The following is a 144179-nucleotide window of genomic DNA, read 5'->3' as shown; positions in this document are numbered from 1 at the left end:
TCCTCAGCACCCAGCAAAAATTTAATATACAGAGTGTTTGTTGAATGAATAGTGTCCAATTAAGAGATAACAATGTTCTCAGAGCATTGAAACATCCAGTTCAGTATGGATGACTTGTCATTTTCTTTTTGACTTATTTGTTTACTTACAAAAGCCCCTTACAATAGTGGCAAGTTTCCATTTAGAAACCGATAGTCTATCTAACCTTATAGGCAAAAAGATTAGGAGCAAATCCAGGGAAGGGAAACATAAACCTCTATCCAGAAATGAAAAAAGCTATGTCATGCTCATGCCTAAGCTGAGACCATGTAATATTTCCATTTATGCTCTTCTATTTCCCTGGCCTCCTGAGGTGGAATGGAAATACATCCAACAAGGACTTTCAGACTAATCCCTGGGAACAACCCGCACCATTTCTTCTATCCCTGTTGCCCTTAGGCCCCATGAGTCATGGGTTGAGATTGCCATAGATGGAGTGCAAGATTTGTCTAGTGAATTCAGAGGCTACTTCCCCACTTCCCATCCTTTTGTCTGTATTTGACTCTTCAAACTTTCTATATGGTCCCTGAAATCAGAGAGAAAAGAAGGATGTTGGAGGTGCCACTATGAATTGTACTAAGATTATTTTTTAAAGTAATAGAATGTCCTTGAAAGACCTATAACTAATAATGATTTAACAGAGAGATACATGAGGACATTCTGTCTAAGCAGCAATAGAGGAAAATGATCCTAGAGATCCTTGGGAATTTATTTATTTGATTTATTGCAGCCCTTTTTAAATGAGATTGGTGAATTTAAATTCTACCTTGGGACTCATTTTTGTGGTTTTGATATGGCTCTGTAATTTTCAAGAAGAGCAGAGTGTCTGAGCACTAATTCGTTCATTCAAAGCACATTTATTGAGGCCTTGTGCTAAGCCACGAAGATGACTAAGACCCAGCCCTGCCTTCAAAGAGCCCAGTAGGGGAAGGCAGCCATATACAGATGGTTTAAGCAGCATTATTTATGATGACAAAAAACTGGAAGCCAACCAAATGTCTCTATTAAAGAGAGAATAAAAAAACAACCATGGAGGAGGCCCATAAACCCTAACCTTTGGAAACAGAAAGCAACCTCAAAACTTACTTGGCGGTAGAACCTGACTTGAACTACCATGAAGCTATTTAGCATCTTTATTATTCCACTTAGTGTGAATATTTTCTCCATTTTAATCAGAAATATTCATGTATTTGATTACAAAATGCTTCTCAAGACCCCAGTGGGGGGCTTCAATAGAATACGCATCCTATTATCTTTATAAAGACAAGTGAAAAAGCATGTATTTGGAAACACCTCTGGCCCAGGGACTTTTCTAAAGCCTTGAGGACCTGTGTACTCATATAGCACGATTCCACCAGCAATGAAAATGAATGCGTTACAGTTACGCATATCAACATGGATGAATCCCAAAAGCCGAGGGGATGAAAGAGAGTCACAGAAGAAAACAGTCAGCATGATACACGTTACATCCTAGAGTTCATTTGCTAACAAACCCAACACTGTATCACAGAGGAATGCATGCATTTTTACCAGTGACTGAAAGAGCAACGAAAAGCAAAAGAATCATAAACAGAGCCTGAGTGGCGGCTCCTCTGTGGGGAAGGGGGGGCCACAAATTAAAACTGACAGGGTAGGTGGTGTGTTGGCAGCACTCTGGCACAAAACGCTTGCTGAAGCCTCTGCAGGCAAGGCCCCCACGCGGAGCCATAAGAAAGGGTGTGAAGGGAGCTGGTTGGGGTGTGAGTGGGGTTATGAGCGCTCATTACAACAGGGAAACTGCCATAGTCCCCCTGCAATCACCTCTCTGTAAAATCATCATACTGAACCTGGGTCTAACAGGACTGTTGATGTTGTTTTCTAGATTTTCTTCTCCCTTTGTCCTAGATTTAACCTTATATGCCCCGATTAGGAGTTGGTTCAGGTAGGAGCTGGGCTGTTGAGGATAAAAATAAAGGCTGGAGTTGTATAGGGACCTCTGATGAGAGAGGATGCAATTAAAAATCTCCAGTCAACAGGAAGTCAAGGTATGAGTGATTCATTCTCAATCTGTAACCCTGACTTTATGAGCATTTCAAACAATTAATGAGAATTGCTAATGAGAATCACACCAGCTTGATATTCAAAACAGTTATCCTCATTAAAAATGAATCACAATTTCTACGCATGGTACACCTAATCTCATCCTACTTTTGCACACAGAAACTGCCTTACTCAATCTGACTGTGGTGGGTAGAGCCTGAGAAAGGAATTGCAGAATTCTTCTGCATCATAAGTTTTACAGTCAGACGGCAGTGCCTTCAGCAGTACTTGGGGGAGATACAGACACAACTGGAAACAATTGGTGGTGGGAAATTATGTTTATCACATGGTCCTGATTGTAACTCACTGCATATCTTCATCCATCCACTCATGTTTTTCATCCGCAGTGCCTAGATGATGTTCTGGGCACTGTGCCAGACATTGGAGGTAGAAAGTTGAATATGGTCCATGCCCTTAAAAGAACTCCCTGTTAGAAAGAGATACAAATAAGAGAAGAGATCATTATAAGCAATGTAATAGCATTAATATTGTTCAGTTGCTAAGTTGCGTCCGACTCTTTGTGAGCTCATGGACAGCAGCACTCCAGGCTCCTCTGTCCTCCAATGTCTCCCAGAGTATGTTCAGATTCATTTCCACCAAGTCGGTGATGCTATCTAACTATCTCATCCTCTGCCACCCACGTCTCCTTTTGCCTTCAATTTTTCCCAACATCAGGGTCTTTTCCAAGAGTCAGTTCTTCACAACAGGTGGGCAAAGTACTGGAGCTTCAGCTTCATCATCAGTCCTTCCAATGAATATTTAGGGTTGATTTCCTTTAGGACTAACTGATTTGATCTCCTTGCAGCTCAAGGGACTCTCAAGAGTCTTCTCCAACACCACAGTTCAAAAGCATCAGTTCTTTAGTGCTCAACCTTCTTTATGGTCCAACTCTCACATCCATACATGACTACTGGAAAAACCATAGTTTTGACTATATGGACCTTTGTCAGCAAAAGGATGTCTCTGCTTTTTAATATGCTGTCTAGGTTTCTCATAGCTTTCCTTCCAAGGAGCACCATCTTTTAATTTCATGGCTGCAGTCACCATTCACAGTGCTTTTGGAGTCGAAGAAAATAAAAATCTGTCACTGCTTCTACTTTTTCCGCTTCTATTTGCCATGAAGTGATGGGACCATATGCTATGATCTTAGTTTTTTGAATGTTTTTTTCACTTTCCTCTTTCACACTCATTGAGGCTCTATAGTTCCTCTTCACTTTCTGCCATTAGAGTGAAATCATCTGCATATCTGAGTTCTTGATATTTCTCCTGGCAATCTTGATTCCAGCTTATAACTCATCCAGCCCAGCATTTTTCATGATGTACTCTGCATATATGTTAAATAAACAGAAAGACAATATACAGCCTTGTCATATTCCTTTCCCAGTTTTGAACCAGTCTGTTGTTCCATGACTGGTTCTAACTATTGCCTCTTGACCTGTATACAGGTTTCTCAGAAGCCAGGTAGGGAGGCCTGGTAGTTCCATCTTTTCAAGAATTTTTCACAGTTTGTTGTGATCCACAAAGTAGAAGGCTTTAGCATAGTCAATGAAGCAGAAGTAGATGTTTTTCTAGAATTCCCATGCTTTCTGTTATGTTCCAGCGGATGTTGGCAATTTGATCTCTGATTCCTCTGCCTTTTCTAAGTCCAGCCTATACATCTGGAAATCCTTCGTTCATGTACTGCTGAAGCCTAGCGTGAAGAATTTTTAACATAATCTTACTAGCATGTGAAATGAGCACAGTTGTATGGTAGTTTGAACATTCTTTGGCACTACCCTTCTTTGGGATTGGAATGAAAACTGACTTTTTCCAATCCCATGGACACTGCTGAGTTTTCCAAATTTGCTAACATATTGAGTGCAGCATTTTAACAGCAGCATCTTTTTTAAATAGCTCAGCTGGAATTCCATCATCTCCAATAGCTTTGTATGTAGTAATGCTTCCTAAGGCCCACTTGACTTTACACTCAAAGATGTCTGCCTCTAGGTGAGTGATCACATCATCATGGTTATCTGGGTCATTAAGACCATTTTTGTATAGTTCTTCTGTGTGTTCTTGCCACCTCTTCTTAATCTCTTCTGCCTCTATTAGGTCCTTATCATGTCTGTCCTTACATGAAATGTTCCCTGATATCTCCAATTTTCTTGAAAAGATCTTTAGTCTTTCCCATTCTATTGTTTTCCTCTACTTCTTTGCATTGTTCATTGAAGAAGCCTTCTTATCTCTCCTTGCTATTCTCTGGAATTCTGCATTCAGTTAGGTATATCTTTCCCTTTCTCCCTTGCTTTTAGCTTCTCTTCTTTCCTCAGCTATTTGTAAAGTCTCCTCAAACAGTTTGCCTTCTTGCATTCTTTTTCTTGGGGATGGTTTTGGTCATTGCCTCCTGTACAATGTTATGAACCTCTCTCCATCATTCTTCAGGCACTCTGTCTATCAGATCTAATCCCTTGAATCTACTTGTCACTTCTACCATATAATCATAAGGGATTTGATTTAGGTTGTACCTGAATGGTCTATTGGTTTTCTCTACTTTCTTCAATGTAAGTCTGAATTTTGCAATAAGGTACTAATCTGAGCCACAGTCAGCTCCCGGTCTTATTTTTGCTGACTGTATAGAGCGTCTCCATCTTCAGCTGAAAATAATATAATCAACCTGACTTCAGTATTGATCACTGGTGATATCCATGTGTAGAGTCATCTCTTGTGTTGTTGGAAAAGGTGTTTTCTATGATCAATGTGTTCTCTTGACAAAACTCTGTTAGCCCTGCTTCATTTTGTATTCCAAGGCCAAACTTGCCTATTTCCCCAGGTATCTTTTGACTTCCTACTTTTATATTCCAATCTCCTATGGTGAAAAGGATGTCTTTAGATCTAGAAAGTCTTGTAAGTCTTTGTAGAACTCCCTAGAGATGTGTGTGAAGAAGACCTAGGGCAGAAAAGAGTCCATTAAAACATGGTATACCTTGCCTATAGCAAAAAAAGATCGTATTGACCTGAGTTTCGAAGGATGAGTAGGAACTGGCCATGTGAAAGAGAAAAAAGGGGAGATATGCATGAAGATCCAGTTTTATTCCTCATGAAATAAGGTTTATTCTTCAGCTTGAATCATTTAGTCATGAAGATGTCATGTCTACTTCCTGTCAGGTCCCTTCATTCTTGAGAAATTTTAGGTACTAAGAATCTATGAATTCTACTAGTACGGGAGAAAATTCCACAAAGTCCAGGACACCAAGTACATATAACTATCCTGGGGAAGTCTGGATTTCAAAAGCCTGTTTTTGTTCAGTCACTCAATTATGCCTGACTCTTTGCAACCCCATGGACTGCAGCATGCCAGGCTTCCCTGTCCTTCACCATCCCCTGGAACTTGCTCAAACTCATGTCCATTGAATTGGTGATGCCATCCAACCATCTCGTCCTCTGTTGTCCCCTCCTTCTCCTGCTTACAGCCTGTGAGGGAACAAATATAAAGAATAATAAAAACAGTTTCTATTACTTGAGTGCAACTCTGTGCCAAGCCCTGGACAGAGCACTTAGTAAAAAAAAAAAAAAAAAAAGTCTTAGTGAATCCTTCAAAAACCATAAATGGTATGTTTTACAGATATTGCAAATGAGGCTTGAAACAATAAATTTACGTGCCCAAAGTCACCAGGATAGTAAGAGGAGGATCTAGCTCTGTTTGAACCTAAAGCTTTGCTCTTTAGGAAATAAAATTAAGAAATAGTAAAGATTTAAGAAACCATATAAAGTTCTCCCTGTTCCAGATCTTTCAATTATAGTTTTGTAGGAGAATCTAATTTGCTTTCCCACATCCTATGACCCACAGAAGGACCCGCTTGTCCCCCCAGAGAGGTAACAGGAGTAGTGATAGTCTTGAACTAGTATCCTTTTTGACACTATCTGAATGCTCCACTGAAGAGGCATTTCCAACCTTTTATTACAGATAAAATCATCTGTATAATTTCCAAAGAAACCATCAGACAACCCTGGCTTCACTAAAATAATTAGAAGTTATTGTGTATAGTGGATTTTATTACTGGTAAGAATTACACAAATATATCCTACTTTCTTTCTAATATACAACAACCTAGAAGGGATATGTTGTCCAACAACTCAAAGGAAGAAATAACAACATTGATATTGAACCACAATATCCCCTGGCATAAACAATGAAAATAAGCTTTCAGTTTCTCTTTCAAAAATCCTGAACCATCTTTTCAGTAAAGCCTCTCTGAGTCACACACTTGAATAAAAAGACATCCTCCTGTATTAGTCAAAGTTCTCCAGAGAAATAGAGCCAAAGGAAGTATACAGAGAAAGAGATGTATTTTAAGGACTTGGCTCTTGCAATTGTGGGGGCTGCAAGGCTGAAATCTGCAGGACAGGCTGAGGGAACAGTCAGGGCTGCAGGCTTGGGTCTGGGAGCCTCCTTCCTCAAGGGATCGGTTTTCTCTCTTGAGGTCTTCAGTTGATTGAATCAGGTCCATCCACCTTAATCATGGAGCATTACCTTCTGTACTCAAAGTCTACTGACTTAAATGTCAATCATACCTAAAAGATACCTTCACAGCAGCATCCAGATTGGTCTTTGACCAAACAACTGAGTGCACAGTCTGGCTAAGTTGGCGCATAAAATTAACCATCACCTCTCCCATACCCCAAATCTAGAAAAATCGTCACACCGTGCACCTGACCGCCCAAGTGAGAAGCCTGGGATGTTCTAGATCCTTTCTCTCCCTCCACCCCACAAACCCAAGTCCTAAAATACTAACTCCCAAGTATTCCTAGACTTAGTCCCTTCCTCTTCATCCTCATGCCTATTACCTGATCATGTCTATTACCGATCATGTCTATTACCTGATTTTAAAACCACTGTCTCTTACCTGATTCTATCAAGGAATTGATTTATTAACAGGGTCCCCTAATAGATCACCTTGCCTCAAGTTCAGCCTCCTGTTACAGTTCAAAACCATTGAACTCATGTTTCATCTTAAAATGCTCCAGTGATTCTGCATTGTTTTCTAAATAAAAATCCAAGCTCCGTAACACATGGCCTCAGGATCTTCATAGCCTGGATCCTGACTGCCTCTCTGCCTTCCTGTCCCTCCAATCATCCTCATTCCAAACCTGAACAGCTACTTGCAGGGGCCAAATACTGCATGAGTTTTTCATATTGTAGTGACAGTCACACACTGCTCCCTCTGCTAATAATGTTTTGTCCATCTGGGAAATGTCTTCTCCTTCATCTTCAAATTTCCCTTTTTCTCAATCAGGCTCCCTTTGGCTACAGACAGTTCATACAATACAGAGTTACATTTTCCTTTCTCTTTGTTCCCATGGCATGCAGTTCATACTTCTGTCTATCACATACACACATGAAAAATATGTCTATTTACATGCTTTTCATCACCATTAGTACATCACCCGGTTAAAGGATTAGCTTTTTGCCTCTGTTCATCTCTGTAGCCACAGTTCAAAAGACAAAACCCACTTTAGTGCCCATCACTTAGCAAGCAGCCAACAAATGTTTGCAATGGTCTTTTTTACTTATTTGGAAACATCTCCTTCTAGATATAAGCTCTTTCAGGAAAATAATTGCATGTTTGGTTTACCAGCACCTGGCACAGTGCCTGGCATATAGGAGACATTGCAAAGATTTGTCCAATGAATGAGCACATTGGCCATTAAGTTCGATCATCTCAACCTCAGATATTCTGTTTTTCTTGTTCTGAAGTCTTCAGCTAGGTAGAAAGGCTCTCATTGTCATGGACTAGTCTTCTATTATTTTGTCCTTTCTCCTTTATGCCCCCACCCATCTTAGGGCCTAGCACAGTACTGGGTACACACTAGGGACTTAGTTAATAACTTGCTGGTTAAATGAGGGATAGGTTTTACGGCTGTATACTCTTTCCTCTGAATCAGAGCTCCGCATTTCAAAATTCATCTCTGAGCCTGTTATAATGAACTAGTGAAAATCAGACTGAGTGACTCGATCCAAGGTCAGTTCTGCCCGGGAGAGATGGCGTGCATGTCTCTTGTGATTAATCTGTACTCGTCTCAGGCACACACCCATACTCTCCAGGAGGATGGTATTTCACCTGATGCTTAGATGAAGGATGAGGGATGGAAAAGTCAGAGAGAGGAAAGCTGCTGAAAGAAGAGAACTCCACACTGGTTCCAAGGGACTAAGATGAAGTCAGAGCTGACCTGAGTTACTTAAGTCATGGGAAGTCGTGGCTCCATCTAGAACCAAAAATCACCACGCTCACCCTGAGCCAAGCAACTCACCTGTTGGACAAACAGCATCTGGAAGGTGATAAGCCCTTTATACACCAGTCTTTGATCAGAGTTCTGAGCATCCTCCCAACCATATTCACAGCTAAAGCCCTGGACTCCCACATCTCATTCCAACCTTGACTCCTCACTTCTTGTCTATTCCTTCTGACTGTGTCTTCTGTTTCTAGGTCCAAGATCAAACCTCCAGGACCTAAAAACAAATATAACTTCTCCCATGTGACCCTCTTGAACATGGTTTTACCAGATAAGCAGGGTCTCAGAATCTGAAGAACAGGATCTTTTGACTTAACAGACCTAGATTAGAATTCTGCTCACAAGCTGAGATACCTTATTCCCCTGAGCCTGTATTTCTTAATGGGTTAAAGCAGAGTTAAAGATACCTACCCCATAGAGAATGTCTTAGTCCATTTGGTCGGCTACAAAAAAATACCATATACTGAGGGGTTTACAAACAGCACACGTTTATTGTTTCTCAGAGTCCTAGAGGCTGGGAAATCCAAGATCAAGGCCAGGCAGATTCAGTTTCTGATGAGGGCCCAGCCCACTTCCTGGTTCACAGACAGCACTTCCTGTTTGTGTCCTCTTATGGTGGAAGGGCTAGAAAACTCTCTGAGGTCCTTGTAAGTCATAAGGCCTCCACCCTCATGACTTACACACTTTCCAAAGGTCTCACCTCCAAATACCATCACACTAGGCATTAGATTTCAAAACAGGAATTTGGGAGCCAGGGGCAGATATTCAGACCACAGCAAGGTTTTATATATTAAACGAGATAAACAAGAGTAGCTATTTTCACTGTCATTCACCCTCTTTCTCTATTTGCATCTCTTGGTCCCTTGGGGCAGATGGGCATGTACCCAGACCCAGCCAATTGTTCCATCCTTTCCTCCTGGCCACTGTAACTAGTTGACAAATGGGCGTGTGGCACCAGCATAAAAAACGAGCTCAATGTCAATATGGTTTGAAAATGGACGATGAAAGATGAGATCTCATTTTTCTTCAGAATTATAAGCTCTAAGAATGACATAGGAATCTTATTTTTCAGTCGCCCAGTCATGTCTGGCTCTTTGTGACCCCATGGACTGCAGCACACCAGGCTTCCCTGTCCTTCATCATCTCCCAGAGCTTGCGCAAACTCATGCCCATTAAGTCAGTGATGCCATCTAATCAACTTGTCTTCTGTCCCCTTCTCCTCCCACCTTCAATCTTTCCCAGCATCAGGGTCTTTTCAAATGAGTCAGTTCTTCACATCAGGTAGCCAAAGTATTGGAGCTTCAGCTTCAGCATCAGTCCTTCCAATGAATATTCAGGGAGAAGTATAAGCTCTAAGAATGACATAAGACTCTGATAATAAAGTATATAGCTATCTTTACCACCACATAGAAGGACCCTGCCTCAACACATATCCAGAGAAAGCTCTAATTTGAAAAGATAGATGCACTATTTACAAAAGCCAAGACATGGAAGAAACCTATGTGTCCATCAAGAGATGAATGGATAAAGACAATGTGATACATATATACAATGGAATGTTATTCATCCATAAAAAAAAGAATGAAATAATGCCATTTGCCACAACATGGGTGAATTTAGAGATTATCACACTATGTAAGTCAGAAAGAGAAAGACAAATACCATATGATGTCAGTTTTCATGTGAAATCTAAAATATGACAAATGAACTTATTCACAAAACAAAAACAGACTCACAGACATAGAAAACAAATTTACAGTTACCAAAGGAGAAAGGGGTGGGGGAAGGATAAATTTGGGATTAACAGAAATACTACATATAAAATAGTATATATAAAAATAAAATAGCATATTTCCATAAGTCATAATGGAAAATATGTAAAAACTAAATTACTTTGCATATACCAGCAACTAACACAACACTGTAAATCACCTATATTTCATTAAAAAAAGAAGACCCTGCCTGAAAATTAAGCCAGCAGAGGAACTCTAACCCAGACATGCAAAGACTGTATCTTGATATGTCTGAACTCCAGAATCCAGCAGTCCTTGAAGCTAGTTCTGCTGTCAGATTTTCCAGTACATGAACAATACATTGTCTCTTTTTTGCTCTCTAATTCAAATTGTGTTTTTATCATATGCAACAGAGTATAGAACTATATACATAGAAGGAATACCTTCCCTCAGATTCAGTTCCGCTGCTGCTGCTAAGTCGCTTCAGTCATGTCCGACTCTGTGCAACCCCATAGACGGCAGCCCACCAGGCTCCCCCATCCCTGGGATTCTCCAGGCAAGAACACTGGAGTGGGTTGCCATTTCCTTCTCCAATGCATGAAAGTGAAAAGTGAAAGTGAAGTCGCTCAGTCGTGTCCGACTCTTAGTGACCCCATGGACTGCAGCCTACCAGGCTCCTCCGTCCATGGGATTTTCCAGGCAAGAGTACTGCAGTGGGGTACCATTGCCTTCTCCCAGATTCAGTGGCCAGACTCCAAAAAGTAAACAGTCAAGGAAAGGGGTTGCAATCCCTCCTTATTACTGTTTTGTTTTGTTTTTCCCAGACCAGGTACCATCTGGTCTTTCTGAAAAACTATATATATCCTAGCATTTGCTAATTCATGTGTTATAGGTCAGAAGTGGGAGAAGTGGGAGAAGGATAAGAAGGATAAGAAGCTTCATCCGGAAGTATCACACAGCGCTTCTCAGCTATCTGATAAGAAAATCAAATCATGTCTACAGATCCATTTTCATTTCAGTCCGTGTATTGAAAACAGAAACCAGTCAAAGCATTTCAACAGAGGGAACTTAATTCAAGCAATTGGTTAGACAGATGTTAGGGGGCTAAAAGAGCCAAAAAGGGAACATGTGTGGTACCCAGAGATTGTAATAACTGCAGTTGGAAGCTACCACCCCTAAGGCTGAGGGAACAGAGACAAAAGGAGATGCTTCCTGGAGCTACGGTCAGACTTCCAGGAGAGGCAAGCCTGGCTCCTGCTGATATCGCAAGATGAAGCCAGGGCTGGGTGTCCCAAAAGGAGCTGGAGGCTAGAACCAACCGTCCCCACCGGGGAAAAGAGCTGTGGCTGGGACGACAGTGACCAGAACCACAAGCAAACGGAAGTCCCTTCTCCCCTCCTCCTGCCTTCCGGCTTCCCGCTAGTGCCCCCTCGTGGCAGAATCTGAAAAGATGCCAGCCTTCAAAAGAAAAATGTTAGGCCAAGATCCAGCCCCAGACACAGGAGAACCCGGTTCAATCCTGGGTCAGAAAGATCCCCTGGAGGAGGACGTGGCAACCCACGCCAGTATTCTTGCCTGGAGAAGCCCCATGGAGAGAGGAACCCGGCGGTCTGCAGTCCATGGGGTCACAGAGAGTCAGACCCCACCCAGCGGCTAAGAACACCCATCCCCAGCATCAGGGGCAGAATAGAGAGAGTGGAATTTGGAGCTGAGTGACAACAATTGAATAACCAACTCAGCCTACAGTCTTGAGTCATATTCCTACTTGATTTATCTCCCTCCTCAACAGGTTACCAGATAATTCTCTTATCAAGGAAATCAGCCCAGCTCCATTCGTCTCAACTGTCAAAGACGGAGCTCAAATAAACCCCTGGACGTTTGTGTGTGCTTGTTTGCTTGTTAATCATGAACTACATCTTTGCACATCATTTCTCAAGTAGAATTCCAAAGAGAGGGCCCGGGCTTGTTTAGCCTGACAGAGTCCTGTAAAGATAGGTATAAGAGTCCCAGGATCTCCTCTTCAGAGAGTAACCACTGAAAACAGAGAGTAAGAGAATAAAAGTCAATTCAAGGAAAACTGCCATGGCCTCTTTGCTCTGTACGGGACTAGGAAGTAGGGTGTGTTATTGAATACTGCTCACTCCTGAAAGCTTTACGCATCATTATAAACCCTTTGAAGTCCACCTTTCAATGAGGTATGCAGGGGTCATGGTCCTCGTTACAGTCCAGATGTCCCTTCAAGCCAGTGGACTATCATGAGTATGAATATTTTAATATCTTCATTCTTTTCCATTTACCCCACACCACACATGATCATGGCCTGAAGACAAAGCCCTGACTACTCTGCTTAACTTGGCCAATTGCCAAGGTACAGTGAATCCAGAGCACAGTGAAATAGAAAATAAATGGGCCCCAACCACTGACCTCTTAAAATTGGAGCTCTGGAATTTCATGATTATCTGCCTAGAGTAGGATTTTTAATTCATTTTTCTGAGCACCCAGTGCATTATTTATATCTGCAAATTCATCCTTCAATTTTAGAATTTTTGCTTTATCTTTTGAATAATTTCTTCCCTCTCCTTATTTCCTGTGGAAACACCAATTAATCAGCTAGTAGAACTCTTGTTTGATCCTCTAATTTCATGTCTTTTCTCCTCTATCCTTGTCTGACAGTCTGCTTCCTGACAGCCCCTTCTAGTAGAAATAAGAGGGTTTGGGCCTCACCGTCCAACACGTAGACTTTCACTTAATTCTACTGCTTTCAGAAAGACGCCTGTCGTCTACTGCCCCTGGTGTCCTGAGTGCAGAGCCAGTCTGATTCCGTTTCTCCAAAGAATGAACTGCTTCCCCTTGCCCGCTGGGATGGGAGAGGTGGTTGTCCGATTGATTCAGGTGCAGAAGAGAACCTGGTGGTTTTCCTTCTCCTCATATAATCCCGTTTTTAGCCTCATCCCTCACCTCTTCCTTGTGAGGTCTCTGGTACTTCCAATTCCTGAGCCCTTCTGCAGATACTGAAAGCTTTGCTTATTGTCATCTCCCTCTGCAGGTTTCCAAACATTGTCTAAATAATATAGTAAAGCATTTAAGAGCATAGGGCCTGTGTCCAGATTGCCAAGACTTGAGTCCTTGCCCCTCCACCTACTAGCCACTCGACCGTTGCCACTGGACCGTCATGTCCAATTCTTTGCGACCCCATGGACTGCAACACACCAGGCCTCCCTGTCCTTCATTGTCTCCCAGAGTTTGTTCACACTCTTGTCCATGGAGACAGCGATGCCATCCAACAACCTCATCCTCTGTCGCCCGCTTCTCCTCCTGCCCTCATTCTTTCCCAGCATCAGGGGCTTCTCCAGTGAGTCAGCTCTTTGCATCAGGTGACCAAAGTTTGAAGCTTCAGCATCAGTCCTTCCAATGAATATTCAGGGTTGATTTCCTTTAGGATGGACTGGTTTAGTATTCTCATTTATAAACGGAGATTATAATAGCACCTACCTCTTTAGGTTGTTATAAAGATCAAACAATACCCTTAAAATATTTACAGTTTTACACTGAAAACAACAAAACATTGCCTAACTAATTAAAGACACAAATGAATGGAAAGACATCTTGTATTCATGGATTGGAAGACTTAATATTGTTAAGATGTGAATACTACCCAAAGCAGTCTACAGATTTAATGCAATTCCTATCAAAATCCCAATGGCATTTTTTTTTTTAAAGAAAGAGAAAACTTCACCATAAAATTCATTTGGGATATCAAGGGACTCCAAATAGCCCAAACAATCTTGAGAAAGAACAAGGTTGGAGGTCTTATACTTCCTGATTTCAAAAGTTATTACAAAGTTACAATAATCAAAAAAGTGTGGTACTGGAGAGACGCTCAAGAGGGAGGGGACATATGTATACTTATGGCTGATTCACGTTGTGTAAGACAGAAACCAACACAGTATTGTAAAGCAATTATCCTCCAAATAAAACTAAATAAATAAAATAATTTTTTTAAGAAAGAAAGAAAATGAAGTCAGTCATGTCTGACTCTTTGCGACCCCGTGGTCTGTAGCCTGCCAGGCTCCTTCATCCATGGGACTCTCCAGGCAAGAATACTGGAGTGGGTTGCCATCTCCTTCTCCAGTGGATTATCCTAACCCAGGGATCAAACCCGGATCTCCCACATTGGAGGCAGACTCTTTACCATTAAGTGTGGTATTAAAAAGGGGGGTGGAGAGGGTGTTGCTGACATAAAGAGAGAAACACAGATCAACTGAACAGAATAGAGTCCAGAAATTTTTGACAAGGGTGCCAAGACCATTCAATGAAGAAAAGGACTGACTTTTCAACAAATGGTATCAGGCTGACTTTTCAACTAATGGTGTTGGGATAACTGATATTAAGAACAAAATGCAAAAGAATGGCATTAACTCAAAATGGATCAAAGTCTAAAACTATAAAACTCTTAGAAGAAAACAGAGGAAAAACCTTATGATATTGGGCTTGGCAATGATTTTTAGGATATGATGCCAAAAAGTATTGGCAACAAAAGTAAGAAGAGGTAAATAGGACTATATTAAAATTTAAAACCTCTGTGCATTGAAGGGCACAATCAGTAGAGTAAAAAAGGAAACCATGAAATGGGAGAAAATATTTGCAAATTGTATATCTGAAGAGTGATTAATATCCACAATATGTAAAGAACTGCTACAACTCAAAATAACCCAACTAGGACTCCCCTGGTGTCACAGGGGATAGTAATCCACCTGCCAACGCAGGGGCCACAGGTTCAATCCCTGGTCCAGGAAGATTCCACATGCCCCTAGATCACAGCTACAGAGCCTGAGCTCTGGAGTCCTCGAGCCGCAACCACAAAGCCTTTGGGCCACAACTGCCGAAGCCTGCTCGCCCAGCGCCTGTGCTCAGAGCAAGAGAGGCTGCCGCAGTGAGAAGCCCTCGTACTTCGACAAAGAGTAGCCCCCACTCACCACAACTAGGGAGAAAGCTGGCGAGCAGTAGCAAAGACCCAGGGCAGCCACACAAAAAATAATAATAATAATTAATAAAAAAAAAAAAAGTCTAAAAAATGAGAAAAGCGCTTAGCTATTTCTCTAAAGAAGATAAACAAATGGGCTTACCCACCTGGCTCCCATCTCAGAGAATCAAGCCTACCTTCCCAGGTGTCCCCCATGAGGAATAAATCACACAGGAAATTTATCTCTTTGGGTCATTTTCAGTTCCTTAGACACACTCTCTCCTTCTCCATAAGAGAGTTTTACAGACTTGAATGCTTGCTCTACACCTCAGTGAGCAGAGCCTTGTGCATGCTAAGTCACTTCAGTCGTGTCCAACTCTTTGTGACCCTATGGACCGTAGCCTGCAAGGCTCCTCTGTCCACGGGATTCGCCAGGCAAGAATACTAGAGTGAGTTGCCATTCCCTTCTCCAGGGAATATTCCCAGCCCAGGGATGAACTCTTAAGTCTCCTGCATTGGCCGCTGGGTTCTTGGCCACTAGTGCCACCTGTGAAGGCCCCAGCAGAGCCTTAGTGCTCCTGAATGTGAGATGAGGAACCCCCCTCCCCACAGATGGGAGGTGAGAAGGGAATCTCCACCTCCCCGGGTAGGACTCAAAGCCCAGGGCAGTCTGCAGGCCACGCAGGTGACAGAGATCCAGCGGCTGCTCCCTCCCTACTGTTTAAATGATGGCCTGGGGAGTCTGACCTTCCAGCCCCCAGGTTTCTGAGGCTCAATCATAGTCCCTTAGAAAATCAGCACACTGAGAAACATTAATCATTCTCCTCTCTCACAGATGAAATATTTTTCCTACTGATCCTGGGCAGGAAGTTCTCCCAGAAATGATGTGTGTTCTAAGGTGATTCCTTTCAATCTTCCCATTTCAGAGAAAGATCTTTCCGTCCAGGGTTCCAGCCTGCATCCCAGGCACTTCTCATGATGTGCCTGATACTCAGATGACTTGGAAGTCATGTGATTCACCCTTAACACTGTGCAGAGAGAGAAACTGAGGTTCCGGGGGGGGATAGGCAAGACCCTGAGGCACAAGTTGTCAAAGCCAGACCCAAGTCTAGATGTCTGTCCAGCTGCCTGTCCTGGCAGACAAAGGGCAACCATGTCTTTTTAATGCTCCCAATACCACACCTCCGAAGCCCCCAGATAATGTTAAAAGACTAGGCTTTCAGGATATTCTTCTTCTGTGCTATGTCATCCTAGCAGATTACCTACCTTGCTCCCTGACCAGCAACCTCTGTAATACCTTGTTGGAAATGCAGAATCTCAAGCTGCAAGCCAGACCTACTGAATCAGAATCTGATTTTAACAAGATCCCCGCTGGGTTTATATATACATTAAAATTTGAGGAAAACTGACTTAAATTGTCTGAACCTTAATTTCTTTATTTGTTAAATGGGATAGTAGTACCTGCCTTGTGACATATTTCCAAAAATTTATTTTTCCAAAATGTAAGGTATCTTACAATAATAAGAGCAATAAGGCAAGCAATAAGATGCCTTAGTTTGAAAGGTCAGAGATTCTCCTCAAGGAGGTTTAAAACTCAGCCATCTGGCAGCATGAAAAGAAAAGAAATTTCCATACACTATTTCAATTTAATTCAAATATCTTATAACTTACGGTAATGATTAGAGCAGAAGCTAGAATATAATTCAGATTAAGAAACAGTATGTTTTGTTGTTGCTCTTAGATGAGAATTGCCTGGGTTTTTCCACTTCCTGGAAAGGCAACCTTGAGTAATGTATTTACCTTTACTAACCTCAGTTTCTGCATCTATAAAGTGAGGCTAAGAAGACATCATGTGGTGATGAGAATTCAGTGAGGTCATCCATACAAAACACTTAGTACAGAGCCTGACACGTTGTACGTTTCCAGAGAAGGTCCGCTCCCAGCACCACCGCCGTCATCTTCATCACCATTCATCACAACCATGCTCTCTGTGATGTCCCTCAACGACTATGACTTGGGAAGGTCTCAGCACCCATGCTCCTAATGAGAGGTGGAACAGGAGCCTGTCCATCTCTGAGGCGATTAATCAGTCGAAGCCTCATTCCCCTTCTGTGTGTGCTCAGCCTCAGTTGTGTCTGGTTCTTCGTGGCCCCACGGACTATAGCCCGCCAGGCTCCCCTCTCCATGGAAGTTTTCAAGCAAGAATTCTGGAGTAGGGTGCCATTTCCTACTCCAGGGGATTGTCCCAACCCAGGGATTGATCCTAAATAACTTGCATCTCCTGTATTGGCAGGCGGATTCTTTACCACTAGCACCACCTGGGAATCAGAACCAGTCTCTCAGTTGGGTCCGACTCTGTGATCATACGGACTGTAGCCCGCCAGGCTCCTCTGTCCATGGGATTCTCCAGGCAAGAACACTGGAGTGGGTTGCCATTCCCTTATCCAGAGGATCTTTCCAACCCAGGGATTGAACCTAGGTCTTCTGCATTGCAGGCAGATTCTTTATGAGCTAAAGCCCTCCCCTTCTATAAAGATACGCTTATCAGTGGCAAGACATGCCGTCTCATATTTAAGCCTACATCTCAAACTCCTTACTGGTTCTCTTTGTCCTGAACAATTAAGTAAAATTTTCTTTTTACCAAACACTTTGTAGGGAAAAACTTAAGATGGTGATATGCAGCCTGCTAAAAGTCTTTTTCATCTCTTCCAACTGAGCACAAAGGAAAGCATTTCAGCAGTTCAACAGTTACATTCTGTTCAGAATCACTAGCTAGTTTTTTACCAAGTTTTTTTCTAACTATCTTCAATGTGAATTCTCCATAGGGGCTTTGCAGGATACTAGGATTCTAGTTACCTAACTTATCTCCTACCCGACAAATTAAAACAAGAAGAGCTGCCTCCATCTTTCTTATCAGAACAAGTTTCCAAAAGAAGATTCTGTTCAGCCCACATTTTGGCATATACAGCATATTACCTCTGCACAACACTTAGGAAGCCATGGAGGAAGCGGTTCCCAAGATCCCTGGAAGGAGGCACTTTGCCCGAAGTCACACAACACATCAGAAGCGGAAATACCTAGGTCTTAGAAAGTTCCAAGGTTTCACAGTCCAGTGCCTCCCAACCCTTAACCCAGTGTATTCTTCCCGGTGTTTGACCTAATCTTTCCTGCTATCGCTCAAGTGTAATGCCTCTTATCCTGCCATCCACAGAGAAATCTTCAGAGATTCCCTTTAGGTCTTGCTCATCTTGCCCTTCACACAGGTATCTCCTTGAGAGAAATTAGTTCAACCCCATTGCAGCCTCAGAACCCACCATCTTTGATTGGGAGGAGGTGAACCAAACTGTGTGTGATGTGTCCCCTCCCTCAAGAGCTGGGTACAGAACAGGGTGGCCTGCGAATTGTGAGCCCCCTGCAGGAACAATCTCAGTCTCTGAGCAACAGAGAGCACCGGGAGTCATTACAGGCTCTTGCTTTTACATCGCACTCGACAATTTTCAAAGCACATCCACCACGTCCTGCTTAGCCTGCCAACCATCCCATGAGAAGAGCAGGACAGGAATTATGGAACTTCCTACTTTCAGGTGAATAAAATGAGCCTCAGAAAAGTTCAACAATTTTTCCAAAATCACAAGACTAATGAGCAGTGAGGCTAGGATCAGTCAAAACCAAGACCAGATATTTTTCCCAGACTTCCTCTCTCACACCTTGGAAATCAGAACAGATCCTGCCTTAAGCTGTTATTAGAAACGCTCTGATCATCTGTTGACACTTTAATGAGGAGGAGCTGGCCGAGAACAGAAATGACATGAACCCACTATTGTGGAAACAATGACAGACTTTATTTTCTTGGGCTCCATAATCACTGCAGATGGTGACTGCAATCATGAAATTAAAAGACGTTTGCTCCTTGGAAGAAAAACTATGACAGACCTAGACAGTGTATTAAAAAGCAGAGACATCACTTTGCTGACAAAGATGCATATAGTCAAAGCTATGGTTTTTCCAGTAGTCATGTACGCATGATAGAGTTGGACCATAAAGAAGGTTGAACACCAAAGAATTGATGCTTTTGAACTGTGGTGTTGGAGAAGACTCTTGAGAGTCCCTTGGACAGTAGAGAGATCAAACCAGTCAATCCTAAAGGAAATCAACCCTGAATATTCATTGGAAGGACTAATGCTGAAGCTGAAGCTCCAATACTTTGGCCACCTGATGCAAAGAACTGACTCATTTGAAAAGACCCTGATGCTGGGAAAGATTGAAGGTAAAAAGGAGAAGAGGGTGGCAAAAGACAAAGATGGTTGGATGGCATCACTGACTCAATGGACGTGCGTTTGAGCAAACTTTGGGAAATCGTGAAGGACGGGGAACCCTGGCGTGCTGCAGTCCATGGGGTCACAAAGAGTTGGACATGACTTGGCCACTCAAGTACAACACTGTTATGGGGAAGCCTGAGGTGGGGTTGGATGAAGAAAAGGAGAAGAGAGAAGGGTTCCCAGAGCAAACATCTTGAGCTCCATTGTTTTATTGGAGACGAGATCTGACCGGGCCAAACAAACCCATCGGTATGCTACATGGCTTTGGGCCTAGACCAGGCCCCTGGGGGACAAACACTTTGTGTCTCTAACGGCCCCCACTCTCCTGGGCACAGAGCTTCATACAGCTTCAGTGAATGAATGAATGACAATAACTCCTGGCTTCGTCTTTCACAAGGTTATTGCCCTCACCTTTAATTTTCTCTCCCTGCAACCTCTCCAATCTCTCTAGCCCAGGTCAGGGTCAGACCTCCTAATCAAGACAGGAATTATCGCCCAATAAAGGCCTCACCTTGGCCCATCATAGAGTGCAAGCAGCTCTGAGCCTGAGACAGCAGTTTTCAGGTGAACCAAGCTAGCAGTTTTATTGCTCATTCCACTTGGACACATCAGATTTGACATTGTTCCCAGCAGAGGAATTGCTTATTGCAAAACAAAATGAAATCGATATCGTCTTATTAGCCATCCAGTGTAATAAATTTGCCCCAGATGACAGCCTCTACACCTGACTCTTACCAAGCCAGGCTGAGTCTGAGATCTCAGAGCAACGTGTGCAAATGTTCCGCTTTGCTCCCGCCCTCCCCTCTCTGACCTGAGCACAATCACCCTGACCCCATCCTTAATCACTCTCAGTCTCTTAATCACTCCTCCTGAATCCAGGCTCTTGCCCTCTGGCCTTTCTCCACCGGATCGGGACACCTTCTCCTCCCTGGGGCCTTCAGAATCCTTTACAGCTGCTCTCTCTCAATTGAGTTCTTCTCACCACCGCCCCCGGTCACCCCACAGGCCGTGGAACCGTTCCCAAGTCCGCACATGAGCACCCCCAGCTTCGCACATGCTAATCCCTCTGCCTAGCCTACCTTCCCCACTTCTTTACCAGAACTCCTACTCATATGTCAAGAACCGCTTCCTCTGAGATGCCTTCCCCAAAGGTCCCCAGAAAGAGGCATTTACTCACTTCTCCATGCCCTCTCAGTATTTACTCACATCCTGACACCTGGCACATTATCTTTTAACTTTCATTTATTTGTCTCTTCTCCTACTTGTAAATTCCTCTGAGTATGAAGTATTATTCAACCGCCCATCCTAGCATCCATAGCAGGCACACAAAAAACCATGTTGGTGTGCAGGGAAAGAGTTACTGAGAATTGTCCAGATCTCTGGAGAACCCAGGAGTTATTGACTGAGGCAATTCACAGGTTGCATGATGACAAGAGGGTTTCCCTGGTGGCTCAGTGGTAAAGAATCCACCTGCCAATGCAGGAGATGCCAGTTTGATCCCTGCATCAGGAAGATCCCCTGGAGAAGGAAGTGACAACCCACTCCAGTATTCTTGCCTGGGAAATCCCATGGACGGAGGAGCTTGGCAGATTACAGTCCATGGGGTCTCAAAAGAGTTGGACACGACTTCGCAACTAAACAACAATGCTAGGAAGAGGTATCGAACGTTAACAGTCACTCTCCTAAAAGTATGCAAATTTTTGAAACTAATCACAGAGTGATGAGTGAAGAGCTGACTCACTGGAAAAGACCCCAATGCTGGAAAAGATAGAAGGCAGGAGGAGAAGGGGGCAACAGAAGACAAGATAGTTGGATGGCATCACCAACACAATGGACTTGAGTTTGAGCAAGCTCCAGGAGTTGGTGATGGACAGGGAAGCCTGGAGTGCTACAGTCCATGGAGTCGCAAGGAGTCAGACATGATAGAGCAACTGAACAACAAATAGCCAATCTATTTCAACGTTTTAAATGTGTCAACTCTTTGGTGCGGCCATTACATCTCGAGGAGTTCTTCCTATAAACATTCTCACATATGCACTAGGATATATCTACAGGAACCTTTGGTGCAGCTTTGTTTAAAATAGAAAAAAAAAAAAAAAAGAATACAACTTAAGTGTCCATTAAAGGAACACCAGTTACAAGGAGACTGTTCTGGGACTTCCCTGGGAGACCAGTGGTCAAGTCTCTGAGCTTCCTCTTCATGGGATACAGGTTCGATCCCTGGTCAGGGAACTAAGATCCTGCATAGCAAGTAGTTCGGCCAAAAGAAAAAATAAATAAGATAAATAAAAGGAGAATGTCTTACCTAAGTCATGTAATATTACTCAGTTAGTAAGAAGAATGAAACAGAGCTATATGTACTGATTTGGAAAGATGTCTCAAGTATAACCCTAAAAAAAAAAAAGTATTGCAGCACAATAGAAAAGAAGTACAGTAAATAGTTAACAGTGGTTATCTTTAGGACATGGGATTAGAGAATAATTTCATTCTAAACTCTATAGATTTCCCTACTTTTTTAATTTTTAAGCAAACAATACATTTATAATAAAATGAATGCTTTTACAAAAAAAAAAAAAGCAGAAGTCTCCCCTAGCCTTCTCTCTAGCATCCCAACAGAATGCTCTAGAGAATAAGCCCAGGACTATTCACAGGGTAGAAAAACTAGAACTTTCTTCTCCGTGGGTGCTCCACGAGGGAGACACAGCGCCCAGCCCTGCTTTCTCCCAGCTGTCAATCACAGTCCCCCTTCTTCTGCCTCTCTGGGGACGTGGGGAGGGCTGAGCAGACTGGGTGCAGGTCAGGGGGAGAACTCTGACACCAAAAGCTGCCTCTGCCTCTCTGTCATCCCTCCCAGCTGCCTTGTTGAGACCAAGAGAACAGAAATAGACTGCAGTACACCATTTAGCGGCAGAAAGAGCCCTCTACCTTGACTTCCAGTGGCTTCCTAGGCCCTGGGCAGGGTCTCCCACGGCAGGGAATTCTGCAGCCAGGGAGGCGGGCCTGCCCAGGGCATGGCCTGCAGAAGGCAGGTGGGGACATAGCTCTTCGGAAAGGGAAAGGACAGGATAGTTGATGAATTCCCTGAATCGGTAAATTGCCTAATCTAATCTTTCTCTTTGGGTGAGTGTCCTTTGTCTCTGTTTTAAATGATGGAAAAGGTCACAGGGGTGAGACTGCGGCCAGCTTTGTTTCTATTAAATGACAGGATCCAGGTCTGGCATCACCAATATTCCAGAAGCCTAGGAAAGGACGTTGAGCCAAAGCAGCCCCTCCTGCTCTCCTGCTATGTAAGCTCTAGGATCTGACCTGGGCTGAGAGGGCCTGAAAGATGCATATGTAGGAAATAAAAATAATTCTGGTTATGCCATGTTATTAGTTCTAATAATGCCATTACATAATAGCTTGATAAATATTACTTTTTTACATTGTATCAAGCACTGTGCAAATGCTTTAAATGCATTTATCCCTCTTTAAAACAATCCTATAGAAAACAGTATTATTGTGCCAATTACACAAATAAGAACACTGATACTATATTAAATAACTTTCACAGCCTGTGATGCTAGGACTGGTTTAGCCCCATTCTCAGCCACTATACTATAGTGGTTTTTACAGAAGAATCTGAGCTTCCATGAGAGATACACAAAGATAAGCTCAAAATTTAAGAATAAGCACACATATTTACCTCCCCCTTAAAATTCTATAAAACTGCGGGGGCGGGGGGAGGGAATAATAAATCAATTAACATGAGAAGCAGTATAGTATATCGGTTAGGAACACAAGCACTGGAGTCAGACTATCTACGTTCATATCTCAGCTCTACCATCTATCAGCTGTGTTCAGTTCAGTTCAGTCGCTCAGTCGTGTCCAACTCTTTGCGACCCCATGAATCGCAGCACTCCAGGCCTCCCTGTCATCCCCAACTCCCGGAGTTTACTCAAACTCATGTCCATCTAGTTGGTGATGCCATCCAGCCATCTCATCCTCTGTCGTCCCCTTCTCCTCCTGCCCCCAATCCCTCCCAGCATCAGGGTCTTTTCCAATGAGTCAACTCTTCGCATGAGGTGGCCAAAGTACTGGAGTTTCAGCCTCAGCATCAGTCCTTCCAATGAACACCCAGGACTGATCTCCTTTAGGATGGACTCGTTGCATCTCCTTGCAGTCCAAGGGACTCTCAAGAGTCTTCTCCAATACCACAGTTCAAAAGCATCAATTTTTCGGCGCTCAGCTTTCTTCACAGTCCAACTCTCACATCCATACATGACCACTGGAAAAACCATAGCCTTGACCAGATGGACCTTTGTTGGCAAAGTAATATCTCTGCTTTTTAATATGCTATCTAGGTTGGTCATAACTTTCCTTCCAAAGAGTAAGCGTCTTTTAATTTCATGGCTGCAATCACCATCTGCAGTGATTTTGGAGCCCAAAAAAATAAAGTCTAACACTGTTTCCACTGTTTCCCCATCTATTCCCCATGAAGTGATGGGACCAGATGCTATGATCTTAGTTTTCTGAATGTTGAGCTTTAAGCCAACTTTTTCACTCTCCTCTTTCACGTTCATCAAGAGGCTTTTTAGTTCCTCTTTACTTTCTTCCATAAGGGTGGTGTCATCTGCATATCTGAGGTTATTGATATTTCTCCTGGCAATCTTGATTCCAGCTTATGCTTCCTCCAGCCCAGCGTTTCTCATGATGTACTCTGCATACAAGTTAAATAAGCAGGGTGACAATATACAGGCTTGATGTACTCAGCTGTGTGGCCTTGGACAAATTGCTTAACCTCTCTGATCTTACTTGGTATAAACCTTACCCTCTGGGTGAATGCACAAAGTATATATTATCTCATGTAATTCATGAAATCCTGTATAAGAAATCTTCCGTTACACGAAGTTCCATTAATTTATGTACCACTTAAGAAAGAAAAGTTCCCACCATTTTAATTCATGCATCCCAGTTTCAGAGCCAGTAAGATGAAAAAGAAGCGTGTCTTAGTGTCAGTGAAGAATGGTATTATTTTCACAGTAGAGATAAGAAAACGGAAGCTCACTCAGATATAAACAACTTCTCAGTTTGTCCTGCCCTCTGTGTGGGTGGTGTTTCTCCTCTCATCTCCATCCCACGCTTAGAGCTGGTTTTGTTAGTTCATTTGTTTTTAATTAAGTTTGGGCATAAAAAAAAACCACACCACACTTTTCCTACTAGAAGCATCCAGTTTACTGGAACAGCTCCAGGAAGGCCATGACTGTTTGGAAGAGTAAGTTCTCTGTGTTTGAAGGCAGCTCCCACGTTTCACATGACCTTAAGACAGGACCCCTCATGCAGACTATTTCACATGCACAGGAGGGCCTTCCCTTGTTCCCTTTCATGGCAAAAGTCTCAGGGTCTGGAGGAAGCTGAATGGGCACACTCGAAAAGCAGCATATCTTGGTAGGAAGCATGTTTAATAGAAGCCACATGCCTTGTTTTCTTAGCAGAGAGATCCGGAGGCCTCCTTCCCGTTCTGACCTCCTCTCCGTCCGCCAGGACTGGGGGAGCCTGTGGGGAGCAGCTGGAGCCCCCCAGCGCCCTCCTTCCCCTCTCAGCTTGGACCGAGTCCTAGAGGACATCTGCTCTAACCCTCAAGTTCTAATGAGGAAACTGAGGCCCTGCTGGCGGAAGGGACCTGCCTCCACCGCACAGTCCGTGGGGTGACCACGGGATCTGGGCTCCGTCCCAGACCTGGGCTGGAGCCCGCCTCTGCCCCTGGTGTCCACATGACCTAGAGCACTCCCCTAAGCTCCCTGGAAAAGAGCTGTAATAGTTTTTCCTTTAAACAGTGAGGATTAATGGCTACCTGACACACAGTCTGGCATGCAGAACACAATCAGTATCACGTTTTATTTGCTACCTACAACTTCCTGTCATTTACTCGGGTTATGCCTCTTCACCTGTGCAGAGAAAGTTTGATGTCTCTTTAATATGGCAGCTCTTCACATAAATGAAGAATGCAGTCCTGTTCCCCCGGTCTTTTCCAAGTAATGCTACACAGTCTCTTGGATCCTGTTTTCTGTGACATGATTTTTGATACCTCCTGGACCCAGCAACCCTCATTGAAAAATTCCATTTGAAGTTTAAAAAATAATAATAATAATACATACTACTAAAGAGTCATGAGACTTCCTTGATGGTCCAGTGATTAATCCTCCACCTTCCAACGCAGGGCCCAAGGGTTCAATCCCTAGGATCTAAGATCCCATATGCTTTGGGGCAACTTAGTCCACACGCCACAAGTAGAGAAAGCCCATATGCTGCAACGAAGACCCATCACAGCCAAGATTATTTTCAAAAAGTTAACAGAGAAAGAAAAAATGACAGGTCATGAAAATATATTCACAGCATGTATTAGAGGAAGCATTACTATCTCTCTAGTAGATCAATGAAAAATCCTATACCATATACTACATACAGAAATTTTTTTTCAATTTGAGCCCAGTTAATAACTGGATAAAGAGTATGAACCTGAAATTCACACAAAAGGACTTACAACTAGTAAAAATAATCAGCCTCATTAATAACCAAAGAAATAAAGACTAAAATGATTGTGAGGTGTTACTTTATATGTAAAATTAGAAAACAAAAAAAATGGGTTTTGTCGATAATATCTAGTGCTTATTAGGCTACAGGGAAATGGGTACTTTCAAAAGTGCAACTGCCAGAATAAATTTATACAACTTATTTATAAAACAATTTGGCAATATATCTAAGGAGCAATAATAAACATATACACTCTGATCCAAAAATGTCAATTCTGCTAATCTATCTTTAAAAATGTAAACATTTTATATTGTTTATAAAAGAAGGCTCAATGTTTCTGTACCCACATGAGAAAATGGTGACCATGAAGAATTTATATTAAGCAGTTAATAAACAGGTAATACTCCATTTTTTTAAAGTAGGCTATAACTGTATATACACTGTTGTTAATGGCAACTATGCTTTAAAGAAAAGAATTCACAGGAAAGAAATATTGCAAATAAATAAACCAAAATGTAGATAATTGTTTTCTTGAGATAGTGGAATTCTTTTGACTCTTTTTTTTTTTTTTTCACCTCAGCTGGGAGAATACATGATGACTATACTCTGAGAGGCTGCAACTGCCATAATACCTAACACCTCTGCAGGAAAATTCAGTTAAGTAAATCTCTGCTTTGACTAAGGAGCTTTATCAAAAGGATTTTAAAAATAACAATAATGCATTTATTTCAAAAGCAAGTGCTGCCAAAAACAATTTTCCTAAAACCACTTCACTCCAGTATCTGGAGGCTGGTAAAAGCATATCAGTTCAGGAAGGATGCATATATATTTGTATAAAAAGATGTCATGGCTATTTTCATTTGGGAACAGATCTTGCAGCAGTTGAAATTATAAATCTGTGCTGTTTTTACCCAAAGAAGATAAAAATATTAAAAGGACAGCCAGGGTAAGATCCTGTTAGGAATAACGTCCCAACCAGTTCCTTGAAAACATTTTGCTTTACTTATTTCTTTTGCTGACTGTGGTGGAGAGGGTCTGAAAAACCACTGGGAACTCTCATTCCAATTATGACCATAATTAGTTATAAAACCTTGAGTAAGCTATTTAACTTCATTAAACCTCAGTTCTCTCATCTGTAAAATGGGGATGAGAATACTTAGTTATAGAAGTATCACAAGAAATAAATGAAAAATGGCATGTATTTTCCTTTTTAATTCTTATTTTTTCTTTATTTTAAAATCTTTATTAAATCTTGTTACCATGCTGCTTCTGTTTTTATGTTTCGGGGGTTGGGGGTTGGCCAAGAGGCATGAAAGATCCTAGCTTCCCTACCTGGGATTGAACCCACACCCTCTGCACAGGAAGGCAAAGTCTTAACCACTAGACCACCAGGGAATCTCAAAGAGTGTGTATTTGCAACAGCCTATCAGAGCAGATTGTTGGACATAGTATCCCATCCTCCTGCCAACACACAAGACTCCTGAGGGAAATAAGTGTGCGGCAAAGTCTAGCTAAAGAACACCCTTTACTGCTGTGAGATCACAAACATTAATGCAGACTGGGCCACGCAGACCACTCCTTTGTCTACACAGCCTGGACTGTGGGTTCAAAGTGAAAACAAGCAGGATGTTATGGAGGTTTCCCCAGGACCAAGCTTTGTAGAAAAGTTTGTTTATAGAAAAGCTTTAGCCTCCTAAGCCTTCCCCAATTTCCAAAGAGCAAATTTAATCAGAGAATGAGAAAAAGGCAGAAATGAAGGGAAATAGTCAAGCAAGAGAAAATAGTAAGAGTTTAGCCATAAAGCAAAGCCAAGGACCTTTAGTTCCTCCTCGAGGGCTAAAGATAATATCCTAAGCCATGTCCTTGAGTTGTTTTGCAGGAACTCAAACCCCTACCAGGAGGAAGAAGTGAACCACATGCTGGGTCTTCCCAGGCAGTGGTAAAGAATCCACCTGCCAATGCAGGAGGCAGGGGTTCAATCCCTGGTCCAGGAAGTTCCCCTGGAGAGGAAATGGCAACTCACTCCAGTATTCTTGTCTGGAAAATTCCATGGACAGAGGAGTCTGGTTGGCTACTAGTCCATGGGGTCACAAAGAGTTGGACATGACTGAGTGCACACGCACACACACACACACACACACACACACACACCCCAGCATATGGACCCCAGACCCATTGGAACCAGAAGGTGGATGATGTTGACATCAGAAATACTACCCAGTTACCTCACCACCAACCAATCACAAGAATGTCCACCAGCTGATCAGGCACCCTGAAACCCTCTCCCTCAACTTTCTTTTAAAATCCTTCCCTGAAAACCATTGGGAAGTCGGGGTCTTCTGAGCCAGAGCTGCCTGTTCTCTTTGCTTGGACCCTTGTTGAGTGAAAGTCTTAGCCGCTTAGACAAGTGACGAGTTAGCCCTGTTATGCTCTGCTACTCACCAGCTCTGAGACCTTCAGGGAATCCATTAACTATTCTGTTTTTGCTTCCTCTTTGTAAAATTAAAATAACAGAATGCCTGTCTCTCCGGGATTTCATCAGGAGTAAATGACATAATGCATGTGCAGTTCTCAGAATGAAGCCTGGTTTGTGGGACACACTTAAGATGCTGAGCTGCTGTTATTTTCATCACCATCAGTGTCTCTTACTTGTATCCCTGTTCATGCTTTCCCCCTGCCGAGAATACCCTGCCTGACCTTTTACACCTGCCGGCTCCTACACATCCCTCAAGATTCAGCCCATCGCTGCCGTCCCCCACAAGTCTTCTCTCCTCCCAGGCTTCTCTGTGAGGTCGAGTTCCCCGCGCCAGCCCTCAGCCGCTCTGCCTGCCTGTGCCCTGACCCTCTGTGGACCGGGAGCTCCTCGAGCACAGGGACCAGGTGAAGAGAGTCTGTTGTTTCTAACTGGGAACCCTGCCTGACCCCTGCGCATCCTCAGACTGCCCCTGGACTTACTTCCACTTTCCAAACTTACTCCCCAAATTCAAGTTCCCACCTGTACCATCACAGCTCCCACCAGAGACAGGGAGCCCAAGAAGGCCTGCGATGGGAGGTCCTTCTGGGTGGGAAGCTCCCTTGCAGGGAGCTGATCTTCCTCCCACAAGTGTTCACCGAGCACCTCTCGGAGCATCTTCTGGAGAGTCAAATGAGAGTAAGGAAGCGTTTGGTGAGGTGAGGGATTTTTCAGTCTACCATCACCCACCATACTCCACACCATGGTCAGCTTGACTCCCCCAAGGATAGCACATACACGTCCCACCAACTCTACCCCGTTTCTTCATAACAAAGGCTCTTACTCAATGCTGACCACCGTGCAAGGGATACCTGGAATCTTAACCCTAATGGCAGCCGTTGGGGAAGAGAACACTGCTTGTTTTAAAGATTCTGAGGACTTGCGGCCATTCCAACTTGGTCTCCTACTAATCTCTCCATTTATCTTGAGGCTCAGACACGTCTAACCTTTTCTATCTCCAAAACACGGCCTGCCCTCTCCCCCTGCACCCTCCCCTCTCTGACCATCCACACTGCTTTCCGGCCACGTCAAAATCAACCGAATGCAACAACAACAAAAACTTCAGTCGATGTATAGAGACGGGATGGACTTCTCCACATCTGTACTACGGACACTTTTGTCATTGACAGATTTTAATGCTTTCCATTTCAAACAGTTTCAAACTACCCTGAGGTCCAAGACAGGGTTAACTTAGAGTTTTGTTGAGGACAGAATTTGAATCACAGTTGCTGTGAGTCTGGAGTACAGGAAAGGATCATGGAATCAAGAGGCTGGTGAGAGGGTTTAGCGTAAACTAGATCCCGGAGGAGGAAGAGGACAGACCCTGGTGGGGGCTCTGTGTCCACTCTCCTCTTTATTCCACTCTCTTAGAGAAGGGATGGGCAAAGGATTAGAGTCTAGTCCCTGAACCCCAGCAAAGGAGTCTGGAGGCATCAGGAGAGGTAGGCCAGGTCCTCTAGTAAGGGAAAGAGGAAGGCCGAGTAGGGAGGATAGCCAAAGACCCGGGGGCAGGGCTGATCCCTGGAGATGATCTGGAGTCATCACTCCAGATCACGGGAGACCAGGGCTCAGCCACCAGCTGTCAAGTGGGAGCTTGAGACCTCAGGAGCCAAGCACGCTCTTTGTCATGTCTACCAATAGAGCCTGATGTTTCTGCTGTATTATTTTTTTCTGAATGCTGTGGGGGAGTATGAAACTGTAGAGGAGTTCTCAAGTTCAGAGATCCCAAAGGCCTTGGCATGTACCCTCTGAAATGAGAGAATCTAGTGGATTCGGTGAGCGCCTCCATCACACTACCTGTCATCCTGGGGGAGCTGGGGATTCTGCTTTTTTCCCCTACTAGAAGGACCAGTGGCTTGGTCCTGGTGGTCCATGTAGTGATCTTTGGAATCACAGTTCCAAGTGGAGCAGTGGTGGCTTTTGGCTTTTGGGCGAGGCTGATTTGCTCATAAGTAAAATCAAATTAAAAGATGTGTGCTCCTTGGAAGGAAGGCTATGACAAACCTAGACAGCATATTAAAAAGCAGGGACGTCATTTTGCTGACAAAGGTGCATATAGTCAAACCTATGGTTTTTCCAGTAGTCATGTATGAATGTGAGAGATGGGCCATAAAAAGGCTGAGCACTGAAGAACCGATGCTGTCAAATTGTGGTGCTGGAGAAGACTCTTGAGAATCCCTTGGACTGCAAGAAGATCAAATCAGTCAACCCTAAAGGAAATTAACCCTGAATATTCATTGGAAGGACTGATGCTGAAGCTCCAATACTTTCTCCACCTGATGTGCAGAGCTGACTCATTGGAAAAGACTCTGATGCTGGCAAAGATTGGGGGCAAGAGGAGAAGGAGGTGACAGGGGATGAAATGGTTAGATGGCATCACTGACGCAATGGACAGGAGTTTGAGCAAACTCTGGGAGATAGTGAAGCACAGGGAAGCCTGGTGTGCTGTAGTCCCTGAGGTTGCAAAGAATCAGCTATGACTTAGTGGCTGAACAACAACAACAAAAAATAAATTCAAGCTGGCTTGTGGATCTTTTCCCATCAGTGTTTGGACTTGCAGAGAAAGTCCAGAGAAAATTCAGTCAGTCTCTCTCTGGTAGTCAAAGCCAGATGCAAAACTTGAGAGCTGTCAGAGGCTGTTTTCCTCCCATTTAAAAAAAGCCAGATTGCTACAAAATAATCACAATAATAGCTAATACTTTTTAAGTACCTTCTATGTGCCAGGCACTAGGCCAAGTCCTTTATGTGCATGTAGTCCATTTAGTCCATAATCTATTTAGCCCTTACAACAACCCCAGGAGGAAACAACATGATTATCTTTGTTTACAAAGAAGGAAGCTGAGACAAAGCAGGGTTAAGTAACTTGCTCAATATCATATAGCTATTAAGTAACAAAGCCCAAGGTGATTTGGCTCCAGAATCCATTATCATAGCCTCTATTCCATGGGTCCTCACCACCGGGCCACAAACCTGTACTGGTCCCTTAGGAACCGGACTTCCCAGCAGGAGGTGGGCGGTGGGCAAGGGAGAGAAGCTTCATCTGTATTTATTTACAGCTGACCCCCATCACTCACATCACTGCCTGAGCCCCGCCTCCTGTCAGATCAACAGCAGCGTAATAAATGTAATGTGCTTGAACCATCCTGAAACCATCCCCGTCCCCAACCATGGAGAAATTGTCTTCCACAAAATCGGTCCCTGGTGCCAAGAAGGTTGGGAATGACTGTTGTGCTCTATCTTGGAGAGTTGGCAGGCAGAAGTGAGAAAAAATGAGATGGCCAGAGGCCTGGTTATAGTCAAGCCCCCATGTCAGCAGTTCCAGTCGGCATCTGGAACCATCGGCCCCGAGTCTATTAGAGAAGGATGCATGACACAGTTGGTACTCAAGAGGAATTTCTACCACTAGCAACCAAAAAAATTTCTAGCAAAGACAGTGTACGCCCAGCATGGAGTATGGTGTCGACCGGCGACCTTTGTCCTCTCCATCTTCCTCTTGCTATCTCAACAGGGCAGCCAGCGTGAGATCCCAGTTCCAAATGAAGTCACATCCTTGTGCTCCGTTGCTCTGTCAGGTCCCACTCTTTGCAACCCCATGGATTGCAGCCCACCAGGCTCCTCTGTCCATGAGGACTCTCCAGGCAAGAAGACTGGAGTAGGTTGCCACGCCCTTCTCCAGGGGATTTTCCTGACCCAGGGATTGAACCCGAGACTCTGGAGGCTCCTGCATTGGCAGGCAGATTCTTCACCACTAGCTTTAAAACCCTCCAGTCTCCTCCCGGAGCCCCAGGAGAAAGTCGAGACTTCTCTGTGCAACATAGAGGATCCTTCGGGGTCTTGCTGCATTTCTCACCGTTCCCCTGCCTGCTCTCCATGACAATCTACAACTAGGGCGAGAAAAATTCCTGGGCTCCCACAGTGTCTCAATCCCACAACCATTCTAATTAATTTATTTTTTATTGAAGGATAATTGCTTTACAGAATCTTGCTGTTTTCTGTCAAACTTCATCATGAATCGTAAGTATACATATATCTCCTCCCTTTTGAGCCTCCCTCCCATCTCCCTCCCCACCCCACCCCATCCCACCCCTCTATGATGATACAGAGCCCCTGTTTGAGTTTCCGGAGCCACACAGCAAATTCCCGTTGGCTCTCTATTTTACATATGGTGATGTAAGTTTCCATGTTACTCTTTCCGTATATCACACCCTCTCCTCCCCTCTCCCGATGTCCGTAAGTCTATTCTCTATGTCTGTTTCTCCACTGCTGCCCTGTAAATAAATTCTTCAGTACCATATTTCTAGATTCCGTATATATGTGTTAGAATACTCAGTCCCACAACCATTTTATCTTAGTTCACCCAGACTGCTTGGGGCTTCCCCAGTGGCACTAATAGTAAAGAACATGTTTGCCAATCCAGGAGACATAAAAGACGCAGGTCCAATCCCTGGGTCGGGAAGATCCCCTGGAGGAGGGCATGGCAACCCACTCCATCCAGTATTCTTGCCCGGAGAATCCCAAGGACAGAGGAGCCTGCTGGCTGCTGTCCATAGGATCCCAAAGAGTCGGACACGACTGAAGTGACTTAGCAAGCACGCACCCCAGCTGCTCACAAGTCGTTCTCAGGATTGGTGTCCACTTCGGGTCCTGCCCTCTTGGCTGGTTTTCGCTAGTCGCTTCTCCAGACACAGTGAGCCACACAACAGAACTCAGGACCTCAGCAGGATTGCTCACCTGGCAGACTCCCAAGCACCGTATCCACATCATTTCTGCCCACTGTACCTCCCCTACCTGGGATTCCGCTGCCTAACCGAAGTGACTATGAGCCAGGGCCCTGTACAGTGCCTGGAACACAGTAGTTGCTCAGCATGTGATATTTTCCTTCCTTCCTCTCTTCCCCACGGGGGAACCCTATAACTGAAGTGCTAGTGCCCTCATCCTGCCCTCGTGAAAGCATCTCAGGACAGATTGCCCACTTCATCTGCCTTGCAGCTTATCTGAAGACGATCAGGCTTCCTGTCCAGGTCCTAGGATCTGACAAGAAAGGTTCAAGTCCTCATGCCTTAGGTCAAGGTGGGCACTCCTTTGGGGGCTGGCTCTGTGGCTGCAGGTGCCTACCAAAGGGCTCAGCTGTGAGGAGGAAAGAGCTTCAGAAGCTGACACCCCAGCAGACCCGAGGGGGCCAGCCCACACAGCATCTTTCCCTGACCCGAGTTTCACTATAAAAAGAACCAGCTCAAAGCAAGCTGTGCTGGGAGCACCATTCCATCTTCAGAGCAATTCTATTTGTGTCGGCAGAAGAAAGAGGGCTGGAGCATCCCAGTCTGGTACAATTGAACAATTACCCCTTAAATGTGATAATTACTGTTTGATCATTTGTAAGCAAAGGCAGGATGGGTTCCAGGGTTTTCTCCTCCTTGTTGGAACTTTCTGTGAAGAAACTACTTATTTTCCAAAGACACAGACCTTGTGCTTCAGACCCAGATGTGAATGCCTTCCGTACCTACCCTTCCAAGAGGATATAAATTTCCAAGAGGACATATTTCTGTTTTGTGCTGTGCTGCTAAACTTAGGCGTGACCATGACAACTATCTGGATAACTTAAACTGGAAGACAACTAGACAGAGGATGAGGTGGTTGGATGGCATCACCAACTCAATGGACATGAATTTGAGCAAACTGCCAGAGGTAGTGAAGGACAGGGAGGCCTGGCTTGCTGCAGTCCATAGGGTCTCAGGGAGTCGGACATGACTGAGCGACTGGACCACAGCAACAAGGACTAGACCTTTAGCGTGTGCCCATGTGCTTACGAGGGCTTCCTGTGTGGCTCTGTGGGTAAAGAATTCACATGCAGTTCAGGAGCACAGGAGATGTGGGTTTGATCCCCTGGTGGGGAAGATCCCCCTGGAGAAGGAAATGGCAACCCACTCCAGTATTCTTGCCTGGAAAATCCCATGGACAGAGGAGCCTGGTGGGCTGCAGTCCAAAGGGCCACAAAGGGTAGGACATGACTGAGCTACTACGCATACACACACACTTGCACTTAAGAGGCAGCTGTCTTGGCAAATGCCATACTGACATCTCAGCAACCGTTTGACCAAGATGACAACATAAATAGTGTTTCTTTCAAGGCCTATACAGAAAAAAACCTATATTCAGATTCCATTTTTGTATCCATAAGCTGCGTAATTGCTCTGCCCATTCTGGACATCAGAATCTTATCTGCATGATTCAAAGGTTGGACCCTTATCATGGCTGCAAAAAGTTGAGAATAAATGAGACCAATCTATGAGATAAACTACATACAAATTATTATGCAAGTTATTTAAGCATAAACATACATAAAATCAACACTGTGGGCTGGGAAGGTAACTTCAGGAATGGTGGAACCCTTTGATGCTTAGCCAGCTATGTCCAAAGAACATTTCTGCCCTCTTTCTATCTGGGAGGCCTTCATTTGTCATCCTGACTCTTCATTATAACCCTTTTCTGAGCCCACAGGACACATGTTCCACACGTATCTCTCTTTAATGGCCACCTGCTAGTCTTGAAATTTTGAGAATTCTCAGCCTCTCTCTTTCTCTTTTTAAAGATGTTTTCAAAATTTTTTAATTGAAGTACAGTTGATGTACAATATTATATAAGTTACAGATATACAATATGGTGATTTGCAATTTTTAAAGCTCATACTCCATTTACATTTATTACAAAATATTGGAATTATTGGCTATTATCCATGTGTTGTACAATATATCCTGGTAGCTGTCTTTTTTTTTTTTTTTTTAAGAATTTCCGATGTGGACCATTTTTAAAGTCTGTGGAATTTGTCACAATACTGTTTCTGTTTTATGGTTTTGTTTTTTGGCTGCAAGGCCTGTGGGATCCTAGCTCCCTGACCAGCGACTGAACCTGCAGCCCCTGCCTTGGGAGGCAAGGCCTTAACCACCGGACAGCCAGGAAAGTCCCCTTTGTCGCTAATTTCATACGTGTCTCCCTTTCTGTCCTAGTTCCAAGTTCATGCTATAAGTGCTGACAGAATCACAACGTCATTATTTTTATGGTGCTAGCGGGCATTATTCCTAATATAGCAATGCAAATGTCTACAAATTGCCTCCCCTTAAAGAGGTTCACAGTTCTGCTTGCCTTTCTACAGCTCCTGACAGCTGAGCAGCATGTCGCGAGTCCCTTGGCCTTTCAAGGGAAGAGCTCCACCTCCGATGCAGGGCCATCTTCAGAGTCTCCCGCCACATGGAGGTCCTCTACCCCAGGCTGCCCCCCGCGTCTCCTGCCCACAGCAGTCTGGAGAGGTGCCAGTTCTCCACTCCGCATTCTCTCATCCCCAACCTGGACATCTTCTGTTCATCTGCAGAGGACGCCTTTACCCTCAGGAAAACGTCCACCCTCAGGAAAACTTCCGCCCATATATATACATGCCGTCCATCCCTTTCATTCACGCATATGTGCTGTGTGTGCTAATCTCACTCAGTCCTGTCCGACTCTTTGCAGCCCAGGGACTGCAGCCCGCCAGGCTCCTCTGTCCGTGGGATTCTCCAGGCTGGGATACTGGAGTGGGTTGCCATGCCCTCCTCTACAGAATCTTCCCCACCCAAGGATCAAACCCAAGTCTCCTGCGTCTCCTGCATTGTGGGCGAATTCTTTATCACTCAACCACTAGGGAAGTCTATACACACACACACACACACACACACACACATATATACACACACACACATATATCCCACAATTTATTTATCCATTCATTCCTTGATAGACACATTTGGACTGTTTCTATCTTTTGGCTAATATGACTAGTACTGCTCTGAATATGCATATATATGTATTTGTTTGAGTATCTGCTTTAATTCTTTGAATAGACATCTAGGAATGGGATTGCAGGGTCATACAGTAGTTCTCTGTTTCACCTTTCGAGGGAAGATCCACTTCTTTTTGAAGTGGATGGGGAATTCTTTCTGAAAGGGGGTGGACATTTTCCCATAGAAGACCCAGAGATGATTGGATATCCTCTACAGAAGGCAGGACTGTGTCTTATTTCTGCATTCTCATGGCTTAGCACAGAGCCTGGCACCATAAACATGGCTTAATAAGGATTCGTTGAAGGAATAAATGAAAAATCAATGAGAGACACTATCAAATATGATGTAACATTGCAAGGGAAATCATGTTTTAGCAGTTCTTTTTCTTTTCTTTCCATTATTCTTTCCTTAATTCATGGTAATCAGCAAACTTGTAACGGGGTGTCGTTGCCAGGCCCCTAGTACAGTCAGGAAAAAAATTTCTCCCCAGACGTGTGGGGGACAAGGATTGGTGGTCACTTTCAAGCCATGAAAAAAATGTGATATTAGCGTAACACAAAGCTTTTGTGACAATGGGCTCCTCTGACGCAAGGATTACACAAAAACTGTAAAATGCGGTGCAGAAATAGGGCAGAGGATTGTCTTCTGCTCAGTCCACATACGCCCTCTAGTGTCAAGAGCTCCAAGTAAGCCAAGGGGGAATGGAGCCCACTGGGTCCCACCAGCCTCTCAGCGCCTCATCCACCTGCCTTAAAAATGACACTGGGATTCCTTCACACCTATTCAAAGAGAAAAGAGCTGCCCGATGTCAGTGGCCCCAGCCGCATCCACTCTTCTTAAATTCACGAGCGCTGCATTCATAGAGCTGGAGGTCCTCTGGCCACCTCATGCACTTAACGTCCAACCTGGGTCCCCAGACCTCTGGGCATCAGAGGAAAGGGTATTGGAGTCCTCACGGGTGTCCAGAGATTTCAGAATGCCTAAAGAAATTGTACCTTCGCTGGAGATGAAACGGGAACCCACCAAAGAATTGGCAAATACTGTTACCTTCAGCTTGAATTTATCAACTCCGGGTTAGATTGTCATGGCTTATCTCCCGTTTGCCAAACGGTAGCTACCTATGCCTGGAATTAATTGAAAATAGGAAAATAAGTAATGATTTTATACATGTAGTGGGTAAAGAGTACAATGTACGTTTTAAAGTGTTTACATTAACATAATACAAGTGGCTCTTCACAGTGAAAAAATCAGGACCCTCTTCCTTGATCCCCTATTGGCCTCGGAGGTACGGATTAACTAGGTTGCTTTCAAGACGGAGCATTTCTCACAGCCAGACCCCTCATCAGACACGGAGCGGCAGTGATTCTTTAGCCTGCACTAGTAAATGGCTCATGGTGCTTTCTAGAAAGTGCTCAAACTGTTATCCCTTTGGGCTCAGAAGCCTTTGAAATCTCCTGAGAGTCTACTGTGTAAAATCTGAATTCCTTGGTCCTTTTTCCTTCTTTTTCTCAGTTTTATCTGCCCCAATTCCACTGTCTTCCAAATGACTCCAGCACCCTGATCTATCAAGCCTCCCCACCAAACTACGACTGTATTTTGAAGGTTTATTCATTCATTAAACACTTATTTATCAAAGGCTCGTTATGGGCCAGGCATTATGGTAGGTGTTGGTGAAAATGATGGCAGATGTGTCTCTGCTATCATGGAGCATACAGAGAAGTGCTGTGATGTGGGAAGGTTGGCACTTTTGAAAGTCACTTAGTCGTGTCTGACTCTTTGCGACCTCATGGACTATACAGTCCATGGAATTCTCCAGGCCAGAATACTGGAGTGGGTAGCCTTTCCCTTCTCCAGGGGATCTTCCCAACCCAGGGATCGAACCCAGGTCTCCCGCATTGGCACAAGGGAAGCCCTAGAATACTGGATTGGGTAGCCTATCCCTTCTCCAGTGGATCTTCCTGACCCAGGAATCAAACCAGGATCTCCTGCATTGCAGGCAGATTCTTTACCAACTGAACTATCAAGGAAGCCTGGTGAGAGGTGTTATAGGAGTCCATAACAAATACACGAAGTCTATATGTAGAGACAGCAGGAACCCCTCCCCCAAGTAGGTGGGATTTAAACTAAGATCTGAAGGATAGGAAGGAATGAACCCGGTAAAGAGGAGGAGAAAGGGGTCCAACTGGAGAGAACACCACGGACAGATGCTCCAAAGTGGGAAAGAGTGGGGAGACTAATTAAATGTCCTTGCTTATTCCCGTGCTCTCCCCCAGACCTCGTCCCAACAACCTATACCTACTAATACCTTTAAAAGCAGGGCTCAAATTGTAACTCCTCTTGCTAACCATGACCAAAAAGTATCATCCTCAACTGAACCAAAGTCTTCTTTTTTCTGTACCATTTAAATGGCACTACTTCCCTGGTCGCTCAGGCAGTCAAGAATCTGCTGCAATGCAGGAGACAGATGTGGGTTCGATCCCTGGGTCGGGAAGATCCCCTGGAGAAGAGAATGGCAGCCCACTCCAATATTCTTGCCCGGAGAATTCCATGGACAGAGGAGCCTGTTGGGTTACACACAGTCCATGGGGTTGCAAACAGCTGGACACGACTGAGGGACGAACACTTTCACCTTTTCAGGATCCATGACTGCCTTGTGTGCAAGTGATTAGCACGCTTGTTCTGTTCTCCCGGTTATATTACAAGTTCTGGAAGAGTAGAAATCTTTGCATATAGTAGGAACTCAAATAATTGTTGAACTGAGTTATGTTTCTTTACATTCTTTACATTCCTCACAACAGCTAGACTTAAACCAAGGTGGGCAGATATTTTTGTGAGCAAAATTAAAAGAGTGAAAAATGTTTTAAAGTTCAGCGAAGGGCAGTGGTCATCAGGAACGATGAAGGGTTTGAGATCTTACATATCTGCAAGATAACAAGTTAGCCTGCCGCAGTTGCCCGAATGCGGGCAGAAGACCTGAGGCTAACAAACCACTTGAGCATCTGCATATTTGCATCAGTTCCCCTTCCCCCAAGTCTCATGGCATGATGTAGAAAGGCCCCGGTGTGTGCCTGAGTGTGCAGTGGATTGCATTACAGAGAGGAATCTTGAGCTAGAAAAACCCAAGTCTTTTATAATAGGCAGTAAATTTGAGGCCTGTCACTCCAGAGGGAGACACTGTACTTCCCAAGACTGTTCGTTATATTGTTTTGCAAAGTTCTCTCGTCCTTAAAAAGAGAGCCCATAACAAGCAACAGACAAGGCCTCTGTGTGGGAGCCGTGCGGGATCTTGACAGACCCGTGGAGAGCGGCCTCCCAACGCTGAGCAAAGTCAACAGGCGTTGGTACTAAAAACAGCTGCAACTCGTTGAGTATTTATATGTATCATATACTGTGCTAAGTATTTTATATGCACTAACTCCTTTATACCTCTTAACACATGAGAAAATATTAACACATTTATGGAAAAATACTTTTTATCAAATAAGACTTTCAGCAGACAAATAATAAGAGCAGTGGAGAGTTTGAGAACACAAGAGCATTAGGCAGGTCTCATGTGCATGCTCAGTCACTTCAGTAGTGTCCGGCTCTTTGCAACCCCATGGACTGTAACCCACCAGGCTCCTCTGTCCATGGGAATCTCCAGGCAAGAACAGAGGAGTGAGTTGCCATGGCCTCCTCCAGGGGATCTTCCCAACCCAGGGATCAAAACCACATCTCCGACATCTCCTGCGTTTGCAGCTGGGTTCTTTACCACTAGCGCCACCTGGGCTGCCCAGGTCTCAGTTCAGTTCAGTCGCTCAGTCGTGTCCGACTCTTTGCAACCCCATGGACTGCAGCACGCCAGGCCTCCCTGTCCATCACCACATCCCAGAGTTTACTCAAACTCATATCCATCGAGTCAGTGATGCCATCCAACCATCTCATCCTCTCTCGTCCCCTTCTCTTCTCGCCTTCAATCTTTCCCAGCATCAGGGTATTTTCCAATGAGTCAGTTCTTGCACCAGGTGGTCAAAGTATTGGAGTTTCAGTCTCAGCATCAGTCCTTCCACTGAATATTCAGGCCTGATTTCCTTTAGGATGGACTGGTTGGATCTCCTTGCTGTCCAAGGGACTCAGGAAGTGGCTAAATCTATTAGCTGAATACCATGTGGATTCACTTCATCTGCTATCCCTGCTCCTGCCTCTGTACTTCTTTGGCAAAATGAGGCTGTGTGGGCTCCCAAATTCACTTGCTATTGTTCCAGCAAATTTCAGAAGATGATTAAGAATCCCTGAATTAAGTCACTAATTCCACAGAAAGGAATATGATTGGCCCAACATCAACACTGTGTGTGTACGTTGGGGAGAGAATTTTATAGTAATACAAATAATAATATGTATTAATATTAAAGAGATTCACTTTTTCATAATCATTATTGAATTTAAGGTAAATAAAAATTTTGTGTTCTCACTTACTGGTCTTTTTCTTCCAGTATACTGAGAGCTCCTAAAGAGCAGTTGGAGTTATTTTTATTAATAACACCTGTTGACTTTACTTATATCATTTAACAGACTTAAAATCATATTGGGGATATAGTTATATAAGTATACAAATTAAACATTTTCTTGTCACTAAGTTTTTTAATGATTGCATCAGAGAAGGCAATGGCACCCCACTCCAGTACTCTTGCCTGGAAAATCCCATGGATGGAGGAGCCTGGTAGGCTGCAGTCCATGGGGGCTAAGAGTCGGACACGACTGAGCGACTTCACTTTCACTTTTCACTTTCATGCATTGGAGAAGGAAATGGCAACCCACTCGTGTTCTTGCCTGGAGAATCCCAGGGACGGGGGAGCCTGGTGGGCTTCCATCTATAGGGTCACACAGAGTCGGACACGACTGAAGCGACGTAGCAGCAGTGATTGCATAATATTCCATTTAAGGATATTTCTGCAAGTTACTGAATCATTTTGAATATTTAAATTATTTCTGTGCTGTGCTGAGTCACTCAGTCATGTCCAACTCTTTGCCACCCCATAGACTGTAGCCCACCAGGCTCCTCTGTCCATGGGGATTCTCTAAGCAAGAATACTGGAGTGGATTGCCATGCCCTTCTCCAGGGGATCTTTCCAACCCAGGGATTGAACCCAGGTCTCCGGCATTGCAGGTGGATTCTTTACCATTTGAGCCACCAGATTATTTCTAATTTGTCATTATTATAAATAACACTGCAAGAGTTAAAATTTTTTTTAAACTCTTAGCTACAGGGACTTCCCTGGTAGCCCAGTGGCTAAGATGCTACACTCCTAATGGAGGGCCCCAGGTTCAATCCCTGGTCTGGGAACTAGATCCCACATGCCACAATTAAAATATCCCTTGTGCAGCCAAATAAATAAATAATAATAAAAACTTAAAAAAAAAATCTTAGCTACAAGATAAATTTTTTAGAGTAAATTCTTAGAAGTGAAACTAGCTATTCAATTTTTAGAGTTTATATATATTATTACATTGTTTTCCCAAATATGTTGTACTAACATAAACTCCTGCCAGGAACTTAAGCGACCGTATCTGATGGTTTACTTGGTAGAACTGATCATTATTTTTTAGAAACTGTTTAACAGGTAATAATGGTATATCCTTCTGTTATACCTTTTTTATTTTTTTTTTTAGCTGTAAGATTAAACTCTTTTTGAGGAGGGGTTGTTCTTTGTTTTTCAATATTTAAACAATCATTAAATTTCCTCTCCATACACTGTTAAAGCCCTGTCAGGAATTGTGTTCCGTCTCTTCTTTCTTCCCCCCCTACTTTAAACTTTTTGTTTTGCACTGGGGTATAGCCGGTTAACAATGTGGTCGTTTCAGCTGCACAGCGAAAGGACTCCTGTTCTTCTAACGTGTCTCAGTGCTTAGAACGGTGCTTGTCACGCGGCTGACACAAAGCGCTGAAAACAAATCGATAAGATTGAGTGCTACGTTTACATTCTTGTAAGAATAATTAAGCCACGAAAACCTGGTGGTTGTTCACCACTTTGTTGTGTTAGGCCCTCAGTCGTGTCTGACCCTTGGCGACCCCATGGACTGCAGCCCACCAGGCTCCTCTGTCCATGGGGATTCTCCAGGCAAGAATCCTGGAGTGGGCAGCATGCCCTCCTCCAGGGGATGTTCCCCACCCAGGAACTGAACCCAGGTCTCCCTCATCGCAGGCAGGTTCTTTGTCGTTTGAACTAATATGAAAGAATTGACAGAGAATCAGTTCAGTTCAGTTCGGTTCAGTCGCTCAGTCGTGTCCGACTCTTTGCGACCCCATGAATCGCAGCACGCCAGGCCTCCCTGTCATCACCAACTCCCGGAGTCTACCCATCGAGTCGGTGATGCCATCCAACCATCTCATCCTCTGTCGTCCCCTTCTCCTCCTGCCGCCAATCCCTCCCAGCATCAGGGTCTTTTCCAATGAGTCAACTCTTCGCATGAGGTGGCCAAAGTACTGGCATCCCCGCATCTGAACCCCACAACTACTGTGTGCTGCTACTTTCAACATTTAACCGTGTGGGGAAAACTCTGGAGTAACTGAGGTCTGAGAGAGATAAAATGGTGATATATAAATCAGGTCGTCCCGAGAAACGAGGGAATTCAATTTCCCTCAAGACAGCAACTAAACCAAATAAATAAGGTCCTCCCGTACACTAGAGGGAGAAGCGGCAAGAAATGAGAAACGAGAGCCTCGGGGGGACTACACTTCCCAGAAGCGCTCTGCGCAACTCCCGGCATGCTCAGCGGCCAAGACCTGCACGTCCCAGGTTGCCGCGGGGTTGGACGTGACTCTGTAGTCCACCAACCCAAACCGGTGATGGCCGCTGGCTCTCCGGCGGGAGTCGGCCGTTTAGCTGCACACCTCATTGCCAGAGAACGGGCACCGGGAGGTTCTGAAACAAGATTCCGCTTCTTAGGGCGGTAACGGCGTGTACGGGTTGGGGTGAGGCGGTGAGAGAAGCGAAGCCGCTGTAAACCATGCTGGTGAGCTCCGGGTCAGTCTGTGGAGGGGCCCAACTTCGCGAGACCGCGCGCGGTGCGAGCCTGTGCCGGGAAGCCCTGTGGAGTTGCTACTGGCCGAAAACTACATTTCCCAGCATCCTCTTGGCGCCAGAACTACGTTGCCCGAAAGCCTGAGCGCGATTCGCCCCGTCTTCTCACCCGGCTGCCTCCAGCTGGAAAACCCGTGAAATGTGGGGCCGCTGGGTTCTGCCGCTCTTGCGTTGTGAAGGCAGCGGGGGCCGCCGGGTTCCGAGCCTCTGTGGGCGTTTTTCGCCGGCCCTGCGGAGAGGTGAGAAAAGGCACCGTGTCGCCCGATGCCTGTGTGCTCTGTGGGGAGGTGGTGCCGGTGGCTGGTGCCGGCTTGGGCGAGAGGAACGCGAGGGTGCCGCCGCCTCCCTCCAGCCCGCTCCGGGGCCTGGCGACCCTGCTGCCGAGCCTCGCCCCGAGGGCTTGAGGCGGGAGGCGCTAGGGCCGAGAACGGGAGCGCGAGCCTCCGAAGGCCTGTCTTCCCGCCCGGCTCTTCCGCTCGAGCCCCGCCAGGTGTCTCTCTGAACTCTTCTCTGTCGAGGGAGGCTGGTCGTCCCCGCCCCCTCGCAGGTGTTGTAGGTTGTGCCCGGAGAGGCCCGTCACCTTTCGCGGTTTGTTCAAACTTAGACTGTTACTCGGGTGCCGTCCTCCGGCCCAGGTAATCTACTGCGCACGTTTCCCGTCAGGTCCGCTTTATTTTCGCTCTAGTTTTCGGTCCTCGGGAGCAAACTCCGAGAGAGGGTGAAGGACAGGGAAGCCTGGCGTGCTGCGGCCCGTGGGGTCGCAAAGAGCCGGACTCGGCTGAGCGACTGAACAACCAGCGCTTTATTTACGCTGTGGTTTTCAGTACTTGGCAATCGCCTTTCAAGCAAAAGGAACGTGATCACGGGAAGCTACAGTGGTTGACGGGCGGGCGCGCCTGTCACCAGTGTGTGCTGGACAACTGAATTTATTGAGAGTCGTTTCCAGAATCTTTTCCCCACAATTTTTAAACCCTTTGGGGTTGTTTGCAGAGTAGGCACTTCGTACTAACCTCAGCGTTCTCTAGTGATCTAGGGTCACTAGATCTAGTGATCTTGGGTCCCTTATCACTAAACCGCGAAAGAATTCACCTTAATTCTTCAGTGCCGGGCGAACTGAGCTGCCCAGCACCACAATTTTGTGCTGTTTTGCTCGTTTCATTTTAGTCACACAGCAAGGCTGCAGTTATTGACCGCCGACCGCCCCCCCCCATCTCTAAGACTGTTTAGTGCCCAGGGTCCTTGGCACGGTATTTGAACTTACTTAGGACGAGCTGGTTGGATGGCATCACTGACTCAATGGACATGAGTTTGAGCAAGCTGCAAAGATGGTGAAGGACAGGGAAATCTGGCATGCTGCAGTCCATTGGGTTGCAAAAAGTCGGACACGACTGATCGACTGAACAACAACAAAGATGTTGAGTTGGTGTGTGTATTTAGTCGCTCAGTCGTATCCAACTCTTTTGAGACCCCATGGAGTTTAGCATACATACACATTATGACGGACTGTACAAAAAACGGACGTTTTTTGAACCCTGGGAAATCACCCCAGTCTCAATCTTTTGTAAACTTTCAGAGCTAATATAATTTGGGTCCCTCATCACTAAACAAATATTTATTGAATGTTTACAGTGTTCAAGTAGTTTAAGCTTGTCTCAAGTCAGTAATCAAGGAATTTGAAAACCTTGACCTCTGACCCAGGGAAGGATCTTAGTTTTCATCTAGTTGAATTACCGTTTTAAAGATAAAACAAGGCACAGGAAGATGTTATTTATGTAAGTTTTGTGACCACTGGTGGATTCCTAGTTCATTACTATTTCTCTTACTTAGCAGAACATCAAAAACACTGAGCTTCTAAAAACAGATTTTTTGGCTGTCCCTGAGAAGTCAGTCTCTGGATGTGGAGTCCATAGATCTTGCGTTAGTTTATTATTTAATATATTAATGCTGATAATCTTGATGGAACTAGCACAGCATACATAAACAGACCAGCATGGAAAAATATATATTAATAATCAGCTATGTCATTGAAGTGTCGCAACTCTAATGTTAGTAATATTTTTTAATTTTTAATTTTAATTCAAGTATAGTTGATTTACAGAGTTGTGTTAGTTTCAGCAGTCCTGTTATATATATACACATCTATACTATATGTTCTTTTTCAGATTCTTTTCCATTATACTTTATTTTCTGTTTTAAAATTTTTTTATTGAAACATAGTTGATTTGATTTTATACATAGCAATTTGTATCTGCTAATGCCAAACTCTTAATTTATCCCTTCTCCCACTCATTCCCATTAAGTTTCTTTTCTATGTCTGTGAGCCTGTTTCTGTTTTGAAATAAGTTTGTTTGTATCATTTATTAGATGCTACATGTAAGTGATACCATATGATAGTTGTCTTTCTCTGGTTTACTTCCATTTAGTATGATAGTCTCTAGGTCCATCCATGTTGCTGCAGATGGCATTATTTCACACTTTTTTGTGGCTGAGTAATACTCCATTGTGTATATAATCTCTCTTTTTTAATTCTTTTTAAATTTTTATTAGAATATAGCTGATTTACAGTGTTGTTAGTTTCTGCCGTACAGCATAGTGAATCAGTTATACATATGCGTGTGTGCTGAGTCTCTTCTGTCGTGTCTGACTCTTTGTGAGCCTATTAACTATAGCCCCACCAGGCTCCTGTGTCCATTGGATTATCTAGGCAAGAATACTGGAGTGAGTTGCCATGCACTCTTCCAGGGGATCTTCCTAACCCAGGGGTCAAACCTGAGTCTCTCAAGTCTCCTGCATTGACAGGTGGGTTCTTTACCATTAGCACCACCTGGGAAGCCCCTATAGCTATGCATATATCTGATCTTTTTTAGATTCTATAGGTCATTCTGGAGTGTTAGGTTGAGTTCCCTGTGCTATACAGTGGGTTCTTATTAGTATCTGCTTTACATATAGTAGTGTGTATATGTCAGCCCCAGTCTCCCGCCTGGTAACCACAAGTTTGTTTTCTACACCTCTTACTATTTCTGTTCATTTGCTACATTTTCTTACATTCCACAAATAAGCAATATCATACAATATTTGTCTGTGTGTGTCTTCACTTAGGATGACATTTTCTAGGTACCTGCATGTTGTTGCAAATGGCATTATTTCCTTTTTTATGCCTGAGTAGTATTCTGTGTGTGTGTGTCTATGCCACATCTTGTTTATCCACTCCTCTGCTGATGGACATTTAGGTTGCTCCCACATCCTGGCTGTTGTAAACAGTGCTGCAAAGAATATTGGGGTGCATGTATCTTTTCGAATTCTGATTTTCTCTGGGTAGGTATGTGCCCAGGAGTGGGATCGCTGGGTCATATAGTAACTCTCTTTTATAGTAACTCTGTTTTTGGTTTTTTAAGGAACTTGCATCCTGTTCTCCATAGTGGCTGTACCAGTTTACATTTCTACCAACTTATAGGAGGGTTCCCTATTCTCCACACCCTCTCCAGCATTTATTATTTGTAGACTTTTGATGACAGCCATTCTGACTGGTGTGAGGTGATACCTTGTAGTTTCCATTTGCACTTCTCTGATTATTAGTGTTGAATGTCTTTTCCTGTGCCTTTGGGTCATCTGTATGTCTCTGGAAAAATATTTTTAAGTCTTCTACGAATTTTTTGATTGGGGTTTTTTTTTCTGTCATTGAGTTGTTTGAGATGTTTGTGTTTTGGAAATTAATCCCTTGTCATTTGCATTATTTGCAAACATTTTCTTCCAGTCCATAGGTTGTCTTTTCAGTTTGTTTATGGTTTCCTTTGCTGTGCAAAAGCTCATAATTTTGATTAGGTTCCATTTGTTTATTTTTGTTTTTATTTCTATTGCCTTGGGAGACTACCTAAGAAAACATTGATAAAATTTATGTCAGAGAATGTTTTGTCTGTGTTCTTTTCTGGGAGTTTAATGGTGTCATGTCTTACATTTAAATCTTTAAGCTATTTTGAGTATTTTCTTGTATAAGGAGTGTTCTAATTTCATTGATTTACCAGGTTTCCCAACACCACTTGATAAAGAGACTCTCTTTTTTCCATTGTGTATTCTTGCATCAGTTGTCAAAGATTAATTCATCACAGGGCTGTGGGTTTATTTCTGGGCTCTGTGTCCTGTTCCGTTGATCCATATGTCTGTTTCTGTGCCAGTGCCACACTGTTGGAATTACTGTAGCTTCATAGTATTGTTTGACGTCTCGGAGGGTTATGCCTCCCACTTTGTTGTTTTTCTTGAGGGTTAATTTGGCAGTTGTGACGGGTTTGTGTGTGTGTGGTTCTATATAAATTTTAAAATTACTTGTTCTAATTCTGTGAAAAATGTCATGGGTAATTTGGTAGGGATCATATTAAATCTGTATATTGCTTTGGATAGTATGGTCATTTTAACAATATTCTTTTAATACAAGAGCATGGGCTTTCTTTCCATTTCTTTGAATCACCTTCAGTTTTATTAGTGTTTTATAATTCTCAGCATATAACTCTTTCACCTCCTTGGTCAGGTTTATTCCTAAGTTGTGTTTGTTTTTTTTTTTGGTGCAGCTTTTAAAAGGACTGTTTTCTGACTTTCCTTTTCTGATATTTCATTGTTAGTGTAAAGAAATGCACATTGATTGGTGTGTGTTGAACCATCTTTGTGCTCCTGAGTGAAACCAATTTGATTCATGATGTATGATCCTTTTATGTGTTGTTGGATCCAGTTTGCTAATATTTTGTTGAGAATTTCTGCATCTATATTCATCAGAGATATTGACCTTAATTTTCTTTTTTGGTAATGTCTTTGTCTGGTTTTGGTATCAGGGTAATAGTGACTTCATAGGATGACCTTTGGAGTGTTCCCTCTTCTTCAGTCTTTTGGAAGAGTTTGAGAAGGATCAGTATAAGTTCTTCTTTGTATATTTGGTAGAATTCTCCAGTGTAACCATCCCATCCTGAACTTTTGTTTGCAGGGAGTGATTTTAATTATACATTCTAATTCACATTCAAGCAGTTGTTTTGTTCATATTATCTCTTCTTGATTCAGTTTTGGGGGGCTCCGTGTTTCTAGAAACTTGTTGACTTCTAGGTTGTCCAATTTATTGGCATATAATTATTCAAAGTATTCTCTTACAGTTTTTTGTATTTCTTCAGTTTCAGTTGTTATTTCTCCTCTTTCATTTCTTATTCTGTTTATCTGGATCCTCTTTCTTTTCTTCTTGGTGAGTCTGGCCAGATTTGTTGATACTGTTTATCCTTTCAAAAAACCAACTTTGGGGGGTTTTTTTGTTTGTTTTAGATTATTCTTATTTTGTTTTGACCTCACCACATGACTTGTGGGAATTCTAACCAGTGGACCACCAGAGAATTCCTCATTTTCTTTGATCTTTATTATTTTATTTACTTCCTCCTACTGACTTTAGATTTTGTTTGTTCTTCTTTTTCTAATTCTTTTAGCTGGTGGCTTAGGTTGTTTGAAATTTCTCTTGTTTTCTTGTCTTCTTTTTTTTTTTATTTTGAGGAAGGCCTGTTTTTCTGTGAACTTCTCTCTTAGAACTGATTTTGCTGTATTCATAGATTTTGCTTGGTTGTGTTTTCATTATCGTTTGTCTCAAGGTATTTTTATATTTCCTTTTTTATTTCATTGTTGACCTGTTTTTTCAGTAGCATATTGTTTATTCTCCCTGTAATCTTTTCCTTCTCTTCCCCCCACGCCGTGGTTGATTTCTAATTTCTTACCATAATTGGTCAAAAAAGATGCTTGAAATAATTTCTATCCTCTTAAATTTATTGAGGTTTGTTTTGTATCCTAGTACATGGTCTATCCTAGAGAATATTCCATGTCTGCTTGAAAATAATGTGTGTGGGGGGATGTAATATCCTAAAGGTATCAATTACATCTAACTGTTCTGTTTTGTTCTTTAGGATCTCTGTTGCCGTACTGATTTTCTGTCTGGAAGATATGCCCATTGATGTCAGTGCAGTGTGAAAGTCTTCTACTACTACTGTACTCCTGCCAGTTCCTCGATTATGACAGCTAGTATTTGTTTTATGTATTCAGTTCAGTCGCTCAGTCGTGTCCGACTCTTTGCGACCCCATGAACCACAGTACGCCAGGCCTCCCTATCACCAACTACCCAAATCCATGCCCATCGAGTCAGTGATGCCATCCAGCCATCTCATCCTCTGTCGTCCCCTTCTCCTCCTGCCCCCAATTCCTCCCAGCATCAGGGTCTTTTCCAGTGAGTCGACTCTTCACATGAGGTGGCCAAAGTATTGGAGTTTCAGCTTCACCATCAGTCCTTCCAATGAACACCCAGGACTGATCTGCTTTAGGATGGACTGGTTGGATCTCCTTGCGGTACAAGGGACTCTCAAGAGTCTTCTCCAACACCACACACAGTTCAAAAGCATCAATTCTTCAGTGCTCAGCGTTCTTCACAGTCCAACTCTCACATCCATACATGACCACTGGAAAAACCATAGCCTTGACTGGACTGACCTTTGTTGGCAAAGTAATGTCTCTATTTTTTAATATACTATCTAGGTTGGTCTTAACTTTCCTTCCAAGGAGTAAGCGTCTTTTAATTTCATGGCTGCAATCACCATCTGCAGTGATTTTGGGGCCCCCAAAAATAAAGTCTGACACTGTTTCCACTGTTTCCCCATCTATTTGCCATGAAGTGATGGGACCAGATGCCATGATCTTAGTTTTCTGAATGTTGAGCTTTAAGCCAACTTTCTCACTCTCCTCTTTCACTTTCATCAAGAGATTTTATGTATTAGGTGCGCCTATATTGGGTGTGTATATGTTAGCTAGTGTAATATCCTTTTATTATATTGACTTTTATCATCATATACTGTCCTTTATCTTTCATTACAGCCTTTGTTTTAGAGTCATTTCTGTCTGATAGGAGTTTTGCTGCTCCCGCCTTCTTGTCATTTCCATTTGTATGAAGTGTCTTTTTCCATCCCCACCCTTTCAGTCTGTGTCTTTGCCCTAAAGTGGGTTTCTTGTAGACAGCGTAACGTTGGTTCTTGTTTTATTATCCAGTCTGCCAGTCTTAAGTCTTTTGATTGGAGCATTTAGTCCATTGGCATTTAAGGTAATTATTGATAGATATGTATTTGTTGCTATTTTAAACCTTGTTTTCCAGTTGATTCTGTATTTGTTTCTTTTGCTTTCTGTGTTTCCTTTTGTGGTTTGATGGTTTTCTTTTGTTCTATGCTTGAGTACCTTTCTTCTTGGTGTTTGTGAATCTATTGTAGGCTTTTGATTTGCAGTTACCTGGTTTCCAAGTTTGTTAATCCATTACTGTATCTTCTTGCTTTAGATTGGTAGTCATATAAGCTCAAACACGGTCTAAAAGATTAACATTTTCATACTCCCTTTACCCACATTTTGTGATTTTGCTGTCCTGTTTTTACATCTTCTTGTTTATCCTTTTCTGTTCATTGCAGTTATAATTACTTCTGAAAGGTTGTTGCTGAGCCATGAAAGACACCGGGATTCTTGGCCTATGAGGAGAATTCAGTCTGGGGCCAGTGACAAGGCTTGATAGCTTAGAGCTTTTGTGTAATAAAGTTTTTTATTAAAGTATAAAAGAGATAGAGAAAGCTTCTGACATAGACATCAGAAGGGGCAGAAAGAGTGCCCCCCTGCTAGTCTTCAGCCAGATGTTATAGAGCTACCAGCAGGCTGCTAATTGGAGAAAGGGCTGTCTGAAAACTCAGAGACTGGCACCAGGCCCCTCACCCACAACATGCATTTTGGAATAGCACTGGCCCAACGGGAGCTGTCCCGGGCCGTAAAATGATGGACATGAACCTTGAAGAAAGGCAGGTTTCCAAGCAAACACAGTCCCGCTATCATAGCTTAAGAGAACACTTGCATGAGTAAATATACTGGTTTGTCAGGTCGGTTCTGAGTCTTAGGTGGAACCACTTGAAGATAGAGTCTAGGGTAAATACATAGTTTATTAACATAGCTTAAGACAAACATTTTTGTAAGAAAAATGCATTGGTTAGCTCAAGGTTTGAAAAAAGTTCAGGTGGAACCAGGTGTTATTATGGCAACACAGAATTTTAAAAAGAAACCTCTTTTTAAATTCGTATAAAGAAGGGAAAAAAATCTAACACTTGTTTGTTTTCTCCTGCCACTTAAGAGAGATAAAAAATGTCTGACACTTGCAGCCTATTTCCTTGTTTGGAGACCCCTGGCCTTCCTGCCTGTTACCCTCTCACTTTCTTAAATTTTTTCTCTTAATCTCTGTACTGGTTTATTTAAGTGATTTACTTTCCTAGTGTTGCTCTTCTCTTTGCTCTAGATTCCTGCTTCTCTATTTAGGAACTTTTTTCAGTTTTTTTTTGTTTTTTTTTTAGGATAGGTCTAGTATTGCTGTATTCCTTTAGTTTTTGCTTGTCTGAGAAATTCTTTATCTCTCCTTCTATTCTGAATGGTAATATTGCTAAGTAGAGTATCCTAGGTTGCATGGTTTTCCCTTACTTTGAATATATCCTGCCACCAGAGAAATAAGCCAGTAGCCTTAAGGGGGTTCCCTTGTATCTAATTCTTTTTCTTTTGCTGCCCTTAAAATCCTCTCTTTTTAACTTTTGCCATTTTAATTATAAAGTATCTTGGTGCAAGTCCGTTTGTCTTGGTTGGGATCCTCTGTGCTTCCTGTACTTGGATATCTGTTTCCTTCTTTAGGTTTGGGAGGTTTTCAGCCATAATTTTTTTCAATTTTTCAAATACATTTTCAACCCCCATTTCTCTTTCTTCTCCTTCTAGGATCCCTATAATGCATAGATTGGCATACTTTATATTATCCCATAGGTCTTTAAGTTGCTTTCATCTTTCTTCATTTGTCTTTTTGTCTGCTCTTCTGATTGGGTGATTTCCAGTATTCCATCTTCCAGATCACTTCTTTGTTCTTTTGCATTATTTAGTTTGCTGTTTATTCCTTTAATTTGGTTTTCATTTCAGCACATGAGTTTTCTAATTTAATTGACTCCTGAGTTTACAAATTCACCAGCATCATAAATCTGCCAGTCACGCATCTGTGGGGACGCGCCCAGATTTCAGCCCTACCTCTGGGTATAGGCAGCCTGCTGGCACTTGTGTGTTCCCACGCTAATCGAGTCAGAGCCACACCTGCTGTGGGCATGCCAAAACTGAGGCCGCCCCTCCCCTCACGCTTGGATTTACCACGGGGCTTCTGTGGCAGAGCAGGCTTCATCCTGTGCACACTTGCAGTTGCAACCCAGACCACACTCCAGCCCCGTTGGACTGGCAGGTCCGTCCTCTCCAGGATCTGTCTGCTGAAACTTGAGTTTCGACACTTAGCCCCTAGGCGCACCAGCAGACGTGCGTCTCAGGCTCGGGGCGCAGTGAGGTGGCCAGGACCAGCTGGGCTGCCCTCTGTTCTGCCTTCCGCAGGCCTCTGTTGCTCTCTTCTCTGAGCCTCTGAAGCACCCTCTGTGTCCCAGCTGATCACCTAGCCAGTGATGGGGATTCCCAGAGTGAGGGAACTTTTTTTCTTGCACCAATTCCATCCCAATTCCTTTTTTTTTCTCTCTCTTCCCCTTTAATCTTACCACATGATGATCTTTCTTGAAACTTTGAGTGTATGACATGCTAGTGTTCAGTAGGTGTTTTGTGAGAATTGTGTGTTCTGTGAGCTCTACCCTCTTCTATTTTGCCATCTTGATGTCTCCCCTAAGATAAATATTCCTCAGTTGGGCCATCTAAGAAATTATTGTTTCTTTACATGTGATTTACATGTAACTCACATGTCCTACAAAATGTTACACACCAGCTGCCTCTGCAGGTTTACTACTTAGGAAAGAAAGCAGACCACTGTCAGTGAAGGATGAAGAGCAGCAGCTATGTATGGACTCCACAGTTTGCTTCAGTTTTACGTTTTTTATTCTACTTTGATTCTTTGAAGAGCTAGAAAATGCACGCAGTACAAATGTTGAAGAGCATATTCATATTGTTACTGTTTTCATAGAACTTTGACCAATAGTGGCTGCTTTGACTTAGAAATCTGACTGCATTAGTCCTGCCTGTTAAGGTTTTAAAGCATTATAGGCTTGGACTATACCTCAAAACTACTACACAAGTAGCTCTAAAAGTTATACTTAGGTATATTTATTTTTCAAAATCTTCATGGCTAAATCTGATACACAGATAAGGTTGAGAACCACTGGCCTATAGGATAAACTTTAAATACTGTTGGATTGTAAGCCATGATCTTCAGAGTCAGGGTCAGTCTGGTTTTCTGGTCCATTCGCCCTATTCCCTGTATCTACTTTCCTACCTTTGTGGCAGTATTATAGAACCTACCATTCTCCAGGTTTTTTTTTTTTAATCTTCCTGGATGTTTCATATATTTATATACACACATACACATACATTTATTTGTATATAAGGAGAAAAGTCAAACCAATCCTAAGTAATTTCAATGCATTCCTGAATGAAGTTCAAGAATATTTATAATATAGATACATCCACCACCAAACAAGGTAACAAATCTTTTTAGCATCCAATCAGAAATCACCAAGCATGAAAAAATAATAATGAAGAGAAAAAAACCCATAATGAAGACGAAAAATCAACCATTTGAAACCAAGCTAGAACTGACAGATGTAAGAATTAGCAGATATGAACATGTTTAAAAATTTAGAAGATATGGAAAAGGTAAGAAGACTATCAAGTGCAGAAGTGGTGAATAATGGGCAGGCCACGCATGGACTAGAATACTGGATTCTGACTTAAAGCTTGCTACCAGATGCACCTTAGTTGTCAGCTGCCATTCCCTGATATGGTTTTCATGTGAGTCTGCAAGCAGTTGATTTATTATGGTCTCTGTGCAGTAAAGCCGCTGTTAATGGTAACTGTATTTGCAGCCGCTCCCCGGCACCAGCATCACCGCCTTACTTGTCCACCAGATCGTCAGGTGCTAGATTCTCACAGGGAACCTAGATCCCTCATGTGCACAGTTCACAGTAGGGTTTGCACTCCTACGAGGACAGAGTCTGAGGCCACCCCTGGTGTGACAGGAGACAGAGCTCAGGTGGTAACGCAAGCAGTGGGGAGAGGCTGGAAACGCAGACGAAGCTTCACTTGCTCACCTGCCTCTCACCTCCTGCTGCACCTGGTCCGTGGCTGAGGGGTTGGGGGCCCCTGTTCCCAATGGCACTCAAAGCCAGGAAGATTGCTGACCATTGTGCTAATGTGTGTGTGTGTGCATGCACGCACATGTGCAAAACTGATCCACCTTTACATCTGCTTCCTTTTATATCTAGTTACCAGAACTCATCTGAGTACTTGAATGAGTTAGTCTAAAGGACTGGACATTACTCTTTCATTATTTGAATTTAGAGTTTATGTTTAGATTAAAAAAGAAAAAATCTGTTTCCTGCCTTCCAGTTTATAAAGTCAGTGAAGATATCTGTTATGTCTGGTTTTGCTTATCATCCCCTGTCCCCAACACATGCCTAGCACTCAGATGTTTCTTGACTGGCAAGATAAATGGGAAGGAATCACATTTGCCATACACTCTACTAGCAGAATAAGTAACACTTGAGGTTGCAGCTTTGTCTTTTAAGTGCCTGGATGTCTTAAGTGACTTAGGATAAAAAGGACAGCATGGAAACAGCGTTTGCAGTCTGAATCCCAATTCTGCCAGAGACTATGACCTTAGGCAAAACCTTAGGCTTTACTTTTCCTAGGCTTGATTTTCTTACCTAAAAAGATGGATAATCCCACCTTGCCTTGGTAGTATATAAAGTATCTAGTATAGTACCTTGTGTTTAACTGGGTGTTTATGCTAATTAGCAGTTATTTTACTTAATACATAATAATAGCAATAAAGTTGTATATGGACAGAGTTCCCTTTTTAATAAAATCATCAGCAGTAGGTAAAACAGGACCATTCTGTGTCTAGGTTAAAAATCGAGAGTTTATTGAAATAGGACATTTATGTCAAAACTAAGAAAAACTTTGCAGGTCTTTTATGTTGATACCACTGAATACTCCAGGATTTTAAATCCAGTTCACTGATTGGTTCAACAATAAAATATCATTTGCCAAGCACTGTTTTAGGTACTGTGCTCAGTTGCTAAGTCGTGTCTGACTCTGCGACCCCATGGACTGTCACCCAGCAGGCTCAGACTTTGTCCACGGGATTTCCTAGGCAAGAATACTGGAGTGGGTTGCCATTTCCTTCTCCAGTTTTAGGTACTAGAGATACAGTAATGAAAAACAGTCAAGGCCTCATGGAGCTGACATTCTGGTTCAGAGAGACAAACAGTAAATAAGATAATTTCCAATCAGAACTGAGAACTGTGTAGGCAAAAATGTGGATATTTAAGAGTGGGAGGACAGAAAGCTGCTTTAGATGGGAACATATGTATAAACAGTTATCATAGCTCTAAATTATCATAGCAGTATGAAAGACTTCTGAGTACTGAGGAGAGCTGGGCAGTTTTGTGGCAGTAATATCCAAAGTTCTTGATGTATATTATATTACAATGTTAAACTGACTCTTAAAATTTCAGAATACTGAAAGAAATAAAACATTTATTGATTATTTTCTAGGTACAGAATAATGTTGGAGACTTTTCAGATAAAAAAACGATGGACTCAGGAGTTATCTTGCTTGAAATTACAGAATTCCTGAGCAGAAGAGCTGGAACTATATTATAGGTTTATGGGGGAAATGCTTTAGAAGCTAGAGTGTGATGCTTCTGTTACTACAGAAAAATAATTCTCTTTTCAGATTTCTTCACCACCACAACCAAGGAAGGATATGATATGAGGCGAGTGGACATAACTCCGTTAGAACAAAGGAAATTAACTTTTGATACACATGCATTGGTTCTGGACTTGGAAGCTCATGGTGAGAAACATGGATCCCTCCTGAAGGAGAATGTTAACAGCACTCATAATAGATTACCTAGTCAAGACAACATCACCGTTATCAACCATTACAAGTCGTCATTTAAATATAAAAACCTGTCCATAAGTGGAGTATTTTAGTCATGAAAATGGTATAACTTAGAAAATATTTACTGAAAAGAGAAATGCTCAAGATATGTTCATTGAAAAAAGCATTATGTAAGATTACATGTACAGAATGTTTCCAATTATGTACAAAAAACAACCATTGTTTCTAGTATGATATTAAGTTCATGTAGAAGTACAAGCACAACAGAAAAAAAGAAAAACAAATTTTTATTTTCTATTAAAAATTTAAAAAATCAAACAACAGTCACAAAAAATCACCAGATATGAAAACAGTTACTTAAAGTATGTGATACTATAGGAATAGAAGAGTTGACTTAAAGGAATAAAGTGGCATTCAGAAACGAGTGTGTGCGCATATATGAATATATATATCATTGTAAGGTGTATATATATATCTTAGAAAGCAATTAAAAAGGCATTACAAATTAGGGAAAGGAAGGACTTTAATAACTGAGTTATGATAAATGACTGGCTATTGGAGTAAATTCCTTTACTGAAAATAAATTCTAGATTGATTAAAAGCTAAATGTAAAAGAAAAACTATAAAAAATATTATAGAAGTATTTTTAGACTTTTATAGAGTAAGGAAGCAAAACATAAGACAAAGGCAATGAAAGTAAAGACAGATGTGACCACAGAAATATTTAAATCTGTATCAAAGGATACCTATAAGGTTAAAAATGTTAGCAACACATGTGACAATGAGCCTATTGCTTTAATATACAAAGAATTCATATGAGTCAATAAGAAAAGTTAAGCAGTTTTATAGAAAATGGACAGAGGCCATAAACAGCTCAGAAAAATAAATATATGTAAAGATGGGCTGTTGTCCTTAGTCATTCGGTCATGTCTGACTCTGCAGCCCCATGAACTGTAGCCCACCAGGCTCCTCTGTCCATGGGATTCTCCAGGCAAGAATACTGGAGTGGGTTGCCATGCCATCCTCCAGGGGATCTTCCCCACCCAGGGATCGAACCCAGGTCTCCTTCATTGCAGGCAGATTCTTTACTGTCTGAGCCTCCCAGGAAGCCCAGAAGAATACTGGAGTGGGTAGCCTTTCCCTTCTCCAGGGGATCTTCTATCCAGGGATCAAACCCAGGTCTCTTACATTACAGGTGGATTCTTTACCAGCTAAACTACCAGCGAAACCCATATGTAAAGATACTTAAATGCAATTTTTAAGTAGAAGTTAAAATAACAATGCAATACCATTTTTAAACCAATTATATACTCAAAAAAAAAAGACCAGTAATACCAATGTTGATGTAGATATTGGGAAATGGATCAGTGGAATTAAAATTGGAGAGTGCTTTTAGAGAGTAACTTAGCATAATCTGTTAGTTTTTAATTATAACCTTTTTATTTTTTAAAAGGCTTCAGTTGACCCTTGAACAACACAGGGGTTAGGGACGCCAGCTGCCTGTGCAGTTGAAACTCTGCCTGTAACTTTATAGTGGCCCTCTGTCCACAATTCCTCATCCATGGGTTCAACCAACCACAGATTGTGTGGTATATTAGTATTTACTATTGAGAAAAACCTGCATCTAAGTGGACCTAGTCAGTTCAAATCCATGTTGTTCAAGAGTCAACTATATGAAAATTTAAATGACAGTCTATCTTGAGAAGGATGTGCACTTTTTAAAAAATATAAAAACCTATTTGCTGTTTATAGGATTTGACAAAGCACAAGCAGAAACAATTGTATCAGCATTAACCACTTTATCAAATGTCAGCCTTGATACTATCTATAAGGAGATGGTCACTCAAGCTCAGCAGGTAATATTTTCATTTTTATCACTTCTGATAGTCTCATTAAGATAATATTTTTCATAACCCACCTTCCATACACACCTGCATCTTCCTTATTGTTTTCTCTAAAGGAACCAGAATCCTTTAGTAAAGTGAGTATCCAGAGAGATTGAGGAGTTAGAATAGTTATCACAAAATTATGGTAACACACAGAATGAAAGTTTGTCAGATCTTTCATTGTGTAAGATAATTATTTTATTTGAGCCATGAGATGGTGATAGACGGCTAGTGAAACAAGTTTTTTCCCCATAGAAAGCCCACCACAGTAGAGGCCGCCACTTGACTGCAGTTGTGTGTGTGTTCTGGCTAATTTTCACAAACTTGGAAAGCTGGAAGGGACTTACATGACAGGAAAGTGTGAGTCACTCAGTCGTGTCCGATTCTTTGTGACCCCATGGACTGTACCGTCCAGGTTCCTCTGTTCATGGGATTCTCCAGGCAAGAATACTGGGGATCTTCCTGACCCAGAGATCAGACCCAGGTCTCTTGCATTTCAGGCAGATTCTTGACTGTCTGAGACACCAGGGAAGCCCTGCATGGCTGGGAAGGACTTCATATATCACCTAGCTAAGACGCTTTCCCATTCTGTTGTTTTCCTCTATTTCTTTGCATTGATCACTTAACAAGGCTTTTTTATCTCTCCTTGCTATTCTTTATTATATTAATACAGAATAAGCATATTTATTCTATAATAAAATGTTTATTAAAGATTAAAACAAAAATAATCTTATAGTTAATGCCTTAGAACTGCTTCATAATCATATTTTGGGGAACAAGACTGACAACCCCTTGAAGCCACTTCTATATGACTTCTGAGGTAATTCTCATTAATATTTCTTTTTTTTGTTTTTTTAAGTATTTATTTATTTAGCTGTGTCAAGTCTTGGTTGCAGTGCACAGGCTCAGTAGTTGTGGCACACAGGCTTAGCTGCCCTAAGGCATTCGAGATCTTAGTTCCCTGACCAGGGATCGAACCCATGTCCCCCCACACTGCAGGGCAGATTCTCAACCACTGGACCACCAGGGAAGTGCCCTTCATTAATATTTCAAGCAGAACTGCATAAAAGATGACAGTTAAGGATGGTATTACAGTCAGGGATGTCAACTGTACATAATAAAATATACTTTTAATTTTTTTTTTCCATTTAGATTTCTTTATTTTTTTTATTTATTTTTTTATTTTTTTATTTTTTTCATTTATTTTTATTAGTTGGAGGCTAATTACTTTACAGTATTGTAGTGGTTTTTGTCATACATTGACATGAATTAGCCATGGATTTACATGTATTCCCCATTCTGCTCCCCCCTCCCACCTCCCTCTCTACCCGATCCCTCTGGGTCTTCCCAGTGCACCAGGTCCGAGCACTTATCTCATGCATCCAACCTGGGCTGGTGATCTGTTTCACCCTAGATAATATACATGTTTTGATGCTGTTCTCTCGAAACATCCCACCCTCGCCTTCTCCCACAGAGTCCAAAAGTCTGTTCTGTACATCTGTGTCTCTTTTTCTGTTTTGCATATAGGGTTATCATTACCATCTTTCTAAATTCCATATATATGTGTTAGTATACTGTAATGGTCTTTATCTTTCTGGCTTACTTCACTCTGTATAATGGGCTCCAGTTTCATCCATCTCATTAGAACTGATTCAAATGAATTCTTTTTAATGGCTGAGTAATTTTCCATGGTGTATATGTACCACAGCTTCCTTATCCATTCGTCTGCTGATGGGCATCTAGGTTGCTTCCATGTCCTGGCTATTATAAACAGTGCTGCGATAAACACTGGGGTGCACGTGTCTCTTTCAGATCTGGTTTCCACGGTGTGTATGCCCAGGAGTGGGATTGCTGGGTCATATGGCAGTTCTATTTCCAGTTTTTTAAGAAATCTCCACACTGTTTTCCATAGCGGCTGTACTAGTTTGCATTCCCACCAACAGTGTAAGAGGGTTCCCTTTTCTCCACACCCTCTCCAGCATTTATTGCTTGTAGACTTTTGGATAGCAGCCATCCTGACTGGCGTGTAATGGTACCTCATTGTGGTTTTGATTATCATTTCTCTGATAATGAGTGATGTTGAGCATCTTTTCATGTGTTTGTTAGCCATCTGTATGTCTTCTTTGGAGAAATGTCTGTTTAGTTCTTTGGCCCATTTTTTGATTGGGTCATTTATTTTTCTGGAATTGAGCTTCAGGGGTTGCTTGTATATTTTTGAGGTTAATCCTTTGTTGCTTCGTTTGCTATTATTTTCTCCCAATCTGAGGGCTGTCTTTTGACCTTGCTTTTAGTTTCCTTTGTAGTGCAAAAGCTTTTAAGTTTCATTAGGTCCCATTTGTTTATTTTTGCTTTTGTTTCTAATATTCTGGGATGTGGGTCATAGAGGATCCTGCTGTGATTTATGTCGGAGAGTGTTTTGCCTATGTTCTCCTCTAGGAGTTTTATAGTTTCTGGTCTTACATTTAGATCTTTAATCCATTTTGAGTTTATTTTTGTGTGTGGTGGTAGAAAGTGTTCTAGTTTCATTCTTTTATAGGTGGTTGACCAGTTTTCCCAGCACCACTTGTTAAAGAGGTTGTCTTTTTTCCATTGTATATTCTTGCCTCCTTTGTCAAAGATAAGGTGTCCATAGGTTCGTGGATTTATCTCTGGGCTTTCTATTCTGTTCCATTGATCTATATTTCTGTCTCTGTGCCAGTACCATACTGTCTTGATGACTGTGGCTTTGTAGTATAGTCTGAAGTCAGGCAGGTTGATTCCTCCAGTTCTATTATTCTTTCTCAAGATTACTTTGGCTATTCGAGGTTTTTTGTATTTCCATACAAATTGTGAAATTCTTTGGTCTAGTTCTGTGAAAAATACCATTGGTAGCTTGATAGGGATTGCATTGAATCTATAGATTGCTTTGGGGTAGTATAGCCATTTTGACAATATTGATTCTTCCAATCCATGAACACGGTATATTTCTCCATCTGTTTGTGTCCTCTTTGATTTCTTTCATCAGTGTTTTATAGTTTTCTATGTATAGGTCTTTTGTTTCTTTAGGTAGATGTACTCCTAAGTATTTTATTCTTTTTGTTGCAATGGTGAATGGTGTTGTTTCCTTAATTTCTCTTTCTGTTTTCTCATTGTTAGTGTATAGGAATGCAAGGGATTTCTGTGTGTTAATTTTATATCCTGCAACTTTACTATATTCATGGATTAGCTCTAGTAATTTTCTGGTAGAGTCTTTAGGGTTTTCTATGTAGAGGATCATGTCATCTGCAAACAGAGTTTCACTTCTTCTTTTCCTATCTGGATTCCTTTTACTTCTTTTTCTGCTCTGATTGCTGTGGCCAACACTTCCAAAACTATGTTGAATAGTAGTGGTGAGAGTGGGCACCCTTGTCTTGTTCCTGATTTTAGGGGAAATGCTTTCAATTTTTCACCATTGAGGGTAATGCTTGCTGTGGGTTTGTCATATATAGCTTTTATTATGTTGAGGTATGTTCCTTCTATTCCTGCTTTCTGGAGAGTTTTAATCATAAATGGATGTTGAATTTTGTCAAAGGCTTTCTCTGCATCTATTGAGATAATCATATGGTTTTTATCTTTCAATTTGTTAATGTGGTGTATTACATTGATTGATTTGCGGATATTAAAGAATCCTTGCATTCCTGGGATAAAGCCCACTTGGTCGTGGTGTATGATTTTTTTAATATGTTGTTGGATTCTGTTTGCTAGAATTTTGTTAAGGATTTTTGCATCTATGTTCATCAGTGATATTGGCCTGTAGTTTTCTTTTTTTGTGGCATCTTTGTCTGGTTTTGGAATTAGGGTGATGGTGGCCTCATAGAATGAGTTTGGAAGCTTACCTTCATCTGCAATTTTCTGGAAGAGTTTGAGTAAGATAGGTGTTAGCTCTTCTCTAAATTTTTGGTAGAATTCAGCTGTGAAGCCGTCTGGTCCTGGGCTTTTGTTTGCTGGAAGATTTCTGATTACAATTTTGATTTCCTTGCTTGTGATGGGTCTGTTAAGATCTTCTATTTCTTTGTGGCTCAGTTTTGGAAAGTTATACTTTTCTAAGAATTTGTCCATTTCTTCCAAGTTGTCCATTTTATTGGCATAGAGCTGCTGGTAGTAGTCTCTTATGATCCTTTGTATTTCAGTGTTGTCTGTTGTGATCTCTCCATTTTCGTTTCTAATTTTGTTAATCTGGTTCTTCTCCCTTTGTTTCTTAATGAGTCTTGCTAATGGTTTGTCAATTTTGTTTATTTTTTCAAAAAACCAGCTTTTAGCTTTGTTGATTTTTGCTATGGTCTCTTTAGTTTCTTTTGCATTTATTTCTGCCCTAATTTTTAAGATTTCTTTCCTTCTACTAACCCTGGGGTTCTTCATTTCTTCCTTCTCTAGTTGCTCTAGGTGTAGAGTTAGGTTAGTTATTTGACTTTTTTCTTGTTTCTTGAGGTAGGCCTGTAATGCTATGAATCTTCCCCTTAGCAGTGCTTTTACAGTGTCCCATAGGTTTTGGGTTGTTGTGTTTTCATTTTCATTCATTTCTATGCATATTTTGATTTCTTTTTTGATTTCTTCTATGATTTGTTGGTTATTCAGAAGCGTGTTATTTAGCCTCCATATGTTTGAATTTTTAATAATTTTTTTCCTGTAATTGAGATCTAATCTTACTGCACTGTGGTCAGAAAAGATGACTGGAATGATTTCAATTTTTTTGAATTTTCCAAGACTAGATTTATGGCCCAGGATATGATCTATTCTGGAGAAGGTTCCGTGTGCACTTGAGAAAAAGGTGAAGTTGATTGTTTTGGGGTGAAACGTCCTATAGATGTCAATTAGGTCTAGCTGGTCCATTGTGTCATTTAAAGTTTGTGTTTCCTTGTTAATTTTCTGTTTAGTTGATCTATCCATAGTTGTGAGTGGGATATTAAAGTCTCCCACTATTATTGTGTTACTATTAATTTCCTCTTTCATACTCGTTAGCATTTGCCTTACATATTGCGGTGCTCCTATGTTGGGTGCATATATATTTATAATTGTTATATCTTCTTCTTGGATTGAGCCTTTGATCATTATGTAGTGTCCTTCTTTGTCTCTTTTCACAGCCTTTATTTGAAAGTCTATTTTATCTGATATGAGTATTGCGACTCCTGCTTTCTTTTGGTCTCCATTTGCGTGAAATATTTTTTTCCAGCCCTTCACTTTTAGTCTGTTTGTGTCCCTTGTTTTGAGGTGGGTCTCTTGTAGACAGCATATATAGGGGTCTTGTTTTTGTATCCATTCAGCCAGTCTTTGTCTTTTGGTTGGGGCATTCAACCCATTTACATTTAAGGTAATTATTGATAGGTATGGTCCCGTTGCCATTTACTTTGTTGTTTTGGGTTCAACGTTTATACAACCTTTCTGCATTTCCTGTCTAGAGAAGATCCTTTAGCATTTGTTGAGGAGCTGGTTTGGTGGTGCTGAATTCTCTCAGCTTTTGCTTGTGTGTAAAGCTTTTGAGTTCTCCTTCATATCTGAATGAGATCCTTGCTGGGTACAGTAATCTAGATTGTAGGTTATTCTCTTTCATTACTCTAAGTATGTCCTGCCATTCCCTTCTGGCCTGAAGGGTTTCTATTGATAGATCAGCTGTTATCCTTATGGAAATCCCTTTGTGTGTTATTTGTTGTTTCTCCCTTGCTGCTTTTAATATTTGTTCTTTGTGTTTGATCTTTGTTAATTTGATTAATATGTGTCTTGGAGTGTTTCGCCTTGGGTTTATCCTGTTTGGGACTTTCTGGGTTTCTTGGACTTGGGTGGCCATTTCCTTCCCCATTTTAGGGAAGTTTTCAGCTATTATCTCCTCGAATATCTTCTCATGGCCTTTCTTTTTGTCTTCTTCTTCTGGGACTCCTATAATTCAAATGTTGGGGCGTTTCACATTGTCCCAGAGGTCCCTGAGGTTGTCATTTCTTTTGATTCTTTTTTCTTTTTTTCCTCTCTGCTTCATTTATTTCCACCATTTTATCTTCTACCTCACTTATCCTATCTTCTGTCTCCGTTATTCTACTCATGGTTCCCTCCAGAGTGTTTTTGATCTCATTTATTGCATTATTCATTTTTAATTGACTGTTTTTTATTTCTTCTAGGTCCTTGTTAAACATTTCTTGCATCTTCTCAATCTTTGTCTCCAGGCTATTTATCTGTAACTCCATTTTGTTTTCAAGATTTTGGATCATTTTATTATCATTATTCTAAATTCTTTTTCAGGTAGATTCTCTATCTCCTCCTCCTTTGTTTGCCTTGGTGGGCATTTTCCATGTTCCTTTACCTGTTGGGTATTTCTCTGCCTTTTCAGCTTGTTTAGATTGCTGTGTCTGGAGTGGGCTTTCTGTATTCTGGTGGTCTGTGGTTCCTTTTTATTGTGGAGGTTTCATCCAGTGGGTGGGGTTGGACGATTGGTTTGTCAAGGTTTCCTGGTTAGGGAAGCTTGTGTCAGTGTTCTGGTGCGTGGGATTGGATTTCTTCTCTCTGGAGTGCAATGGAGTGTCCAGTAGTGAGTTTTGAGATGGGTCTATGTGTTAGGTGTGACTTTGGGCAGCCTGTATGTTGACACTCAGATCTGTGTTCCTGCATTGCTAAAGAATTTGCATGGTATGTCTTGTTCTGGAGCTTATTGGCTCTTGGGTGGTGACTGGTTTTGGTGTAGGTATGGAGGCTTTTGGATGGTCTCTTATTACTTAATGTTCCGTGTAGTCAGGAGTTTTCTGGTGTTCTCAGGTTTGGGGCTTAAGTCTCCTGCCTCTGGATTTCAGTTTTATTCTTCCAGTAGTCTCAAGACTTCCCCAACTATACAGCACTGATAATAAAACTTCTAGGTTAATGGTGAAAAGATTCTCCACCATGAGGGACACCCAGAGAGGTTCACAGAGTTACATGAAAAAGAGGAGAGGGAGGAGGGAGATAGAGATGAGCAGGAGGAGAAAAAGGGGGACTCAAGAGGAGAGAGACAGATCTACGCAGTTCTCTGTTCCCAAAGTGTTCTCCGTAGCCCAGACACCCACACAGATTCACAGAATTGGATTGGGAAGAGAAGGGGAAAGGAGGAAATAGAGGTGTTCTGAGGTAGAAAACAGAGAGTCAAAATTGGGAGAGAGTAATCAACACACTCCTGAATAAAAATGGGAACTGAATATTGGATTCTTAAATGTCCAAAATTTATATCATACACTGAAAAACAAAGATTAAAAATCTAGCGTAGAGGTTAGACTCTTTAAAATACAATATTTAAAAACAAAAACAATTTAGAAATATATATGAGGTTCGGTTTAAAAAGAGGGCTTGTCTTTTTTTTTTTTTTTTGCAAGGTTATAGTGAAATGAAAATGAAAATTAAGGAATAATAAAGGAGTATTAGAGGACTTTAAAAGGAAATAAGAGAGAAAAACAAAAAGAAAAAATTTTTTTTCCCTAATTGAAAAAATTGTAAAAATATATGAAAATGAAAGTTAAGGAGTAATGGGGGAGTAATAGGGAATTTTAAAAGAAAATAAAAGAGAAAAAAGAAAAGGAAAGAAAAAAAAATTTTTTTTAATTAAAAAAAAATATGTATATATCTAGGAATTTCTCTGGAGCTGTTGGCAGTCAGTGTGGGTTCAGTTCAATTTCAGGTAGCTCCTCATTCCAGCTTACACTTCGCGATATCTATAGGCCCCTTCCGGTGTAGTCCGTGTTACCTACAGGGATTTTAATCTGTTGCACTGGTCCCTTCTGAAGCGGTTCCCTTTGTTTATTTGGCTTCTGTTTGCCATCTCTTCGGTGTCTAATTTCCACCCTGACACAGGCGGGTGGAGGTGATCTCTTATTTAGGTAGCTAGTTCAGTCCTGCTACGGGGAGGGCGGGGCACTGCAGACAGATATCTGTGTGTGGGGAGCACTCACCGTGTTCCGCCCACACTGGGTTTGCGCCTGCTCACGGGTGTCTGTGCTTTCCCCCGTCTACACTGCTCAGGCTCCCGGCTGCTCTATAGGGAGCGTGCCCTGCACTGCGTGCGGTTCCAGTTGTTGGGTACTCCACAAAAGCGCGGACTGGGTTGTGCCTGCGTCTTGTGCCTTCCCCGGCCTGAGCAGCTCAGACAGCCAGGAGCTTGACGGGCGCACTCTCCCCGGGTGCGACGCGCCCTCTCCCCTCCGCGGCCCCAGCCTGTTCTGTCTGGTGCCAGCAGCTTGTGTTTGTTCTCAGGAGCTGGCCTCTAGCCGCGAACCTCCTGGCGGCAGATGTCGACCATCCAGAATCTCAGGAAGTCTTTGGATGGAAACTGGAGGCCTGTTTGCAGTGTGGGAGGGGATGCCCTCTCTGGGGCCGAGTTTGCCCCTTTCCCCTCCCCTCTGCCTCCTACCTCCGGCGGGGATGGGCCGGTCCGCCGCAGGCTAGCTCTTCTCTGGAGTTTCTCAGTCCCTTTGGTTTTGCGAACTGCCGGCAAATTTGTGTTCGGGCTGGTTAATTTTCTCTCTTGCTATCCCACAGTTTAAAAAAGCTCCCTCCGATTGTCCTCAGGGCACTCAGGCCCGGTCCTTACCCTAAGCAATGCCGCCTGCTCCTCTCTGTTCCGCCCCCACTTGCTGGTGGCGGATGCGGGTGTCTGGGGTACATTTCTGCTGGGAGTTGCTTTTAGGCACCTAATCTGTGGGCCTTACTTTTTCCTCCCAGTTAGGTTGCCCTCCGAGATTCAAAAACTTCCCCCAGACCCGCCAGTGCTAGGGTTTCCTGGTGTTTGGAAACTTCCTCTATTAAGACTCCCTTCCCGGGACGGATCTCTGTCCCTAACTCTATCGTCTCTCTTTTTATCTTTTACATTTTGTCCTACCTCCTTTCGAAGACAGTGGGTTGCTTTTCTGGGCGCCTGATGTCCTCTGCTAGCGATCAGAAGTTGTTTTGTGAAATTTGCTCAGCGTTCAATTGTTCTTTCAATGAATTTGTAGGAGAGAAAGTGGTCTCCCCGTCCTATTCCTCTGCCATCTTGGCTCCTCCCTACTTTTAATTTTATACAGGTATAATATTTAAAGCAAAACTTCCTGCACATCACAACATTCATTGGAGTCACACTGTCCTGCTTCAGCCGTTAGGTCCCTGTGTGCTACAAATATTACTGTGAACGTTGTACATGCATTATCTCATTTAATCCTGAGAACAGTGCTATAAGGTATAGGTAGTTATTTCCATTACACCAAAGAGGAGTTCAGAGAAGTTAGTAAATAACCTGCCCAGAGTCTCAGAGTAAATGGCAGTGTTTGGATTCAAACCCAGGCAGTCTGACTCCAGAACTCACATTTTTAACTTCCACTCTATGTGACTGTGCCATCTGAGGGTTGTTTTTGGAGAAGATGTGTGCATTCCAGACCCTTGGACGAGTCATTTCTTAGTTATGTATCTGGAACTGTTATAGCCCCTGTTTTCTAAAAGTCAAGTCAGTTTTGAAATAGCCTTTCTCCCTAAATTGGTCAGCAGAGGACTTATAACCCCAACAGTGCACCCCTGGTCACAAACTATGACAGAAATGGGAGTTCCACTAGTGATCTTGCTCTTGTTTGGGTTTTTTTTTGTTTTGTTTATGAACCATGTTATAGAGGTTCTTCAAGGTTATACTCTCATCTGCTTTTTTATAAAGAGGGATAAAAGATGAATCAGCAAACTACATGATTTTGAGAAGTTTAGTGGTAAAAGTTACATTTTCTTTGTAAGCCTGCTTTAAATCATTTCTACAGGGGCTTCCCTGGTGGTTCAGTGGTTAGGACTCTCTGCTTCCACTGAAGGGGGCACAGGTTCGATCCTTGGTTGGGGAACGAAGATCTCACATGTTGCACAGCCAAAAATTAATCATTTCTACAAAAATATCCCTCACTAGCAAAGCAAAAGTTTATAAATCTATCAGATAGGGCCCACTTTTCCTTTCACAAATTCTTTATATTGCCAAATATAGAAAAGATACTCGGGAATTTAAACAAAACTAATTATGTTATGCTGACAAGGGCTAATTATTTAAACCATACTTCTACCTATTTTATTACCTGACTTCTAAGTCTTATCTGGTATCCTAGAAATTTCCAATGGTAAAAAATCCTTCAAAGTTAAAGCAATGAAAGATTAGAGCTTTCCCATGTAGATATTTTTTAAATAAGATTATTTGTTGAAGAACTCTTAGAGGTTAAGTAAGCAATTTATTGGGACTCTTTCATTGAAAAGACCTAGACATTAGTTTCTCTTCACTGGGAAATCCTTTTCCTCCTTGAATCTCCTGCTTTTCATTTTGATATCTCAGATATATAGGTTTCATATGCTTAAATTTTTTTTACTTAGCTAGCCAAGCAACATTATACCTTGTAGAAAGATAATAATTGTGTGTGTATGTGTGTGTGTGTGTGTGTGTGTGTAGCACAGTTTTATTAAAGTATAAAAAGGGACTGAGAAAGCGTCTGACACAGACATCAGAAGGGGCACAGAGAGCACCCCACTACAGTTTTTTAAGTTTCATGAAGTTCCATGTAAGGGGATGGTATTATATAGATCACTAGATGACTTTAATTTTGCATTTCAGGAAATAACAGTACAACAGCTAATGGCTCATTTGGACTCCATCAGAAAAGACATGGTCATCCTAGAGAAAAGTGAATTTGCAAATCTGCGAGCAGAGAACCAGGTGATACAAGTCTCAATTTATTAATAATAAAATACTGATTTCACAAGTATTCTACTTGGTGAATAGGACCCAAAAACAGTTTCATGTGGTTATTTAAATAAGTTTTAGGTAAAAGTCTACTACATGTTTAACCATACTTAATCTTCCTATGTATGTCAGTGTTTTGCATGCTTAAGAGTTGTTTAAAAAAAATGAGAGTTGTATTTTATATGGGTCACATAAAGGAGGAAATCTTTGATGTACATATTTTATAAAATTTCTAGTGTGGTTTAGAATAATGTTTTCAGGGCTGAGTAATGTGGCTTGGGGTGGGCGGGTGGTCTGTAACTATTTTTGTCACTGAAGAGAAAAATGTTTCTGTAATTCAGTCAGAGCTTTGTTATCCACTAGCCTAAAATATTAGAATGTCAGCCTGCTTTTTAAAGCAGACTACAGTAGGTCCCCCTTTATCTGCATTTTTGCATTCCACCGTTTTAGTTATGTGTAGTCAACAACCTGAAAACATTAAGTAGAGAATTCCAGAAATAACTCATGTTTTAAACTGCATACTGTTCTGAGTAGCAGAATATCTTCGCCATCCTGCTCCATCCCCACAGGACAGGAATCATCTCTTTGTCCAGAGTATTCACACCGTGTATGCTACCCACCAGTTAATGTAAGAAAAAACACAGTATGCACATGGGCTTCAGTGCTAGTCAGGGTTTCAGGCATCCACTGGGGGTCCTGGAACATATTCCCGTATGGACTGGGGGGGCTACTATATTAAAACATAAATACATTTTCTAATGTCATGTTCATATTATTTTCTGAATAAGAGGAACTATTAGGTTTCTTTTTTTAATTTATAATGAGTTTTTATATTAGAAATCCATAGATTGTCCAATTTTTGCTTTTGCAGGGTTTCAGATTTTTTTTGATAAATCATATGGGCTTTTGGTTTAATACCAATTGTGTGTGATCTTTCTTTATACCTAGAAAATGAAAATTGAATTAGAACAAGTTAAACAACAACTGATAGTAAGTGAAACTTTTTTCCCCACTTCAGAATATGTAAATTTCAGACAGATATTCATGACAAGGTCACTTTTTAAATATTTTTATTTTCTTTTAAAGAATGAAACTAGTCGAATCAGAGCAGATAACAAATTGGATATCAACCTAGAAAGGAGCAGAGTAACAGATATGGTAATGTGTTTTTAAATGTACTTTTTTGGTCACTTATTCCTTTTAAAAATTCCTTTTAGTTTTTTTTTTTTCTTTTCTCTAACCTCCTGATAATTCATATCCTTTAGTTTACAGATCAAGAAAAGAAACTTATGGAAGCAACCACAGAATTTACCAGAAATGTAAGCTACTGGGTAACAGTTCCTCTGTTTTCGTATAGCTGTCATGCCTTATGTAGCTACCCTCACGGGTATCACTTTGTAAGTCTGGACTTGAACAAGCTGGCCCTATGCAGCCTGTCATTTCCTCATAACTACTACAGGTAACCAGTACTTTGGGGGAAGCTGCTGCTAGGTGGGTGGTAGTACTGGAGCTATGACTTCTGAGTCAGAATCAAGCTTTCCAGGTAGCACTTGTTTTTCAACTATTTTTATATGGAAGATAATTATTTTTCAAATAGACAGGGAGTCACAGTATTTAAGTGCCTAGATTCAAGTAGTTATCTTACATATTTTTTAAGTAATAGTAAATATTTATTGAGTGCTTATTATATGTTAGATCCTACGTTACTCACTTTCTATTTATTAGTTATTGTGTCAGCCTCTGGGCGAGGCAGGCACTCTTACTCCCATTTTAATCTCTATGGCTGAATAAACCTAGCTCTCAGCCTAGTCCTTTCCTTTTTTAAAAGTTAAAAGCCACTTGGTCTACATTCCGACATGAGAGACATCATTCTTGATTATAATTCAGTAGAAGTACAGGTACCATTTGCCTTTCCAAGCAGCCTGTTCCCTTCTCTAACTTCTTGGCCAGATAAAGGAGATGAAATCAAATTCTCTCACCACTAATTTCTGAGCTCTAAGTATCACCTTCTTTTCCTACCCTTCAGCGTTAACTCAACAAGCATATCTGCCATGGTCTTTAATATTGGTGTCAGTTTATCATAAACCTGGTTGGTTTTTCCTTTTGTAAAAGATATTTAACGTTTTAACTATGATATCTTAAGGACTTTATACCCATAAAGTGATAGTTCTGTGACTGACATTTTTGCTTCTTAGTTTATCCTTGTATATTTAGGTCTCAAATACAGGCATACCTCAGAGACACTCCAAGTCCAGTTCCAGACACAGCAATAAAGCAAATATTGAAATAAAGTGAGTCATAGCAATTTTTCAGTTTCCCAGTTCTTATAAAATTTACATTTACACTATACTGTAGTTTATTAAGTATGCAATAATAGCATTATGTCTCAATAAACAATATCCATACCTTAATTAAAAAATAAGAATCACTAAAAAGATGTTAACCAGTTATCTTCTGAGCCATTACTGAGTAATAATCTTTTTGCAATAATAACATCAAAAGTTACTGATCACAAATCACCATAATAAATATAGTAATAATGAAAATGTTTGAAGTATTGTGAGAATTACCAAAATGTGACACAGAGACATGAAGTGAGCAAATGCTTATGGAAAAATAGTGCTGATAAACCTACCTGACTCAAAGTTGCCACAAACCTCCCATTTGTTTTTTTAAAAAAATGAAAAATTTGCAAAATGCAGTAAAATGAGGTATGCCTGTAACTACCTGTGAGGTTTTTAGTGGAATGTGCCCAGAATGTGATAATCCTAGTAGTCTCCAAATATCAAAGTAGAAGGAATAGTTTTTGTCAGTTTATAATGTTCATGTAATTTTTATATCTATGTTTCCCCACTCAAAAGTTTTTTAACACAAAATTAGCCCCTAAATGAGGGTTTCTAAAGTAAACATTTCTGTCCATGATACATAGAGACAAAATCTAATTATCTTATTCTTAATTACTACAGGATACCAAAACCAGAGGTATTATTTCAGAGACTGGTAACAAAATTGACACTGAAATTGCTTCTTTAAAAACTCTGATGGAATCCAATAAGCTTGAGACAATTCGTTATCTTGCAGGTAAGACTGTGTTGTCAGAGAAAGGAATTACTATCATTTGATTTTCAGACGCATTAGCTCCTACCTCCCAAGGTAGTAGCCATGTGACACAAAAGAAGGGGCTGTAACAGAGTTACTGTTTGGTCCCCTGCAGTGCTTGGAAAATGTAAGTTTAATAGGCCACTCTGCATCCTCTGAAAAGGAAAAAGTTACGGAAGTGAAAGACACACATAAACACCCGTACAAAATGATGCAAAGATTCAACTAGGTAGTCCACAATTAGGTACAGATCACCAAAACAGATATAGGCTATTAAAAACCACAGCAAACAAAGGGGTAGAAATTACTTCCATTCTTGAATCCAACTGAGGACGCAGGGATACTGCCCAGAATTAGTCTGTCACATACTGAGTTCTCAAGAACCTTGTGACCTGAGCAATTTATAGAGCCCCAAGGAGTTAGGAAGAATGCCCTCGAGTAGTATTTTTCTTTTTTATAAAAAAGTAATATATTTTCATCCTAAATTGTTTGTATAACTGAAAAGCAATATAGTAAAAATGAAAGCCTTCTCCCTCCCCATATGTATTTACTGTTGGTAGTATGTATCTTTCCTAGGCTTTTCCTTCTGTATGTGAACATTATAGATTTTTAAAACAGTAATTAGATGATACTCTACAAGCTACAACTTTTAAAAATTTAACCAAATGTCTTGAACATCTTTCCATATGAATACATAGATATCTTTTTACTAGAAATCATAGTATTCTATAATATGAAAATACCATAACTTATCTAAATATATAATATCTACTTACAGACATTCTGCTCTGACGTTTTCATTAAAAATAATATTGCACCAAATAGTCATATATGTGTGTGAATAAATACACATACCCACATATACATCCTTGTGCCTTCATGCTAGAATTTCTATATAATTAATTGCTTATGCACATCTAAAAACTGGGATCAAAAAGATATACACATTTAGGATTTTGTGTTGTTATTGTCCAAAATAAAATAGCTGCTTTATAGCATCAGTGGTTTTTCTGGGCAGGCACTCAGTATGTTGGCGCAAGAGTAGGAATCAAGATGACCCCAGCCCCCCACTGATGCTCACCTCCACACCCCCCTTCTTCTCCTCAACTTGAATGACTTAATTTCTGCCTTTTTCAAATATTGGGCTTCTGCTAAAGATCCATTTGAAAAAAAGGATTGTAAGGCTAAAATGAGTTTCAAAAACCCTAGCAAAAGTCTCTGGAACCAGAGATCTGTTCAGTACTAATGCTCAGGGGAAGTTCCAGATCAGCCCAGTTTGGAGTGATCGTTCCCACTTTGAAAATAGATCTCAAAGCACCCCGTGAGGAAGAGCTGCTGTTCCACTCAGCGTCTTCTCGTGCATTTACCTACAGACGCAGTGTCATGGTGATGGTCTCCAGAAAGCTTTTCAATCAATCAGTAGTGGACATACACGAGGCAGACTAACAGACTTAGTGGCAGTGGGAAAAGAAATCACTAAGTCTGTTTAGAAAGTTAGAGTTCCTATGTCCCTTTCCTTTTTTCACTGAGGACTTACAACTACTGGTTCTGCAGGCACTGCTCTGCTCTTAAAGCAGCAGCAACTACTTTAGAGTCAGGTGCTCACAGCCTTGAGTCCTGCTTCCACCGTTGCTCGCAGTACGGCTTTGAGCTTGTTGCTCATCTATATGATGGGGATACTATCACCAACTCCATGGGGTTTTAATCATGGCTAGATAAGGTAATATACGGAATTCTTCAGCACACTACCTGGAACATGGCAAATAGTAGCAGGATCAAATGAGAGAATGTGTAATTGACCAGTGACAACAAGACAAGAAATTCTTTAAGTGTTACTCTTTCTCCTCAAATGTCCAGCTTCCCACCGTGACTTAGACCTAATCCCATTTCTTAAAATTAGGGACCTCTTGTCATTAACCAAGTTTTAGTAGTGTGGTCAAATGGGATAATATATAATTAATTTACACATTAAAAATAGGATAGCTTTACTATGAATGGCTGTTTCTTACGTCTTTAATCATTGAAGTTTGCTCTTCATCTCAGAGTCTCTAAAATCATGGCTGTTTAAACAAACTAAAAAACTAGGGAGTCCAAAAGCCTCACCCAGATTCACCACCTTAAGGAGAACAGAAAGGTTTTCTATTTAGTGATGTAACACAGACAATAGGTGGTACATGAACTATTTAAAAAGTCTGATGCTTTTTCTGCCTTTTCTTCTACCTCACTGAGTTGTTTCTGAAGGGTTTTCATTAACAATTCATTTTTTATTCATAAATTTTTAATAATTATGAAATAATTTTTAATGTACTTTTAAGACAATTTGTCTTATGGATCATGTGGCTGTTCTTCTAGCTTAATGACAATTTTTTAATGTCAGCAAGAAAAGTTTTTCACTTAAAAATTATATCTGAAATTAATTTATAATTATTTAAAGTAGTATTGTTAATAATGGTAATATTAATAATGACTTGAAACACTGTTTATAGATTCTAACAGATTTTTAAATTACTGTCATCCTTATGTAAAATATAGGAAGCTTCTAAGAATTGGTATTAATCATGCCCTAATTGATATCCTTTATTGTTAGCTTAATCTTCTAGGGGATGAAAAACCTAAGGTAGAAGATTGGCTGGATTTACTGATTTTTATTTTTGCTTTCAATTTAAATTGAAAATGACATTATTCTGTCTGTCTCTGCAGGATAATCTCAAATGCATGACCTATAACACAGATTCTTCTTTTCAACAGCCTCAGTGTTTACTTGCCTGGCAATAGCATTGGGATTTTATCGACTCTGGAAATAACAGTGAAACTGCTGTAGTTATGCATGCTCCTACTCCTGCTGCTTTGACTGTTGGAACACTGCCTGGATGGATTTACTCTGAACATTGAAAGTTATAGTAGGAACTGAATACACGATTATTTAAAGTACATATGGACTAAAAGGAAATATTTTAGAATGGAAGGTATATTTTGTCTTTTTCATGTATGTCTTTATTATGTTGAAAGAGGCCATTCAAAACTTGATAGATTTGAGATAGGGCTTTTGTCTTTATGCTTTTGATAGCTCATAGAAACTGAACTAGACTTTTCTTATGTTTACTTGAAGGACTGTAAATCATAGGATTTCTTTCATATCTGTTGCAAATCTGAAAGCTATTCCCAAGCCCACATGCTTGTTAACTGTATTCAACTTTGTGATAGCTACTGCACAATTACCTTTTTATATAAAATATATACAATAACAAAGTTGTTTGGATTTTAAAAGCAACTTATCATATAGCTAGAGTTAGGTTTTTTTGGTAATGAACTAAAACAATAAATTTTAAAATAATATGTGCCCTAGTTCAAGTATATGACACTCAGTATGAAATCCGTAGAGTTGTTAATTTCTAATTCACAAAAACTGGTTTATCCCTGCTTCTTGGGAACCCATCTTAAATTTACTACATAAACAAAGCTTTTTAAAATTCAGCACATGTCTATTGGCATGTAATCCCTACTCTCAAGAAAGTTGTGGGGAATTTTTATATTTTTGTTTTGACATTACTGGGTCTATTTTCTTTGATAATAGCATCTATTAATAGGATATATATTTCAAGGAAAGTACAAAATATCATTTCATCTCAGACCTTCAGTTTTAGCCAGATCAAGAAGCCAAGGCCAAGAAGTGCTAAATATTTCAAGATTTCACATATGCCTTGGCAAAACTTTTAAGTTTGATGATCCATTAGTTACTCAAAATGACCTCCATCATTTGTTTAGTTATAAATAGGGAATCTAAATTATAGAGCAGTCAAAAGACCAGCCCATATATGGTCTAGTGAGTGAGAATCACTTTCCAACTAAATTTGTTTCAAAGATCTAATGGCTGACTTGTTTACAAAATAAAACTTTCTGTACTTGTCTTGTATTTTGATTTAAAATATCTCAGAATTCACTTGCCTAAGAAAATTCTTAGCACATTATAAATTTGTATGTAAATAAGATCATATAGGTTCCATTGTAATAAATTCTACAGTACATTTATTCACTCAATAAGAATGCCTGCTATGGGCATGCTGGTCCCCACATGCAGAGCTGAACCTGGCTTCCTTCCCATGGAACTGAGGATCTTAGTCGAAGATAGAGTGTAAACAGGTAAATTATTCATTTGCACAATGTAAAATACGCTAAATTTTAAGAGGGACTATGTCTTCCCTCCAGTAGCATACACTGGAATCACTTCCTCAGCCGCCCTGCCACACGTGCTCAGTGAGATTAAAGGAGAAGCAGGCCCTGGTGGCCCAGACACTTCTCCCCACTCCTGTCTGGGACTGGCCTTTCTACACACAGCGCTCACTCCAGTCTGCTCCTGTGGGATAAGCCCTGGTGATGAGTTCAGAGCACAGGCACTCAGCAAGCCACTGGAGCTGCAGCCCTGGAGCCCACGAGTGGCCCAGAGGCCCTCAGGCGCACGCGGTTCTAGTCGGAAAGCCCGCCAGAGCGTCCCCGCACCGCAGCGGGACGGCCAGCGGTCAGCGAGGCCTGCAGCCCTGCCTCCCCGGACGTACAAGCGGTCGTCCCCGCGGGGCGGTCCCTGCGCAGCCAGGCTGAGTCCCTCCTCAGGTCTCACCCGCACCCAGGGGCCGCGCACGCCAGCAGGTATGCGTCTCGGGCTGGAAGTGCGGGGAGGCGGCCAGGACCTTCCGTGGCGGTCCGTCTGTGCCCTTCAGCGCCGTGGGCCCCACCCCGCCCTCCAGCCCCTGAAGTGCCCTCCCTGTCCCCGCCAATCTGCCGGCCCCGCAGGAGGCTCCTGCCTAGGGAGCGTTCTTCCACAGCACGCGCCCAGACGTGCAGGTCCCGTCCCAATTCCTCTTCTCCCTTTCCCTTCATCCTCCCAGTTACGTAGAGATTGGAGCTTTGGTTGTAAGAGATCTCCAAGCGTTTGTAGGTATTCTGTAGGTTTGTCCCACATGTTTTTTGATGTGTTTGTGGGAGGAAGCGAGCTCCATGTCCTTCACGCCATTCTGAACTGAGTCCCAGTGTTTTCTCAGTGTAAAGGAAACAATGAGGCGGTGGGAACGGCTGTGCACAGACACTGAGGTTAGTGGCTGGCATTCTGTAGAACAGCCACATTGACTATACAACACGAGAGAGGGATGGGGCGGGGAGGGAGGCAGGAGGGGGGATCGGGATGGGGAACACATGTAAATCCATGGCTGATTCATGTCAGTGTATGGCAAAAACCACTACAATATTGTAAAGTAATTAGCCTCCAACTAATAAAAATAAATGGAAAAAAAAAAGAATATGCTAAATAATATATCTCACTCACCTGTTTGTCACAGCAGTCCTCTTAGGCAGGTGGTTATCCTCATTTTACAGCTAAAGCAACAAGCTAAGTGAAATTAAGGTCACACAGTGGGTAAGTCACACAGACTTTAACTCCAGATTTTATACTCTTAATAACAAGAGTAATCTCCAAGTTGAGTTCTCTGATGACTCACTGTAGTTTTGATTTGCATTTCTCTAGTACTTAGCAACTCTAGCCAGGCTCTTCTCGTGTGTCCAGGTTCATTCCTGGCAGTGTCCAGTTACTCAGGACCTTACAGCATTGCAGAAGAAGAAAGGGGCAAGATGTGGGAAAACCCTTTCCCTTTAGGGACATGACCATAAGGTTATACATGGCATTTCTGCTCACACTCTTCTCGGCCACAACTTGGCATCTTAGCTGCAAAGGAAACTGAGAAGTCAGCCCTTAGCCTGAGTAGCCACAATTCCAGGTAAATCCTAATACTTTGGAAAAAGAAGAGAAACTGGGAGACAACCAGGGACCCTCTGCCACAAAGGTGTGTGCTTGTATTAAAACGCTCTCCTGGTATTTCCTGCCTCACTGGTACAGACGGAGATACGGCCCCGAGAAAACTGGAACAAGTACAACAAACAGAAAACTGAGTGAATAGAAGACAGTGTTCCCGGGCGGGACCACCTTACAGTTACCAGGCTTGAAGGAGAAAGTAAGGCTGCATGACGTCCCCGAAGGGGAGGGGGATGCTGGACTTGGGAATTCCAGTTGTGGTAAAGAAGAATGCAGACTCTGAAATTTCCCTCCTAAGGTTAGAACCCTAGCTCCACGTTGCTGTGTGACTCTGGGCGAATTCCTTAACCTGCATGTATCAAGTACTACACCTCCGTCATATAAGCTGTGGTGGAAACTAAGCAGTAATACATGTGAAGAACTTACAGATCACACACAAGGTGCCCAATAAATGGTGACAATCGTTTTTACTACAGATTGAAAGCCTACTGCACAATAATGACTGTAAGGGTTACAGAAAGGATCGGTAGGCCACTTTTTAACACTTGCTTATAGCCCTTGACAAGCCTAAACACCTCTTAGCAACCAAACGCACTCATGTCAGGGCATTCAAGCCCTGGTGATACTGGACCAAAATGCCCTTGAGCACCATGTACAGTGCCGGCCAGGGCTGAGAGGCTGGGCAGCCTGGGGTGTGCAGAGACGGCTGCTGCCAGTGAAGCAAGGGCTGTGGGCGTGATGATCACTGGACAGGATTATCATCCTGTCCAATCAACCTTGTCTATTTTTCCTTTCTTATAAAGCCTGCAAGACAGAACAACGGCTGAATTCTAAAGCAGATTATTTAGATGTGTATTTTTAGCAAACACACATGTATTTTTTCTTTTTACAAGAGCTGATTTTCACTTTATGTAAACTTCCCTGGAGATATTTGGTTGTTATTATAAAGTTGTCCTTTTCTAAAACTTACTAGTCTTGTAACTTCCCTGGTGGTCCAGTGGCTAAGACTCCGAGCTCCCAATGCAGGAGGCCCAGGTTTGATCCCTGGTCAAGGAACTAGATCCCACATGCTGCAACTAAGACCCGGCACAGTCCAATAAGCAAACATTTAAAAAACAAGTAAGTAAAACTTACTAGTCTTTTTCTCCCAAGTTCAGATGCTCTTTAACAATCAAGTCATGTGACATACATATGACTAAAGAAGCACATGAAAGATGCTCGACGTCACTAATTATTAGAGAAATTAAAATCAAAGCTACTATGAAGTACCACCACTCACTGGTCAGAATGACAATCATTAAGAAAATCTACAGGACTTCCCTGGTGATCCAGTGGTTAAGAATCTGCCTGTCAATGCAGGAGACATGGGTCAATCCCCAGTCTGGGAAGATCCTGCAAGTCACAGGGCAACAAAGCCTGTGAGCCACAACTACTGAAGCCCGAGCGCCCTAGAGCCCATGCTCCACAACAGGAAGCCTGTGCGCCACGACGACAGAGTAGCCCCTGCTCACTGCAACTAGAGAAAGCCCACACACATCGAAGAAGGCCCAGAGGAGCCAAAAATACATATTTTTAAAACCTATAAATAAACGCTGAATAGAGTCTGGAGAAAAGGGAACTGTCCTACACTGTTGGCGGGAATGTAAATTAGTGCAGCCACTACAGAAAACAGTATGGAGGTTCCTCGAAAAACTAAAAATAGAGTTGCCATATGATCCAGCAACCCCACTCCTGGGCATATAGGCAGACAAAACTATAATTCAAAAAGGTACATGCACCTCTGTTCACAGCAATACTATTCACAACAGCCAAGATGTGGAAACAAGTGTCTATCAGCAAACGAATGGCTACACTACTCGGCTATAAAAAAAGAATGAAATAGTGCCATTTGCAGCAACATGGATGAACCTAGAAATTATACTAAATGAAGCATATTAAGAGACAAATATTACATCACTTATATGTGGAATCTAAAAATATGGCACAAATGAACTTAACTATGAAGCAGGTACAGACTCACCAACACAGAATAAACTTGTGGCTGCCAAGGGGACGACGGGTGGGAGAGGGATGGATTGGGAGTTTGGGACAGCAGAGGCAGGCTATTATATATACTGACAGAAGGGGTAGACAGCAGTGTACTACTGTGTACCGCAAAGAATATGAAAAAGAATGTGTGTATATTTATGTATAACTGAACCACTTTGTTGTACAGAAGAAATTAACACTGTGTATCAACTACACCTCAGTAAAATAAATTATTTTTAAAAAGTCATTTGAAAAGTTGGGGGGAAAAAGCTATGCCTACACTGGTAAAATAGTATTCTCTAGAAAGTAAAAGAAAGAAAAAAAAAAAGAAAGTAAAAGAAATATAATTTATTATGAAGCCATAACAGAACTTTCAATAATCTTTAATATATATAACTAAACCTTTTTATTACTAACTGCATTACATTTTAAAGTTTATGTGAATACTGGAAAAATTAATAATTCACAGTTTTGACTTGCCCACATAAATATATGAAAAGTATATTGGGAGGGGAAATACAACTGAGTCCATGTAATTTTAATCCCTTTGACATTATGTAACATATTTCTGCCTTCAGAATTGGAATAACTGCGCATCAGAGTAATTCTGAGATGAATTTATATAGATTTACACTTATATCTATTTAAAAATAGAAAAAATCAAGTTTATTTAAAGCTATCTACTGATTAGTACCTTTTCACAAAAACTCCCCCAGAAGACACCTTCTTCTTCACTCGCCTCTTCTCTTTGCTTAAGTCACAGGAAATGTCATCTTCCTACAAAGGAAAAGATGGCCAAATTAGATGTCTTAGGATTTCTATGCTAGACACATTTTCATCTTCCTACATTATCTGTTTCAAAAAAAAAAATTAACCATGCTAATAATTTTCAACTCTAGTATACATCTCTTTTAGAATTTTGTGTAAATAAGTTCTTACATCTGAAGCACCAGGGCATCATGCTGCACTGACTCATCAGCCTGGGAGGCACCTTGAGAAATCAGCCAGCCCTGCCTTCCCCTCACACACCCAGTACAGAACGCCTTGTCATTCCTGCTTCTCTCTGACCAACACTTCACAGCGTATCACTACAGGAAATAACACAGAGCGTTAACATGCCGCCCTCTGGACTCTGCAAGCCCCACTGGGCTGGGAGCCACACCCCAGGGTCCGGCCCGCCTCCCCTGCTCACACAGCGCCCCCAGCTGCTCGGCCCGGGTCCTGCTTTGCCCTGTCGCACACTATTTCTGAATACTTCTCATCCATCATGGTATTCTCAGTATCTAGCACAGAAGACTCACTTCATAAAGGCTCTGGGCAGCAGGAAGAGAAGACTAGAAACATCAGATACTCATATATGTCAGTCATCTTTGGATAATTCTTCTAGTCAAAAATGCTCTGTTCGGTTGAGCAGGACAGATCTGAACGCAGGCGTTTCAGGAACATCACAAGGCGCATGTCTGTCAGGAGAGCCAATGACTAGAGGTGGCAGTCCCCAAGGTGTTCCCACCTACACCTCTGCTAATGAGGTCAGTCACTTAACTCATAGGAGCGTGTGAGCACAGAAGGAAACTGCTGTGATTGCAGCACCACCCAGGGAAACAAAATCACACATCTGTTCCTCCCCTCAGCTGCAAACCTGAGTGAGGAATAGATGGAGAATCTGCTAGCCATCCCTTATAGTGGCCAGGCACTGGTGGGCACAGAGTATTACGGCCCCTTCTCTTGAAAAAGCTTGCCAACCAGTCTGAAGACCAAGAACAACAAACCTTTTAGTGGGGTTTAGCAGATGGCGCCACTGTATTTCATACGTTACACATACAACAAGGTGAAGCAGCTTGTATTACCAACATTTTAGAGATACAGAGACAGAAGTCCAAGACGTTAACCAACTTTCCCCAAGGTCACAAAACCAAGTCAATGGCAGGATTTTAATCCAAATTTTGTCCGACACCTAAGATCATGTTATAACTATTCTTCAATTCTTTCAGCAAAAAATTTGCTCATTCACTTCCTACAACTGTACTGTGTACTGTATATACTATGCTGTAGGTATACAAAAAGTCATGAGAGCTGGTTCCCACTCAGGAGTCTGGTGGAGTAGCAGATGGAAAATAGATGCTCAATTGACCCCCAGGTTTCAGGAGGGCCTCAAGATCATCAGGGGATGAATAAAAAGATGTACATGAAAGAAAAACACTGAGGTAGTGTCAGGGAATGTTTGACGGGAGGATTCCTACGTGCTGTCTCTCATGAGTCCTTTGTCCCTCTTCAAGCGGAACAGCAAGCTGCTCCCAGGGACTGAGGTCATTGTGTGAGGCAGGCTTGGGTCTCCTTTAGTAAACATTCTCTTTAGGACAAAACTGCTTAGTCTCGTTCCCCTTTCTTGAGATGTGGATTGTCTCCTGAACTTGTGACTAACATTACCTCTTGTTCTCTTGGTAACGGTTGCTGTACGTTTGGTTTTCTGATTTCTATCATTCCCGAAAGAAGTTTCTTGTACCACAGCCTATATATACTCATAGGAAAATCATTAAAGCACCTTTGCTCCATCAGAGCTTAGGTCCCTGGGTCTTTTTTTCTCTCTCTCTTTACTTTCTTACCGTTGACTCCGTACCACAAGGTTCCGGTCCATTAAAGGACCCCAACAAATGGCGCCCGAACAGGGACACTGGTATACGTGGCATATCGGGAGGAGTGACTCAGGGACCTATTGAGGTCGGTAAGTACTAAGGAATAGGTCAAACGGCTGGCCAGCCCCATTATTTTTCTACTTTACTTCACCATTTGTTTAAATTTCAGGGACTTCTGGTTTCACGCCAATGAATAGAGGCTTGCCTTCAAACAGTAGTTGAACATAATCCTTAGTTTCCTGATAAATGCAGTTTTGATTTAGAAATTTGGCTCCAGGTCAAAGAAAATGTTAAACGAGCAGCCAAACAAGGAAAAAATATTCCAATTGATTTCTAGCCCCTATGGGCTCTTATTAAAGCTGTAATTCTTCCATTTAAAGGTACATTCTAGCCCTTCCAATATTCAGCAACAGACAGAACACTTATTACATAAATATAAATTAAATGATTAAACTTTACAAAAGGCCCAATTAAAACAATACAAAATATCTCAAAATTTTCTTACTAGCCCTGCCCCGGCTGCTCCAAATGCTTCTCCTCTGCCAACAGTCGCAATTCGAAAAGTCTCTCATTTGTTGGAACCTAATGAAAAGTTATGCTAATTTTTAAGCTAGATTAGAAGCTGCTATTTCCTGTACTGTAATCGGAGAAGAAACCAAAAAACAGCTAGAGAAATTACTTGCTTATGAGAATGCAAATCAGAAATGTCAAAGAGCTATAGCTGAAATTTGTGAGACTAGGACTATTATTGATTATTTGAAGGCTTGTCACAATCTAGGATCAAAAACTTAAAAGATGCAAATACTAGCTGAAACAATGGCTACTACCTTTTAAAAAGGGAAATGAAGGATGCTTTACACGTGGAGATAAAAACCATTTAAAAAGGAACTGCCCTAAGAAGGCTAATAAAAAACCTCCAAAAATTTGCCCTTGCTGCCATAAAGGAATGCACTGCGCCAAAGACAGTAAATTTAAATTTAATATTGAAGGAAAACCTATTCCAGGAAACTCCAAACAGGGGACCTCCCAGGTCACCTACAACAAAAACCAGGGGCAAATTCTATCTTTTCCCTCAAACCCTCAACGTCCAGCAGTGCTGCCATTAATATACCGGCCCTAAATGATGTTTTCCTTTACCCTTAAGCAGTCCCTTCTAGAATACCTACTAGACTTTTTGGACCCCTGCCCCCACAAACCTTCAGTCTTTTACTTGGCTGATCTAATTTGGCTTCTAAAGGAATTACTGTTCACCCTGCAATAATTGATTCAAATTATAAAGGAGAAATTCAAATTATGATGTCAGCTCAGATTCTATGGCAATTCAAAAAGGGGGACAAAATTGCTCAATTACTTCTTTTGCCTTACATTTGTATTAACTCCTCTAATAATGTGCGGACAGGCAGATTTGGCAATACAGATCAGAAACAATCCTTATGGACATCATTGGTATTTAAATATGTCTGACCAAATATAAATATCAAAATTAATGGTAAAAGATTTTCTGGTCTCCTCGGCACTGGATCTAATATTATGATTATTTCCAAACACTTGTGGCCCAAATCCTGACCTATACAAAAGGTCTCTTGCCAAATTGCAGGAATTTCTCAAACCAAGTACAAGAAATTTATCAAAATATTCAAATCTACCCATATGATAGACCAAAAGGCCAACCTACAACATTAAGACCTTATGTGATAGATGCACCCCTTAATCTAATAGGAAGGGACTTACTTATGCAATGGCAAACTCAGATATACATTCCACATTTTTCCTAGGGGCCACTGCTCATTTAACAAACAAAATAATTATTAAAATAACTGAGAAAAATTATGAGCCTATTTGGACAAAGCAATGGCCCCTTACGAAAGAAAAATTACAAGCTACTAAAGAACTTATAAACACACAATTAAAATTGAAACATATTGAAGAATCTTGCTCTTTTTGGAACTCTCCTATTTTTGTTATAAAAAGGAAATATAACAAATGGTGTCTCTTAACAGAGTTTAGAAAAGTTAATTCTTTTATGAAACCTATGGGTGCATTGCAACCAGAGATCCCATCACCTATTACTATTCCTCAAAATTGGCACATTATTATTACTGATTCACAAGATTGCTTTTTTAATATACCTTTACACCCTTTAGACCGGGAGAGATTCACTTTCTGTCTCCCTTATCCTAATCATATCGGGCCTCATAAAAGATTTCAGTAGACTATGTTACCTCAAAATGCTTAAAAGTCCTGCTACTGCTGCTGCTAAGGCACTTCAGTCATGTCCTACTCTATGCGACCCCATAGATGTCAGCCCACCAGGCTCCCCCATCCCTGGGATTCTCCAGACAAGAGTACTGAAATAGGGTGCCATTGCCGTCTCCATAACAGTCCTAGTATTTGTCAGAATTTTGTAGCCAAGGCTTTACTTCCTATGTGACAGCAATTCCCTCTTGAATATATCATTAATAATATACCATAGCTACAAAAAGGATTTATGATATTTTTGACACTGAATGGCTATGATATTCTTTAGACTCCAGAGAAAACTGATTAAAATAAAATCTTTTTTGAAATTGCAAAACCAGTTCTCTTGCATGGGCAGTTAGGAAAAGGTTAACTTGTTAAAATATTTTTTGGAGCTCCAGTTCTGCCTGGGAAACAAAAATAGGCCTAAGAAAAAACCTTAAGTTAACTCTTATCATGTCCTTGGGATACACAGCCCACTCTATCTAGGACTCCAGCCATTAACAAATTGGTGGAGCTCAAAATAAATAAATAAAACAAAAGGATATTTTAAATTTCAAACGGAGAACTATGCCTATGTATCTAAAATTATCTACATCTCAATGTATGTCTTTGTTTTTGGATAGTGTGGAGTTAATGAGCTCTATTTAGATTCAGCTTTACATGAACTGAAGGGTGTTCAATGTTGGGTATAATGTTTATTTAAATGTGAATGTGATTTAAATATAATTATTTGTTAATCTAGTTGGGCCATGTCTTGAGTCATCAACATTATATAATACTTTTGTTATGCCTTGGTTTGGGGTGGGCTAAGTTTGTCAACAAAAAGGTAACTCTTTATATATATATACAAATATATAGATGAGATGAAAACTTTTAGATAAGCTCTATTAGAAGTAATTGTATTTTTGATAGAATGATCTATTATCTATAATCTGGAGCCGTCTCTTGGGATTGGAGTGACTTAGGTTTCTGGAGTTGTGCTGAACTAAGTAGTAGAAGTTTGTTGAATGGCTGGGTCATTTCCAAATGAAGTAGGATTTTGAAGCGTTAATTGCTTAACATTGGCTTACTCTTACAAGGGGTTTTTCTTGCAGAAGAGCTGAAGAGATTTTGAGCTGTTAATGAATATAAATATATATTTGTATAGGAATGGATATATATATATATATATAATATAATATGATTTGATAAATATGTTCAACGGTCTATAAAATGCTAACATACATTTCATGGTTGCTACAGAAAAGTAAAATATATGCTTTTAATAGAAAAATATAAGAAATGGCAAATAAAATGATGAATACAAAAATATTTTTTTTAATTGTTGAAACATTTATTATAGAATAAAGTAGTATTTGCATAGGCTTTGCTAGGCTAGTTTTTCATTGTCGTTCTAGCTACAGCAAATGTTCTTTCTCCAAATTAGGCCAAATTAGAAACAAAAGAAAAATTCTGGGAAAACAACATTTAACAGAATTAACTTTGGTCAGCAAATACATTCAGACTGCAAATTTTTCTATTGGAAAATGCAGTTGAAATGCTTGGGTGGATCACAATGAAAACCACAAAGTATGATGTGTTTATTTGAAATAAACATTGCATTTGTTTACTGTGCTATCATACTTTGTTTTGGCCTTTTAACTTTTAGGGATGTTTAGTGCTGGAATTTTAGAAGGGCTTATGACAAATGAAGGAAAATTTTATGGCAAATAGATGTAACTCATTGTCCTGAACTTTCTTCCTCTTCCTTCTTACATGTCTCGATCAATACAAATTCTTCTTTTCTAGGGGCAACATCTCTCTAAGGTAAGACTACATAACATGTTATAACCCACCTATCAACTTACTTCACGATAATGAGAACACCTAATTTTATAAAAACAGACAATGACTCTGCCTATATTTCTAAGCAGTTCAAACAATTTTTACATTCATTCTCTATTAAACAGATTGCAGACATTCCTTATAGTCCACAAACACAAGACATGATTAGACAAACACATTACACACTGTAACTGCAAATAAAAAAATTAAATAAGAGGAAATACACAGGAACACGTTTGTCTTCCTTGTCCAGAGCAAACTTTACTAGATTCTGGTGTAGTGTAGTCTTTAAGCCTATAACTATTGTTGGTGTGACTTTATTTCTGTTCCCAATCTGTAGGATTCTTAAAGCAGGGCGAAAACGGCATAAAAAAAGACACCATTTCCCGAATGGATTATTTGTTTCCAAGAATATCAGAAATGTGGAATGTTCGCCTTCTTTTCAGGTCTGTCTTGGAAGTGTAGTCATCCTCTTTAACACACTGAACAGTGAGATTCAACAGTTGCTAAGCTGCATTTCTTTTTCAAGGACAAGGTCAAATATATTTGGATGTGAGCAACATTTCATTTGTCAAGTTGTTCTACATCACGTTTTCAATAATTTCACTTAGGAAAAAATATTTGATGGTTACTCCTAATCCTCTGCCCCGAATAACACAAACCACAGCCAAATACCAGTCCCAAACAGATTTCTGAATGATTTTTTTCTTTTGGACTGAAATATTTCCTAAGAATGTTTTCATCATTATCGCTTTCCTTTCTTTTTATAACTATTGTTAATATAGCCTTATTTGTTTTAAACTTTTTAAACTCACCACAAAGAGATGTTTTGACAAAAGCAAAAAACAAAAAAACAAACAAAAAAAGAAGTTTTGAAACATTAAAGGACACCTCCTTTCCTTTGCCCATTTGATATCAAGACGGGTTAACTAATCAATGGAAATCTAAGAAACTAATCTTACAGGGAAAGGATATGCTTCTATTTCTCCAGATGGATCCAACGAGCTCACATGACTTCCTCTTCAGAAGATTCAACCTAAGGGGGCCCCCAGCATTCAGACTAGAGATGAAACAGCAAAAAACCCAGGAGGAAAGAATTCCAATACAAGCCATGGCAACATTAAAAATTTCCAAAAACGCCACACTCGACATAATCGACCTTATGATCTCCCTACTTGGGGACAGATAAAAACCCTTACTAATCAAACTAAAAATCTGATTTCTCAACAGGGAATGCCTTGGAATCCTGAAAATATTTTTCTTCGCTATGCTTGCTTTGCTTGCTTTTGCTTCCCCCGCTCAGGCTGACCTGATAGATTACACTTACTGGGCTTATATACCTAACCCCCCTTTTTTATTGTAGGTTGTAAAATGGACAGATATAGAACCAATCATATCCACTAATGAGTCAACACATATGCCCCTTCCTTGGAACTTGGAGGGGCCCTCTCATCCTGAAGAAAAAGAAAAACTAATCAATATCGTTCTAGGTTATGAAATCCTTCCTTTGTGTATGGGCACAACAGAAATATGCATAAACGTTAGCCGACAAACTTAGGCCTTCCCCTGCCTCCAAAAGAGGACTTTCTGATGCTTCTTGGATTACTTACTGCCCTTTCTTTGTCCATGAATCATGTTTATACTACTAAAACTTTAGGAAAAGAATTAAAGAAAAAACAAAGAACACTATGCAAAGGGTTTACTAATAAGAACTTTAAATATATTACTGTTCATTGGGACAAATGTCAGGCCAAGTCAGGAAAATTAATGTTTATAGCTAATCATACAATTGTCAATTGGGGACCCCATAGTATGTGGTTATTGAACTGCTCAGATGATATTAACAATACTATGTATGATTATATTACTCAAGTAACATGGAAGGTTACTAATACTACAATGGAACATTACCATGACAGAGGACTTCTTGGCTAGCTTGACGATGGAATGGCCCCCACCTCGTCCTCGAATCATCCTTGATAAACAGATTGGGCCTAAACAATGGGACATCTGAAAATTTGCTGCAAACACCGAAGAACTTGGGACTTGGACCAGACATTTCACAGGGACCAATCATAGCTATAGCAATTATTTCTTTCACTATAATCAATCATATTTTATACAAGCCTATGTTCCACTTCCTTTTGCTGTTGCTATAGGAAATTTACAATTCAATAAGACTTTACGTTCTGTAACTTGCATAAATTGTAAATTATATACTTAACTCCTCTATTTCCTTAAAAAATGACTCCCTTTTGATTCTTCAATCTCAACATATCTATGGTTACCAATAAATCTCCAATGGCTCTGGGAAGAAAGTCCCAAGGCTAGACTTGCTCCCCAGTTATTTACTAAATTGCTCTAGTGATCTAAACGATTCATTGGATGGCTGATTTTTGGCATTATAGGATTAACAACTATTTGCACCATTGCTGCCATCACTAGCGTTACTTTACAAACCTCAATTCAAACACATAGTTTTATCCAAAATTGGACTAAAGATATTCATACTATGTGGGCCACTCAGGCTCAAATAGATGAGGATATTCAAAAAGAAATACAGGAACTGACAACAGCCATCAAATGGGTTGGAGATCAATGAACAGATGTATAAAAACAGATGATGCCAAAATATGTTTGAAATTCTACTCAATTTCATGTTACTCCTGTTCATTTCTAAAATAGTGGCTACAACTGGAAACAAATCAAGTTTCATTTTTAAAACATATATGATAATGCCTTTCTGAATGTACAGTTATTACAAAAAAGAAATATGTGAAACCTTTTCTAATAATCTGCCCTCTTCCACTAGTATGGGAACTTTTAGCTAAACAATTGGCTGACCAATTATCTGGGCTAGACCCACATGGATGGTTTCAAAGCCTTACTCATAGCATTGGGTCTAGAACTATAATTTTGGTGATTATCTTAACAATTATATTTGTTGTCTGCTGTTGCCTTCATGCAAAGATTGTTAAAACTGAATAAACTCTGATGGTCAGAACTCTTCTTACAAATATTATAAATAAATAAGGGGGAATTGTCAGGGAGCGTTTGACAGGAGGATTCCTACGTGCTGTCTCTCATGAGTCCTTTGTCCCTCTTCAAGCGGAACAGCACGCTGCTCCCAGGGACTGAGGTCATTGTGTGAGGCAGGCTTGGGTCTCCTTTAGTAAACATTCTCTTTAGGACAAAACTGCTTAGTCTCGTTCTCCTTTCTTGAGATATGGATTGTGTCCTGACTTTGTGACTAACATTACCCCTTGTTCCCTTGGTAACGGTTGCTGTACGTTTGGTTTTCTGATCTCTATCATTCCCGAAAGAAGTTTCTTGTACCACAGCCTATATATACTCATAGGAAAATCATTAAAGCACCTTTGCTCCATCAGAGCTTAGGTCCCCGGGTCTTTTTGTCTCTCTCTCTCTCTTTCACTTTCTTATCGTCGACTCCGTACCACCAGGATCTGGTCCATTAGAGGACCCCAACAAGGTAAGGCAGGAGTTTAACCTCATCCAACTAAGACAGAATCAGAGAAAGGAAACAAAAAATGCAGGGAAACACAGGAAGCTACTTGTCAGAGACAGCCAATTTTCTAGTGCTTAATAGCGTTACCAGACTTTTGCTAACAGTAACATTTATTTCCCTTTTTCATATATGCTAACTCCTAAAGGAGGTTTTTAACAATCCCAAATATTCTAGAAAGAGTGATTATATATCAAAGGGGCCTCAACTAACATCAAATAGGTAACTTGTTCTATCAAACCAAGCCTTACCATAAACTAGTTCAAAAGAAAATAGGTGCTTGGCACCCAACAGGCCTCTGGTAAGTCTTCACTGAAAGTTCCAAATTCCAAATGTTTTTGCATTTGGGGAACATTCTTCACCAAGATTACTCATTTCCTCATCACAAATTATAGCCAGAAACATTTTTCTCCCTAATATGTGTTTTCTCCCAAACTTGGGGAAAAAGAACTGCAATACTGAGAGATTAAAGACATAAATCATGATGCTTAGGCACCAAAAGCAATTCTAAGTATAAATTAGCCAAAATTCCCTGTATGAAAATGTATGTATTCTAAATATTAACCAGTTTCCATCTGAAAGAATATAAAGGTTTGTTAAAGAGACCAACAACACTGCACATGAAACTGGGGACAAAGGTATATGGGATTCTTGGTTTTTTTGGGGGGTGGGGGTGGGGGGAGGATTCTTGTTTTTACAAAGTTCCATGCAACCTAAGAAGTTCTGGGAAGCATATACAACTAAAACGAAATGATTCTTGATTATGAGAAAAGGCTTAATAAGACTGTCAAAACAGTATAACCAATACAGAGAAATCACAAACTTCTAGAACTTCCTTACAGTAACAGCTCAGCATGGATAAACTCACTTAAGCTCTCAGATTGTTCCAAGGACCATTAACGGGCTCACAGGCTAGGATGTCAGGACAGAGAAAAGCCCAGCAGAGAACATATCAAAGTCCAACCATGTTCCACAGCCTTGTAGGTAGAAAACAAGAGAAAGTTAAACCCGGAAGTAATCATGGAACGTTACCAGTTCCACATTGGCCATTCTAGATTAGCAAGCATGGCCCAAAGCTTTGCACCAACGACCTCCCAAATGACACTGGTTTTAGCCGGAAGCATGAGGAATTCAGTGCTGCATCAATCTGTGGACAGACATCTCTCCCGAAGCTATTAGAGTTCCCATCTAGTTTAAGTTTTTTAAGTAAACATTTTTATTTAAGTACAATATACATATTAAAAATGTTAGTTGCTCAGTCATGTCCAACTGTTTGCAACCCCATAGACCGTAGCCTGCCCAGGTTCCTTTGTCCAAAGAATTTTCCAGGCAAGAACACTGGAGTGGGTTGTCATGCCCTTCTCCAGGGGATCTTCCTGGCCCAGGGATTGAATCCAGGTCTCCTGCATTGCAGGCAGACTCTTTACCATCTGAGCCATCAGGGAAGCCACATATCAAAGAGGACCCCAATGAGTGTGCAGTGTGATGAACTTTACAAATGAAAACAATGAACAAAGGCTTGGGGGCGGGAAAGTGTTGGGCAAGTTCAGAAAAAGGTAGGCTACATGTAACAGAATAGAAAACAATAAGCTGGTGAGGTGGGTTAATATAAGCTAAGATAGTATATGAGAAAGCACTATAAAAAGTTATTATCAAAACCAGTTATTATAAAGAAACAATTTAAGTGCATTACATCAAACTATCCTAAGAAATTTTTTTCTGGCTAAAAATTATACTATTGCAGATTCTTTTATAGATTATTTTACAAAATCTTAAGATGGAGACCCAATCATGGGTCTCTTATCAGCAGGTGACAGAAGAAAGATTTAGTGAGAGCTTCCTGAAGCCTCTATAAAAGTAAGCACAGAATCAAAAGTTCATTTTATTTAGACTTTATGTGTTTAGACTCGAAGATAAACTAATTCCTTCTACTCTCAGATGCATAGGGCTCTACACATTCATTTATCTACTATGTTTACACAACTCAAATGTAGAAAATGGAAAGAAAGAAAGGAAAAAAAGAGGAATGGATATGAGGAAGGAAGAATGTAATACTATGAATACTGGAGACAGAAGATACCTCAGGATTTTCACACAGTATTTCATCTAACATCAATACCCTACAGGGTAGGTGTCATCCCCATTTTACAGATGAGAAAATTGAGCCCCAGAAACTTTTGCAGAACAGAAAATAAGCAGCTTCCATGAGAGGTCAGTGACATTTGCTCATTTACAAAAACTGGTGGAACCTACAGGACCACAAAACCCAATGGGCCTAGACCACAGGACCACAAGTCAGCACTCCTGAGAGCTACACATCGCTGGTACAGAGCAAGGTCTTAGCGAGGAGGTGCTCTAGAGCGTGAAGTCAAACTTACCCTGGGAATACATGTTTCTGGGCAAGAAAAGAGTAATCATAAACAGCTAAAGCCCCAAAAACTTCCTAGGGCTTGACCATCAATTTGGATTGACTCAAAAGGTGTGCAGCAAAAGATACAGGCGGACAGGTGGCGATTTGGAGTGTGGTAGTTTATAAAAGGTATGTGTCCAGAAGACAACGCAGGACTGCCCCAGCCAGCCTCTCCATACTAAAGTGTCTCCAGGGGCTAAACATGAGATCAGACGATCATGGCAAAAGAAGAGAATGGATTGATTATGATGACTAATTATATCCCCTGGAAAATTAAGCACAGATGAGATACCAAAACCCACAGAAAATGTTTGAATTTGCATAAAGAAATACACACGTGTTTGCAGGTGAACAGAATGTTGTCTAATACGAGATCAAACCACAGCAGCTTCTTCAGGAGAATCAAACTCAAAATGGGAAGGAGCATCTGCCCTGCTTTTAACATTTTACAGCAAGGACATATATTATTTTAGTATTTTTTAAAGTGGTTATTAAAGTCCTCATGGGTGAGTTAATTTTGTTCCAGATCTATACCACCTCAAATATGATTTATAATAAAAACTTCCTGGCTTTTTATTTTGTACAAATTAATAATTAATCTCTTCAATATATGTCTGTGTGTATATACATACACACATATATATTCCTTTCATTCTTAGAATACTCTAGAAATTATAAATTATATACTCTAGAAATTATAAATTATCTCCAATTTATACCTAAGGTACAGAAAGGTTAAATGACTTGTCCAAACCAAAAAATGGTTGTAGCTGGAATTCAAATCCAAATAGCACCATCCAAAGCTTGTACTCTTGGCTACTCTTACATGCTATCTCTTGAGAAACATAAACATGCTAAGAAGGATACCAACCACAGCCACAAAGCTGGGGACCTGAGCTTTTTCCAGCATCTCCTTGAGCTGATCCACCTCCGCTCGATGCTCATCCAGCTGACATTCCAGCTTCTCTCTGCGTAATCGCTCGTACTCCAGCTGGCCCTGCAGCTCTCTGATAGTCCTGTCAAAAATTTTTGTTTTCAATCAGTAACCAACTAGCAGTTATTTCTGGTGATAGTGAAAAGTATCCTTACATTATATTTAAAGCAAATAAATCATTTATTTAACAAATATGTATTAAACGTCTACTGTGAGCTCACACTGATCTAGATCCTGGGAATAAAGTAGTGAACAAAGTAGGCCGTATCTGCCCTCATGGGGCTTTCTTAGACAGTAAAGAAAATAAGAAAATATATGTACTTAAATATAAGTATGTTGGAAGGTAATAAATGCTAGGGAGGAAAAAAATAGAGCAAGACAGTCATAGAAGATGTTTTAGAGGAAGGGGTTAATATCTCATATACAGTGGCTAGGGAACACCTTACTGAGAAGGGGGTTTGTAAGCAAAATTCCAAAGGAAATAAGAGAGATAATTAAGTGGACATCCAGGGAAAGAACATCCCAGATAGAACAGCAAGTGCAAAGGTCCTGAGGCAGAGAAATACCTGGGGAACTAGAAGAAAACTGGAAGCCAGTGTGACTGGAGTAGAGTCCAAGAGGTAAAAGAAGCCAGAACAAGCAGGATCATACAGATGACAGGGAGGACCAGGCTTCACTCAGCAAAACAGGAAGCCACTGGAGGACCTCAACAGAGACAGAGCAGGACTATAATAACTTAGATTTCCTCTGCTTTGTTCAGCTTTCTTTGTAATGATGTAAAATTCACTTTGTGTGATTACACAAATATCAAGTAAACAATTCAATGAGTTTCTTTTCTTTCTTCGTGGCCAGGCCATGCAGCATGTGCCCCCTGCAGTGGAAGCACAGACTATTTAAGCACTGGGCCACCAGGGAATTCCCTTCAATGAGTTTCCACTAATGTGTACACCTTTGCATCCACCATGACTACCAAGATACAAAATACTTCTGTATCTCAAAAAATTCCTAACATTCTCCCCAGGCAATCCTCACTTTGCACAGGCAACCACACTTCTGAACACCTATCATGTTGGATTAGTTTTGTCTCTGCTCATAAATAAAGTTGTACATTATATACATCTGTGGGCCTGGCTTATTTCAGTGAACAATAGGTGACATTTATCTGCTTGGGTGTTTTTTTTTTTCCCCCCAATTATTTTTATTAGTTGGAGGCTAACTGCTTTACAATATTGTAGTGGTTTTTGCCATACATTGACAGGAATCAACCATGGATCTACATGTGTTCCCCATCCTGAACCCCTCTGCTTGGGTTTTAACATGATTAACAGACCACAGGGTATGAGGGTGGGAGAGGAAGGAGCAGGGACAAGGAGTTGGGAGACATATCAGGACGACATGAAAATAAATGAAAATAAACCCAGACAAGTGATGCTAGGACTTGAACCAGAGTTGCTTTCTGCCTTATTATTGGGATGATGAGGGGACCAGAACTCCCAAGACACCCTGAGTTGGATGTCAGGTCTCAAAGAGGGCAATCTAAGAATATACAATAGTAGCTTTAGTATGGAAGTGCGTGGGGTTCAGGCTGGGGATAGGAAAGAACAACATAACTATGGAAACCTAGAATTCAGAAAACAGGAAAAGAAAATCAGCCCCAGGACTGATTCTGAGTTTCATCTAACTAATAACAAAATCAAAAGGACATCCCTCAACCAATACTTAGCTAAGTTTCCTTTACATTCACATCTAGTATCGGGAGTTTGTATCCAAAAAATAAATGTTTTAGGATGTACTCAACACAAAGTGGGCAACAAACAATTGGATGGATCATGGAGAAAGCAAGGGAATTCCAGAAAAACATCTACTTTTGCTTCATTGATTACACTAATGCCTTTGACTGTGTGGATCACAACAAACTGTGGAAAATTCTTAAAGAGATGGGAGTATCAGACCACCTTATCTGTCTCCTGAGAAACCTGTATGTGGGTCAAGAAGCAACAGTTAGAATCGGACATGGAACAACTGACTGGTTCAAAACTGGGAAAGGAGTACGTCAAGGCTGTAGATTGTCACCCTGCTTATTTAATTTATATGCGGAGTACATCATCTGGGCTGGATGAGGCACAAGCTGGAATCAAGATCACTAGGAGAAATAGCAACAACCTCAGATATGCAGATGATACCACTCTAATGGCAGAAAGCGAAGAGGAACTAAAGAGCCTCTTGATGAGGGTGAAAGAGGAGTGTGAAAAAGCTGGCTTAAAACTCAACATTATGGAAGAAATGGACAAATTATTAGAAAAGTATAACCTTCCAAAACTGAACCAGGAAGAAATAGAAAATCTAAACAGATCAATCACAAGCACAGAAATGGAAACTGTAAACAAAAACCTTCCAACAAACAAAAGCCCAGGACCAGATGGCTTCACAGCTGAATTCTACCAAAAATTTAGAGAAGAGCTAACACCAAACCTACTCAAACTCTTCCAGGAAATTGCAGAGGAAAGCAAACTCCCAAACTCATTTGATGAGGCCACCATCACCCTAATTCCAAAACCAGACAAAGATGCCACAGAAGAAAACTACAGGCCAATATCACACTGACGAACATAGATGGAAAAACCCTCAACAAAATTCAGGCAACCAGAATCCAACAACATATTTAAAAAAGCATACATCATGACCAAATTGGCTTTACTCCAGGGATGCACAGATATTCACAAATCAATCAATGTGATACACCATATTAATAAATTGAAAGATAAGAAACCATATGATTATCTCAATAGATGCAGAGAAAGCCTTTGAAAAAATTCAACACCCATTTATGATTAAAAAAAAAAAAACAAACTCCAGAAAGCAGGCATAGAAGGAATACACCTCAACATAAAAAAAGCCATATACAACAAACCCCAGCAAACATTATCCTCAATGGTGAAAAATTGAAAGCATTTCCTCTAAAATCAGGAACAAGACAAGGGTGCCCACTCTTACCACTACTATTGAACATAGTTTTGGAAGTCCTAGCCACAGCAATCAGAGAAGAAAAAGAAATACAAGGAATCCAGATTGGAAAAGAAGAAGTAAAACTCCCACTGTTTGCAGATGACATAATCCTCTACAGAGAAAACCCTAAAGATGCCACAAGAAAATTACTAGAGCTAATCAATGAATATAGTAAAGTTGTAGGATATAAAATTAATACACAGAAATCCCCTGCAATCCTATACACTAACAATGAAAAAATAGAAAGAGAAATTAAGGAAACAATCCCATTCACCATTGTGATGATGAAAATAACATACTCAGAAATAAATTTACCTAAAGAAACAAAAGACCTATATATAGAAAACTATAAAACCCTGATGAAAGAAATCAAAGATGACACAAATAGATGGAGAAATACATCAAGTTTGTGGACTGGAAGAATCAATATAGTGAAAATGAGTATACTACCCAAAACAATCTATAGATTCAATGCAATCCCTATCAAGCTACCAACGGTATTTTTCACAGAACTAGAACAAATAATTTCACAATTTGTATGGAAACACAAAAAACCTCAAATAACCAAAGCAATCGTGAGAAAGAAGAATGGAACTGGAGGAATCAACCTTCCTGACTTCAGACTACACTACAAAGCTACAGTCATCAAGACAGTATGGTACTGGCACAAGACAGAAATATAGATCAATGAAACAAAATAGAAAGCCCAGAGATAAATCCATGCACCTATGGACACCTTATCTTTGACAAAGGAGCCAAAAATATACAATGGAAAAAGACAGTCTATTTATTAACAAGTGGTACTGGGAAAACTGGTCAACCACTTGTAAAAGAATGAAACTAGAACACTTTCTAACACCATACACAAAAATAAACTCAAAATGGATTAAAGATCCAAATATAAGACCAGAAACTATAAAACTCTTAGAGGAAAACATAGGCAAAACACTCTCCAACATAAATCACAGCAAGATCCTCTATGACCCACCTCCCAGAGTAATGGAGATAAAAACAAAAATAAACAAATGGGACCTAATTAAACTTAAGAGCTTATGCGCAATGAAGGAAACTATAAGCAAGGTGAAAACACAGCCCTCAGATTGGGAGAAAATAATAGCATCTGAAACAACTGACAAAGAATTAATCTCTACAAGATACAAGCAGCTCATGCAGTTCAACACCAAAAAAACAAACAACCCAATCAAAAACTGGGAAAAAGACCTAAACAAACATTTCTCCAAAGAAGACATACAGATGTCTAGCAAACACATAAAAAGATGTGTTTTCATCTTTTCGTGTGAAATGCAAATCAAAACCACAATGAGATATCATCTCACGCCAGCCAGAATGGCCATCATCAAAAAGTCTACAAACAATAAATGCTGGAGACGGTGCAGAGAAAAGGGAACTCTCTTATACTATCAGTGGGAATGCAAACAGGTACAGCCACTATGGAGAACAGTGTAGAGATTCCTTTAAAAACTGGGAATAGAACTGCCATACAACCCAGCAATCCCACTGCTGGGCATACACACCAAGGAAACCAGAATTAAAAGAGACACACATACCCCAATGTTCACTGCAGCACTGTTTACAATAACTAGGACATGGAAGCAAGCTAGATGTCCATTGGAAGATGAATGGATAAGGAAGTTGTGGTACATATACACAATGGAATATTACTCAGCTATAAAAAGGAACACATTTGAGTCAGTTCTAATGAGGTGGATGAAACTGGAACCTATTATACAAAGTGAAGTAAGTCAGAAAGAGAAACACCAATACTGTGTATTAATGCATATATGTGGAATTTTAAAAGATAGTAACAATAATCCTATATGCAAAGCAGCAAAAGAGACACAGATGCAAAGAACAGACTTTTGGACTCTGTGGAAGAAGGCAAGGGTGGGGTGATTTGAGAGAATAGCCCTGAAACAATATATTACCATATGTAAAATAGATGACCACTGCAAGTTTGATGCATGAAGCAGGGCACTCAAAGCTGGTGCTCTGAGACAACCCAGAGGGATGGGGTGGGGAGGAAGGTGGGAGAGGGGTTCAGGATGGGGGGACACGTGCACCCGTGGCTGACTCATGTCAATGTATTAGAAAAACCATCACAATATTGTAAAGTAATTATTCTCCAATTATTCTCGCACAGTCGTATCCAACTCTGTGCAACCCTATGGACTGTAGCCCACCAGGCTCCTCTATCCAAGGGATTCTTCAGGCAAGAATACTGGAGTGGGTTGCCATGCCCTCCCCCAGGGGATCTTCCTGACCCAGGGATCGAACCATGTCTGTTACATCTCCTGCATTGACAGGTAGGTTCTTTACCCTAGCGCCACATGGAAAGCCCCAATGTATGGGGAAAACTATCACAATATTGTAAAGCAATTATTCTCCAATTAAACTAATTTAAAAAATCAACATTAAAAAAAGGAAGATCTCATCTGGTCTCATCACTTCATGGCAAATAGAAGGGGAAAAAAGTAGAAGCAGTGACAGATTTTATTTTGGGGGCCTTGAAAATCACTGTGGACGGTGACTGCAGCCATGAAATTAAAAGGTGCTTGCTCCTTAGAAGGAAAGCTATGACAAACCTAGGCAGTGTATTAAAAAGCACAGATGACTTTGCCAACAAAAGTCCACATAATCAAAGCTATGGTTTCTCCAGTAGTCATGTACAGATGTGAGAGTTGGACCATAAAGAACGCTGAGCACCAAAGAATTGATGCTTTCAAATTGTGGTGCTGGAGAAGACTTTCAAGAGTCCCCCGGCCTGCAAGGATGGATCAAACCAGTTAATCCTAAAGGAAACCAACCCTGAATATTCATTGGAAGGACAGATGCTGGAGCTGAAACTTCAACACTTTGGCCACCTGATGCAAAGAGCCGATTCATTGAAAAAGACCCTGATGCTGGGAAAGGTTGAAGGCAAAAAGAGAAGGGGGCAACAGAGGATGAGATGGTTAGACAGTATCACCAACTCAATGGACATGAATTTGAGCAAACTCCGGGAGTTAACACAGGACAGAGGAGCCTGGCATGCTGCAGTCCATGGGGTCACAAAGAGTCATGCACGATTTAGTGACTGAACAACAACAAGAAGACTATTAAAATTGTAATGACCTTGGCTAATAGATTCGGAGTCAATAGATTCAGGCCAAATCTTGGCTCCACCCCTCACCCTTAGTCCTCCCTTTGTGACTTCATGCAAGTCACTTAACCTGTAGTTAAATCTTGGTTTCCTAATCCACATAGTGAGACAATAGCTCATGGAAGTATGAAGACTGCATGAAACAGTATATATGAGAGGCTTACCTAATGCCTGGCATACAGCAGTGCTCAGAAGTATCAACAGTACAAGTAATAGAGTAATCTGCCTCAGAAGTAAAGGGAACAAAATTTAAAGCTCATTATCTAGGAAATAATTGCCCCACTGTGAAGTACTTTTCTAGACTACAAGGGATCTAAGAAATTTTAGCTAGGCTCTTAGGCAGAGGCCAATACTAAAAACATTCGACATCTCAAAAGACTTTACAGAGGCAGTGGATAGTTACTTGTGTGATGTGATTTATGAAATACAAGGACATTCTGATTAAAAAAAATTTTTTTTGTCTACCACAACTTTCAAATATCCATAGAAAGAGAGCACATTCATCCTATCAAAGACTTAGATGTTACTTTGAATAAATTACCAGATCTCTTACTGAGAGGATGCAGAAGAGGGTGAATGAAAGGGAAACAAGAGGTTCTAAGGAGGAGGAAGAGAATCCAATGAAAGGAAAGGCAGGGAAAGCAAAGAACCCATGTGCTCTGCTCCTTAAAGACCCACGTTTGATAAAAGCAGCAGTCTCCCTCCTGCCTGCCTGCGCTCTCTGAGCCCTGTGGAAAGCAGCAGCAGAGCAGCAGTGGGAGGAAGCAGCACTTGACACCCTCTATCGCAGAAGTTGTTCATCAACTAGAGCGAGGCCAGATGTGCCGAGAGCCGACCTTGGGTGCAAAAAGTGAAAGGCAAGGGGGCTCTCACTGCCTCCAGGCTTGAGAGCATATGGGGGGCACCACCATCCATGAACACAGGACTGGGTCACACACTTGTGAGCAGGAAGTCCAATATGACAGGGATGGCTAGAGACTGTTGGCTGAAAATCTCAAAGTAGCTGTCTCAAAAACAACAACTCCTCCTTATAAGGCTTTAGTTTTGCAAGGTAGAAAGTTCTGGAGAACAGCTGTGCGAAAATGTAACTGTACATGACACGACTGAATTCTACCTTAAGAACAGTTAAGGTGACACATTTTATGTTATGCATATTTTACCACAATTTTTAAACAATCTTAACACCTTCTCCATCTGAGAGTTTAAGAGGAAAACAGGTTGGAAACTCAAACCCTTTGGTGGGATGAAAAAACAAGTTGTTCAGCAACAAACCCTCACGTAGCATTTAGAAAGGTAAGTAAAAACAAATCACTAGCACTTTGAGGACATTACTTTTCAGACTCGAGCTGTTCTTTCTTCTGCTTCACATCTTCTTCTGTTATTCCTCCCAAGTGTTTATAGTTGCTCTCGGCAATTTCAAGGAGGTGTCTCAATTCTACGATTTTCTTATAAGCTCTCACTGAAAGACAGAGTTGAATAGCAACCTAGTTTAGATGGGTAACAGCCCATGTGCTCACAGGAGGCTGGCCCTGAAGCATATTCTTCCTCTAGAGCCGTGTCTACAAGGTGAGGGGAAGTGAAGGGAGGGAGGGTGGTGTCTACATAGAAGGATAAACACCAGTAGCAAAGTACTAGGGTGAACAAACAGTGAAATACCTAAATGGGTGATTATTTTCCTGATGCTGGAGGATGTATCATTGTTACGGCTATTATTAATACCATGAACAGGGAAGGAGGGAGGCTGGCCAGCAGCATTTTAGGACTACCGATCAGGCACGATCTAATTATGTCAGATAATTAGAAAAACTGAAATATGCTTGATGCATTTAAGATAAACCAGAACTAATCCAATTCCCAAATTTTGTCAAAAGATGATACTGAGAAGGAAGTTTGCTGATAGCTGCTTTGAGCTATTCTCCAACTATTAAAACTAGGATCTTTCTATCCTTTGCGGTACTAGTTCTCAACCTGGGTTGATTTTCTCCTCCAAGGAGTATGTGGCAATATCTGGAGACCTTTTAACTTGCTGACCCTTAGAGGATGAAGGGAAACAGAATATTGGCATGTAGAGGCTCAGGATGCTACTAAACATCTTAAAATACACATGAGAAACCCCTCAACAAATAAGGATCTGGCCCAAAATGTCCATAGTACAGAAGTTGAGAAATTCTGCCATACAACCAGTTAACAAATCACTTCCTCTGATTTATCTCTCAGTTGGTTAGAGCTGCAGGTTCCAAACGGCACACATCAGAATCAACTTGGGCACTTTTTAAAATGCATATGTTTGAGCCCCATATCAGTCCTACAAATTCAGGTCTTCATACCCTGTACGAGCTCCTCAGACAATGCAGATGCACAGACAGGTCTGGGATCCACCATAACCACCAGCAAGCAAATAGAGGGGATTTTTTTTTTTTAATGTTATATAAGATTGAAAGAATTGTGACTGTTTATCTAATCTTTAATATTTGAAGGCTATGTTTTGAAAAAGCTGTTCTATGGGATTTTAAGAGCTAGGACTAATCAGGATTAGCTCCAGGAAGAGAGATTTTAACAAAGGTGAAACGAAATAAAAGCAGTAAGAGTTATCATGCATTTGTGGAGTGCCGATGATGGGCAGGACACTGCACTAAGTGCCTTGTACATTTTAATCCTCACAAGAACCCTGTCAGAAGGTAGAAATGGGCCATCTGGGCAACAGTGAGTGTCTTCACTGAAAGTAACTGGATGCTGGATGACATGACAGGAGTGTTGAGCCAGGAGCCAAACCTCAAATGGTTCCAGGGTTCTATAATGCCATGACCCTAAACCTAACTCACTAAAGAGTGCTCTGAACTGAAACTCAGTTCCAAGAATTCTGGGATGACAAGAAATCCAACCAGTCCCCTACAGGTGCTCTTGCAAAACCTAATGTTCCAAGAAGAGACTGGCTAGTCCTTTGGATTTTGTTCTGGAATAAAATTAAATAAGGATAAGAAAACAGCACATACAAACCCTCACTAGTTGCAAACACCACGATTGGGCGCCAGCCCAATTTGATGTTTACATCAAACACACCACAGTAAGGACCTGTTCTGGTTTCATTCATGGTCTTTCCCAAAGCATCTTTCAAAAATTCTGTGATTCACTGACAATGATACTTTACAAATATCTCCTGCTCAAATCATTTCAGAAGACACTGAAATTCTACAAATCACTTGTTCATTTTCGGCAATACTAGTAAGTCCTTGCTAATTCTCAGTACAATCAACAAAAAGAAATCTAAGCACAAACAAAATAAAAAATAGATAAAGTGGATTTCATCAAAATGAAAAGCATGTGCACTGCAAAGGACATCATCAAGAAAAAAGACAACCCACAGAACAGGAGAAATTATCTGGAAATCATGTGTGTGACACGGGACTTAAATCTGGAAGTTCTCTTACAACTCAATAATAAAAAGATAAATAACTCAGTTGAAATATAGTCAAGGGATTTGAGTAGATATTTCTTCAAAGAAGATAATGCAAGTGATCAATGGGCACATGAAAAGATACTGAACATCCCACTAATCATTAGGGAAATGCCAAGCAAATCTACCAAATGAAATACCACTACACACTCTAATCAACTATTAATATAATCAATTAGACAACAACAAGTACTGGTAAGATGTGGAGAAACTGGAACCCTCACATGTGGTTGGTGGGAATGTAAAATGGTGCAGCCACTTTGGAAAACAGTTTGAAGTTCTTCAATGTGCCAGACATACTTTTACCAGATGATGCAACAATCCCAACTCCTAGGTGTATCCAAGGAAATGAAAATACATGTCCAAACAAAAACGTGTATACGAATGTTCACAGCAGCATTATTCTTAATAACCAAAATATGGAAAAAACCTCAAATGACCAGCAACGGATAAATGGATATATAAAGTGTATTTAGCAGTAAAAAAGAATAAATATGAAGTAATGATCCACATTACAAAGTACATGAAGCTTGAAAATGTGCTAAGTGACAGAAGCTAGTCACCAAAGACCACAGATGGTATCATCCCATTCATATGAAATGCCCAGAATAGGCAAACCTATAGAGACAGAGAGTAGATTAGCAGTTGCCTAATTTGGGGGATGGTTTGGGGGTAAGGAAAAGAAGGTACGGGTAATGGGTGTGAGCTTTCTTTTGGGGGTGATAGAAATACTACAAATTTTATTGTAATAATGGTTGCACAAATCTGAATACACTAAAACCATTATTAAATTATACACTTTAAATAGGTAGATTAGATTAAATGGTATGTGAATTACATTTCAATAAAGCTATTTAAAATAAAGCTGTCAGGAAATTCTGAAGAGATCATTGACTGAGCCCTGCTATGAGGCGATCCAGGTGGGCTGCTTGTTGGGAGCCCCTGGCATCAGCATCTTCACGCTGCATTCACCAGGAAAGAGGTTTCTACCATCTCCCGGAGAATGAGGTTCTATCTAACAGTGTTCTGGGAGTTCTTTAAAAAAAATTTCTTTTATTTAGACATGAATTAGAAATTTTTCTCAGAGAACAGAGTTTTGGTACAACGAGTTCTTGTCAGAATAACTGAAAGTACTTTCCAGAGATCAGGAAGAAAGGAACTGGGCTTCCCTGGTGGCTCAGTGGTGAAGAATCAGCCTGTCAATGCAGGGCACACAGGTTCAATCCCTGGTCCAGGAGGACCCCACATGTCGAGGGACAACCAAGCCCACGCACCGCAACTTCTGGGCCTGCGCTCTAGAGCCCGGGAGCCGCAACTGCTGAGCCCACGATCTGCTACTACTGAAGCCCAGACGCTCTAGGGCCTGCGCTCCACAACGAGAGAAGCCCCTGCTCACTGCAACTAGGGAAAAGCCCAAACAGCAACAAAGACTCAGCACAGCCAGATAAATGAATAAATTTAAAAAAAAAAAAAAAAGAGGAAGGGAACTGACATTTACTAAGCTTCTACCATGAGCTAGGCACATCCCATTCATTAGTGCACTCTGTGAGGGTGATGTTATGTTAATATTCTCATTTTTATAGATGAGGAAACCAAGGTTCAGAGTAACACAGCTAGAAAGAGGTGAAGCCCTGATGTCTGAATCCACTGCCCAAGCACTGCTCACTTTACTACACCTGCCTCTGCTTTGGCTAGCCTCCATTCAAACAGATCCTTCTTATCTTTCTCATTATGAAAAAGTGCCATTGAAACAGTTCTTCTCATCCACTCATATGAGCCAAGGTTCTCTGACAGACACCATGAGAAGTGAAATTAGGGTTATGTGGCATGAAAATATCACTTTCCTCATGGAGGGACTGAGATCATGTCTTATATTCTTTGTATGTTCAACAACCCCTAGTACAAAAATTTGTACTACTTCTCCCCAAAATACCAAAGTATTTTACTTTGTAGATGGTAATTACCTTTAGAATAATTCCCCAAGTTTGTGGTAAAAACTGGCTATGGTACTTTTTTTAAAGGGAAAATCATGAAAGAGTTGGCACACTTACCTCTGGCATCTGTTTTATCTGACTCACTGAGACCTAAATCATCTCTGGCATCAGTGCTTCCCTCAACACCATGTCTTATAAAAAACCTAATATCATTTTCATTAATTTCATTCTCATCATCTGTATCATATTTCTGTAGTCCTTCTAATAGCTTTACTGCTGCTAAATGGGCAAACCTGTAGAAAAGAATTAGTAATTAACAGGATCCATAATCTTTTTCAAATTTAAATCACAGTTTGTACTTAATTTAGGGAATTACACTCTATATCATCTCACCAGCTCACCCACCACTAAAGAAGCAAAACTGTATCTGAAATTCGGTGACAATGTGACACATATCCAGCTATGCAGGAAACTCAAATAGTTAGTGGAAACGAAGGACAAGCAGTCATACTAAAGGCTGATTCCATATTTTTGGGAGAGGCCAATTTATATGGCATGTGGAATCTTAGTTCCCCAACCAGGGATTAAACCCAGGCCCTCAGCAGTGAGAGTACAGAGTTCTAACCACTGGGCTGCTAGGGAATTCCCAGATTTCATAATTTTTAGTGGCAAAAATCCAACCGAAAGAAGTGATCTACTATCAAAAGAATATTTGGTGTGCCCCAGACAGAGCTGCTCAACTGGCAGAAAACCCAGAACAACCCTACTTGATCTACCTCTGTTTACTACCGTTTCCTTGACGGCCTAAGTTAGGTTGTAGAATTAGTTCTGATTCCAGTTTTAGGGAAAACTACAGCTCTAGCCCCCTTAATCTTCATCCTTCCTCAACCCTCAAACACTCAGCATGGCTTTGAAATTTAATGGAAAAATAATGATATTTCTATCCACATTTCCTATTTTCTTTGATCTTCTCCACACCTCTATGAAGCTAGTAATATACTCTTGGTTTTCAGGTTGTTGCTGTGACTGTATGTAACCTGCATATTTTTTCCCAAAGTTTTGCTAATGAAAATGTTTAACTGCTTTCTCTTAGGAGATGAAGAATTACTCACTAAACACAAAAACCTCAAATCCCTATTTTTTTCCTCACATACTTACATAACCACATGCACACATATATCCTAACCTTTCACCAGGTATTGCAAATCATTAATGATATAGTAATAAACACAGGAAGTTGTAAGGTTAAAAAAATTCATTATATCTATTACTAGACTGTAACTTAACAGCTAGCACTTACTGAGTACTTGCTTTACAACAGATTCAAGGGTACTTCTATAACACCACACTCACACTTAGCATTTTAGTGGATGAGTGACAAAAAAATGTGGGCCAGACATTATAATCACTCGTGACACTGATATAGACAAACAGATCCATGGCTAAAATATAGGGTACAGAAATAAGCCCATGTATACATGGACACCTAACTGGGACAAAGACACAAAGGCAATTTAGGAAAAAATACAGCTTTTTCAACAAATGCTGCTAGAACAATTAGATACCCATATGCAAAATAAAAAGAACTTAGATGCATACCTCATACCATATACAAAAATTAACTCAACATGGATCACAGACATCAGTGTAAAACCTAAAACAATGTCTAAAAGAAAACAAAAGGGGGATCAGGGTGGGGAACACATGTAAATCCATGGCTGATTCGTGTCAATGTATGGCAAAAACCACTACAATACTGTAAAGTAATTAGCCTCCAACTAATAAAAATAAATGAAAAAAAAAAATTTTTCATGGCTGCAGTCACCATCTGCAGTGGATTTGGAGCCCAAGGAAAAATAAATAAATAAATAAACTACATCAAGCTGCTACTTAAAAAAAAAAAAGAGGAAGAAATCAAAGATTTCTTAGATATGATACCAAAAGAGTAACCCCTAAAAGAGCAAATTGATAAAAAAAAAAATATTTTGCTCTTGGGACCTCCCTGGTGGTCAGTGGCTAAGACTCCACACTCCCAATGCAGGGGCCCAGGTTCCATCCCTGGTCAGAGAACTAGATCCCACATGTTGCAACCAAGAGTCCACATGCCACAACCAGAGATTCTGCATGCCTGCAACTAAAAGATCCCATATACTGCAACTATTTTTTTTTTAAATCTTACATGCTACAACAAAGGCTGAAGATCCTGCAAGCTACGACTAAGACCCAGCACACTCAAATAAATTAGCAAATATTTTTTTAAATTATTTTTGCTCATTATTAAGAGGATGAAAAAACAAACCACAACTGAGAGAAAATCTTCACAAAACAAACATCTGAGAAAGAATTAGTATCCAGAATATAGAAAGAGCTCTTAAAACTCAACAATTAAAAAAAAAAAAAAACTACCCAAGTTTTAATACTAGACAAAGATCTGAACGGTCACTTTGCCAAAGGAAAACAAACAAATGACAAATATGAATATGAAAAGATGCATCAAATGATTTTTCATTTGGAAAAAACAAATTAAAAGCCACAATAAGATACCAGTACACACCTACTGGAATTACGAAAATCAAAACATCTGGCAATATAAAATGCTGGCATGACAAGGAGTAACAGAAACTCTCATCCATTGCTTGTGAGATGCAAATTGGTGTGGTCACTTTGGAAGGCACTGTGACAGTTGCTTAAAAAGATAAACACACCCTTAGCACCTGACTTCCTTGGTGGCTCACACGGTAAAGAGTCTCGCTTACAACGCGGGAGACCTGGGCTCAATCCTGGTCAGGAAGATCCTCTGGAGAAGGAAATGGCAGCCCACTCCAGTACTCTTGCCTGGAAAATTCCGTGGATGGAGGAGCCTGGTAGGCTACAGTCCATGGGGTCGCAAAGAGTCAGACACGACTGAGCGACTTCACTTTCACTTTAGCATCTGACTCAGGAGTCCTACTCCTAAGTATTACCCAAGTGAATTGAATACTTGCGTTCACACAAAAATCTGTATGTAAATATATATAGCAGCTGTATTCATAATCACCAAAAAGTAGATACAAATAAAACATCCTTCAACAGGTTACGGGATAATCAAACTCTGGAATACTATGGAATTCCACAGCCAATGGAATACTACACTGCAACAAGAAAGAGATGAACCACTACACATGAACGAACTTCAAAATAACTATGCTCAGTGAAAAAAGCCACATACCTAAGAGTATGAGTATATATTGTAAGTTTCCATTTATATAAAATTCTAGCAGATGCAAACTCATCTCTAGTGACGGAAAGCAAACTCATGTTTGCTTGGGGATGCAGCAGTGGAAAGCAGTGGAAGGGAGAGAGATTACAAAGGTGCAAAAGATTTTGAGGGATAAAGGAAAAGTTCACTATCTTGATTGTGATTATGACTTCACAGGGTAGACACATGTATCAGAGTTCATCAGTCTGTGCTGCACAAATCTGTGTGCTTTACTGATAAATCTATTTTTAAAAATAAAGACAAAAGTTAGCCTGAGTTGGTAATGATGCTAGTATGTAGTAAAACAAAACCATATTCCAAGGCTTCAAAAAGATCCTACAGACAAAAATTTTATGGAACATGACCTCACAAACAAAAACTGCATGGCAACTTAATGAATAATTAGGCCCTTGCATCCTGTCAAGCCTCATGTGCAGCTTTAGTCCACACTCCTATTTTAGACTCAAGTTGTTCTGAGTCACATGCATTCCTTGAACACACAAGGCGTTATCTTTCAACTCTTTCTCCTTCAAGTGGCAGCATAAATGTTGCTTTCACCAAGAAAAAAATTTTCCCAGACTTCTATATAAATTCTGACACCCTGCAGTTTCCTTCATAACTCTTACCACCATCTGTATTAACATTTCTCCCCCACAAGTTTCACACAGAAATATTTGGGCACTTTTTCTTCTATGTCCTTTACTGTACTTTATATAGGACTCCACTGGTGGATCAGATGGTAAAGAATCTGTCCACAATGCAGGAGACCCACATTCAACCCCTGGGTCGGGAAGATCCTATATATAACGTGTACTGATAATGTAATTATAATAAATAAAGGTTACATTTGCACATTTATCTCTCCACAAGACCATAAGGTTGTTGAGAGCAAGGACTAAGTTTTTTCATCTTAGTAATTCTAATGCTAACCACAGCACTTGGAACATGGTTAAGCTGAATGAAAAACAATCAAATGAACAAATGGATGAACTAAAGTATTCCTTGAGGACCTGATCTGAAATGAGCTCCAAGTGAGCAATAATGGGTGTTACACTTAATTCAAATACAAATATTAAAATCTGTTTCAAAATCCATTCGACTCCTTTTGATTATTCCTTTCTATTACACAGCATTTCTCAACAGGTACCAGCATTTGGGCGGGACAATTCTTTGTTGTACACCACTATTCTGAGCACTGTAGAATGTCTGGCATCCTTGGACTGACCTCATGAAACATCAGTGATGGTCTCCATCATTGTGACAACACCCCTCCGCACACATTTCCAAATTCACCACTCCACAAAGAAAGGGGACGATACTATCTCCTAGCTGAAAATTACTGCTTTAGAGAGAAGAGCTGATATGTTGTCAAACATCAATTCAGCTTGAAAATTATCATGTCATCAGCATTTGACTGAGTCCTATAATTTCAGAAATCTTCAGAGATAGAATTCTGAGTATAAGAGAATACATGCAAAATTTTAAAAACAAAGAAGCAAAACAGGTAGAGATACCTCTTAGCCACATCACTGGGTCTCTCCCTAGCTTTGTTGGTAATGTTACTGTCTGCTCCCATTTTAATCAGCCATTGCAAACACTCTATATGGCCTTGCCCAGCGGCTGTAAAAAAACAAACAAAACAAAATGCACACACACGAAAGTTATTGTTATCAGTAAACAATTTTCTAAAATTCTGGACAGTACCACTAGACAGTACTTTTGTAAATACTAATCCTTACAATAATCAACAAAAGTAGGTTGGCCAGATGTTATTTTCTCTGTCACTTATTCATTCATTAGACACATATTTAATCAAATGTTTGCTATGCTCAGCCCTTATGTAGAAACTTTACATACAGATACAAAAAAGCTGAAGCTCAAAGAGGATATTTATTTAACATCACACAGCCAATAAGTAATGGATTTGAAACCATAATCTATGCTTTGTGCTAACCCTTATCCAGTGCTCATCGACTGTACTCACAGCTTCTGACCAATCGTGTATCAGGCCAAATGTGAGTATAATCTATGTGAATGTGCAAGATTGAAAAATCTTTTGTCATCTTCTATAAATAGTTTATTCCTCTGACCTTCACAACTCAGAATTTACAGTCTCCTCGATGATTACATAAACTGTTCATCACCTCTCCTTAAAACACATGCACTCAATAGTAATTTTCACCTCCAAACTCAGCTTATATGTTTTCACACCTGGTGCCCATCACCCAATTACATGCTCATCTAACTTCTCCCCTCCTCCTCAGTCCATCTCAAGACTCAGGGAAACTGTAGAGGGGGTGGGGGAGTTCAATAATCTAAAAAGATTTGCGTTTAGATTCACTAAACAACAGACTGGAGGACAGGACAGAACTTAGAAAGTGGCTGGCATGCAGAAATATAATAAAAATAATAATACAGAGTTGATGAATAAATGATGAAGAAAATGAATGAAATCTTAGCTCTGCTCTTACTAGTTGTGCAACCTCAGTCCAGAAACCTGAGGGGGGCGGTATAAATTGGAAATTTGGGATTAACAGATAGACTACTATATATAAAACAAATAAATAACAAGGACCTACTGTATGGCATAGGGAACTATATGCAATAACTTGTAATAATCTACAATGGAAAAGAATCTGAAAAATATATACATATATGTAAATATAACTTAATCACTCTGTTATATATCTGAAACATTGTAAATCAACTAAACTTCAATTTTTTTTAATGAACATTAAAAAAAAGAAAAAAACCCTGATCCCTCTGGACCTCAATTTCCTTACCTTTTGCAGAGTTGATGTCATATTTATAATAATACACTACTGCTTCATAAAACTACAATAAGGATTAAATATGATGACAGTTTTACACCCTGTTTAGTGTTTACTAACATATTATATCTATATTCCCATGACACTTCCTCTGTAATTTAACCCGAAGAAACTTCTGTTCCTCACCATCTACTCCTGAATTCCTATTCCATGTATTTTAACAGCCAAATACTTTTTGCCACTGATTATACCCTGACTTATACAAATCTCTAGGTGCTCACAGTATAAGCATGTAGCTCCTTGGCAATAAGGTCTAAATCTCATACTGTCTTCATGGTGCAGGCACGTGGTTGGTCTGAATACATACACGTGTGCTCAGTTGCTCAGCTGTGTCTGACTCTCTGCGACCCTACAGGGGATTCCACAACTGTTTATCTTTTAAGTGAATGAATGGATGGAGACGACCACTTTGCAGAACTCTTCCTTGTTGTCTTAGCTTTCCAACTGTTTTCCAACCCTTTAGGTCAATCATGTGTGATTCTGCATATATATTTGAATTATGTGCTGTGTGCGTGCTCTTTCACTTAGTCATGTCTGATTCTTTGTCACCCCATGGACTGTAGCCCGCCAGGCCCCTCTGTCCATGGGATTCTCCAGGCAAGAATACTGGAGTGGGTTGCCATTTCCTTCTGCAGGGGATCTTCCCGACCAAGGGATCGAACTCACGTCTCCAGCATCTCCTGCACTGGCCAGTGGATTCTTATACGACTGAGCCACCTGGGAAGCCCTGCTGAATCTATACATGCCTCTCTAAGATGAGTCAAAGAAGAGGAACATACAAAAGTATGACTCTGATGCTTTAAAAGTCAATCTACCTCCAATACTGGCAACAGTGAGGAAAGGACACAAAGCCAGACCCAGTGACATAGCAATGCCCTCACCACAGCACTGCAGGCCAGCATACAAAGGCCTGGAAGACTCTTGTCCTCTCCTTCTCTGCTTGACTCATCACCAAAACTCAGTGCTGGCTCCTGAAGAGACTGGGGTTTCTCTCAGCAAATCTAAAACCAGCTAACAAAGAATACTGCAGGGGACTTCCCTGATGGTCCAGTGGCTAAGGCTCCACACTCCCAATGCAGAGGGCCTAGGGTTCAATCCCTGCTGAGAGAACCAGGTCCCACATGCTGCAACCAAGGATTTCTCGTGCTACAACTAAAGATCCCACGCATAGCAACTAAGACCTGGCACAGCCAAAAAAATAAACAAACATGTATTAAAAAAAAAAAAAAACACTACGGGATTTCCCAGACCTCAAGATGCCCATCTTTGCTACAATGCTAAAATAATGACACCCCACACACACATTAGCAATAGAAACCGGTTATGTATATAGGATATGATATGGAACTTTGCTCCAGGGTACCACATTTTAAAAAATACTCTATGAACATTTTGAATCTCCCCCCATTCACAAACCTCATGGTAAAGAGTTTTACACCTAAACATTCAGCGGAGATAGGTGGAATGAAATTCTCCAAGTCTAGGGTAGAACATTTACTGAAGTGAGGACCTTTCTATGTGAGGAGAAACTCCTTTCATGTTCCTCTTCCTCCTGCTCCACAGACTGACTCTGTCTGATAAAACATGGTGCTTAGATTCTATACTTGAGACCAACATGACTTAAATGAACTTTAATGATTAAGCTAACAACAGAACCAACAAAAACACGATCTGCGACTGGGACTCCCAGAAGTAATGCATGAAATAAAGTCCAATTCAAACACAAGACTATATTAACAAGCCTACTTTTTACACTAAGACTTTTAACAGAATTTTATGCCATTGATTATGAAGAAACTTATGACATATCACAAATCAAACAGAATGGAAAGTCACATGCAGTAGGTTAAAAACTTGTTTTTTTATTTTATAAATAAAAGTAAGATTGTCAAGAATAAATCCTACAGTATATATTCCCAACACTAAGCTGACAATTTAACAGTCTGATTTAAAAACAAACATAAAAAGATTAAGATTCTCATAGAGGGAAGGAGAGCACAAACAAAAATGGCAGATATTTTGAAAATGTGTTCAAATCTAATGTTCACTGATATTTCTATGGCAGTAAAAACATTTTTGCAGGGCACAAGAAAGAAGAAAATTCTACTCAACCTTTTAAAAAATATATATATTTATTTGTTTATTTGGCTGCATCAAGTCTTAGTTGCCACACATGGGATCTTAAATTGTGTCATGTAGGATCCTTTGTCGTGGGGCGTGGGCCCAGTGCACCGAGGCATGTGGGATCTTAGTTCCCTAAACAGAGATCGAAGCCACATCCCCTGTACTGCAAGGCGGATTTTTTAACAAATGGACCACCAGAGAAGTCCCCTGCTCAATCTTTTTTTCTAGAGGGATGGTTTCTATTTCAATAAACTAATCAGTCATTTTTAGTCCAAAGAAAATGACAGTCCTCAGAAACTTCTCTGGTAGTGAATTTCACTTAACTAACATGACAGTGTCACAATAGAACTTGTGAATTACTCTCAAATGTAATAATGCATAAATGCCCAACATAAAAGGAATTATCACACTTGAGTTGAAAATTAAGCACCCTGTATACCATATAAGGTAGACTGATACCTCTCAGCATATCAGGAAAAATTTTACATTTTCATGTGCTTCTAATGAATAATTATTTTAACAGTAAGTAACTCAACAGCAATTGTGTTAAAACTGAAGCAGGAATCATAACTTACCTTTATGCATAAGAGTTGATCCATTATTATCACGCTCATTAATATTAATTACCCCATCTTCTATTAATTTCTTAAGCATTTCCAAATCACCCTTAAAGGCAGCCACATGACCTGGAAATGCTAATGCTATGAATAAAAAAATTCAGTATTTCAGTAAACACAGGAATTCATTCTTTTTCCCTACCTTAATCAGTCACACATTTCAGGTTTCAATATTATGAGAATGTTATTTTAGAATTAGTTCAGTTGATGCAATGACAAGTAATAAGATTATTGCATGCCTTTCCATCCCTCAGGATTTGAAAAGGACTATACTGTACCAGAACTATTCCTGTCACCTTCCCTGTTTCTCTCAGGCCACCACAAAATACAAGGAGATGGTCATTTTCAACCCTTTGCATAAAGATATACTTGGTCTCAAGTTGTACATTTGCACAGACCACTCCCTCTGTTTACAAGGAAGTGATGAAAGCAAAGGAAACTGGAAGCAGATGAAGTATATAGGTGTGTGCGTACATACACAGGTGTGAATGCACCTGACCTGGAGCCCAGCACAGAGCAAATGCTTAATAACATGTTGCTAATGATAACAGTTACACCTTACTGAACATCAAGCATGGCAGTAAGCGCTTAAAAGGACTGCCTCATTTTGCCCTCTAACAACCCTGCAACAGCTATTCTCAATTTTATATATGGAAAGAAAACAACCTAGAATACTCAAAAGGAGTATTTTTAAAAGAACAAAGTTGAAGATATAGTAGCTGACTGCCAGTCTTACTACAAAGCTAGTAATCAAAGCTGTGTAGTATTGGCAAATAAACAGAATATCAATAAGACAGAATGCTTAAACAAAATATGGGACATCCCTACAATGGAATACTACTAAGCAATAAAAAGTAATGAACTACTAATACACATAATACAAATGAATCTCAAAAGAGTTCCATTAGAAAAACCCAAAGTAATCTATAGTGACAGAAAACAAATCAGTGGTTGTGTAGGTCAGGGTGAAAGAAGAAATGAGAGGGCATGAAAAAATATTTGAGGTAATGAAAGTGCTTTGCATCTTGATTGTGATGGTGGTTTCATGATATATATTAAAACTCAAACTGCATACTTTAAATATAGTTTATTGTACATAAATCATATTTTAATAAAGTTGCCTTTTTTAAAATAAAGGACATCATTTGTGAAAAAAGTCATAGTGTGAGAGAAAATATATCGGATAAAATTAATAAAAGATAGGTATCAGAACTATATAAAAGAACTCAAGTAGTTTAGAAAAGGACAAAGAACAATTCTACAGGCAAGTCATAGAAAAGTAAACTAAAACAGCCAGTAACTTTATGAAACAATGTTCAACCTTATTAGTAATCAAAAAATGCAAATTACAACACAAGTTAAACCTCTTCATACCCAACTAAGTGGCAAAAATGTTTTAAGTCTGACAACACTGAATATTGTTCATCTAAATTCTCACCAAACATTGCTGATGAGAGTGTAAATTACTATGACCACTTTGATGAAGAATGCAGCATTTATACCTATTTATACTGAAGATGGGCATATCCCACCAAACAAAACCTAAAGTAGAATTTCCCAAGTGCTTGCCAAGGCAGAACTCTCAGCCCTCAATCTTCAGAGCAGACAGGCAGTACACCTCAAGAAGTCTCATCCACTGGTCCCAGTGTGCCACACCAGTGTCATTTTCAGTATAGGCTACGTGTGAAAAAGGTAGTGAGGCACTTCTCTAAAGAATATCTTGTACATGCACACAAGGACACTTTTAAGAATATTCATCACCACATGGATTGTAACACTGAAAACTGTAAACAATCTAAATATCAAACTGGAGAATGGAATAATAATGTTTTTATTAAATGTCATACTACACAAAAAATTTAAAAGAATAAACTAGAATACATCTATCTGTCTAATAAGCCTCAAAAATCATAACATTTCACAAAAAAAAGTCAGAGAAGAATACATACTGTTTTATGCCATTTTTATCAAGTTTTAAAAGAAGTTTCAGGGACTTCCCTGGTGGTGGTGAAGAATCCACGTGCCAATTCCAGGGACATGGGTTCATCCCTGGTCCAGGAAGATCCCACATGATGTGGAGTAAGCCCATGCATCACAACTCCTGAGCCTGCCTGCTGCAACCACGCAAGCCCAGGCACCTAGAGCCCAGTGCCCTGCAACAAAAGAAGCCCTGCACTGCAGTGAAGACTGGCCCCAGCTCGTCACAATCAGAAAAGGCCTGCACACAGCAACAAAGATCGAGAGCGGCCAAAAATAAATTAATCAATCTTTAAAAAAAAAAGAAATTTCAAAGACTCCTAGTTGTCCACTGAAACCTCCTTCCTTTCATAGCAACAAGAGTTGTAGCAGAGCTGAGGATCCTCAGCTGGTTACTGAATTCTCCAGGCTTCCCCACGGCCGAGTGTGGCCATGTGACTGACTAACCTCTTGCCAAGAGGATGTTAGCAAAAGTGATGACTGCAAACTAGACTTTGAAAATCCTAGTTTATACTTTGTTCTCTCCCCTCCTCCTGCTGGATTAGCAACACCTAGACAGAGAGCTGGTTAGGATGACAACAGGTCTCTGAATGACTACACAGAACAAGATTCACTCTCCAACTGAAGCTATCCCATAAAAGAAATAAACTTCTGTATCATTTAAACTGTTGAATTTTAGGATTTCTCATTAGTTACAACAGTTAAGTTCCCTACTCTAAATATTCACAAAATGATACTGCATATTTTTGTGAGTACATATACACTAAACATAAAACCACAGAATGGAATTATAAGTCTAAAATAATGGTTACCTCTGAGGATGGAGAAAAGGGAATGAATGGTATTGAGAGAAACAGGAAACTTCAAGTATATCTAACCTAATATTTTATTTTTCAATCTAGTGGTATAAAGAATGTTCATTATGTTACATTAATCTCTATATATATCTGCTTAAAATATTTCATACAAAGAAGAGAATCTGGATGAACTGTGTGGAGAATGATATGCAACATATTTTAATATAACATTTGCCTTGTAACTCTTTTCCTTTTCTTCTCTATTCTGCTTTTTAAATGCTATAACACTTCAGATTTATTACTTACTTTCTTGATCTGTTGGATCATTTCCTTCATACTCAGCCCCCCAGATAAACTGTAAAATGTTCTGCTTAAAGAACCTCTGGGCCAGGTCCAATACATTTTCTCCATTATCATTGAAGGCTTTCAAACCTTGGGAGGCACTGCTCATTCTACTGAGTAGGAATTTAAAACAGTGAAGGTGGCCTTCCATGGCTGCTAAGTGAACTAGAGGTGAGAGGGAAAATAACAATTTAATTTTAGATTGACAATAAAATAACTTGAAAAAGAAATAACACATTAATTCTAGTTCTCCTAGGGAGATGACTCTCCTACTCTAAATAACGGGGCTTCTCAGGTGGTACAGTGACAAAGAATCCACCTACCACCTTCCCTGGGTCGGGAAGATCCCCCAGAGAGGGGAATGGCAACCCACCCACTACAGTATTCTTGCCTCGAAAATTTCATGGACAGAGGAGCCTGGTGGGCTACAGTCCATGGGGTTGCAAAGAGTCAGACACCTGAGCATGCACACACACACACACACTCTATAGAACAGAGATGTACTCTGGATGCAAGAATAACAGACCATTTTTTCAGCATACATATCCTTAGCTAGCCTCCAAGTCAGGCCACAGCAGTAGGCTAAATAGTTGAATAGTTACACTTACTGTGAACTAGAAAAGCTAAGTGAGGGTCACCAAAGCGCAGATCTCAAAAAATTTTCATGGAAAGTAAAATCCAAATTGTGCAGCTTATATGAAAAAAAAAAACCCAAAAAAAAACGCTTTCTATTTATTATCAGTCATGTCCGACTCTTTGCAACCCCATGGACTGCAGCACACCAGGCCTCCCTGTCCATCACCACCAACTCCCAGAGTTTACTCAAACTCATGTCCATTTGAGTCAGTGATGCCATCCAACCATCTCATCCTCTGTCGTCCCCTTCTCCCACCACCAGGGAAGCCCTCTATGTAATATAGGTGATAGGTGAGTTATCTCAATATTTTGGAAAAAAGTGGAAGAAATAAACCAAAATAGTCATTATGCAAATAGGGGTGATGTTATTTTTATCACTATGCATTTTGTCACTTTTCTATAAACATTATTTTTACTATAAACAAGAAAACTGGATCAAATCTACAGTCTATTCACACAAATTTATCTCACCCATTCCTTCTCTTAAATTCTTGAAAATAATAGGAAAAGATATTTCTTAAAGCCGTAATGACAAGAAAAACAGACAAGAATACCTTGAACAGACAAGAAATATGAAGGGGGCAGGGGGTGCTTCCCTGGTGGTCCAGTGGTTAAGAACCTGCCTTGCAATGCAGGGGATACAAGTTTTGATTCCTGGTCTGGAAAGATCCCACTTGCCTCCAGGCAACCAAGCCCACCCACCCTACATCCCAAGCTCTACAACAGTAAGAAGCCCATGCACTGCAATGAAGACTCAGCATAACTAAAATAAACTAACACTAAATAAATTTTAAAAAAATTTTTTAATGTTAAGGAATCCCTGAAAGAAAATAAAATGAATTAGACTGAGGGAGAGCCATAACCCAAAATCTGCAGAAAACAGGAGTAGTTCTGGAGTACTACAAGCTTAGAGGCAATAATTACAAAGAACAGGAAAGCCTTTACACCTCTTGAGAAGTGACCATTGGGAAACAGTCCAATTCATGTATAAATCTTGGCTCTGGAGAAATAGGGCAGTGCCCAAGTTACCAGCAAAACTCAGGAGAATCCGAGTCCGAAAGACACTTCGTTGGCACGTGCCACTGTACACTTTCTCAGCTGAACCTCCCATTGAAAAACTCCCCATGAAAGTTCAGATTCTTCTAACTACTTCCTCATTGTATACACTGAAATGTATTATAGGAAATTCTAACTTTACAGGTCAAAAACTGAACTCCTTACCCTTTTTTACATACATACACAACTCTCCCCATCTCAGTTACTAGAAATGCTCTCCCTTCTGAGAAGGTCAGGCCAAAACCCTGAGTCCTATTTCTGTCAGTCCCCACATCTAATCAATCAGCAAATCTTATTGGCTCTATCTTTAAAAGATACACAAAGCCCAATCACTTCTCACTATCTTTGCCGCCTCTACTCTGGCTAAGAAATTGTAGACTAAATTATAGCATCAAGCTCCTAAGTGCTCATGCCCACACCCTCATTACAATCTAGTACTATGAACATAATAAGCAAAAATGATGCTCTTAAACAGATCACCTTTATGTACAAAATCCTCCAATGGCTCCTGTTACCTCTTGACCTCATCATCTATTACTAACCTCCTTACTTCTGTTTGAACCACACTGACTTGGCGTTACTACTCACTATTACACAAATACACCCAGGCACGATGCTGCCTCAAGAGCTTTACACTTGCTGAAGTTCTTCCTAAAATGTTTCTCCTCCAGGATATCAAGACCTGTTCTCTCAACTTCAAGTCTTCACTCAACTGTCAACTCTTCATGAAGGTTTCTCTCACCACCCTATTTCAACTTCATCCCCTGTAACATTCTACTTCCCTTTGCAATTTAACCTAAACACATATCCTTATTTAATATACGTTTTGTTCATTAAGTTCAGTTCAGTTGCTCAGTCGTACCCGACTCTTTGTGACCCCATGAACCACAGCACGCCAGGCCTCCGTGTTCATCACCAACTCCTGGTGTCCACCCAAGCCCATGTCCATTGAGTCGGTGATGCCATCTAACCATCTTATCCTCTGTCATCCCCTTCTCCTCCTGCCCTCAATCTTTCCCAGCATCAGGGTCTTTTCAAAAGAGTCAGCTCTTTGCATCAGGTGGCCAAAGTATTGGAGTTTCAGCTTCAGCATCAGTCCTTCCAATGAACACCCAGGACTGATCTCCTTTAGGATGCACTGGTTGGATCTCCTTGCAGTCCAAGGGACTCTCAAGAGTCTTCTCCAACACCACAGTTCAAAAGTATCAACTCTTCTGCACTCAGCTCTTTATAGTCCAACTCTCACAGCCATACATGACCATTGGGAAAACCATAGCCTTGACCAGACGGGCCTTTGTTGACAAAGTAATGTCTCTGCTTTCTAATATGCTGTCTACGTTGGTCATAACTTTCCTTCCAAGGAGTAAGCGCCTTTTAATTTCATGGCTACAATCACCATCTGCAGTGATTCTGGAGCCCAGAAAAATAAAATCAGCTACTGTTTCCACTGTTTCCCCATCTATTTGCCATGAAATGATGGGACCAGATGCCATGATCTTAGTTTTCTGAATGTTGAGCTTTAAGCCAACTTTTTCACTCTCCTCTTTCACTTTCATCAGGAGGCTCTTTAGTTCTTCACTTTCTGCCATAAGGGTGGTGTCATCTGCATATCTGAGGTTATTGATATTTCTCCCGGCAATCTTGATTCCAGCTTATGCTTCATCTAGCCCAGTACTCTGCATATAAAGTTAAATAAGCAGAGTGACAATATACAGCCTTGACGTACTCCTTTCCCGATTTGGAAACAGTCTGTTGTTCCACGTCCAGTTCTAACTGTTGCTTCCTGACCTGCATACAGGTTTCTCAAGAGGCAGGTCAGGTGGTCTGGTACTCCCATCTCTTTCAGAATTTTCCAGTTTGTTGTGATCCACACAGTCAAAGGCTTTGGCATAGTCAATAAAGCAGAAAAGATGTTTTTCTGGAACTCTCTTGCTTTTTCCATGATCAAGCGGATGTTGGCAATTTGATCTCTGATTCCTCTGCCTTTTCTAAAACCAGCTTGAACATCTGAAGTTCACGGTTCACGTATTGCTGAAGCCTGGCTTGGAGAATTTTATACATCACTTTACTAGCATGTGAGATGAATGCAATCGTGCGGTAGTTTGAGCATTCTTTGGCATTGCCTTTCTTCATTCATTTTTATTACTATTATTATTATTAGGGTCTGTCTCCCCCCTCACCACCACACAAAGGCAAAGACTTTCGTCTGTTTTATTTGCAGTGATATCCCCAGCACCTAGGGAATGACACACAGATACTTTAAAAATAAATTTTGAATTAATAATTTTTCAGAGAGAGATCTGAATATAAGCAGTATAATCCTGAGGCCACATTCTTAACCTCTACATTATACTATTAAAAATATACTATAAATGGTTATAAAATAACTATACATTTTTTAGAATGTATAGTTTTAAAGAAATAAAAGTTGAATGTTTTTTCAACGAGCAGGCAACAATAGACTAACAAAGTGATCAGGCAAATTCAATAAAGTACTAAATAAAAATGAAACCGCCCCTTACCCTGCATTACAGAAAAGTCGGTTATAGGCGGGCTGGAGATTTAAATGTAAAAATGAAATAATAAAATAATAAAATTCCTAGAAGATAATATAAGAGTGTCCTCGGGAATTCCCTGATGATCCAATCGTTAGGACTCCACGTTTTCACTGCAGAGTCCAGACTTAATCCCTGGTCAGGGAACTAAGATACCTCAAGCCACACGGTGTGGCCAAGGGGGGGAAATTTATACACACACACACATAAAAGAGTGTCTTCAAGATCACATAGTAGGAAAAGACGTTTTAGTAAGAGTCATAAAACACTAACCATAAAGGAAGAGGTTAAAGTTAAGTCGCTCAGTCGTGTCCGACTCTTTGCGACCCCGTGGACTGTAGCCCACCAGGCTCCTCCGTCCATGGGATTCTCCAGGCAAGAATACTGGAGTGGGTTGCCATTTCCTTCTCCAGGGGATCTTCCTGACCCAGGGATCGAACCCAGGTCTCCCGCATTGCAGGCAGACGCTTTAACCTCTGAGCCACCAGGGAAGCCCAAGGAAGAGCTTATTAAACATTAAAATTAAAACTTCTATTCATCAAAAGATATCTTAAAAGAATGAAAAGGCAAGACATAGACAAGATAGTTAAATAGAAAAGATAGTTGCAACACCTGTGACTAAGAGCTTGTATCTTGCATATATAAAGACCCCTACAATTCAATTAGAAAAAAGATGGACAGTTTAATTAAAAAAAAAAAAAAACAGAAGTTTCACACTGGTATTTCACAGAAGAAAACAACTAAACAGCCATTAAACATATGAAAAGATGTTCTACACCCCTAGTTATCAAAGAAAATACAAATTAAAACCACAACGAGATATTACTATATACTCAAAACAATGACTAAAACTAAAAAAAAACTGACCGTATCAAGTGTTAATGAGAAGGCAGAGTAACTGAAAGCCTTATACACTGCTCATGGGTGTATAAATTCATAACAAACGCTCTGGAAAATCAAAAGAAACCACACACAAAAGGACATCAGTGCATTATTTTATTCCATGGAATTCAGAAAGAAAAATACTGACTTTTATGTTGAAAGTCAAGGTAGTGATTAACTTTGGAAATTGGTAGTAACTAGAAAGAGGATATGAAGAAGACTATCCTGTTTCTTGAAACACTTCACAGAAAAGTGTTCACTTATGAAAATTTTCTGAGCTGTGCATTTGAATTGAGTGTTTCTCTATATGCATGTTATACTTCAAAAAAAAAAAGTAAAAGACTGAGAGTAAAATAGCTAGTTTCAGATACACAAAAATTGAGAGTTCAAGCCAACAGACCTTTCTTTACTAAATGAACAGTAAAGGATGTCCTTCAGAAGGAAGCAATGTGATTTCAGACACTAAGTAGTGTCACAGGATGGAAGATGAGGGCAGGGAGGTAGGTCAGAGCCAAATTATGAAGGCCCAGCCTGCCAAACTAAGGAATCAGAGATTTGCAGGGATCTAGGGAGTTTTTTTAAACAGGAGAATGATTTGATTATAGTCATCATTTTGTCTGGACTTCCCCTTCACTTGTTTGCCAACTAAGATTCCTTTAAGATATAGGTCAACTATCATTTTCAGTAACCCATCTCACTGTGGTCTAACTCTCTTCTGAACTTACAGCACCTCTCAGAAGAAGACAGGGTGTTACAGGTCTCAACTGGCTACCTGAGTGCAGGCGAAACAACTGCAATGAGCGAATTAGTTCAAACACACTAGCGTCCAATATTTGTACTATTTCTTTTTTTTTTTAAGTAGTCTGTGGGGCAGAGACATCTGTGGAGCAGTGTCCACTATTTGTACTATTTTTTTTTAAGTAATCTGTGGGGTGGAAACATAATTTAAAAAACACTAACACTAGACAGTACATGAGAAAAGCAACTAGTGGGAAGAGTAAATGGAAGCTTTTTATTTTTCCACTTTTTCTTTTGCTGCTAACATGTTGTTCAAGGAAAAAAAAAATCATATGATGGGTACATAACATAGAAATAAGATTAAAAACGTTCATGTCAAGGGACTTCCCTGGTGGTCCAGTGGCTAAGAGTCTGTACACTCCCATTGCAGGAGGCAAGAGTTTGATCCCAGATTGGGGACAATCCCCATGCCTCAACAAAGACCAAGCACAGCCAAATAAATAAATACACTTTTTTTTTAATGTTCACGTCAAATATATTTTACTACTTCAGTTTTGTTAGGAACTATCAGAATGATGACAGTTTAAATTTCTTAAACATGATTCAAACATTTGAAAAGTTTTTATTAATAAAAAGTCAAAATGTTTGCTTTTGCAAATACCTGGAAGGTTTCCGTTGTAGTCCACGTCTTCTACACTACATCCCCATTTCACGAGAAGTTGCAAACAGCCAAGCCGCCCATGAAAAGCTGCATAATGCACAGGTTTCCACTCTCTCTTATCAGTCACGCTGGGATCCTACAGATAACATTCACAAGGACTCAGTTTCTTTCCATCTTGCAGCAGAAACACTAAGTCTAGCAGTTTAATTCTACAAATGAGAACCAGAAGATGTTCTTAAAACTGTAAGGCAAACACTAAATGTAACATATATTTACTGCAACCACTGATTTGAACATACAACCTAAAATACTAATGAAATTTTTAAATCTTTTTAAAAAAGAATATAACTTGCCACATAGAAACTGCTTCTAAAAAGGTACTTAACTAGTCATTTTACAGGTCACAAGTTCCTGACCAACAAAATGAAAGATAGATTCAAATGATCAAATTGTATCTTGGGAACGTAATCCAAGAGTTAATGAAAAATATTTAATTCTTATAAGAAGTTTTTTTTATAACCACTGGGTAATTTTAAAAATAAATATTACGATAAATGAAATTTTTGGAGATATAAACTGCTTTGTAAATTAGTTCATGAAATAAGAGTTACAAAAGAAACACACAGGTAAACACATACCAATTCAGAAAGGTTGCAATTGCTGGTTAAGATGTGTTTGGAAGCCTCAGTATCTTCCTGGTATAACCTTTGAACTCATATGAAGTACATACAGGCTCTGAAATATTTTGTACCACTGGGCCGGTTTTTTTGTTGCTAAAGATTTAATTAAATTATTGCTCCCATGTTTAAAGATGGGAAAGTTAAAGAGAGAGATCAAATTACGTCCTCAGAGTCTTATGAAGGATATAAAAAGTCAGGAAGAGATAACCAGACTCCCAAATGTTAGTCCATCTACATGATTATACATTTTCACATATTAACAGGAACACCTCACCACTCCACTTCGGAGCATTATTTGTAAAGTGAAAGAATGTCCATGTGTTGCAGCAAGGTGTAAAGGAGTGCACCCACGATCATCTTGAGCGGCCAGGTTGGCTCCATTGATTATAAGAGCCTGAAGGCAGAGAAATAATAAGGAATGTATGTGAACACAGACGCTAAATCATGCAGATACAGATTATTTAAAGGCAAGCAATTTATTAATCTATAGCTAAGCTATTATGTAAGTTTTTTTCATGTGTGCTACACGCAAAGTCTAAGAATTTCTTAGCCAGTCCTAAGAAAAAGCTTGAAATCCTTTTTAACATTACCTAGGAGACACTCATAACTGGTTTCACATTTTGAGTATGTACATATAATTCATAAAACAAACTTTTCATGAGCACAGATTAAAAAACACTAACTTAAATAATTTAATGCTAAGCTAATAAAACTGAAATTTAAACTTCCTCTATTTCAAAAGCAGAATCATTTATTAACTGTGTTTTTAATATAATAAAAGGACTTCATTATTAAAGTAACCAATTCTAAGCTCCAAATGAAACTTCCAACTGCATCTGAGGAGATTCTATATGAATTTACACTTGGCCCAGTTTCTACATATGGGTTATAGAATATACACAACCTGTCCCTCTATATAATATACAGAGTACTTAGTTTAAAAAATTATTAGCTAATATTTTTCAGTTTTATCTCCCTCAGACCTTTTTCTTTTCTAACCAGCCTATATTTACCAGTATCTCAGCTAAAGTTTACTTAGTCATAATTCCTACCAAGAGTTTTAGGAAGAATAGCTTCCATGATTTTGGCTGACTCTCATTAACAAACCAGTCAATAATCATCACAAACCACATTCCAAGGGCTTACTACATCACTACAAAGAATATAAAGATGCATTAACTTAGGGAATTAGAATATATGTAGAGACAAAGATAATCAACTAGACAAAGCAGTCCTTGGTAAGTAACAAATGCACAGCACAGTACCCAAAAGCATCACAAAAGCTCTAAGAATGAAGAGATCACTTTGAGGAAGATAAGGACAATCAAGGCAGAAAGAACGGCTTAAACCAGTGCTTAGGGGAAGGCAAGCATCAAGTAAAACTTCATTTGACCCTGATACCCGCTTAAGTTACTGCTGTATTTGTACCTTCCTTTCACCGCCTACTTTCCAAATTAATACCTCACTGCCTGAATGTAAAGTCCACCTACAAACTGGGTGCCACCTCTATCATTCCAGAAATATAGCCAACCTCCCAATATAGAGTTCTCAAATTCAACGGCATTTCCTTAAGTGTTGTTCCTCTTAGTTTTATTCTGTAACTGATACACTACCTGACTTCTTCAGCTTCTTCCTTCACTTGCAGTCAATGCATCCTGGCTCTCTCTCTCTCTTTCTCCTCTGAATTCTTTACTCATTTCACTACTTGCTTCGATCCCTACTAGTAACATGCTTCAAAACTCAATTCTCAATACTCCAGACACTCTTCTCTAAGCTTTATTTCTCCTGAAATCTTGCTCTCCAGTGCCCTTTTCAACTGCCTGGACCATCTGTACCTGAATGACCAACAGGCACCTTAAACTCAACATGGGCCAAACTGAACTCAACATCCTTCCTCCCAAATCTCCCCTGCCTTTCAGATGTCCCTATCTATAGTGCCGTAATTATCTGGCATTCTGACTCAGAACCTTACAGTCTCACTACACTTTGGCAGTGCTTGCTTTGTAAGATGTTTTAAATAATTTTCTTTGTTTCTCATTGCAACCAACTAATCTTATCCTCTATGGTTAATGATTATACCAAAAGTCTCTGATTTTCTTGCTTCCAAACTCTATTCATTCTAGATAATCCTGGATGCATCATGCTAAAATAACTTCCTAAAATACTGTTTTCAATACCACATTCTCCTGTTAATGTCCATGTGTGTGTGTATAGATGTGTGCATATATATATATATGCACATCTAAAAGTCTCTTTCCCATACAAATGAATCTTTATTACTAAGACATTTTACAAATCTGGCTTATCTAAACTTAGTTCACAACAGTTCACCTAACAAACCATCTACACTCAGTCAAACTCATACAACAGTATATTCCTTGAACACACCACACTTTTCCAATTCAAAGATTTCACACAGAATTATAGCATAGATGTTAATAGGACAAAGTCTGAATTCAAACTTCAGCTCTGTCACTAACATAGGCAGCATACTTAACTCGGAATGTTTCCTAATCTACATGAAAGGAAACTCAAAACACCATTGTATTAAATGAAGTGATGCATGGGAGACTGTGACTGACAAAAAGTGTTTGATAAATTTAATCATTATTTTTATTTTCTCCTGACACATTCCCTACCTACAATGCTTCCTCACAACTTATCTTCTTAAAATCAACCCATTCTTTTAGGATTAGCTGAAGTTTCATTTGGAAGTTTCATTCCCTCCATTTATGATTCCTCTATCTCAAGTTCTACAGTTCTTTTCATCTATACTTTCATGAGAATCTTACTCATAGACTATGATGTGTACTGTTTTGTAACTCACTGAGTAAAGGTCCTGTCATTGTAAATAGAATCTCAGGCTTCTTACAGGTAGGAACTGTTTGCTTATACGATTTTGTCTTCCTCCAAGTTTCAATCCATTTCACTACATTTATTCAATCTACTTACTCTAACAAACTAGATCCTGACACATATTAATGTGTAACTCTAGCCGAGGAAATACATTAAATGAGGAATTTTAGGCATGGTAATCTGGACATGACTGTAACAGCCCTTAAAACAACCCAAACAGAGAGCCAACTACTTCAGAGATAAAATAATTTCGGATCTTACACAATCTGTTTGAGTGATTTGTTTTGTTGTTGTTTAATTGCTCAGTCCTGTCAGACTCTGAGACCCCATGAACTACAGCCCGCCAGGCTCCTCTGTCCATGGAATTTCCCAGGTAAGAACACTGGAATCGGCTGCTATTTCTTTCTCCAGAGGATTGTCTTAACCCAGGGATCGAACCTACATGTCCTGTATTAGCTGGTGGATTCTTTACCACTGAGTCACTAGGGAAGTTATTTCTAAAGCAGTTAAATGCATTGACTTTTTAAAAAAGTAACCAAGAGTTTCCCTGGTGGCTCAGTGGTAAAGAATCTGCCTGCCAATGCAGGACACATGGGTTCAATCCCTGATCCAGGAAGATCCCACGTGTCATGGAGCAACTAAGCCCATGAACCACAACTACTAAGCCTGTGCTCTAGAGCCCAGGAGCCCCAACTGCCGAAGCCTGGGCACCCTAGAGCCTGTGCTCCCCAACAAGAGAGGCCACGTCAATGAGAAGTCTACACATCGCAACCAGAGAGTAGCCCCCACTCCCCACGAGAGAAAAGCACATATAGCAAAGAAGACCCAGGACAGCCATAAATAAATTAATAAAATTATAAGAAAAACATAAAAAGTAACCAAGTTATTATTACCTGCATGCAAGCATCCTGGCCCCTGATAGCAGATATGTGAGCTGCTGTCCAGCCTCGCACAGTTACTTGTGAGATATCAGCTCCATGCCAGAGAAGCCAATGAAGACACTACATTAAGAAAACAACCATGTTAACCATGTTAGCAGGTATTTGACATTTTTATATCTTTCAAGTTAGTCTATCATCATAAAATACTACAGCCTGAGAAGCATCACTAGTGAATGAGGGCGCAGGTATAAGAAAAACAAAAGCACAATCACAATGATGTGATAGCCCACATTTGGCCTTATTGTTGGGTAAACAGTACGGAGTGGTAAGAGATGAGGAAAACTGGAGACCATCTTCCTTATCCATAAGGTGAAATTCTACTTTATCCCAGCCAGTTTTTGCACTGAATGAAATGCTGGTCCAAATCTTATGTTTGACCAATACTTTACAAGCCCAACAAAACATATCTGTGGTTAAATTCATTCAACAGCTGTCAATTTACAACCTCTACCACAGATTTTGAAATGGATCCAGAAAATTCTGTATCAGAGCAAACACTGTTATTATGAGAAGGCAGTGACACCACCCAAAAGAATTAGAAATGCAAGAAGGCAAACTGATTGTCTGAGAAGGGTTTACAAACAGCTGAAAAAAGAAGAGAAAGTGACAGGCAAGGGAGAAAGGGAAAGATATACCCAACTGCATGCAGAGTTGCAGAGAATAGTAAGGAGATAAGAAGGCCTTCTTAGATGAATAATGCAAAGAAACAGAGGAAAACCAAAGAACAGGGAAGATTAGAGATCTCTTCAAGAAAATTGGAGCTATCAAGGAAACACTTCATGCAAGGATAGGCACGATAAATGACAGAAATGATAATTAAGAAGAGGTGTCAAGAATACACAGAACTACAAAAAACGCCTTAAACCCAGAAAACCACAATAGTGTAGTCACTCACCTAGAGCCAGATATCCTGGAATGTGAAGTCAAGTGGGTCTTAGGAAGCAATATTACAAACAAAGCTAGTGGAGGTGATGGAATTTCAGTTGAGCTATTTCAAATTTTAAAAGATGATGCTGTTGAAGTGCTGCACTCAATATATCAGCATATTTGGAAAACTCAGCAGTGACCATAGGATTGGAAAAGGTTAGTTGTCATTCCAATTCCAAAAAAGAGAAATGCCAAAGAATGTTCAAACAATTGTACAAAAATTGAGCTCCCTTCACGTGCTAGTAGCTTAAAATCCTTCATGACAGGCTTCAGCAGAAGGGAACCAAAAATTCCAGATGTACAAGCTGGTTTTAGAAAAGGCAGAGGAAACAGAGATCAAACTGCCAACATCCGTTGGATCATCAAAAAAGCAAGAAAGTTCCAGAAAAACATCTACTTCTGCTTTATTAACTACGCCAAATCCTTTGACTGTGTGGATCACGACAAACTGGAAAATTCTTAAAGAGATGGGAATACCAGACCACCTGACCTGCCTCCTGAGAAATCTGTATGCAGGTCAGGAAGCAACAGTCAGAAATGGACACGGAACAACAGACTGGTTCCAAATCGGGAAAGGAGTATGTCAAGGCTGTATATTGTCACTCTGCTTATTTAACTTATATGGAGAGTACATCATGAGAAATGCTGGGCTGGAGGAAGCACAAGCTGGAATCAAGACTGCCAGGAAAAATATCAATAACCTCAGATATGCAGATGACACCACCCTTATGGCAGAAAGTGAAGAAGAACTAAAGAGCCTCCTGATGAAAGTGAAAGAGGAGAGTGAAAAAGTTGGCTTAAAGCTCAACATTCAGAAAACTAGATCATGGCATCTGGTCCCATCACTTCATGGGAAATAGATGGGGAAACAGTGGAAACAGTGGCTGATTTTATTTTTCTGGGCTCCAAAATCACTGCAGATGGTGACTGCAGCCACGAAATTAAAAGACACTTGCTTTTTGGAAGAAAAGTTATGACCAACCTAGACAGCATATTAAAAAGAAGAGACATTACTCTGCCAACAAAGGCCCGTCTAGTCAAAGCTATGGTTTTTCCAGTAGTCATGTATGGATGTGCGAGTTGGACTATAAAGAAAGCTGAGTGCCGAAGAACTGATGCTTTCAAACTGTGGTGTTGGAGAAGACTCCTCAGAGTCTCTTGGACTGCAAGATCCAACCAGTCCATCCTAAAGAAAATCAGTCCTGAATATTCATTGGAAGGACAGATTCTGAAGCTGAAACTCCAATACTTTGGCCACCTGATGGAAGAACTGACTCATTTGAAAAGACCCTGATGCTGGGAAAGATCGAAGGCAGGAGAAGGGGACAACAGAGGATGAGATGGTTAGATAGCATCACCAATTCAATGGACATGAATATGAGCAAACTCTAGGAGATAGTGAAAGACAGGAAAGCCTGGCTTGCTGCAGTCCATGAGATCACAAAGGGTTGTGACATGAGTTAGTGACTAAACAACAAAAGAAAATAAGTAGCACATTAAACAAAGGGAGGAACCAAATAAATCTTAAGATTTTTTAAAATAACTTAAGTCTCAACAAATTCAGTACTAGAGGTCTGTGCCACATACGGTGTTACAGTCTATATATATTTTCAACTTTGTCATCTACCTTCAAGAAGTTTCTTTCTTGTATCATTCAGATACACTGTCACATCAGTCATTATGATATATCATTTTTTCGAAAGGGCAGTAACTTAGGTATCATCTGTCTATCATGGAGATTAATGGCTGATAAAATATGAAGGGGGTGCTCTACCTCACTAATAATCTCAGTAAGTCATTCGTTTTTACTCAACAAATATTTATGGAGATGACTGTATGCTAACACTGCATAGGTAGTGCAGAATAAAACCACTGTAAACACTGATGTACAAGGTCTCTATCCTGGGTAAATATGTACAAGTGGGACTGCTAGGACACAGATAAGTGTATGTTTCACTTTACAAGAAACTGCTAAACTGTTCTCCAAAGCGGCTGTATCAGTTTACACTTCTACCAGCAGTGTATGAGACTTCTAGTTGCTCCATATCCCTGTCCATATTTGTTATTATCATTTTTCTGGGTTATGTTTTTCTTTTTGTTTTGCCATTCTAATAGGTGTGTAGTTGCATCTAATTGTGGTTTTAATTAGCATTTTCCTACTGGCTAATGATGTTGAACACTTTTTTCATGTGCTCATTACCAGTTATATATACTCTTTGAGAAAGTGTCTATTGAAACCATTTGCCCATTTTTAATTGGGTTTTTTATTTTATTACTACTGAATTGTGAGTGTCATACATTCTGGCTACAAGTTCTTAGTCATATTTATGATTTGCAAAAATTTCCTATGTTTTCATCTAGAAGTTTTATTAAGGTTAAGTTTCACGTTTCTTTATGATCTGTTTTCAGTACATTTTCATATATAGTACCAAATATGAACTAAGGTTCACTTTCTTACATACGACTGTCCAGTTGTACCAACACCATTTAATAAAAATACTGTTTTCCACTGGACTATATTGGCATCTCTGTCAATAATCAACTGACCAATCAGCAGGACTTCAGAAATGACTAAATGAGGAGCTTCGTAAATCTTCCCCAAGAAGCAATGACAAAGCCAGACAAAACTGTCAAAAACAACCATTTGGCAGTGGTTAGGACTCTGCACTTCCACCACAGTGGACATGGGTTTGATCCCTGGCCGGGGAACTAAGATTTTGCATGCCAAGCAGCCATGGCCAAAAAAAAGAAATTTAAAGATTCTGCAAGGCTTATAATGAAACGAGAAGCATGTATCCAGAAATATCTGCAGATTCTAAGAACAGGAGGAGCCTGTGGTAACATATTAGCCTGGGACTACAAGCATCCTTAGCCCCAGCTTCATGACACACAAGTTCTACCCAGGTGGACAGTTCCACTGCCCTGCTAAAGAGACTGAGAAGTCCATGCCCAGGCACATTTTAAAAACAAATCTACTCCTCAGTGGCAACAATCTAGGAAAGCCAACATCAGAACCAGTCATGATACTGGTTGGGGCAAACACAAAACTAAAACCCTCCTAGAAAATTAACAGAAAAACTCAAGAAATGAGACAACCTAAGTGGGCCTTGCTAAGATTCCACTTATCCTTTCTGGTCTAAAAAGCTGGGTACATGTACAACATCGTTCATACCCAGGAAAGACTGAAGAAGTCCCAAGCTGGCTAGACATTCCTGGCTAAGGCCTGAAAACACATGGGGAAGAAAAAAAAAGCCAAGCTGACTTATAAACCGCTTGGACTTTGAACAGATTCCCCAAGCCATCCACAGAATCATTAGCAAGATGGTCACCTTAGTGGCTCAAGGTATTTAAGCGCAGCCTCTGATTAATCACTGGCTGACCACTAAGCTATGCTGTCCCAGGGGTGACCCCTATGAAGCCAGACTTAAAAATAAAAATAAGAGGGAAATTCCCTGGTGATCCACTGGTTAGGATTCAGCTCTTTCACTGCAGGGGCACAAATTCAATCTCCAGTTGGAAAACTACTTATTAAGATCCCTCAAGCCACGCAGCCAAACTAAATGAATAAATATTTAAAAATAAAAAGAATTAAAAAAAAAATAAATGAACAGTGGACACACACTGTGAGGGAAACAAGAGTCCACAAAATTAGTCCAAGCAAACCAACACACAAACACAGAACAAGCACCCCAGGGAAGAGGGATAGAGGAAGTAGGATCTGAATCCAGAGGTGCTACAATACACAATCTTAAACATCCAGAATGTGCAGTGAGGAAAAGGCAATCTCTTCAACAAGGGATGTTGAAAGTATGACAGCCTCATTAAATCAATGAAGTCAGAACACACTCTCACACCATATGCAAAAATAAACTCAAAACGACTTAAAGACTTAAAAAAATAAGATATGACACCATAAAACTGCTAGAAGAGAATACAGGTAAAACATTCTATGACATCAGTCGTACCAACGTTTTCTTATCATAGGTCAGTCTCCCAAGGGAATAGAAATAAGAGCAAAAATAAACAAATGGGACCTAATTAAAAAACAAAAATGTGTAATATACACACAGGAAAATGAGGTCAATAGAAACTATCTCTGAGAGGATACAGATGCTCAACTTAGACTTCAAACCTATAATAAACAGCTTCAGAGAATGAAAAGAAATTATTTTTTAAAGAATTTAGGTTTAATGAATTAAAAGCATGATGACAACAATGATTCATCAAATAGAAAAAGAGAATTTTTTATGAAAAAAGAAAATTCTGAAGGTGCAAAATATATCTGAAATAAAAGTTTACTTTATGGCAGAAAGTGAAGAAGAACTAAAGAGTCTCTTGATGAAAGTGAAAGAGGAGAGTGAAAAAACTTGTTTAAAACTCAGCATTCAGAAAACTAAGATCATGGCATCCGGTCCCAACACTTCATGGCAAGTAGATGGAGAAACAGTGGAAACAGTGATAGGCTTTATTTTCTTGGGCTCCAAAATCACTGCAGATGGTGACTGCAGCCATGAAATTAAAAGACACTTGGCTCCTTGGAAGAAAACCTATGACCAACCTAGACAGTGTATTAAAAAGCAGAGACATTACTTTGCCAACAAAGGTCCATGTAGTCAAGGCCATGGTTTTTCCAGTAGTCATGTATGGATGTGAGAGTTGGACCTTTTAAAGAAAGCTGAGGGCCGAAGAACTGATGAGTTCAAACTGTGGTGTTGGAGAAGACTCTTGAGAGTTCCTTGGGTCCCAAGGAGATCCAGCCAGTCCATCCTAAAGGAAATCAGTCCTGAATATTCATTGGAAGGACTGATGCTGCAGCTGAAACTCCAATACTTGGGCTACCTGATGTGAAGAGCTGATTCATTTCAAAAGACCCTGATGCTGGGAAAGACTGAAGGCGGGAGCAGAAGAGGACGACAGGGATGAGCTGGTTGTATGGCATCACTGACTCAATGGACATGAGTTTGAGTGAGCTCCGGGAGTTGGTGATGGACAGGGAAGCCTGGCGGGCTGCAGTCCATGGGGTCACACAGAGTCAGACACGACTGAGCGGCTGAACTGAACTACAGGGGCTCAAAAGCTGCTTTCATCTGATAGAAGAAAAAAAAATGAAGTCTAATAAAGCACAGTTTTCACCAGTCATTAATTTAGCTGTCATTTTACACTACCAATGTTAAGTCCCACAAGTCTTAAGAAATCTCAAAAAGGATAACAAAATGCAAAGGTATTAGTGCAACACTAAAGTAGAGAAGTAGTGTAAAGTAATTAGCCTCCAACTAATAAAAATAAATGGGAAAAAAAAATAAAGTAGAGAAGTAGGAGATGATCTTAAATGGCAACAGAGAAATGCACCAAAACTTCTTTATTTAGATTCAATTTGATTAAAATTCAACAAACATTTCTTGAACAACTGCTATACACTGTGCTAGATACTAAAAATATAAATTTAATTCAACAAACGCAGCAATATGACAAACATTTATTGGAAATCCACAATGTGACTCCAATATGCCAGACACTATACTAGATGCTGAGGAAAAAAGATAAATAAAACTCAAATGAAAAAAAGGTACCTTCAAAGAGCTCAAAATCTAACAGAGAATACAATTCAATGTGATAAATAGAATTTTTCAAATGTGTATAAAATTGAGGGAAAAGTTGCTAGTTGGATGATACTGAGGGGGTAAACACAGAAGGCTCTGCCAAGTAGATGCTACTTGAGCTGGATTTCAACTGGGAAGAGGTGAGACCAGGCAAATGAAATAGCCCGTACACGGGCTACAATAATAGGAAACAGTAGACTAGGTTGGGAAATGACAGTCACTGCACTGGAGCATGAAACAAGTCTGACAGGAGTTGAGGTTGGAGAGGTAGTCTACCGTACTAAACAGCTCAAACTTTATCCTAGAGAGTATAGAGTCACTACACAGACTTAAGGAAGGTTTTCTGGAGAAGGAAATGGCAACCCACTCCAGTATTCTTGTCTGGAGAATTCCATGGACAGAAGAGCCTGGTAGGCTACAGTCCACGGGGTCAAAAAGAGTCAGACATGACTGAGTGACTACCACTTCCACACTCACTTTCTTTAAGGAAGGGTTACTGCTTTTGTTTCAGAACAGTAATCTTGTGTGTCAGTTTTAACTAGAGGTAGATGATCCAAGAAAGAAGGAAATCAAGTAGCTCTAAGGCTGTGAAGGTGGAGAGGACAATTCTGAGAGTCAGAGATGGAAGACAATCAACAAACTTCATGATCACTTCTCACTACATTAATATGCACCATGAAGCACTTCATCCAGACAAATGCTGATACTGCAGTTTGCTTCTGGAAAACCCTGAGACAACTCAATAATGATGCAAAGGACAATAGCCTGGAAAGCTAAGGAAGGGAGTGAAAAGAATAATGGTTTAGTTTTAGACCAACTGAATATGAGATGCCAGTCAGGTATGCATGAGCTGCTGATAAGCACTGTATGCAGAAACCAGAATTCAAATTCTGGAGAGAAAACAATTCTGTGAATTGTTATACAGGAGCGATTAAGACAAGGAAGTCTAAAAATGGCCTGGAGACAGAGTGTAACATAGGAGAAGTCCATTGGCAGGACATAAAGAAAACCACTAATTTGGCAAACTAAAATCAGTACTTCCTCTCCTCTTCAAAATCATTTTTTAAAAAAAGGCAGGAAAATCCCATTGTTGATGAAGCTAAGAGACATCTGAAACCACAAAAACAGACAGGAAAGCTGCCAAAGTGTAGATCAATCAGGGATGTGGGAGCAAACAGCAGAGAAAATCCCCACTCAGGGCTGCAGGCACAGAAACACCCATCAGGCACATTCCTCCCAGGTGAGAGGGAGCCACTAAAAGGGCAAAGGAGACATCTCCCCAGTTCAAGTGGGGCACACAAACTGGTGGAGAGAGATTCTTTGGACCAGATTTGGTTCCAAGAAGCAGAAAAGCCCAAACAAACAGGAAATCACACAGAGACTCCATATTCATAGAAAGCAGACTCTGTGGCAGGGGAAAAAAGAGAAATGCATAGTGCAGCCTACAGGAAATAGGGAAATGTAATAGCTAAAATAAGCTCCCCACACATAATCATGAGAATCATGAGAAAAATTCCAGTTGGCTTTGAACACAGCCCAAAAATAAAAAGTTGTGCATAATAAACTTATCTATGAAATAGAATCCACCTGCAATGTGGGAGATCTGGGTTCAGTTCCGGGGTTGGGGACATCCCCTGGAGGAGGGCATGGCAACCCACTCCAGTACTCTTGCCTGGAGAATCCCATGGACAGAGAAGCCCAGTGGGCTACAGTCCACAGGGTCACAAAGAGTCAGACGCAACTGAGCGACTAAGCACACAGCACGTGAAACAGACACAGACGCACAGACACAGAGAACAGACTTACCGCTGCCAAGAGGGGCGGGGTAGGGGGAAGGACTGGGAGCTGGGGACTAATTCTGCAGACTATCACACTTAGAACGGATAAACAACAAGGTCCTACTGTATAGCACGGGGGACCTGTGCAATATCCTGTGATAAACCATAACGGAAAAGAATGTATATAGACATGCGTAACTGAATCACTGTTGTACAGCAGAAGTGAATACATTGCAAATCACCTAAACTTCGATAAAATAAACCAATAAAAAAAGGAATTTATGCATTAAAATATTCACTAAGCATGGCTTGTACTACTGAAAACCTAGAACCAATGAAATATCCATCAATCAAAAAATGAATAAATTCCGATATTTACCTAAGAATAGATACTACAACATGGCTGAAAGAAATGAACTAGAAAAAGGAAAAAAAAAAAAAGAAATGAACTAGAGTACATATAGGGAGAAGGACATGGCAACCCACTCCAGTATTCTTGCCTGGAGAATCCCAGGGACAGGGGAGCCTGGTGGGCTGCCGTCTATGGGGTCACACAGAGTCGGACACGACTGAAGCAATTTAGCAGCAGCAGCAGAGTACATATATGTAACCAAATCGTTAAGTCAAAAATACATTGTTGAACAAAAAAAAAAAGCAAGCTGCAGAATGGTCCAAATAATATGACGTCATTTAAATATAAAACTTCATTTAAAACCATGATCTAATCATATGTAATAACAGCATAAGACATAGATGGTAATAATAAACACCAAATTCAGAGCAACAGTTATCTCTGGAATTGGAAGAAGAGAAACGACACTTGGGAGGGGCACTCAGGGACTTCCAATGCATCTGTGATATTCCATTTCTTTTCCAAAAATCTGAAGCAATTACGGCAAAAATATCAAGATTTGATGGAGCTACGTATGCATTATGTTATCCTCTGCAAGCCACCCTCTATGCTGCTTTTGGAATCCAGCCACCACACTGAAAGGAATCACAACCTAGTCCACATGTGGCGACCTCACAAAAAGGCCTGGGTGGAGAGGAATCCAGATGGCCAGGCCCCACAGCCAGCCTCTACTACCAGATGTCTGTGTGATCAAGCCTTCGGAAGATTCCAGCCCTAGCTTTTAAATCCTCTCGCTGGAGTCCCCAACATCACAGAGCAGAGAAAAGGTGTCCCTAACATCCAAATTCCTGCTTCACTCCTAAGCATAAATAAATGCTTATTTTACACCACTAAGTTTTAGGATACAATTTATTACAAAGCTAAAAAGAGCACCCAAATGTTACAGTGAATTGAAAAGAAAAATATTTGTATACATATGTGTAACTGAATCACTCTAAGCAGCAGAAATTAACACTGTAAATCAACTATGCTTCAATAAAATTTAAAAAAAGAAAAACATTTGTGGTGCCCAGCATAAGGCCTCAGTCCTGTATGCTAAATTTACAAAGCCGCCAACAGCTCCAAACTTACCCAGTTTAATAATTTATAGTTTCTTACCTCCAAACTGCCAGAGTGTGCTGCCCAATGTAAAGGGGTAAATTTATGGAGAATATCAACTTCGTTAATGCTGGCACCACGTTGTACGATTTCTGAAAGCTGCTTTACATCTCCGGCACGTACTGCATCGTGTATGCTACCAAAATGCACTTTCTTCCTGGCACCTATTGAAAAGCCAAATTGCTTAAAATATGCTGCAAACCTAAAAAAAGACTAAAGCATTGACATATATAATCTATCATGCGTAGAGTAGGTAACTAGTGGAAAGCTGCTATATAACACAGGGAACCCAGCTTGGCGTTTTGTGCCGTCCTGGAGCGGGGAGGGAGGTTTAAGAGGTAGGGGTATATACATAAATAGAAGTCTGACTTATTCACTTCGCTGTACAGCAGAAACCATCACAACATTGTAAAGCAATTATCCTCCAATTAAAAAATAAATTTAAGATAAAAAAAGACTAAAGCAACAATTGAACCGAAAGTCCAAAGTCACTTTGGCTTTCCAAATAATTTACTACACAGATACTCATGAATAACATCTTAATCAGACTTCACTTTCGGCTCTAATATGTAAACAGCACAGAAGTCATCACCTACATTCATACAGGAAAAAAGCTGAACAAACTGAAAATCAACAACTTTTCTTAGACTTATCAGAAGTCAGGGCAAACAGCCACCCTAAATTTGGAGAGAAAGGTCAAGAAAACTGAAAATCAACAACTTTTCTTAAGACTTATCAGAAGTCAGGGCAAACAGCCACCCTAAATTTGGAGAGAAAGGTCAAGAAAAACGTGGTCAAGTTCAGCTCACCTGGAGCAGAAGCCACTGGAACCACAAACTTCCTGAAGCACTCGAGTGGTAATTTTGACAAACTGTTGGGGGCTGGGTATGTACTAGCCTAAGAGTGAGAAACTCCTCAGGGCCATAGTCTTACGAGGCCCCCTCATTTTCAAAGATTTTACCTTCAAAACTCCACCAGGTTATTACTGTGAAAAACAAACAAACAAACAAAAAACTCGCTTCATGTCTCTGGTAGAGACAGGAGAGAGGTGACCATCTGGAAACCTGCCCAGCTATTCTCTGTAACAAAGGCCTACTCTCCAGTGGAAAAGACTTAACCAGAACTTCATCTCACAGGGGCAGATACATCTTATCAATGTTTTTCATATCTTTCTCATATACCCTACACTAAGAAAGGGATGGCAAGTCACAACTTTTACTTCATACACGAAGTGACATATTTTATAATTTTATGTTCCAAACATCAAGACTGCATTGTCAGCCCTACTGTTCGATGAAATATCTTAACGTGCATTGTGAACCAGAAGCACCAAAAGTATCTAAGCATGAACAGACAGTAGTTGGAGAAGGAAGTAAATAGTTCAAATCAGTTGACAGCTGAAATCATTTCTTATACCAACTGTTAGCAAAATGCTATGCATTTTACTCAAAAATCCTTTCTGAGCATCTACCATATGCCAGGCACTATGATAATACAATGAACAGACATGGATTTTAGACATTTTCTTTCCACAGACACTTTTAAAACTATTGGGATAAATTGGACACAATAAAAAACCTGACAGTAACATCCTAAGAGTACAGGTGAAATAAAGGAGGAAGAGGAGGAAACAGTGGAGCAAGTCTCTGAAGAACAACTGAGATATATGTATCCGGGCAAGGGAATAAGGAGGCACCCCACAAAAAACCAAACTACTTGGTAAATATTTAATGATGTTAATCCCCCTAGGTCAGACCTTCATTATTCTCCTTTATTTTTTTTAAACTTTGGCATAAGGGTTTGTATTTTGCCATAAGCCAGCACACGAGATCCCACCCATGACAAGGTCATGGGGAGAAAACCTGACAGGCAAGGCGGATCAGGTTTTCAGGGATTCCGAAAAGCTGCCCCAAAGCTGCCCCCGGCACTCACCTTAAAGATGGTATCTGTTCTTCTGATGCTTGCTTCAATAGACTACTCCCTAATTTCTGTGACAAAGGCAGAAGGCCTTCCCTGATCTCTTTCCTAATAAGAATCAATTTAGAACTTTAATCAATAAGTTTCCCAGGTGGTGGTATTTTATGAGATTATCCAGGGTGAAAGGAGTGTTTTAATTCAAACTCCTTTGCTGGTATTTTAGTTTATTTGGCAAATGCGTTTATGCCCTTGGTACTAATATGCATGATTGCTTATAATACCCTAATCATAAAGCAGCATAAAGAACCTAATCACATAAAGGCCCTAATAGACACAGAGCCCTTGGGGGTGAGGAAGCCCTATTAGAGAACATAAAAATATTATTCTAAAAGTGGTTATAGTTAAAGATTTAGAAAAATAAGAGTGTAAACCTGTCAATTTTAACCAGGAATGCTAAACAGGGGCTGCCTCACTGGAGCTGCAGAGTCTTTGTGTGGTAAACCTTTTAGATAAATTTAACTGATAACTTCTGCAAAAGGACTGACCTTTGTGTTCATTAAAGAATAGATTACGGAAAACAGCTTTGCATTCACCTAGGTCATAAAATGTCAATAGGCCCCAAGGCCAGAAGATAATGTACAAGACCCTCATAAACAAAGAAGTATGCAGAAAATACCCTGGTTTCTTGAAGAACAAGCTGATGTAATGTTAAACTATCTTCCCCTTAGAAATGTACTAATTTAGGGTATAAAAGCCACGGTAAAAAATAAAGCTTTGCCAGACTCTGCCAGACCCCGCAAACACCCCCGTCTGGTCATTCTCTCTCTCTTTCTCTCTCTCTCCCTCCCTCCCTCACAGACTTGGCCCTATCAAGGCTGGTCTCACGTGTCTTCTATCTCTCGCCGATGCCGTTCATCCTGAGGGTACCCCCTGGATCCTGCCAAGGCTGAACCCCGGCAGTATTTGGTTCTCCAGATGAGCAGTGGGGCCTTAGTTCCCTGACCAGGGACTGAATTCACACCCCCTGGAGTGAAAGTGCACAGTCTTAACCACCGGATCACCAGCGAAATCTCCATTATTCTCCTTTAAACAAGTACTGCAAGATCTACAAATGACATTCTACCCATTTTAATCCATTTTATACAGGAACACTCTAATCCAAGGACGCATGGAGCTATCTTATCACTTCATGCCTCCACACTCCAAACTGCTTCTGGTTATCCAAGGCTCATCTAGAGACTCTCAGTATGACTGAGGGTCTATGCCCTCCCATAACTTACTGAGTGCTAAAATGCTTCAGTCGTGTCTGACTTTGTGACTCTGTGGCTGTAGCCCTCCAGGCTCCTCTGTCCATGGGATTATCCAGGCAAGAATACTGGAAAAGGTTTTCATGCCCTCCTGCAGGGGATCTTCCCGTGTCTCAGGGATCCAACCCGTGTCTCATTATGTCTCCTGCATTGGCAGGTAGGTTCTTTACCACTAGCATCACCTGGGAAGCCCTCCCATAACTTGCCTCCATCTAATTTCACAACCTTTTTTCTCACCACATGCCATTCCAGTTTATTCATTCATCCACTCATCCATCCACTCAACATTAATCTGGTATTTATCATAAGTATAAAAAGATTAAAAAGACATGGTCTCTATCCTCAAGGAACTCACAGAGATCTACAAATGCAAATTACAAAACAATGTAGTAAGAGCAACAACAGAAATATTCCTAAGAACTTACGGAAGCAAAAGACTTCTAACTCAGCTAGGGTAGGAGGGAAGGAGAGCAGAAAAGGGTTCCTAGAAGAGGTAACACCTGAGATGAATCTTCAAGGGTTAGCAGGACTTTGCCAGGTGAAATGCATGCAGGGAAAGGCATCCTGGACAGTTCAAGAAACTATAAAAATACCCACCCTACTGTGGAAGCATAAGGTTGAAAGGAAAAGAGGCTAGAATTAGACAAGAGGCAGGCTGTGCTGGAACTTGTTGGACTTGAACAGATAGTGGGGAATCATTAAAGGATTTTAAATAGAGGAATAAGAATAATCAGATGTGTAACGCTGGCTGCAGTGGGGGAATTAATGGACTGGGGAGCAAAAGGGCAAGAGTAGAGACCCAAGGAGACCATGTGGGACGATATCTACAGGAGTCTCCACCAGAGAGGTTGAGACCCTCAACTAACAGAATGGCAGTAGGAACAGAAAAGGAAACAGATTCAACATATATTACGCAAACAGGATGAAATGAACTTGAGGGGATTTGGTGCGTGAAATAAGGGAAAAGTAACAGGACAACTCCAAGGTGCGTGACTAAGTTACACAAGTGGTATAGTGCCTCTATACACTAATAGAGACAAACAACGCTAAAGGACAGAGAGGACATAATGATATAAAATCATATTTTGAAAGTGTTGATCTTGAGGCGCCCAAGGAAGAGTTCCACATGGGAGCTGTACATGGAAGTCTGCAGCTCCAAGGCGAGGTCTTGAGCTGAGCTCTCAGGGTTAACTGTGTGTCAGTAGTAGGCAGCTTTCTCTGATCCCCAACCTCACCCCACACTGGAGCCAGGGGCCCTCTACTCTTCCTTATAACATTCATCACACTAGTAATTACTTGCTCAGTATTTATCTTCCCCAGTAGGAGGAAGGAATGTGTTTGTCTTCCTTGCTCACATATCCTTAAGAAAAAGCACACAGTAGACACTCAATAAATATTTACTGGATGACTGAATGAATAACAGATTCAGAGGTCCTCAGTAGGGTTGAAGTCATAGTACATAACAAGGAAAAAAGCATCAGTGATGGCACTATCCAAGAAAAAATAAAAAGCAACATTTAAGGAGAGGATAGAAGAAAAGTCAGGATGGAAGGATGGATGGGTGGATAGCTAGCTAGCTAGACAGACAGGGAGAGTCGGGAAAGGGGAAGGAAGAAAATTAGGTGAGTCTAATATCTCCAGGGCTTCCATGGTGGCTCAGAGATAAAGAACCCGCCTGGCCAATGCAGGAGACGCGAGTTCAATAACCCGCTTCGGGAAGATCCCCTGGAGAAGGAAATGGCTACCAACTCCAGAGTTCCTACCTGGGAAGCGCCATGGGCAGAGGAGCCTGGCAGGCTACAGTCCATGGGGTCGCAAAGGGTCTGACACGACTTAGCGACTAAACAACAAACAGATACTATTTACAGAGTCAAATGCCGCAGAGACGCCAAGAACTTAAAAGGGTCCATAAATTTTAACAAGAGTTGCTATCACCTAGGAACGAAGTCTCAGGAGTGGGCGCAGATAGGCGCCAAAAAAAAAAAAAGAGTAAGGAAAGCTGAAATGAGGAAGGATGGGGGCCAGATGACCAGATGAGCTTTGGGACCCACTGTAAATAGGTCAATTAAGGGAAAAGAGATGAGTGACAGGTGAGAAAGGGAAATGCCAAGAAAGGGCTGGAGTGGAGTGTGGCAGAGAGACAAGGGCCAGCGAAGCGATCCGACTCACACGGGGTCGCAGTCTCCGTGGAGGAGGTGGACGGGCCTGAATCGGACACCCCGGGCATGGTGCGGCGACTCGAACTCCGGGGGGGCGTCGAGTCCAGGCCCCCGCTACTGCGGCGGTCTTCGCTCGCTGTCACCCACGAGCCACTGCAGCAGCGGCTCTCTACCTCGTCGTCACTAGGCCCGGGGCCGCCGTCCTCCGTCGTCCTCCCCCAGGAGGCCCGGCAGCGGGAACCTTCGTCCTCACTTTCCCTCTCCCAGAAGCGGCGGTGGCTGGCGTCTTCGCTGACGCTCACCACGGAGGAGTCGCTGGCCAAGTAGCCGCGGTCTTCACTCACCCCCTCCCAGGAACTGCTGAGACTGCGGCCGCCATCCACACTCGCGCCCTCCCAAGAGCCACTGAGGCGGCGGCGAAGGTCGTCACTGCCCCTCTCGCCCGAGTCGGTGGCTCGGAGGCCCCGGACCTCCCGGACTTCCTCCCAAGTCCCGCTGAGGCAGAGGCCGCGGTCGTCTCTGATGGATCCCGAGGAGTCACTAGTCGGCTGGCTTCCGACTTCACTGAAGCTCGCGTCGTTGCTGAGGCCTCCCCTCAGTCTCTCCCAAGAGTTGCCGAGACGGTGGCTGCCGTCTCCCCTGACTCTTCCCTCAGAAACGCTGCGGCCGTGATCCAGGTCTTCGCTGACCCTTCTCGAGTCATCGCGGGAGAAGCCGACGTCTTCACTTCCTCTTCCCGTCGGTACCCGGCAGCGGCGGTCGCTCTCCTCGCGGATTCTTTCTCTGTCTTCGCTAAGACGAGAGCCCTGGCCCTCGCTCACTCTTTCCCTGGACGGATCACCGCGACGGCCGTGCCGGCCGTTTATCCTCCACACGCGCTGGCTGGTGCGGCGGCCGCCGTCTTCGGTTGCTACTCCGCGCGACTCGCTGTGGCGGCGGCCGCCGTCGGCGAGCACCCGCTCCACCGAGTCGCTTTCCAGCGTCCCGACACCTGCTACCAGGTTGGAGCTGGGGTGGGGGGGGAGCGGAACCGGCGCCCTGGAAACGGGTAAACTTCCGGCGTGATGCGGTCATTTCCGGCTCCTCGCTGCTTGCGTCACTTCCGGCTTCCTCGCCCTTTCTTTTTTTTTTTTAAGTACTCTTTATTTTTTTCCTAGGCGTCCCCTCTAG

General features: G+C 40.7%; 2 protein-coding genes across 11 annotated transcripts; one reads left to right on the top strand and one right to left on the bottom strand.

Annotated features, from left to right (window-relative positions):
* The first annotated feature begins 43002 nt into the window (after positions 1-43002).
* CCDC90B (coiled-coil domain containing 90B) lies at positions 43003-75846 on the top strand. 5 transcript variants are annotated; one of them, XM_043875981.1, is made up of 9 exons: positions 43004-43232; positions 56082-56201; positions 58002-58105; positions 68706-68807; positions 69783-69824; positions 69921-69992; positions 70100-70153; positions 71801-71915; positions 74682-75846. In XM_043875981.1, the coding sequence occupies exons 2-9, from the start codon at positions 56117-56119 to the stop codon at positions 74735-74737; spliced, it is 630 nt and encodes a 209-aa protein (XP_043731916.1). In that variant the 5' UTR covers positions 43004-43232; positions 56082-56116; the 3' UTR covers positions 74738-75846. The 5 variants fall into 5 exon arrangements, with proteins under 5 accessions (XP_043731933.1, XP_043731916.1, XP_043731906.1 ...); XM_043875971.1 differs by having other exon boundaries at positions 43004-43539; XM_043875987.1 differs by lacking the exons at positions 43004-43232; positions 56082-56201 and adding an exon at positions 58872-58955.
* Positions 75847-80097: 4251 nt separating this feature from the next.
* On the bottom strand, positions 80098-143149 carry ANKRD42 (ankyrin repeat domain 42). Of its 6 annotated transcripts, XM_043875914.1 has the most exons (12): positions 143020-143149; positions 137627-137790; positions 127764-127871; positions 124289-124408; positions 123335-123470; positions 116771-116971; positions 113649-113774; positions 109633-109738; positions 104998-105173; positions 100825-100951; positions 93264-93408; positions 80098-80538 (listed from the first exon to the last, which is right to left on the bottom strand). In XM_043875914.1, exons 1-12 carry the CDS (start codon positions 143075-143077, stop codon positions 80449-80451), a joined length of 1557 nt encoding a protein of 518 aa, XP_043731849.1. In that variant the 5' UTR covers positions 143078-143149; the 3' UTR covers positions 80098-80448. The 6 variants fall into 6 exon arrangements, with proteins under 6 accessions (XP_043731849.1, XP_043731859.1, XP_043731867.1 ...); XM_043875924.1 differs by lacking the exon at positions 116771-116971; XM_043875932.1 differs by lacking the exons at positions 113649-113774; positions 116771-116971.
* Positions 143150-144179: the final 1030 nt, after the last annotated feature.

This window comes from Cervus elaphus, chromosome 2 (assembly GCF_910594005.1).
Source record: "Cervus elaphus chromosome 2, mCerEla1.1, whole genome shotgun sequence".
NCBI lineage: Eukaryota > Metazoa > Chordata > Mammalia > Artiodactyla > Cervidae > Cervus > Cervus elaphus.
This window is presented reverse-complemented; position numbering and strand designations above follow the sequence as displayed.

Bases quoted from the DNA above. Each gene is read 5' to 3' on its own strand.
- ANKRD42 (XM_043875914.1), bottom strand. From the start codon at position 143,077: ATGCCCGGGGTGTCCGATTCAGGCCCGTCCACCTCCTCCACGGAGACT. The intron at 137,791-143,019 runs GTGAGTCGGATC...GCTTTTCAATAG, and splicing joins CACGGAGACTGCGACCCCGT to GTGCCAGGAAGAAAGTGCAT. The intron at 124,409-127,763 runs GTAATAATAACT...CTCTGCCTTCAG, and splicing joins GCCAGGATGCTTGCATGCAG to GCTCTTATAATCAATGGAGC.
- CCDC90B (XM_043875971.1), top strand. From the start codon at position 43,440: ATGTGGGGCCGCTGGGTTCTGCCGCTCTTGCGTTGTGAAGGCAGCGGG. The intron at 56,202-58,001 runs GTGAGAAACATG...TGCTGTTTATAG, and splicing joins TCTGGACTTGGAAGCTCATG to GATTTGACAAAGCACAAGCA. The intron at 71,916-74,681 runs GTAAGACTGTGT...TCTTTTCAACAG, and splicing joins GACAATTCGTTATCTTGCAG to CCTCAGTGTTTACTTGCCTG.